The 144,179-nt window shown below is 37.5% G+C and overlaps 5 protein-coding genes, 2 long non-coding RNA genes and 2 other non-coding genes across 24 annotated transcripts in view; 7 read left to right on the top strand and 2 right to left on the bottom strand.

The window, feature by feature from the left end:
* The window catches only part of LOC121985933, an 18,104-nt gene extending 4,453 nt beyond the window's left edge, over positions 1-13,651 (bottom strand). For 2 of the 3 annotated variants that reach the window (XM_042539666.1, XM_042539665.1), the window contains exons 1-8: positions 13,369-13,650; positions 11,663-12,010; positions 11,376-11,591; positions 4,173-4,792; positions 3,600-3,696; positions 3,445-3,498; positions 3,267-3,370; positions 2,519-2,709 (exon numbers count right to left, since the gene is read on the bottom strand). In XM_042539666.1, the coding sequence (XP_042395600.1) occupies positions 2,519-2,709; positions 3,267-3,370; positions 3,445-3,498; positions 3,600-3,696; positions 4,173-4,792; positions 11,376-11,591; positions 11,663-12,010; positions 13,369-13,593 (1,855 nt within the window). In that variant the 5' untranslated portion in view covers positions 13,594-13,650. Of the gene's footprint in view, positions 1-2,518; positions 2,710-3,266; positions 3,371-3,444; positions 3,499-3,599; positions 3,697-4,172; positions 4,793-11,375; positions 11,592-11,662; positions 12,011-13,368 lie in introns of all 3 variants that reach the window. The other variant, XM_042539667.1, reaches the window with a different exon arrangement.
* Positions 13,652-26,118: 12,467 nt separating this feature from the next.
* On the top strand, positions 26,119-29,495 carry LOC121985931. Of its 2 annotated transcripts, XR_006113297.1 has the most exons (3): positions 26,119-26,505; positions 26,599-26,669; positions 28,771-29,495. It is a non-coding gene; the product is annotated as an uncharacterized LOC121985931 (long non-coding RNA). The 2 variants fall into 2 exon arrangements; XR_006113296.1 differs by having other exon boundaries at positions 26,119-26,669.
* LOC121988235 lies at positions 28,833-28,897 on the top strand. The gene has a single exon (XR_006113970.1). It is a non-coding gene; the product is annotated as a small nucleolar RNA snoR101 (small nucleolar RNA).
* Positions 29,247-29,312, top strand: LOC121988234. The gene has a single exon (XR_006113969.1). It is a non-coding gene; the product is annotated as a small nucleolar RNA snoR101 (small nucleolar RNA).
* Positions 29,496-33,414: 3,919 nt separating the features above from the next.
* LOC121985929 lies at positions 33,415-39,015 on the top strand. The gene is made up of 5 exons (XM_042539663.1): positions 33,415-33,656; positions 35,892-35,952; positions 36,038-36,427; positions 37,476-37,813; positions 37,908-39,015. The coding sequence occupies exons 1-5, from the start codon at positions 33,534-33,536 to the stop codon at positions 38,118-38,120; spliced, it is 1,125 nt and encodes a 374-aa protein (XP_042395597.1). The 5' UTR covers positions 33,415-33,533; the 3' UTR covers positions 38,121-39,015.
* On the top strand, positions 38,849-52,666 carry LOC121985930 (gamma-soluble NSF attachment protein-like). Its single transcript, XM_042539664.1, has 9 exons — positions 38,849-39,015; positions 40,580-40,647; positions 40,722-40,806; positions 40,896-41,054; positions 41,123-41,260; positions 43,141-43,219; positions 51,774-51,853; positions 52,030-52,159; positions 52,355-52,666. Exons 1-9 carry the CDS (start codon positions 38,969-38,971, stop codon positions 52,448-52,450), a joined length of 882 nt encoding a protein of 293 aa, XP_042395598.1. The 5' UTR covers positions 38,849-38,968; the 3' UTR covers positions 52,451-52,666.
* A 24,893-nt stretch (positions 52,667-77,559) lies between these two features.
* Positions 77,560-83,366, bottom strand: LOC121985928. Of its 2 annotated transcripts, XM_042539661.1 has the most exons (4): positions 83,137-83,366; positions 82,912-83,005; positions 79,971-80,128; positions 77,560-77,759 (listed from the first exon to the last, which is right to left on the bottom strand). In XM_042539661.1, exons 2-4 carry the CDS (start codon positions 83,000-83,002, stop codon positions 77,715-77,717), a joined length of 294 nt encoding a protein of 97 aa, XP_042395595.1. In that variant the 5' UTR covers positions 83,003-83,005; positions 83,137-83,366; the 3' UTR covers positions 77,560-77,714. The 2 variants fall into 2 exon arrangements, with proteins under 2 accessions (XP_042395595.1, XP_042395594.1); XM_042539660.1 differs by having other exon boundaries at positions 77,567-77,759; positions 82,912-83,366.
* An 830-nt stretch (positions 83,367-84,196) lies between these two features.
* Positions 84,197-118,374, top strand: LOC121987855. The gene is made up of 3 exons (XR_006113739.1): positions 84,197-84,282; positions 117,786-117,865; positions 118,124-118,374. It is a non-coding gene; the product is annotated as an uncharacterized LOC121987855 (long non-coding RNA).
* Positions 118,375-140,844: 22,470 nt separating this feature from the next.
* LOC121985927 (receptor-like cytosolic serine/threonine-protein kinase RBK1) lies at positions 140,845-143,843 on the top strand. 12 transcript variants are annotated; one of them, XM_042539655.1, is made up of 8 exons: positions 140,845-141,152; positions 141,266-141,304; positions 141,400-141,459; positions 142,016-142,492; positions 142,564-143,062; positions 143,135-143,270; positions 143,359-143,508; positions 143,574-143,843. In XM_042539655.1, the coding sequence occupies exons 1-8, from the start codon at positions 141,137-141,139 to the stop codon at positions 143,745-143,747; spliced, it is 1,551 nt and encodes a 516-aa protein (XP_042395589.1). In that variant the 5' UTR covers positions 140,845-141,136; the 3' UTR covers positions 143,748-143,843. The 12 variants fall into 12 exon arrangements, with proteins under 12 accessions (XP_042395589.1, XP_042395591.1, XP_042395588.1 ...); XM_042539657.1 differs by having other exon boundaries at positions 141,397-141,459; positions 142,022-142,492; XM_042539654.1 differs by having other exon boundaries at positions 141,397-141,459.
* Positions 143,844-144,179: the final 336 nt, after the last annotated feature.

Below are 144,179 nucleotides of genomic sequence, written 5' to 3'. Positions count from 1 at the left end.
TGTCAATCATTTACCAGTTGATAGGCATTCCTACCTATAGGCAAATCTTTGAAATATATAGAGTTTGGAAGGAAAGGAAAATATTGTATTGCATATATTGCAAAAGGATAATCACATGCATACATAGAATTCCATATAGAAACGCTAAAGAGAAAAAATAAATGTGGGAATCAACCTATTATACATAACATATAATACTACTAACACTATTAACAGTTCTCATCAAGCCATTATCTATGTCCAACTTGTTATACTTACTAAACAAATCTTATAAACATAAAAAAATAACATTGACCAAGATCATGACTGAAAAATGAAAACATGATTAAGAAAAACTCTAGAAATTGTTAATCTAGCACACAAACAATGGTCCTTTCAGTCATTAGATCAACACACAACCAACAATGTCTTTGACCTCAGACCAACATATTAACAAAGAGGACAAAGAAAGAAAGGATGGAGTAAAATGAGAATGGAGAATGAAGAGGGATCTCAGGAACTAAACAATTTAGATTAAGACAAAGAAAGAAGTAGAAATTGGTTACCAGATACCAACGCAATATCTGAGGTTAAGGATAGAAGATTTACTTTTAGACACAACAAGGAAACAAAGAACTTAACAAATAGAGACCGTGGTGTAGAGAAGATGAAAGGCGACCTCAATAGCTGAAGAAGAGAATGACCAATAAAGCATCAAAGGGTTTGTTCGTCGAAAATAATATTAGATAATTGCTGTCATAGAGAACCAGACAATGGAAAACCATTGTAAAACAAATTGACAACAAACTAGAGGAGCAAATTGGCATTGGAAGCTAACGTCAATAGTCCTCTTCTGAGCAATAATAAACAGGATGTCAAGCTGAACCTAAGAGAAAAGGAGTTTAAGGCACTAGGAAGGATCCACAAGGATTTCAAAATCAGGAAGCACTTAGAGAAGATATGTGCAAGTACTAACCTGTGAATCCATAGACAGAGGACTTGTAGATGAGAGGAGTGCATGGAAGGATCATCTATGTGAAGGGACTCCTCTTCCACACTACGATTGTTTGAACGCTTGGTCCTTCCATGCGTGCGATTTCACTAGATGATCTTTAGGTCACATATGATTCACTAACGTACAGGAAGACAATGATGACAATTCAAATCAATACTTTTGCATGCAATAGGTGCCAACCAAAATTGCATGGCAACACTAAGGAAGTCACAGTTACAAGGGTGGGCATCATGTGGATATTTTGCTACGAGGTACTACCTTGTGCAGATGATTGGGCTGGAGGTGGCTCCACTAGTGTGTGACAACTTGAGCATCCATTAACACAAAACGTGGAAAATGTGGGTGAGGGGAGGCTGGCCGACACTCAAAGGAAAATCTCTTTGGAAAACTCATCCCTGGAAATGAGACTTTGATACAACAACAACAATCACCAAGTCTTATCCCATTAGGTGGGGTCTGCTATATGGATCATTCTACGCCATTGTGCTCTATCCCCTATTATATCATCTATATTTAAATAAATTTTATCTTGTTTTATTGTTGCTAACCAAGTCATTCTTGGTCTTCCTCTCCCTCATTTGATGTGTGCATTTGTCATAGTTTCACATCGCCTAACTCGGATATTCATTGACCGTCCGTCTAAGTACATGTACGTACTTTCTTAAACGTGTCTCTCGAAGTTTTTCCTTAATAGATGCAACTCTGACTCTCTCTAATGCTCTCATTCCTTATTTTGTCCATCCTCGTATATCCACACATCCACCTTAACATCCTCATTTCTACAACTTTCATCTTCTACTCATGTGCCTGAGTCATAGCCCAACATTCAAAGTCATATAACATAACAGGTCTAACTACCATTTTGTAAAACTTCTCTTTCAATTTTAGAGGTACTTTACGATCGCATAAAACACTCGACACTAACCTCTATTTCAATTATCCTGCTTGTATTCTATGTAAGACATCTCTCTCAATTCTTCCATCATTTTTGTAAAATGATCCTAAATACTTAAAGCTCTCGGCTAAGACAACTCATCATCTCCTATCTTAACAATTGTCTCATTACATTTAATATTGCTAAACTTAAATTCTATATATTCTACCTTTACTTTACTAAGCCTAAAACATTTCACTTATAGTGTTTTCCGCCAAGACTCTAGTTTAGTATTTACTTCTTCATGTGTCTTATCTATCAAAACAATATCATCTACAAACAATATGCACCATGGTGCTGTATCTTGAAATGAGACTTTGATGCAATATATAATCAGGAAAAAGGCAAATATTATATTGCATATGTTGTAAAATATAATTAACATACAAGACTTAAGAGGAGTAAATCCACTGTGCCTAATACCTAACTCCTTATCACACATGCAATCATATCAATGAATTCTTAATAATATGGTAATTATACACACACAAAGAAAAGAAGTTAAATTTGTACTTTATCTTTGACAGATGTGATATTGACAAGATATTAGACCTTCAAATACACAAACTAAAATTAAAATTGTCACATACCATTTGTGGAACCCTTTCTGAAAACAGCATCAAGTGCCACCTCAATTCCACCTGCCATGACAACTGCCACATTTTTTTCAAGAATCACCAAGTACTCGAGAATAGAAGCAAGCTTTACTTGCAAACTTGGAGAAGATGTCCTTAACATCTCAATAAGCCGGGATATGAAGACAGAGTCATTTAACACTTCCCTGGAGAAATTTAACAGGAAGAAACTATTTTTCAGTTAATTAAGGGCATAAAGAAATTTGATCTAGATCTGGTAGAAGAAGAGTGAAGAAACAGAGAAAGATGAAAGACATGGCCTACTTCAGTTAAGGGCTAGGAATTACTGCAAAGTAACAAATAAAAATTCATGCTTGTAATAATTAGGAAAAGAAGACATCTTTCAAACACACACAGGATCATCAACACACTTAATACTCAGTGCTAGTATGGCATTGGTATCGTACCAGTCTGATGAAACACATAGATGGGCATGTAACTGGTTACCAGTATTTTAAAGGTTGGTTCGTATGATCAAAATTCTTAAATGAAAGAAGCTCATCTGATATTTCTGTAGGCTGTAGGTTTTTGGAAAAATGTTTCAAGCAATCTGGATTAAAAGTTCAAGATGCATTCTAGACAACCTAACAAACAGCACAACACATGCCACTGCTTAAAAAAAATTGTTAATCAATTAACTTCAACTTAAAATTCTTGCAAATGAGAAAGATTATCTAATGAGATCGATGCAAAGTTGACAAACCTCTTCATTTCTTCATGACTTGATGCATCTGTTACTTTTCTCACATCACTAACAACTTCATTGTTGTTTGTATGATCCGAATCATCAGTGATATTTTCGTACAACTGACGATGCTAAAAATATATTAGATGTGAAAAAACCATAGTTTGCATTTTGCAGGAACAGAAAGAGTAACTACCTCCATGTTGATGCTACTGTCTGCTTCAAAAATTCGAGAAAGGATGCACACAGCCTGCGTTCATGGATTTCTTGTCAAAAAGACAAATCAGAATTCAGAAGCATAACATTTGTATGCACATATACATGAGCAAACTGAAATGTATTTGATGAAACCTTTTCTAACAAAAAATTTGATGTACTTGGTTCCTTCAGTATACTTGTAAGAGGCTTCAAGACTCCTTCCTCCTCAATTTTCTTGCGCACAATATTACTGCAAGAGCAAAAGAAGAAATGAAATTAGAACAAAACAAAACACCATCAATAAAGCCAACTTTATTTAAAATTCAGAGAGTTTGCAACTCAAACTATGGTTCATTATCACAAACATTGAGAAGTAGTTGTCAATTGACATCAATGAAGAAAAGTTTATAGACACCTACCAAGATTTCACTACAAACTTTAATGACAAATATTGAGAGCACAGACCTCCCAACATTATTCCTTAGAATCTAAGATATTTAGAAAAAAAGCTTTTCTCCATCAAATTTTTTGCGTAGTTAAATGCAAAAAAAAAAAAAATTGGACGATAGGATAGTACAATAGAGAAAATTGGCAGAATAATCCCACTAAATATCCCTGGTAGTAAATAAATATGATATGATACCTATTGTTTATAATGGAGCTCTTCTTCGCATAAAGAAAAATTGGAAGGCTAGAACAAAAAATGGAGTGGGTGTAAATGAAAACCTGAGAGACAGTCTATCAAGAGCATGAGCAACAGCTTCTCTGACAGTCTCACTATTGTGTTGCATAAGCTGAACTAAAAGCCCAACAGCTCCAGCTTCCTTAAATGATTTTCTCATATGCTCACTTATAGATGCATCAGCAATTGCATAGGCTGCCTTTGTAATACCAGAGACATCTTCAAGCCTAAGAATTAAAACCAGACGAGCAATGCCATCTACCCATGGCAAAAGAGTATATTTTTGATCCTGACCATCCACCTCAATAGCTCCAATTCTTGCAAGAAACTCCTGACGAGATCGTCCCACTATGGCATCGGCTGTAGCTTCCTCTAAATTTATGCTCTTTTCACAAATAGTTAACCCAACTAATAAATCTGAAGCACCAAACCTTGAAGGAGTTGAGGTCTTCTCTATTTTGGTGCCATCAGGTAAAGATGGCCATGAATGAGTAGGTGACCGGAAACTTTTATATGCAGCAGCACCAATCAGTGGGACACGGACAAGACCCTCCTCAATTATGAAAATTCTATAATACTCATCTACAGAAAGTTCCAACAGTGCAACTTCTGCTTCATTATGTATGACTTTATACTCCTTATCATCATTTCCCAAAAGAACTACCTGCAATTAAGAAAAAAAAATGGTATTTAGGAAACTTCATTGCTTATGCAACTTATAGAAAGAATTAACAAGTGATGTTCTCAATCTTGGTTATCAAAAAAAGAAAGCCGTGTTCCCCAATTTTAGGAGAACACATGAGTCTTATCCCACCGCTATCAAACTCTATCTAAGAGTCATAATGAATAGGATAATTAATTCATCCTTTAATCATGTTAGAGACCACTTAGCTAACTAACTTAAAATACATTAGTCATCTAGGAATTAACAAACTTCATTGCTCATGTGACTTATACGAAAATTAACAAGACATATTCACAAAGCTTGATTTTCAAAGAAAGCAAGTTGTATTTCCCAATTTTGGGAGAATACATTAGGGATGACAATGTGTAGGATTTGGGTAGGATTTCATATCCTCCGTACCCATCTCGATTTATTATATATATACCCATACTCATCCCCATACCCATCGGATATTTAACTTTCATACTCATCCCCATACCCGTCGGAGTTTCGGGTATCCATATCCTACCCATCATCCTATTACTCCCTATCATTCTCATTTAAAAAAAAAAATTATTTCAATGTACGTGTCAGCTCTTCCTCGTCTCGCGCTCCTTCGATCAGGTAAACATTTCCCGTGGAACAGAAGATGAGATACATGTTGATGACCAGATAAAGAGACAAACTAAGTCTTTTTTTTTCTTTCTCAATAAAAAATGAGGCTTATATATACCACATCCACCTTCATACCCATACCCGAATACCCATTTACTATAATTAGGTGTAAAAATTCCCTCCATATCCTCCTCCATTCGGGTCGAATGTCGGATTACCCATCGGATTCGGGTGAAATTGTCATCCCTAGAATACATGAAGCTGATCCCACCACCACCAAGCTCTATCTAAGAGTCATTATGTATATATAATAAATTAATTTATCTTTCAATTATGTAAAGAAAACTTTTTAGTTCTCACTTAGCGAACTAACTATTAATACATTTCAGCCATCTTTAAATGTTTTCAAATCAGTTTAACATATTTTTCTTCATTGTTTATGCTATTCATGAGATAACATTATTTATGCCATTTTTATCTTGAATCCAGCATTTAAAATATAATTTCATAATGCCTATCAATTCCAATATAGATGGGCTATTGAAATAGTAGCAACATAGACAGAATAATCATTGACGAGCTCTAGACCTTTGACATATACTTTGTGCACCAGTTGAAGGCAACAAAGATGAGGCAAACAAACTGGTCAATCTCCTTCCTTCTCTTCTTTGGTTCTTCACCCTCTTATATTGATGAGCTTCAACATTCTATCTTATCCTTTTCTTACCTTCGCGAGTTGAAGGAAACTAGGTTGTGCCAAGAAGGCTGAATAAGTACCTTCCCCTTCTTTGGTTTTTCTTCCTCCTATTTTGCATCCCAATTGCACTTCCTCTTCCTACACCTGGTTGGCAATGATCGACACCACCTCATACCAACATGGTATGCCAGTCATAATCAAAACCATCTCATGATAACACAGTATGCTAGTCAACATTAAAACTATCTCATCCAAGTGAAACTCCAACACAAAATAAGATTGTAAACCTTACTCAAAATCACTTTCATTGCTAGAACTATCAAATATGTGCTAGAGAGTTGTCATTTCTTCTACTGAGATTGATCTTCCCTCAGAAAATCAGTATTCTTAGTGTACATTTTCCTTCTCCCACTAAGAGTATCTATTCAAGATCCAGCAACTTATGTCCTCTTACAGTTTACATCCGGGTTATCATGTGACAAATGTGGCAGTCAGTGAGGGGAGAGCAACATCATAAAATGAAAAACATCCATTTGTCTCACTCCTTGAAGCACATTGCCCTAAGAAGCTTGTATCTCCTGTTTCCAGAAACCAACAACTCTGACCATTTTAGCATTCATTTTTCATTCAGTTCAGCATCATGTCCTTTACTTGAGCTACTTGTAAAGAAGATGCACAGAAGACAAGAGAGTCAACCTTCCTTATGCATACTTTTTGCAAATGTTTCACTAGTATACAATTTTATCATGTGTGAAGAGAAGACAAACTCCGCCCATGATGACCAGTCATGGCCGGTCCCAAGCCCGGATAAAGGAGGAGGGTTGCGTTAGGTTGCCAGCCAGCGTCAAACTATGGCAAAATTTCATGAATGAATCCATTAAACTATTGTGCTAATGCTAGGTTGTTCCCCGGAAGGAACGCGTTGCAGGGTCCGACTGTAACGTCTCGGCAAGGACCGCTACATCTCCAGAACTCGGGTGTAGTGATAAATATGCAAGAGTTCGCGTTACAGGGTCCGACTGTAACGTCTCAGCAAGGACCGCTACATCTCCATGAGAACTTGGGTGTAGTGTTAAATAGGCAAGAGTTCTCACACCATAGGTTAGATAAGAACAAATATGATAGGAAAACTAATAATCTAAGATTTGGAACATGGAATATAGGAACTCTCACTGGTAAATCAATGGAGGTAGTAGATATGATGATTAGGAGAAAAATTAATATTTTATGTGTACAAGAGACAAAATGGACAGGTGAGAAGGCAAAGATGATAGAGAACTCGGGTTTTAAGTTATGGTACACTGGAAAAAGTAAAACAAGAAATGGAGTGGGTATTATTGTAGATAGTTTGTTAAAGGATGAAGTTGTAGGAGTAGTTAGAAAAGGGGATAGAATTATAACTCTTAAGATAATAGTGGCGAAAGAAACTATGAACATAATTAGCGTATATGCACCACAAGTAGGATTAGATGAAGCTACCAAATTAAGGTTTTGGGAGGACTTAGATGAAATATTACAAAATATTCCACCAAATGAAAGGATTTTAATAGGAGGTGATCTAAATGGCCATGTCGGAGTGAAAAATGAGGAATATGAGAGAGTACATGGGAGTTATGGGTTTGGAACGAGAAATGAGGAAGGGAAAACTATATTAGATTTTGCGATAGCATATGACCTTATATTAGCTAATACATTTTTTAAGAAAAGAGAAGAACACTTAGTCACATTCAAAAGTGGGAATAATAAATCGCAAATTGACTTTCTTATGGTTAGGAAGAAGGATAGAAAGATTTGTAAAGATTGCAAAGTCATCCCTGGAGAAAGCTTAACTACCCAACATAGGGTAGTAGTGTTGGATATACGCCTCAAACATAGTATCAATAGAAAGAAAATATATACAATTCCTAGAATTAAGTGGTGGAAGTTAAAGGATGGGAAGCAACATATATTTAAAGAGAAGGTAGAAGTACAAGCATTAGGTGAAATATACGATGACTCTAATACAATGGGATAAGATGGTATCAAAGTTGAAAATAGTAGCTAAGAGTGTCCTCGGTGAGTCAAAGGGGCATGTCTAAGTAAAGAATCTTGGTAGTGGAATGAGAAAGTACAAGAGAAAGTGAAGGAAAAACGAATAGCTTATAAGGAATTATATATTTGTAAGAATGAGGAAAATTTAAAAAAATATACAATAGCCAAGAAAGAAGCTAAGAAAGTAGTGAGTGAAGCAAAAAATGAAACTTTTGAACGGTTATATCAAAAATTGGATACAAAAGAAGGGGAAAAAGATATTTATAGAATAGCTAAAGCGAGAGAAAGAAAAACAAGAGATCTTAGCCAAATAAAATGTATTAAAGATGAATGTAATAGGGTATTAGTAAGCGATGAAGAAATAAAAGAGCGGTGGAAGAGGTATTTTCATCAACTTTTTAATGAAGGTTTAGGAGACCAACTTAACTTAGGTAATTTAATTAGGTCAAATGAGCATCGAAATTTTAATTTTTATCGTAGAATTCAAACTTCAGAAGTAAAACAAGTTTTAAATGAGATGCACAATGGAAAAGCCGTTGGACCAGATGATATTCCGATAGAGGTATGGAAGTGCTTAGGGAAACAAGGTATTGAATGGCTTACAAAATTATTTAACATGATATTGAAAACGAAAAAAATGTCTGATCAATGGAGGATAAGTACTCTAGTTCCCTTATATAAGAATAAGGGAGACGTACAAAATTGTGTAAACTATGAGTCATACTATGAAACTTTGGGAAAAAGTAATAGAAAAAAGATTAAGGAAGAAGACCACAGTGACAGAAAATCAATTTGGGTTCATGCCTGGAAGGTCGACAATATAAGCTATACATCTCCTTAGACAATTAATTGAAAAATATCAGGAGCAAAAACAAGATCTACACATGGTATTCATTGACTTAGAAAAGGCGTATGATAGAGTCCCAAGAGAAATTATATGGAGAATTTTAGAAAAGAGAGGTGTTAGCGTAACGTATATTGAACTAATTAAGGATATGTATGAGGATGTAACGATCAGAGTAAAGACTTCAGAGAGAGTAACTCAAGCATTTCTGATAAAGATAGGGTTACATTAAGGATCAGCTCTAAGTCCCTATCTTTTACACTTAATTATGGATGAACTCACTGAACACATTCAAGACACAGTACCGTGGTACATGTTGTTTGTAGATGATATTATTTTGGTAGATGAGACACGTGAAGGAGTAATGCTAAGCTAGAATCTTAGGAGGAAACACTAGAAGGGAAAGGTTTTAAGCTTAGTAGTTAAAGACGGAATATATGGAATTTAAGTTTAGCAATATTAAAGTATGAAACAATTGTTAAGATAGGAGAGGACGAGTTGCTCGGAACCGAGAAATTTAAATATTTAGGATCATTTTACAAAATGATGGAGGGATTGAGAGAGATGTCTTACATAGAATACAAGCAGGATGGGTGAAATGGAGGGGAGCGAAACTTAAAGTTTACATTCTATAAAAGCAGTTAGACCTGTTATGTTATATGGAGTTGAATGTTGGGCTATGACTCGAGCACATGAGCAGAAGATGAGAGTTGCAGAGATGAGGATGTTAAGGTGGATGTGTGGACATACGAGGATGGACAAAATAAGAAATGAGAGCATTAGAGAGAAAGTAGGAGTTGCATCTATTGAGGAAAAACTCAGAGAGACACGTTTAAGATGGTACGGACATGTACTTAGACGACCAATAAATGCTCCAGTTAGGCGATGTGAAACTATGATAAACATGCATATAAAACGAGGAAGAGGAAGACCAAAAAAGACTTGGTTAGCAACAATAAAACAAGATAAAATTTATTTAAATATAGATGATGATATAATAGGAGATAGAGCTCAATGGCGTAAAAGGATTCATACAGCCGACCCCACTTAGTGGGAAAAGGCTTGGTTGTTGTTGTTGTTGTTGTGAAGAGAAGACAAGGAATCTACTTATCTGGTTGGATAATCAGAATCAAGGGGAACTAGGAATACACTGAAGCAAATTGAGAAAATGGGGCTTCATTGTTGTTCATCAAGGGATAAGAGGTGACAATGTTGCAGGATGTCGCGTAAGGGGTGGTGGACGCATGTGCTAGGTCGGTGAAGTGGCTGAGAGAGCAGAAGGGGGGTTGGCATGTAGTGTGAGAGCAACTGAGCAGTGTCGAGTGAAGACGATGATCAACCAATTGAAGGGGCAATGAACGCACAAAGGCAACAAGACAAGAATTGTTATTGGTCCATAGCTAGGTGGAGAAATCATGTGATCGCACAACACTTCGCGAACTCATCTAGCCAATGTTCTGTATAAATCTGGCAGTGGTGAGGAGGTTAGTTTGAGGTTAGGGCTACAACACAACTGAGGAATATGCAAGCTAAGTTGGTGAAGCTCGGGCTGATTTTATGATGGAGCTGATCAGCTAGTGCAGTGAATACGTGGGTTGGTGCCGAGTAGAATGGGGTGAAGGTGGAGGGTGCAAAGTTGACCTTGTGGAAGGTGTGTAGCCGAAAGGATATGACAAATAGATAAAGGAAGATGAACAGAGTGGTGTTTAGAGGTGATGGGCAATTGCTGCACAAGGAGGAATTAGGGTGGTCAAACAAAATTTCTCTCATACTAAATAGATGTAGCACCAAATCCAGCACACAAACCACACATAATTATTATAATGAAATTGATCAAGCAAAGGATACCTATCTCACACACACACACAAAAAAAAAACACGCACATAAAGATTATCAAAGACGAAATATTATTAATTGAAAGTTGAAGAATACATAAAGACACAACACTTTCATAGCTGCAATGCCAACTAAAATAGAAAAGAAATACCATTCATTAAGAAATGTAATAATCCAAATATTCTCTTACAAATCAAAAGATGTTATTAAATAACTACAAAATTTAAATATATTCCAACCAAATTTAAATATACCAATTTATATGGTACCTAATATAAAACAATTGCCACCCAAATCAAAATTCAAATCATCATTTTTCTTCCATGTTTGCATCATTTATATTGTATTGGTATAAATATTGACCTACTTAGTGCACTTAGTGTGTCCAGTCAAACTATTTAAGGTTCCACACATCTCCTTTTCATATTCTATTGGGAGAAATTCTAAACTTCCTTAGCAAACAGGTATAGACTGACCTTCATAAAGTAGGTATTTATGGAGGTTAGATCATACTGAGGAATCAAAATCGAGAAGTTAATAAAATGAAAGAGAAGTTCACCAGTTTTGGAATAACACCAGCTTCTACTAGTAGACTGTGGAGATGGTGACTCAAAGTCAAATTTGCAATAACTCCACCGGCTGCCTCCTTCACCTTAATTTCTTCATCATCCAGAAACTTAACAATAATAGGTAACAAATAGCCTTTGGAAATCCTCTCCCTAAGTTTTTCATCAATAGATAAGTTCCACAAAGTGCATAGGCTTTGCTTCTTTACCTGAATGGATACAGTTATGAATCTTTTTATCAAACTAGTCAGTAATTGATGATTAGCAGTAGCACAACTACCTCAGATGTTAAAGTATGTTGGCAAAGAAGACGGGAGATTTCTTCAATAGCGCCACTTTCAGCAATTGCATCTCTGTACATACTGACTGCAGAAACAATGTGCAGAAGGCCAGCTGCAGCTGCACATGCAGATGAGGATTCTGACTTCAGGAGGCTGACAACAAGATTAATGCACCCAGGAAACTGCATGATCCCATCTATGCACTTTTTCCCTCCTTGGGAATACTTCCAGAGAGTATTTATTGCTTGCTCTCTGTCAAGTGGATCATTATCTAGACCAAGCATCCGAACAAAGAGACCCACATAACCATCAACAGAACTCTTGTCACCAATAGGCCTCTGGATATCCTATAATTGTGCAATTTCAAAGCCCTCAAACTAGACATTCTAATCATATTAACAAATATATCATTTTAAAAATAACTGAAAATTAGTTGTTTGAAGAAATAAAGTGGCAGCTGCTAGAATGAATAATAAATACTAAGTAGCAAATGGAAATTGCCTCAAGACATTGAATCTTCTTAAGGAGTCAATCAATCTCACGGTTGAAGCTTGTTTCATCCTAGGCACTATACTAGCTCAAAAATACAAAAGAGAAAGTATATGGGCCTTCTCTTGATACTCCATCAACAATCCATCTAAGAAGATGTGAGCATGAATTATATATGTATACCAGCTGAATCCAAACAAGAAAACGAGAATATGGCAAAGCTAAAATGAACAAGCATTTGGCAATTAATCATGCAGATAAATAGACTAAAAGAACATCCACAATGGATTTGGTGCTGATCAGTAAAGAAAATCATTCTAGGCATCTTTGTTAAACTTCTTTTTCTTGTTGAATCTCCATGTCAATAGGTATAGGTACACCGCAAAGTGTAACTGTGCTCTTTACAACTAATCATGCATTAACTTGGTGGTATCCCTTTAGAAAAAAAAAGCGCTTACAATTTTTGGCTTTGAACATGCCAGCCATGTGCACATGGCAAAAAACTTGAATGGAAGTGGGAAATAAGAGAGAAGAAAATAAATAAAATTATTGAATTTCTCTTGTTTACTTGTAAGGAAATAGAGATGAAGAAGACATTTTATTTCCACCAAATCTTTCCTTTTCTCTTCCTTTAACATAGACTATTTCATCTCTATTTTACTTCCACTCCAAGTAAATACTACATTACTCTTAAACTAAATTATGAAACGTGTCTTGCTTACTTGTGAGGCAATGAAGAGGAGGAAGAAATTTTATTTTGATCCAACTCTTTTTTTTGTTTTTGCTCTTTTCCTGTAACTTATATCAGTCCATTTCTCTTCTACTTCCAATCCTCCAAGTAAACACAATAATACCTATTTGGGTTTATTGATGCTTAAATTTCACTTCCCTCTGTTTCAGCCCAAATTGGACGGAAATACAATCGAAAAATGCAACAAAATTGAATTCCATCGTCCTATTTATTTCCTTCCAAGTAAAAAAAATAGTGAACTTTTCTTTATTTTTCTCCCTGCTGCCTTCCAAGTTAAAAGGATAATATTTTTTCCTTTTTCTCTCTTCACTGGACTATTTCATTTTTCTTCTACTTCCTTGCCTTCAAGCATGCACAACGTAGGATATTGCAAATTAAAAAAAAAATGTGTGCATGAAAAACAATAATCAGCCCATCGGTCAGCAAGAAAGATTGTGGTTGGCCGAGGGCTAGAACAGAGGTTACCGGTGACATGGAAGAAAAACTATGGTTCGACTCAGAGTGGGCTTCGTCGCCGATGGCACGGCAAAGGGGGAATAGGCGGGGAGTCGAGCGGCGAAGACGGACGCAGGCGGGAGCCAATGAAGCAGGACGGAGGTGGTCATCGTGGCGCTCAACTACTGTGACAGTAGCGCAGTGCCGACTGAGGCGATGCTGATAGAAGAGGAGATTTGTTAGGGTCAGCGACATGGGCCGAAAAGAGGCGGAGACCAGTACTAAAGAAGAAAGGAGGAGAATGGCTTCCTTTTCGTTCTTGACCGTGGCTTATCTTCTCAGTTTTGCAGGCAAAATTACATTTTGCACCCATTCCTGAGGAAAGTTTCAAAAGGTCCTTAATTTCAATTGATATCCTAAATCTTTTTTGAAATTCCAATATATGTAAGATACACGGATACCTATATCTTTGTCGCCGCATTGTTAGAGCAGTTGGTAGTATTTTGTTCTAATAAATTTTAGTTATAAACTTTTTAATATTTAAGGTTCGGTGTACCATCCTGAGCACCTCTAATCAGAACGTGGAAAGGTCAGTAGAAGCCCTCATGCAACAGCAAGGATTTGAAACTCCCATAGAGTATTTCATATGCACACGGTGTTCAAATTACACGTAATATTAGATCGTCCATCATAACTCATTTATATTTTTCAAATTTATATTAATGATTGATAAAAAATTTTCATAACATCGAATGAGAATTTTTGAAGATATTATAGTAATTATAAGAATTTTCGATGTGAAATAATATCTGACATGCAGCCTAGGAATCCCATGTTTAAAAGCTACTGAGTAAGATGAGAAAAATAATTAAAGTTAGGTGGTCAAATTGTATCTAGGAAGAAATTACTTAGGAGACCAAGGGAGACATAAGAAGCTGTTACCCATGATTATTTGATAAGTATTAATTTCGAGAATGAAATTTTATTTAAGAGTAGAGGAATTATAGTGTTCGAAATTATTTATTTAATTAAGGTGAGTTATTGGATTAAATTGTAATTTAATTAGAATCAAGATTTATTTAATTAAAGGGATTCATTAGATTAATTACAATTTAATTAGGTTTCAAATTTATTTAATTAAAAATATTTATGGAATAATTGTAATTATTCATTTGACTAAAAATTTATTCTATCATACAATTAGGAATTTGGATTAGTAAATTATATTAAGAAAATAATAAGATACCAATATATAAACACTTAATATTTATATAATTTATGTATATAAATTATCCTTCTAAATAATATAGAAGTAAAATATAGATCTATATAGAGCATACAAAATTAAATAAAAGATTAATAATTAATCACTATACTAATATAACATATAGTATAGTGATTTAATGCAATGAAAAAATTATATGTATATTATCCTGTGATATATATATGTGGATATATAGTATATAGAATTAAATAAGTAAATAAAATTTTATAAGAAATATGTTTCTATTTAAACTTGATATTAAGTTTTATAGAAATAAAATAAATGACTTAAAAATTTTCATGTGCATGAATTTTTATACATAATTAGATATGAAAATTTTATAATTATGTCATGTTTCTATTTAAACTTTGATATTAAGTTTAAAAAAAATGGTAAGAACGGGTAAATATTATGTATAATATAAAATATGTAATTTAAAAATATTATGTATAATATAGAATATTAATCTAAATTATATATAAAAAAATTATAAGAACAAGTAACAAAAAAATATTATGTAAAATATAAAATAATATATTACATAATATATAAGGTATAATATAAATTACAAAAAAAATAAATAGAATTAAATAAGGAAAATATAGAATTAATAGATGTTGAACGTGCAATTAGTAACTAATTAAGAAATTATAGTAATATAATTTATATATTATGAATAAAATTTATATGACTAAGTAAAATATATATGGAATCAAATAATCATGTATGTAGATTTCTAGACTTAGTAAAAAGTTTTATGAAAATAATATATATGGCTTAGCATTTATAAAATTTATAAAAAATTAAAACGTATACCAAGTCCTAAGCCTCTCTTCTATTTAATCTCTTACCTAGAACTTCTCCTTACCTTCTTGTTTCCACCGACTCTAGGAAGATCTTCTCACCCTCTTATTCTCCACCGGTGCTAGGATTTCGAAAGAAGACAAGGAGTGTGTGGCTAAGTACATAAGGCATGTTCTCAACCATATTATTGTCTTAGATTAGTGTCTATAGTCTTGTGATGTTTCGAATTTTATAGATTGTAAGTTTGGCATGTTTTCTTGCTATGATATCAAGTTTCGGTTTTTTTTATAACTTGCGAGGTTGGCATGTTTCTCCTTGCTATTATATCTCGCTATGGACCAATAAATTGTGCATGTTTCCATTTATGATTAATGCATTTAATTGCTACTAGAGCCTTGTGAAGTTTCAGTTTCTATAACTCATAAGGTTATAATTTGGTTCTATAATATCATGCTCCGGCCACACCAATTGTGCATATTCTCAACCATGTTATTGTTTTTAATTAGATTCTATAGTCTTGTGTTGTTTCGGATTAAATAGGTTGCTATGACATCATGTTTTAGACCCTAGGAATTTTGCATGTATTCAATTACATCGATGCTTTTAATTAGCTCCTCTAGCCTTGTGATGTTCGGATTGGATAGGTTGCTATGACATCATGTTTTGGACCCTAGGAATTTTGCATGTATTCAATTACGTTGAAACTTTTAATTAGCTCCTCTAGCCATGTGATGTTCAGATTGGATAGGTTGCTATGACATCATGTTTTGGACCCTAAGAATTTTGCATGTATTCAATTACGTTGATGCTTTTAATTAGCTTTAATAGTCTTATGAAATTTCGGATTAGGTAGTTTGTTAGGATATCATGTCTCGATCATATAAAGTAAGCATGTTTTCAATCGTGTTGGTGTTTTAGTTTAATTTCTATGTCTTGTGTAATTTTCAGATTTCCAATTTAGGGAATTTTATGTTTTATTCTTACTATATATCATGGTAATTTTTCATGCTACATGTATTTTTTTTAAAATTCTAATTTAGGAAAGCATATGTTTTCTCCTTGCTTGATATCATGGTAACTTTACATGCTACATGTATTTTTGGAAATTCTAATTTAGAAAAGATTATGTTTTCTTCTTGCTTGATATCATGGTAATTTTACATGGTACACGTATTTTTGAAAATCCTAAATTAGGAAAGCATATGTTTTATCCTTGCTTGATATCATGATAACTTTACGTGCTACATGTATTTTTGGAAATTCTAATTTAGGAAAGCTTATATTTCTTCTTGCTTGTTATCATAGTAACTTTACATGCAACATGTATTTTCGGATTTCTAGTTTAGGTAGGCTTATGCTTTTTTCTTGTTTGTCATCAATTTTATATGTTACATGTGACTCTCAGATTCTAGTTTAGAAAAGGGTTGAATTTAGTATAGTTAGGCTTATGTTTCCTCTTCTCATCATGATAACTTTAATTGCTTTTGAAATGAACCTGCTTATGTTTATGCGCATGTACATGCTTATATTCATGCCTATACAATGATCATGATTATGTTTATGTTTACGCTTATGTCTATACTTATGAGATAAGTGTGGTTAGTTGTACCTGGGGACCTAAGCTCGAGAAAGCGTACCAAATCTTGTTATGGAATGAAGTCATGAACTGGGGACCTAAGCTTGGGGAGCTTACCAAATTATGTTCTGGGATGGTAGTATGATATGGGAACCTAAGCCCGGTGAGCGCGCCATAATCAAAAAAGATATGTTCTGGGATAGTGATATGATTCGGGGACCTAAGCCTACTGAGCGCGCTAGAATCAATCAAGATATGTTCTGGGATGGTGGTATGATCCGGGGACCTAAGTTTGGTGAGCGCGCAAGAATAAAGGGAAACTCCGGTCCTAAGTTCGGGCCCTTACTAACCTAGCGCTAGGGTAGTTGTCTGATCAACAACTTATGTTACGGTACTGCTAAGTGCAGTTAGGTCACCACAACAGTATGTTTATAAGTACGCATGCAAGTATGTTCAAGTCATATTCATGTTTATGTCTATGCTTATGCTTATATATATGCTGTGTTCATGTTTATGCTTATGCTTACGTTTATGTTTATGTTGTGTTCATGTTTATGTTAATGTTAATGTTTATGTTTATGTTTATGTTTATGTTGATGTTTATGTTGTGTTTATGGCTATGTTTGTGTTATGTTCATGTTATGTTTATATTTACGTTTATGTTTAGATCTATGTTATGCTCATGTTATGTTTATGTCTATGCCTATGCCTATGGACATGTCCGTGATCAAGTCTACCATGCCTACCTTTATGTTGTCACGCTTATATCGTTGCCTATATTTATGTTCATAGTATGTAAGTAGGGAGGTCCTAAGTTATCTTGGATATGGTTTCCTTTAGTACAATGAGACGAACGAGACAAGAGGCATTAACCAGTGAGCCAGCTCGAAACAGGGGCAGTACAACCCGAAAACCATCCATTCTAAATTTCGCATTTAGTTATGCCCCTAATTTTTTACATATATATAATACATAACCTACGGACGTCACTTACTCATACTTTCATAATGATTGCTTACTTCAAATAAAATTACATAGGCGATTCGAAAGAAAACATAACTAGGGGCACTTACTCTAAATTCTACATTTAGTTATTGTTTTCTTTTGAATCGTCTATATAATTTTATTTGAAGTAAGGAACCATTATGGAAGTATGAGTAAGTGACGTCCATAGGTTATGTATTATATATATGTAAACAAAACTAAGGGTATAACTAAATGCAGAATTTAGAATGGATGGTCTTCAAGTTGTACTGCCCCTGTTTCGAGCTGGCTCACTAGTTAATGCCTCCTGTCTCGTTCGTCTCATCGTCTGAAAAAAAAACTTATAAACTATGAGTCGAGAGACTCAGCATATTCAAAATAGTGTTATGCATTAGTTAGCGTCTATAACCTAGTGTACTAAGGGAAACCACATCGAAAGTAACTTAGGACCTCCCTACTTACATACTATGAGCATAAACATAGGCAGTGACATAAGCGTGACAACATAAAGGTAGGCATGGTAGATGAACTAAGCATAATGATAGACTTGATCACGGGCATGCCCATAGGCATAAACATAACATGAATATAATGTAGATCTAAACATAAACGTAAATATAAACATAACATGAACATAACACAAACATAACCATAAACACAATATAAACATAAACATAAACATAAACATCAACATAAACATAAAAATAAACATAAACATAAACATGAACACAACATAAACATAAACATAAACATAAACGTAAGCATAGACACAACATATACGTAAACATAAGCATAAGCATAGGCATAAACATGAACATGACTTGAACATACTTGCATGCATACTTATAAACATACTGTTGTGGTGGCCTAGTTGCACTTAGCAGTACCGTAACATAAGTTGTTGATCAGACAACTACCCTAGCACTAGGTTAGTAGGGGCCCGAACTTAGGACCGGAGTTCCCCTTTATTCTTGCGCGTTCACCAAACTTAGGTCCCCGGATCATACCACCATCCCAGAACATATCTTGATTGATTCTAGCGCGCTCACCAGACTTAGGTCCCCGAATCATATCACCATCCCAGAACATATCTTTTTTTATTATGACGCGCTCACCGGGCTTAGGTTCCCATATCATACTACCATCCCAGAACATAATTTGGTAAGCTCCCCAGGCTTAGGTCTCCGGTTCATGACTTAATTCCATAACAAGATTTGGTACACTTTCTCGAGCTTAGGTCCCCAAGTACAACTAACCACACTTATATCATAAGTATAGACATAAGCGTAAACATAATCATGATCATTGTATAGGCATGAATATAAGCATGTACATGCGCATAAACATAAGCAAGTTCATTTCAAAAGCAATTAAAGTTATCATGATGAGAAGAGGAAACATAAACCTAACTATACTAAATTCAACCCTTTTCTAAACTAGAATTTGAGAGTCACATGTAACATATAAAATTGATGACAAACAAGAAAAAAGCATAAGCCTACCTAAACTAGAAATCCGGAAATACATGTTGCATGTAAAGTTACTATGATGACAAGCAAGAAGAAATATAAGCTTTCCTAAATTAGAATTTCCAAAAATACATGTAGCATGTAAAGTTATCATGATATCAAGCAAGGATAAAACATATGCTTTCCTAATTTAGAATTTTCAAAAATACGTGTACCATGTAAAATTACCATGATATCAAGCAAGAAGAAAACATAATCTTTTCTAAATTAGAATTTCCAAAAATACATGTAGCATGTAAAGTTACCATGATATCAAGCAAGAAGAAAACATATGCTTTCCTAAATTAGAATTTAAAAAAAAAATACATGTAGCATGAAAAATTACCATGATATATAGTAAGAATAAAACATAAAATTTTCTAAATTGGAAATCTGAAAATTACACAAGACATAGAAATTAAACTAAAACACCAACACAATTAAAACATGCTTACTTTATATGGCCGAGACATGATATCCTAACAAACTACCTAATCTGAAATTTCATAAGACTATTAAAGCTAATTAAAAGCATCAACGTAATTGAATACATGCAAAATTCCTAGGGTCCAAAATATGATGTCATAGCAACCTATCCAATCTGAACATCACATGGCTAGAGGAGCTAATTAAAAGTTTCAACGTAATTGAATACATGCAAAATTCCTAGGGTCCAAAACATGATGTCATAGCAACCTATCCAATCTGAACATCACAAGGCTAGAGGAGCTAATTAAAAGCATCGATGTAATTGAATACATGCAAAATTCCTAGGGTCCAAAGCATGATGTCATAGTAACCTATTTAATCTGAAACATCACAAGACTATAGAAGCTAATTAAAAACAATAACATAGTTGAGAATATGCACAATTGGTGTGGCCGAAGCATGATATTATAGAAACAAATCATAACCTTATGAGTTATAGAAACTGAAACTTCACAAGGCTCTAGTAGCAATTAAATGCATTAATCATAAATGGAAACATGCACAATTTATAGGTTCATAACGTGATACCATAGCTAGGAGAAACATGCCAATCTCACAAGTTATAAAAACCGAAACTTGGAAAGGCTCTAATAGAAAATTAAATGCATTAACATAAATAGAAATATGCACAATTTATAGGTCCATAAGAAGATATCATAGCAAGGAGAAACATGACAACCTCACAAGTTATAAAAAAACCGAAACTTGATATCATAGCAAGAAAACATGTCAAACTTACAATCTTTAAAATCCGAAACATCACAAGACTAAATAAACTAATCTAACACAATAATATGGTTGAGAACATGCCTTATGTACTTAGCCACACACTCCTTGTCTTCCTTGGAAATCCTAGCACCGGTGGAGAATAAGAGGGTGAGAAGATCTTCCTAGAGTCGGTGGAAACAAGAAGGTAAGAAGATGTTCTAGGTGAGGGTTTAAATAGAATAGAGGCTTAGGACTTGGTCTAAGTTTTATTTTTTTTATAAATTTTATAAATGCTAAGCCATATATATTATTTTCATAAAACTTTTTAATAAGTCTAGATAGAAATCTACATACATATTATTTAATTTCATATATATTTTACTTAGTCATATAAATTTTATTCACAATATATAAATTATATTACTATAATTTCTTAATTGGTTACTAATTGCATGTTTAACATCTATTAATTCTATATTTTCCTTATTTAATTATATTTATTTTTTTGTAATTTATATTATACCTTATATATTATGTAATATATTATTTTATATTTTACATAATATTTATTTGTTACACGTTCTTACAATTTTTTTATATAATTTAGATTATATATTCTATATTATACATAATATTTTTTAAATTACATATTTTATATTATACATAATATTTACACATTCTTACCATTTTTTTAAAAAACTTAATATCAAGTTTAAATAGAAACGTATTTACATGATTATAAAATTTCTATATCTATCTACCTATAAAATTTCGTGATACATAAAATTTTCATATCATCTACCGAATTAATCGATCAGAAGAGTTGGATAATGGATTATGAAAATAAAAAAGTTAAAAGAAGTGAATAATAATTTATTAATAAATAAAACTTTTTTTCTTTTGAAAGTTAAATTTTTTCCTTCTTTGTAAATAATTTTTAAAGTTTGAGAAACTCACACTACAAATGAATAAAGTTCAATAAATTCAAAAGAGAGGCTTAGGACTTGGTCTAAGTTTTAATTTTTTATAAATTTTATAAATGCTAAGCCATACATATTATTTTCATAAAACTTTTTAATAAGTCTAGATAGAAATCTACATACATGATTATTTAATTTCATATATATTTTACTTAGTTATATAAATTTTATTCACAATATATAAATTATATTACTATAATTTCTTAATTGGTTACTAATTGCATGTTCAACATCTATTAATCCTATATTTTCCTTATTTAATTCTATTTATTTTTTTGTAATTTATATTATACCTTATATATTATGTAATATATTATTTTATATTTTACATAATATTTATTTGTTACACGTTCTTACAATTTTTTTTTATATAATTTAGATTATATATTCTATATTATACATAATATTTTTTAAATTACACATTTTATATTATACATAATATTTACACATTCTTACCATTTTTTTAAAAAACTTAATATCAAGTTTAAATAGAAACATATTTACATGATTATAAAATTTTTATATCTATCTACCTATAAAATTTCATGACACATAAAATTTTCATATCATCTACCGAATTAATCGGTCAGGAGTTGGATAATGGATTGTGAAAATAAAAAAGTTAAAAGAAGTGAATAATAATTTATTAATAAATAAAACTTTTTTTCTTTTGAAAGTTAAATTTTTTCCTTCTTTGTAAATAATTTCTAAAGTTTGAGAAACTCACACTACAAATGAATAAAGTTCAATAAATTCAAATAATCTTCTTAAATATTTTTTATAACCTTCCGGCTCCTTCAACTTCAATGACTATTTTGTTTTTTCTATCAATTGATTAAATTAATTATCAATCAATTCTATTATTAATCGCTTTTGTGAATATTTTGCTAACAACTATCTTAATTTATTGATCCACAACAATTATAACATAATTTCATCATATCAATGACTACTACTACCTTTTTACTTTTAACATCAGTCAATTGAAATTAATCATTAATGGAATAATATGGTATTAGTACTTGTGCAGTCAACTTAGTCACACATATGTTTCCACGTATTAGCATAATTAATATATATTTATATATAGTGTTACGCTAATAGGTCATAGAATATAAGAACCCTAGAATGAAAATTATCACCCTTTGCTACATCCCAGCGACGCATACAAATATTTTATTTGTTGGTCGATGATCTTAAGTTGACTCTTGAGTCTAACCAACTAAACTCTTGGTTAGCATTTTCCCTAAGTTGAGATTTACACTATCCAATAATATATGTTTCTTTACTCTCATAATGTTTCTTTACCTCGTAATATACAAGTCTCTTCGGAGCAGTACACTGATTAAAATGAGATATTGTTACATTAAGTAATGGGATCATAACTTGACACAATCATCTTTTACCATATTTACTCTCACAATACACAAGGCCTTACTTTATGCAATCTGGCTTTTCACATAATACTCAAGTCTCTCAAATGTATTGATGTGGCTGAAGATAATTGGCACCACGTGGTATAGTCAAGTATACAATCAAATATGAGTTGGAAGTCACATCAAATCGAGCTCGAGTTAGGTCAGATCGAGCTTAGGGCAAGTCAACCTCAATTAGAAGACCTCAAGTCAAGTCCATCTCAATCACATTTGAGCCAATTTACAACTACGGTTCACCAAAAAGTGTCTCTCAATACCATTATTCACTTTTTATTTAAAGATAATCAATTGTAGCATTAAGACAAACAGTCCCCATTATTTTCTACTTTCCTTAACATTTGTTTTTGTCTGTCCGTTTCTCCATCTTTTCTTCAAAGTTCGACTTAAGTGCCGGAGGGGTTTTGCTAAGGTTTGTCCTGAGCTTCCCTTCTAACATCTTCCTTGAGCCTATTTAGACCTTTGTTCAAAGATCTATATTTGGCATTTGAAAGGCCGCCGATCTATTAAGAAATCAACTCATATATGTGTGATACTCAGACATTTGGAAGGCCGACCTACATAGAAATCTCTATGGTACTTGGCATTCGAAAGGCTGACCGACTGAAAGGTTGACCGACTGTACTCAACAAGAGCAGATTTGATTGAAGTCTAACTTGAAGAAAGCTGAATTGATTAAAATACGACCGAAGGAAGCCAACTTGATTAAAATTTGATATAAAGAAAGTCGATTCGATCAATTAAAGTCTGTATTGAAGGAAGCCAACATGACTTGTATCTAGCTGGTTAAAAGTACTCAGGCGTGATTACTTTAATGAGTCACTCGATCTCTGATCGAATCATGTATCGAGCTTATTGTTTGTTTCACTAGATCCTTTACAACGTCAAATTCTTTCCCAACTTAACACATATATCAACTACCTTAACTTAAATCATTTATATAAACATATATACTAAAGAAAAATGCAACCACTTAAACACAATTACATCAGTAAATAGAATAAAATTTAACTAAGATAGGTTAAATTAAGTTTTTAATACTATTTATTTTTATTTTTGATTTATATATACTTTTATTGAATTATTTGTATGTTTTAAAAATAATCTATCTTTTATTTTTTTAAAAATTTAATAATATTTCTTCAAAAAAGACTGCATTTTAAGAGGGTGTTTGACTAAACTTATTAAAAACAGCTTATAAGCTCGTACAACTTATAAGTTGTTTTAGGAGCTTATAAGTTGTTAAGTCTTATTTTAAAAATAAGTTGTTAAAGTGTTTGGGTGAACTTATTACAATCAACTTAAAGATATTGATGTGTTTGGTATTATAAGATATTTTTATTAATAAAATTACCAAAAAGGATATAATATTATTAATAGAGGGTTTTGAGATTTTTATTAATAGAGAATTTTGGACGAATTTTTGTATCGGGGGAGAGCAAATTAGAAAGAGGCGTTGGCGGAGAAGATGACACAACGTTGGAAGAAAAGTCGACGGAGATAAAAAGATATTAAGCTTATAAAAATTTATCGAGGATAAGATGGAGATTTATGAAATTATATAAGGATATTTTAGATAAACAAATTATTAAAATAAGATCTTTTTTAAAAAAGTAGGGTCTTCCATACTTTTTTAAAAACAGCTTATAAGCTCCAAAACAGCTTATTTTGACAGCTTATAAGTTGTTTGAAAAAAAATTTACCAAACAAATTTGAAGAGCTTATAAGCTCCAAAACAGCTTATAAGTTATTTTAGAGAGCTTATAAGCTTAGCCAAACACCCTCTAAAACTGATATTATATTTTCTAGTTAACTACCGTCTTTTGTGTAAGATATGGGATAAAAATTAAAAGAGTTTTTTTAAACCATCAAATGAGTCCATTTTGATTTTTTTTTTTTGTTAAAAAGCTATTCCATTCCAATATAAAATGACACAATTGTCTCTACTATATTATTCTTATTGTTATCTCTCTTTTACATTTTCCGCTTAAATCCTAAATTTGAGATACATTGTAGTAGCTACGATCTCCTAGTGTTTACAATTGAGCTGCCACATAATTGTAACAATTATGATTTTATAACTAGTATAACATAAAAAAAAAATTTAAGACAAATTGTTCGGAGCTTCCAAAAAAGTTTTAAATAATATTTTTTTAATCTAAAAATCAGGCTATTATGGATTTCAACTTATAACAAGTTAGTATATCTCTGAACGAGTTTCAATTTGATATATTGTACGTCCCGTAGTTCAATCCAAATCAAAAGTTATGACCACTCAAAGTTTAATATTTAATATTTACATTGTAGCAACAATGAAATCGTAGTTGCTATAATTGTACAACAGATACATTTTCGTAATTGCTAACCGAGCTGCCACTTAGTTATAGCAGCTACAATTTTATAGTTACTAAATGTTAAATCATAAATTTTGAGAGATCATAATTTTTTATTCAAATTAAATCACATGAGGTACAATATACTAAATTGAAATTTATTTAGAGAATTACAATTGATTATAGTGTGAAACTCATAATAGTCAAGCTTCGGACAAAAAATAATCATTTAAAACTTTTTCAAAAACTCTAAACAATTTTAATCTTAATTTTTTCATATTGTAGTAGTTATAAAATCGTAGTTGTTATAACTATATGACAGTTTAATTATTGTAGTTATAAAATCGTAGTTGCTACATAGTACTAACAATTACAGGACCGTAACTACAACAACGCGTCCCATGTTTAAGATTTAGGGAAAAAATCTAGGTGATAGATAATGAGAATAATCTAATAGAAAATAGTTGGGTCATTTTATAAGGTTATGGGATATCCTTTGATAAAAAATCAAAATGGACATAGCTTGATGGTTCCAAACAAAACTAAAAGATGTCCTTTTGATTTTTACCCTAAGATCTTTAGTCTGGCGGATACTTTTGATATTACTAAAATTTGTAAAATTATTTTGAAATATTTTCACAATCAATGAATGTAACCTAATGAAATTTGAGGATCTTCATGCAAGAAGGTAGAACTTCGATGGTAAATTATTCTTAAGGTTCCCGAAAACAAATTTAATTGTTATGGCAGCTCCGCTCAACCCTTGGTCAGGCGTGGCGGCGATGAATCTGGGGATGGCGGCGAGGCATGGGCTTCTGGTCGATTTCAACAATGCGGCCGCCGCCGTTAATTCTGTGAACGCCCTTGTCCCATGTTGCGTTACGTCCTCTCTTTTCATCGATCGCTACCACGTCCAACAGCTTTTAAAACTGTACCTCAGTCTCCTCTCGTTTCGTCGAGAAAGTGGCTTCCGGTGATGTGATCGCCTCTCAGCTCGACCATGAAATCTAGCTCCACCCGCCCCCTCTTATGGACGATGTTGGTACCACGGTGCCGGTGGTGTGGCGATGCAAGGGAATTTTTATCAGGTTTATTTTTCCATTTTCCCCATTAAATCATATATTTTTATCTTTGGTTCGTAGTTTCGTTCTTTAATTGGCTTGCCGTTGCTTGTTGTATAGAGCATTTTTTGAATGTTTGGAGAATAATGGAGGGGAAGTACCAAGGTGAAAGGGCGTGCGAACTGTAGCAGGTACTAATTGTAAAATCAGATCATGGTAGCGTCAAATTTGATTGTTCGAGTAACGCCTGATAACTTTGGGGTTTGACTATATCAAACTCACGTATTAAGTCAATGTATATGTCTAGAATCATTTTGGCATGCCTTGACCCTTGTACTTATCTAAGCCTAAAATCATCGGTTCAGTTCTGTGCTTTTTCTATCACTATTCTCATTTGTGTGCAACGACAAATACATGTGCCATGTTATTTGGTACCCTTTTCCATATCAAAGAAAATAAGAAATTCAATAACCAATATATTAATAATATCGATGCATCTGGATGACTTATGTGTTGTTGATGATAGTGCAAATGGAATTAATTCTAAGCTTGAATCGTGGAGGAAAAAGATTGAAAATTAAGGATTTTTTTAATATAATGTAGAACTTTAGTGGAATATGCCAAATGTAGTTTCAATAATAACAAAAGAAGCATAAGATGGATGGACAGGAAATTCTAGTGAGAGTTTTAAAGATCTTAAATCTATTCATTGAGAAGGAGATAAAAAATATTATTAATAAACTAAAGAGTGAATAGTTGAAACAAAGAGTATTTTTAATGGTTTACGTGTGCTTCATAGCTAAAATGAAAATTGAATAGGATTATAGTGTGAACAATGACCATACTTTATAGGTTATCGTTGCCTAGGTAGGAAACAACTGTAGAAAATGTTACTATAATGGAGGTGAAAATGCTAAAATGGATGTGCAAGGTTATAAAGATTTAAAAAACTACATTAAGAAATTACTTTTATCTCTAATAGTTGATTTACTAAAAAGAAATTAGGTTGAGATGGTATGCACATGTTCAAAGTTGAGATTCTATTAGTTGACAAGTTGGAACGATCATAGCTGATGGTCTATGGGGTAGAGGGAGATGATGGTTAACATAATTGAAGGTGATTGAGGAGAGCTAAATGTCAATAGTGGTGTAGTCTTGATGGCACAACAAAATCCATATAACCAATCTCCAATGATTGGGATATCTTGACTTCTTGTTGGAATCGGTCTAGAGGTTTTTGCTGGTTGAATTGACACAGATTTCTGCCCTTCTAATGTTGACCAGGTCTTGTTATTAGAACTGTGCCTCAACTGGATCTTGTTCTAGAGTCCTTGCAATGTACTGTTGACTTGCAGATAATGTTTGACATGCTCAATCAGAATATATGAAAGGAATATTTACTTAATTAGTCTATTATTATGTGTATAGTTTCTAAATAATGTTGGATCTACTGAATATTGCTGCCGATACAAAATCTTGCACGTAATTAATTAGATATTATATTGCTTTTGCATTCTATGCTTGCACAATAAATGCATAATTATTTCTTCATCATTATCTATCTAACTTGATGTTTTTAGTATAACAAGTCTTAAAATGCTTAAACCTAAATTCATTGGGAGAAATACTGCTCAGTCTTTCTATATATACTATAGAACAGATCCTGTTCAAGTAAGGTCGTGTCTTTCTATATATACTAGAATTCACCTTTCGTGTGAGACTAATTCGCCTGCTCCACCAATAATATAAATAATGGTATCGACAATTATTGGTCCTCAAAATTGAAGAGGAGTGGATTTTAGATGACTCCTTGCAAGATACAATAGTTGCCATAAGCAAATATTCAAAGAAATGGGCAGACATCTCGAAATGCTACTACAAATTCAGTTCAATTCACCTGAATTAACTAGTGCTGACTCACTGAGGACTTGTCTGCCTCTAGAACTGAGCATGCACTAATAAATGTTAGGTCTTGACATAATTGCCACTGAAGATGTTAGATTTCCACACTTCATAAAGCAAATTTGATGTATTTCGAGCTCATTCCTCTAAAATTAATTTTAGAGGAGGGCGCAGCCACTCTCCAGATGAGTGCATTTAAACTTTAAATTACAGATCCTTTTTTTATTTAGTGTTGACAGCTTTTAGTTTCAGTCGATATGTGCATTTCAGATGGTAATTTGGTGATGATGTATGATAAGAATACTGTTAACACCTAAGTTGTCCAAGATTTGTCTTGCTGTTAAGCTTGAGCAGGCTAGCATAACTTGATTAGCCTAATCATTGAACCAGTGTTGCGTCATCCACTACCCCAGTACCCCACAAGATTCTTTCCACTTATGGTGCATATGATGACTTTACACTTGATCTCTGAGCTTTCAGGTAAGTAAATATGCTAATGAAACTATCTTCTGATGCACCATGTTCTTTTACTGGTATGTTTTCCTTTATGCTGATTGTGATTTTTGAATGTAGTACTGTCATTGAGAATGCCGTTGTCTTTTGGGGCCAAGGTTCACCTTTTTTTATTTATCGGTTTTCATGAAAAGGAAATGTATATATTTTTTGTGTCAAAGTTTCATTTTTTAATTTTTTTGGTTGCTTCTTGATTTGCATGAAGAGTATCTAATTTTAAATATGATTGTTGTTGTTGTTAAATAGCAATCTTCATAATTAAAGATTATGAAGATTGCTATTTGCTACTTTTGAAGGTAGTACTGCCTTCAAAAATGCTTTTTTTTTGGGGCAAACTTATTGTGCATATGATGGCTTTACACTTGATCTCTGAGCTTTCAGGTAAGTAGATATGCTGACTGAAATTCTCTTCTGATGCACCACCATCTTTAACTGGTATTTTTTCCTTTATAATGATTAGTATTTTTGAAGGTAGTACTGTCATCGAAAATGCCTTTGTCTTTTGGGCAAAGTTTCAGCTTTTTTTTTGGATTGATTTTCATGAAAGGACAATGTATATAGCTTTTGTGTCAAAGTTTCTTCTTTAGTTGTTATTTGTTGCTTCTTGAATTTCTTGAATGGAATGTAATTTTTAAATGTGGTTGTTGTTGTTGTAAATAACAATCTTCATAATTTTTAAATATGAAAATTGCTATTTTTGAAGCTACTACTGTTATCGAAAATGCCTCCTGTTTTTGGAGCGAAGATTCATCTTTTTTATTTATTGATTTGCATGAAAAGAAAATGTATTTATGTCAAAGTTTCATTTTCAATTTTTATTTGTGATTTCTTGAATTTCACGAATGGAATATAATTTTTCTTTGTACCATCCTCTTTTATTCAAATCTACTCTAGCTTTTCTCCCAATTTTTATGTTTTGTTGAATGTTTCTTCATGGAGGATTTTTATGAGATATAGACATTTATCTCTGTTCACCGTAGTCGTTTAATTACCACTAGATTTCTTTTATGTGTTTACTGCTTTAGATAAAGTTAAATTTATTTTTGAAAAATATTTGAGTTTGAAGCCTTTGCTAAGGTGTCTCTTTGGCTCTATGCACATTCTTCAAAGATTTCTGTTTGGAATCAACATCTGTTTGATTGGAGCAAAGAATCGTTGGATTAAATAAGTCGTGTTCTTCAACTCAAAAGTTTCACCCTGGTTCTTGGAATACAAAGGAGAAACTTGTACAAGAACTTATGCAAACCATTCTTTTTTAACTTCGTGGTTTCCGGTTTGCAGTTTCTTCCCGTTACTTTTTGATGCACAGTTATAATGTAAAAGTAGCAAAAAATAACTTGATTATGTCTGCTATTATTTTGTAAATTCTTGTGTTCAAACATGGATGCACTATATTGTGGAAATCTATGTGAAACCTAATTATGTCAAGGTGAAGCTATCTTTTAACCATTGTTAAATCTCCAAAGGTAATCACAATCACCGGAGATACAACTGTAATTGCTAAAGCATTCTTATTTAAATGTGTTGTATTTGCATCTTTATTCAACATAATGTGGTAATATCTGCACATCCAAGCTACACTTCAAGACAAAAAGAAAAGGCCTATGTGTCCAAGTATTTCTATCCTTTCTCACCGTCCATCGGATAAATCTGGGATGCACAGATTGCTCTATTATTATTATGAGCAAACTATTGGTGCAATCGATCTCCAAGGTTTTAATGTCAGACAAATATGTTTAAGTATGCTTAAGTATGTATGGAGTTTGATCTAGGGAAGTCCTAGTTGTAGGCTAGGCAAGGGAAGTCCTAGTTGGAGGCTAGGCAAGGAGGGAAATCTTGGTATATCGTGGAAGCCAGGTGGATAGGTCTGGAAGACTTGATCCATAGGTAGCCGAATACTGAGTCCTAGTTGTAGGCTAGGTAAGGGAAATCTCGGTATGTCGTGGAAGTCAGGTGGATAGGTCTGGAGGACTTGATCCCTGGGTAGTCGAATATTGAGTCTTGGTGAGTGAAGCCAAGTGGAGAAAATCCTAGGGGGTGATAACCTTAGGTAACGAGAAGTCTTGGAGGAGTGAACTCCAAGCAAGGTTGATCGGATGATTTCCGGTCGACCGCGCGCGGTCGACCGGACCAGCGGTAAATCTAGGTCTAGGTTTATCATTGTTTTCTGTACTACTATTATTGCTGTTGGCTAATATGGTATTGCAGGAAAAGTCTTAGTGGATCAGGCGATCAGACACTGAGCAGACAAAAGACTAAACATGTCTGGAGGATCATGTTTGGCAGGTAAGTTGAGGTATGCAACTGGAAGAGCGACAGTGAGGTCAGGTTCCTAAAGGGAACAACCTAAGGTCGCTGATCCAACTAAAGAAACCGGGAAGGTTTCCAAGTTGAGATCAAGACAATCTTAACTGTCATACTCATGCATTATATATTACTGTGCTAACCTTTGTGTTGTAGGGATACTTTGCTTAATACTGTGTTGCAAGTTTGGCTGGATCGGTCGACCGAACCAGAGGATCGGTCGACCGAACCAAGATGACTCAGCACAGATTAGTTTAATCAGCAACGATCAGATGCAGAAGGAAAATACACTGATCGGTCGACCGAACCCGAGGATCGGTCGACCGAACCATCAATATTAAAGGCGCAGTAAATGCAGATCACGGCAAATCTCGACGAATAGGGAAGGAGCCTGTTCGGTCGACCGAACAGAGGGATCGGTCGACCGAACCATTGAAGTCCAATTAATGTAGAATATCGAGCCGGCGTCAGACTCCAGCTGGAAGGGATCGGAGCTGGTTCGGTCGACCGAACAGAGGGATCGATCAACCGAACATCCATCATACCTATAAATTGAGGCTCGAAGTTAAAGGCCAGCAAGAACTTTTCTGATCAAAATTCCTGCTCTACAATCGTCTCGTCTTCATCTGTGCAGCAAACTACATCTTACGGAAGTGCCGACCTAAGCTACATCTCCATTTTATTTGTCGGTAAAATTTATTTTAAAGCTTGCATTTGTAATTCATTTAAGCAAGATAGTAGGGTGTTACTATCTTGCTCCATTGTACGTTCTACTTCTTTCCGAAGAATTTCGGAAAGAAGAATTATAGTGATTTGCTCATCGGTGCGGTCAAGGACCGCGAGCCTTCGAGAAGGAGTCGAGCTAGGCTCCGAACGAAGTAAACAATCTGTCTCTTTTTACTTTCCGCTGTGTACGACTTTGATATAAAAGAAAAGATTAGTTTTAAAAAAGTACGATATTCACCCCCCCTCTATCACTTCAAAAATCTATCACAAACCATAGTAATTAATCATGCCATATACTTGAGTTGGCTCAGTTCTCAATGGAGGGAAGTTGGTGTAGACCAAGGTGAGAGGAGTGAGTTGTTTGTTGAGGAAAGTTGAGTTTGATCGAGTTGAACCTAACTTAGGTAAGGATTAGGAATAAAAGTGGTCATGCTGGTTGGAACACAACTCTAAGTCTTTAGGGCTAAAAAAGATTGAACATGCTGGTTGGAGAAGAGTGGGATGGGGTTAGATGTGAATCATTGAGGAGATAAGCGACAAGTGCTCATCAAATTTGCCTAGGGATTTCAGGGTTAATCATCCTTCAATAGCCCTCTCTAACATTGCTCTGGGTACACTTTATTGTTGCCCTTCAAATTCAATGGTAGAGCTCCATATCTAAGCTGGGATCGATTTAATGCTCCACTGTAGTCTCATATGGTGAGTTGTAACTAATCCATAGAAAAAAAATCGAATCTAAATCTAAATGGTACACTCATTCAAGAAGTTAAAAAAGGGAAATAGTTTGTATTTTTATTAGTTTACTCGAAAAAGGGATTAAAGTTTCTTTTGTACATGACAAGTAGGTTAAGTGAACTAACTATCTCTCTAAGTTGTTTAATATCTTTAATTCTTGGCCCTTTCCAAGTTATCCTAGCGGACAACAAATTTTGTAACATGTCAAATTAAACTTGAAGTCTGTTGTACCTTAGATAATAATTTTTTAACTTTAAAATTTACCATTAAGATAGTTAAATTTGAATAACTTTTCATCAATGTGCGCAAATATATATAGAGCAATGTTTCTTAGGGACCTTATGTCGTGCATCTCTATTGGTATAATCGAAAGTTAAAATAAATAAATAAAACATCAAATGGATAACATTTTTTTTTTATATATATATATATATATAATACGAATCACGTGTCATGTATTATATGAGAATAATCTACAGGCCATAAGATTGTCATTAAAATATAACGCGGGTGTGAGGGAGATGATTGACCAGTGTAGTATGCGACAATTTATAAATGATTATTCATTGTAATTAAATAACAATTATGTGTAATAAGGATGAATAAGATCATTCACTTGATACTTATCATTTGGTACTTGCATAAAGATATGATTATGTTACACAGAAGAAATGGATTAGGTTAATTAAATACGTGTTTCTTAAAATGATTTTTAATAAAATATTATGAGTCCAGATAAAATGATCCAAAAATTCACCGGCGATAAAAAATTTCTCCTTCACAACGCCAAAATTGATGCTACTTCCACCCTCAGCGGCGTGAGGGTTTTAAGACTAAAGTGTTCGTTTCGACGAACAAGGAAAGCAAAGCGTCTGATGACGATGGCGCTCTCGTTTGGGTCGGCTCCGTCGTCGTCCTCATCCTTCCGCTGGTCTTCTCTCTCTACGCCCTCCGCTTTCCCCCTTCCTGCTTCGACCTTCTTCCCGAGGAAGCTCAAGGCAAGTAGTGATTGTATGTACCGCTGTAATTGATAATTGATCTCCGGCAGAACTATAGTAGAAGGAAAGTTGAGTCCAGGGTTGAATTTTTCGTAATTGTCTATGTGCTATACTTCACATTCAAGTTGGGCTCTATCGCAGGTAGGTTTTGTCAGCAACAGGAAGTTAGTTCTTTCTAATATCGTCCAAGTTGGCATCGTCGTATGCAGGAAGTTGTGGTTTTGCTTTAGTAATGGTTTTTTTGTTCTAGATATCACAACACCAAAAAACAGTAGTTTTACAATGTGATGCTGCATCTTCCAGAATCATGATGCCATAAAATTAAACACTGAACAATCCCATGTCTATGTTATGCCCATTATCAATATCAGATAGTTAAGCATTATGACAACAAGCGTTAGTCTCAACTATTTGGAGTCATCTAACATTCATTAAAAAAGTTGAGATGGAGAATTTCATTATTAATGATGCGAAGCAAGGACTATGGTTTATGTTATGTAAAGGCAGTATCAAGTGAATAGTGTCATTCAAGAGCATCTCAATAATGATATTAAATATACCAAGCACAGGAACTAGAGATTGTATCAGTTATTCCAATATATTTATCTATTCTGTTACTTTTCATGGGTGCACCAAAAGTTCACTTGTAAGCATAGGTCTGTTATGATAAACTAATTTGAAATTAATAGTACCATAATCGGAAGAAGCAATAGGGCAAGAATTCTCAGAGAGACAATAAAGGCACTAGTCGACTCGATGAGAGTACTAGAGCAACAAGTTCTTAGGCAACAAGCACTAGAAAATGCTCTTTTTTTTTTGGAGACTGCAAATATAAAAAAATTATGAATCAACATGTGTTTGAAATAATCATGTAAAATTGCTCATTTAACGTTGATGCTATCTGATATAGGCAGCATGTCATGTGTTTTTTAAAAGGATTGTTATGTGACATAATTAGGCACCTTTGGTAGTTGAGGTGAATTTATTTCGATGCAATGAAGGCACTGAGCTTCACAGGAGTATTTTTTCCAATGGACCTTGACTTTGAAGGGCGGAGCCATCCTTCATCAAGGGAGGTGCCTCATACATACTTAGCAATTATGAATAGGAAATTTCTTTCCTACCCATCCAATAAGATCCCAACACAGTTGTTCCATTACTCAGCAAGAACTTGACCATATGTCCACATGCACACATGCTAAGCTGCAAAGAAATCTACATCAACTAAGGTATTGGCACATTTCCAGTCCAAATGAGTCACCCTCTCTACTTTTTGCTAGGAGGATTCTTCTTTTGGGAGCCCTTGGGCAAATGTTGATGTGAAACTCAGTTTCATAGCTATGACATGCTACAATTTAAATCTTCATTCTCTTGCTAATCATCACACTCCTACAATAGGTCAATCGATAACCTACGTTTACAAACTCCACAAATTGAGGATCCACCACTAGTGACCCCTAATTCTGATTTTGCATTTTCAAATTGTGTTTATTCCAATTCCAGTAAGGGAAGAAGAATATCTGAGGTTAATCAGCGCCTAGGATTTCTCCAATTGTTGTAGAAACTGTCATTAGTTGGAGTTTCATTGTCTACCTCCCCCTCTAATTTTTTCAATCATCAGAGCCTTGGAACTTTTCATCAACTTGTGTCAAGGTGCTGACAGTGTTTTAAACAATTTATCTTGCCTCATATTGGGTGACACGAACAAAATTTGGAACCATAGATCTGAAGCTTATTTTTGCAATTCATAAGATATTATTTTTTCTTCTGATTATTATTCAGCATTTTCATAATATCTCTATCACCTTGTTTGTCTTTAAAATACAAGTTCACACTGTCATCACCCATCTGCTGTAACTTATTTTTTTTTTTGGAAAACTATTGAAGTCAAATGCTAATGGTGTCAACTAAGTTTAGCCATACCTGGGATTGATCCATAAGGGTGGTTACCCAATCCTAATGTATCACTGGGTAGTGGGTGGTATAAGTCAATCTTTTCCCAACTGCTACATAACTATCTTTGTGCTACTATTGGGTTTGAACAAAATGGGTTGTAAAACATGATCTTATCCTATAACTTTATTAAAATTAACTAGTTTCTGAATCCTTCTACTTTTTCCCATAATATTGTTGCTTCTGTACAGTAATATAGTAGCTTTTCATCAACTGGATCATTTAGCACATTTTGTATTCTTTAACTATAATTATATTTTGATAATTGTTATCCTTTTTCAGTCAGCTTCATTTAGATGTACTGGTCAAAAGACCCATGAGAATAGCATGCATAGAGTGAAAGGTACCTTTTCTTCTGATATTAGTATATTTTTTTTGCTTTTTTTCTTTTAGATTGCTGATGTGTAAATGTGTATGTAACTGATCAGGACTACCAGTACAGACTTCCTATAGGTATTTCAAACTGAAGAATCAACCTCTGAGCAGGCGGCTAACTTGTCTGGCTACTTTTGAAGCCCCATCATCCCCTTCTGAGCTTGAAGCTAATATAGAGCTAGAGAAGTTTGACTTGGATTATCAAGAAAACTCCCCCAAAAGCAGTCTGTCTGCTTTTTCTGGGAGATCTGATGGAAAACCTGGGTTTATATCATTCCATGGTTACCATTACCTAAGAAATGAGGTTGAAACTATTTCAGGGGAGGGAAGGTCTAGAATTCTTTGGTTTGCTGCACCAACTGTATTGGTAGCCTTCTTGGTTTTCCCCTTATTTTACTTGCGAAAGATACTTTCTACCTTTTTTGAGGACTCTTTATTTACAGGTATGCTTTCTTGTATAATTGTGATGTTAAATCTAGACTTTATTTGCAATCATTTTGGTATACTTGGATAAAGGCCAGGGATTAGGGCTTAATGCAGCCCTCTTATTTTTAATCTGGCATTAGAGGTGTCAGATACATTGCTCTTTTATGACCTCATATACATGTAAATTTTGTGAACATATCAAGGATACTACCTAGCCTATAATATGAACATTTTCTTCTGGTACAGAATCAAGTTATTTGGCCTCTTGATAATGGAACTTCGTATTGTATTTATTTATATATACTAAATACTCTGCAGCAGCACGTGGTCAAAACAACTGCAAAAAAATGTTTTTTTTTGTTTTTCTTTGCTGAGTCATTATTTGCTCAGTTCCTCCTGAACATAAATCATATGAGAGCAAAGACTGGAAGCATTTTTTATTCTAGTCTTTGCTATTGTAGGAACACTGCATTCCTCTATATTTCATTGTCACTAATCAGTATGGATTGGAAAGTATGCTATGATTTTTTTAACTGACTGCACTAAACCAAATATCATTTTTTTCATATTGGCAACACTGATCAGTTTGTAATGAATCGTCGAGCTTGGAGCTGTTGTATACCAGTTTCTGCACATATTCTTTCTTATTTAAATGTATTTATGCATTTGCTATTTTTTGTAAAGAAACAAGATTGCTCACTCTGCATTTTCACTAAAGAAAACATCTATCAAGAAGAAAGATCAACTATTCTATGCTATACAACTTATTAGTGAATAGTAGATAACACCAAGAATCACATGAGCAAGAATAGTCTAGGACATTATTGCTTGTTTTATATAATGTAACATCCATCGGTCCGTGTATTCATCTGATTCACTGGATTCTGGGTTGATGCAAGGGAAATTTTATATAATTGTTGCCATGTTTTGCTTTCATTTGAAGTACAATTGATTCAACAAGTTTACTCTTTCTATGAGGATAAAAATCTACTTTGTAATTTCCATTCATTCTTGCTCATATTATGAAGTTTCATCGTGGTATTAATTATTTTTTTCTACGTACAGATTTCCTCATATTATTCTTCACAGAAGCTCTTTTCTACACTGGAGTTGCAATCTTTGTTATGTTAATTGATGTTCTGTGGAGGCCTATTCAAACTAAATTACAGAAGAAGTTATACGTGTTGAAAATTCAAGGTCTTCGGTTAACTTCAGTAGTTACATCTGCTATGCCACTAATAATACCTCTCCTGACAATGGGCTTGGTTTGGCCTTGGACTGGACCAGCAGCCTCTGCTACTCTAGCACCATACTTGGTTGGCGTGGTGGTACAATTTTCTTTCGAGCAGTATGCTTCTCGTAAAACATCACCTGCATTGCCCGTTATTCCCATTATTTTTCATGTGAGTATATAACCGCAGATCGTTTTTGCTGTTCGAATTTTCTTATCTGCGAATGGTTTTTTATGATATTAAATAACTATTTTCATGATTTCAGGTATACAGGCTGCACCAGTTGAACAGAGCAGCTCAGCTAGTGTCTGCTCTATCTTTTTCAGTTAGAGGCACCGAGATAACATCGCATACGACAGCCATAAGCAACTCGCTAGGGGTGCTGTTTACCGTTCTTCAAATCCTCGGCGTAATTAGCATTTGGTCACTCTCAAGTTTCCTGATGAGATTCCTTCCTCCTTCAGAAGCAGTTTTCTAGTCATTACTTCATTTGAAAGTTGTTGCTGAAGAACTGGTCAGCTTCCGATAATATTACTGGTTTACAACTCTGGTCGATCTGGTAAAATGGTTGATATTGAAATCTGCAAGTGTACCAGATCTGGCAGTCATGCTACTTTACTATAACCTCGATAAGTCTTTCACGAGACTGATACCTAGTAGCTGTCCCAGGGATGCAGAATCGTTGAACAGCAAACACAGTTGATATTAAGAGCTAAGCTTTAGCCAAAATTCTGTTATTTTGGTTTTTTTTTTCTTTATCTTTTATTAACTTTACAAACTGTAGTCGTGTGTGATTAATTATCGTCGTTGAATATGAATATATGATGCAAATCTACCCCTCTAGTACCAACTCATGGGCTGTTTGAAAATGTATTGGATTACAGATAAGGAAGATTTTTTTATATATATTTTACCACTGTTGGATCAAGTGTTTCTTTTGTTGGTGTGACAATGTGGTATTAAATGGAATGACCAGATTCATTTATTAAATAACACGATGAGGTGGAATTTGTTATTTCAGATTTTCTGTCCCGAAATCATGTGTTTCCATGTCTTTTGTCAATTCCACGGTGATAATATCTTTAAGATATGTCTAACATCTTTAAAATGATTTTAGGACAGATCCGAACTCCGAATTTGTACGGTGTCAAAATCCATTTATCGGTCCAAAATCGTTTTAGCGTCCGTCCGAATATCGAAACGGTATATGATTTCGTAGCGTAATTATTGATCATCGCCAACTCATCGTCTTCTCTTTCTGCTTCGAGACGCGACGCGGGCGATAAGCCCGATCGAGAAGGGGGCGCAGCGAAAAAGGGAGCAGCCATGACGACTCAAGATCCCGGCAAGCTTATGGCCAAGGCCGACAAATTGTAATCGCTTTTACTCCCTCTGCGGTTCACCGTGTTATGCTCTCTCGTTTTCTTCACTTGGCCCTTTCCCATTGTCGTAGCGATTTCATTTTGTTTGGTTCTTTGACATTGATTCTTCTGTGCTTGTAAACCGTTATTGTGTGGCAGACGAAATTGCCTTCTTGGATCCATATCCGAGTAGTTGTTTCTTTGTCAATTTCCGGGCATTTTTTGTTTTACTTGACTTTTCGTGGTTTTTGTTGATGGGTATTATTAGTAGTCATTGATATGGATGCATTTCGGATGAATAATGAACTGTGTTTTAGCAAATTCAAAATTTGGATGTGCTAGTATAATACTATCATCTTCCAGTTGTTCCTCAATCTTGTAAAGGCAATATTTCGTTTTAAACTGATTATTAAAAAATAGTTCTGTTGTCTTATGTACAAACCCAATCAAGCGAGATCTTATTTTTTTAGAGCAGAAGATAGTGATAATGTAGGCATTTTCATTCTTCGGTTAAACTTAGATGCTATTCTTTGGCGTTTCATCCTAAAATTCTGTTGGAATATTAGTTCAATAATATAATATGAAAGATATAGCTGAAAAAGTCAAGGATTTTTTTTTTTTGTTCTAGTTCAAGCCTTCGGTGTAGATCAGATAGATGGAGCCATTATTAAAATTTGAATCAGAATTTATAGGGTCAGAGTTGTAAATTTCTGACCTTATAAATAGAATGCATCATGAATGTCCTCAGCAGGTATACACTCCTACTCTCAAGTTAGTCTTAGATATAGGAGGTTGAAATTAAGGAGCGGGAATGCTATTTCCTCAGGCGTTCTACTTGGAGTAAGTGTTTTACTTGCAGTTGTTCTTACTTCGGAGTCTTACCTCGCAGAATTTCTAATCTTGAATGAGTCTTACCATAGAGATAATCTTACCTCAAAAGGTCTTATCCTAGAGAGAGAATCTTACCTCACAATATCTCACCTTTGAGAGGGTTTTAACTCAATCTGAGAGAGCGTTATCCAAAACTCTTGCCTGAACACATTCAGAGTTCTTACCTTAAAAAGTCTTACCTCAAAGCGAGATTCTTACCTAAAGTTTTACCTTTAGGGGAGAGTTGTTCTTGGATGAATTGTCTAGCTCCCATTAGTATCCTATGTGCATTGTGGTACAAGCATGACAGCCAATACAACACTCCTTTATATCTTCAAGATCAAAATTATATAAGGATGAATTTAGCTGTCCCTACTGATGTAGTTCTTGCTCGGCTTCCAGCTTGACTTGAAGTTGATTTACATACAAATTATTGTTTCAGATTTTATTAGGATAATGGACAAGGTTCATTTCATTGCTAGACTAACATTTTGTCTTAGCCTATCTAGTGTTCATTTTAATTATGAAATTCATATGCTCGTCCTATAATAGAAACAATCTTTTTTAAGTCCATGGGAGTCTTCATCGACCTTTCAACCAAAATGCTGAGCTGTTCTCGTGTCTTTGTACAGGCTTTTTTTGAATGAGATCAAAGACTAGTTTTGACTTTGTGTTAACTTTTCTCAATGGGTTTCTTTTACTGCAGAACAAAACTCAGTTTTACAAGATGGAATGCAGATTGGAAGAATGCTACTGCATTGTATGAGCAAGCTGGTTGGTTGATATTACTTTTGCCTCTTTAGTTGCAATAACTCTTTGGCTTGCTTATTAGTTTCATTCTTTTGAAGCTGTTGGCTATAGATTCAAGAAAGAAAATGAGAAAGCAAAAGAAGCTTTTGAAAAGGCTTCCAAGGGACAAGAAATGATTTCCTCGTATCCTTGCTTGCTTTGTCATTTGCTAAAATCCATAATTTGTATTTTCTGATAAAGACGGATAGCTGTAATCCTTACAAGCTTTGCAGACCTTGGGATGCTGCCAAGCATATGGAGTCTGCTGCTTCTTTAGCAAAAGAGCTTGGCCACTGGAATGAGGTTTCTGACTTTTATAGAAAAGCATCTGAATTATACAGAGAATGTGGAAGATCACAGCCTGCATCAGATGCTCTAGGAAAGGGTGCTAGGTGAGTCAACTTGGTGTGAACAATGTTGTTCGTTAAATAGCGCTTATCACATATTGGTTTTACCACAGTGCTTTGGAAGATACAAACCCTGATGAAGCTGTTCGGTTGTATATTGATGCTTGTGAAATTCTAGAGGAAGATGGGAAAGAGCAAATGGCTTTTGATTTATATCGTGCTGCGACAAGCACTTATGTTAAACTTGAAAGGTGAGGAGCTTTACATTATACATCCTAGTTAGCTATATGAAGTTCTTGACTACAATATGTATCTACATATGTTCACAATTAGATCCTTCCTATTTCATGTGTCAAGCTTCTTGTGCATTAGAGCATCTCCAAATTAGCAGAAGTTAGTGGTTTGTAATAGTTTGTGCACAATCTGGTTCATATCTATTATGCCATTCAACATTGAGATTATCATTTGAAGTATTGATTATTGATTACTCACGTTTTTGTTAAACTTCCTGAAAGTCTAATAGGACTCCTAAGCAGTTTGCAGACTAAGTTTTGATATTTCAGCAAATATTTTGTAGGTTTTACGGAAGGTTCTGTAAGACTTAACTGATGAGTGAGACAGCCATCAAACTTTCATATTCTGATTATGTCCCCAGTTACTTCTGAGTTCCTCTCTCCATGGAGGCTCAGAGCCAAACACCATGATTACCAAATTATGGATATTAAAACCTTGTAATTGCATTGCTAATATGGTGTTAACAGTCAACACCTACTCAAGTTCATTGTTTCAAGTAACAGCCATGTTATGGATGATGGTTCTGTAGAAATTTTAATCTCGAGTTTCATGTATTGTACAATGTATTGTCTATTAAAAATTGATTGATGAAAGGCAGTGCTCATGACACACTACAATGGCTAGTTCCATGTGCCATCTGAAACAGTTCATTCCCAAGCACATGCTTTTCTTAACTCTATTGTATGTTTCTCACGTTGAGATTGGCTTGCTCATGTTGGGTCAGAATCATATTACGTCAATTTTTTCTGGTACTTAACCTACCCAACCCAACCCACTTTAACTGGGTTTGAGCTCCTATCTACTCATTGAAGCCTGTTCAGGCAGGGAAGTAAGTATTTAAGTCTAGTTGAGGAGTAAGTGAAATTTGCAGTTCCTGATTATTATCTTTCTCACTCTAGCTACTCATGGTTTGAGATCAAGTTTTTGGCAAAATGATAGCAAATGAACCAAATCTTAGTGGACTTCCATGTTTGGGTTCATAGTAGGGTCCAAGGGAAAACCTGGGTGGCCAACTTGTTAACATTTTTTGTGAGTGGGTCAGTAGTCTACAAGATGAACCACCTTTCTGATTCTTTGCTTTTGTATATGATGGAGCAGTAATTTTTTAAATTAGTTGTTACTTGTTTTGGTTCCTGAGCATGACACAAGTTGATGACTGGTATAAATCAAAGTTCAGCAGTAGAGAAGCACAACACTCAGCACAAAAAATATCTCAAAGACTGAGAGCAGTAGTAAAACCACAACTTTAATAAAGAAATTCTGATACCACAAGATAAATTGATGGAAGCTTTGTTTTTGTAATTTATTGCTCAACGTCCTCTAATGTCAAATCAGATAAGCTTGAACCAGTGACTAAATTTCACGGGAATGCAGACAAAGAGCCAAGGTATATGTGCTTCTATAATCGGCAGTTAGACCACACATTATAGAGCAATAATATGGGTACAAGACTAGATTTGAAATCATTAGCTGTGGGCTGATAAAATTGATAAGTCCATAAAAGCAAGAATTTGCCTAAGTGCCCAATTTACATCTTTATGGTTTAACAATCTGCTATCTTGTTTCAATTGATTTTTTGTTGAGGATTCTATAATATAAATTATTTGATGATGTTTATCTTGTCTGTGATGAAAATTTAAAGTGTATTATTGTAAACTCACGTTGACAAATCTTCACAATGCACTACAAATACCATCTGATGCACGAGCTGATAGTTTTGTTGAGATTTTCTTGCTACTTCTGCTTGAGTAAAATTTTCATACATTTTGTGTAGGAAGTGTACACAAAGTGTCTAAGTTAGATATCAACTTCTCTGATTCATGATTTTCTTTGGCAGATATACAGATGCTGCAACTCTTCTTTTACGATGGGGTGTAGCAGCTGATAAATGCAATGCTGTTAACAGTCAATGCAAGGTGTCATTCTCAACTTCATTCCATTACAGTATACAAATCCATTATTTATACAGTTTATGTATATTAAATGTAGTGATATGGTGAATAACTTGTCACTAATTTGTAACTTCCTATTTCATTGCACAACAATGGACAAGATCTAGTTGTATTGTATGGATTACAAAGGGGCTCTATGAAGGGGCTCAATGCAGTCTAATCTTCTAATAAGCTCAAACAAATGTTAGTGATACAATTTTATATGGTAAAAACAAGTTCTAGTGGTTTGGATCTTTAATGTCTAGCTCAAAAACTATTTATGATATTTGTTTTCTGATTTTAATTAACAATTAATTTTACATAAGTGTGCACCCCTTTTGGCTTTATTTTCTGATTGCTTGGAAATTGGAATCCGCTCAAATGTCAATTGGATCTGAATTTTAGGAACATGATACTTGTATGACTTCTTATTTGTAGAACAAGTTTCCATCATTGGAGATTGGCTATATGAATCATATTCCTGTGTTGAACTCTATTTGGGTTTGGGATTGATATTGGTGGGTTTTTTTGGATCAACAATAACATCTTATTTATCATATAAAAGTAATTAACTAGAATAGTCACACCAAATAAAAAGTTACTCTAGAAAATTAATTTTGAATGGTACTAGGAAATAAAGTCAAAGAAACTAAGAAATGAACAACCATTTTTTTTTAATTGGAAGGAACTACAAAACATGAAATCCAATCATAAACAAACTTCCAAAAGGTAGCAACTTTTTTCAATTAACCACCAAAGCTATTCAATAATGCAATATGAGAAAGACGGAGAGAAAGTACTCCTAATTAAGGTTTATGATACCTTTCTTCTACCAATCTTCGTGGCTAGCTGATGCCCCCAGGGTAGGGTTGAGTTGGCTAGTGCGAGGTCGAGTTGCTACGGACAAGGGTTTGAATTGACAAAGCCGAGGAAAAAAAGCTCTTCCCGCACTGACCAACTATAGCTTTCTGATTTACCTCCTCACAGATAGTTGTGGGGCCGCTGGGGTGGCGGATTCCACCTTTTGCTATCATTAATGGTTACCTAATGCAGGATCAACCCAATATAACCCCTTGATCTTCAAAAGGTTATAACTTTTGATTTGGGACTCAGAATCAAGCTATGTCAACGCTCACACATGCATAATTTAAAGATCTACGTTTGCTACTAGAATTCGTAACCACCAAGTTTTGGGCCCCCAAAACACCATTTAAGCCCTTTTCTAAGCCTTCGAACATATTCTTTACCATTTTTAGTAATTTCCGTTTTTATGGTATTTATGGTATTTTTGATATTTCTGGTATTTATAAGTTAGGGATTGTCTATATAAGCGTTTTGTTTTGATAATTTCTTTCTGTTATGAATTTTCTTTTCGGGTGCGATTTCTTTCCTTTCTTTACAAGATAGGAATTGAGGTCTAGGATTTCTTTCCTTTTTGAGTCTTAAGGTCCAGAGTCTATATAAACACTTGTTTAGCTATTTGAGGATTATTCTCTATTATTAACAAAGTTTTCTTTTTTGGCAAATGATAGATTTCTCTTTGTTTTCTTAGGATTCTCTTCTTGCCTTCTCCTCAATTCCTCTTTCTCGTTAGCTTGCAGGATAATCACTATCCTTCCTAGTGTCAGTTGGTATTAGAGCAGATCAGATCCATGGAAGGTCATCGTGGTTGCGGTCACAAGCAGTTCCGATGGAGGAAGGCGAGCACCTTGATTGTAGCGTTTATGACATAATGTTGATTGAGGATTTACAGAGGCAAGTTGCAGATTTGACCCAGTGTGTAGCTGAGGCGACACAAAACCTAGAGGATCGTGAGATCTCAGATCGTGGATATGAATTTCCGTCGAGAACCTTTATCACCAACGAGCTACATACCACAAATGCCGTGGTCGGGAGGAGCCCTATGGAGACCTCGGTTTTCAGTTTGAACTGCCCGAATTCTATGGTATGTTACTGGCAGAGGGCTTCGTTGATTAGATCAATGAAGTGGAACGGATTTTCAACTGTAAATAAGTTCCAGATCAAATGAAGGTGTAGCTGATTGCCATCAGGCTCAAGGATCGAGCATTAGCGTGGTGGGAGCAGATGCAATGATCGTGAGATAGATAGGGCAAACCCCAAATAACTAACTGACTCGGAGAAGATGAAGAAGAAGATGAGGGAACACTTCCTTCCTTTCGCTTATGCCCAAATTCTGTTCAGCGACTTTACTTGTTGAGACAGGGTGCGAGATTGGTCGATGAGTATACGGGTGAGTCTTCCAGTTGATTGCTCGAAATGATTTATTTGAGACGAAGGAGTAGATGGTGGCATGATAGTTAGAGGGGTTACGCAGTCCTTGCTATATATCCTCAGCCTTCATTCCTTGTGGACAATTTTAAAGGCCTTTTGGCATATATTGGCCATTGAAAAGCACATAATCAGAAATCAGTGGGTAGAGGCGAGCAAAACAGCCGGCTAATTCGCTCTTAGGATTCTCGTCCTTCATAGCAGTAGCCCCCATGGGTAAATTCAAAGGCCTGTTTCAGGTGTTATCATTGTGGTGAATAGGGGCATAGGGCGAACTAATGCAAGAAACCTTCTCCTGTTGATCCAAAAGGTAAAAATTTACTGGTCGAGGAAGACGTGAAAGAGGAGACAACAGTAATTGACGACATGATGTACGGTAATGTCCATAAGACTTTGGTTATGCGCAAGAGTTGGTTGACTCCCAAAGGCGATTTAGGGGATGAGTGGCTGAGAACCAATATTTTTCACACCATCTGCACCGTTACGGATAAAGTTTGTAAGATGAGCATTGACAGCGGCAGTTGTGAGAACATAGTATCCGAGGAGGTTGTTCGAAAATTACATCCAAAGATGGATCATCATTCTAAGCCATATAAATTGTCGTAGCTGAATAAAGACAACGAGGTAATAGTAAACAGGTGATGCCTCGTACCTTTTTTCAATTGGTAGCAAATATGTTGATAGTACTTGGTGTGACGTGGTGACCATGAATGCATGTCTTGTACTACTGTTGGGACACCCTTGCAGTATGATTGCAGCATTATCTACAATGGACGGAAGAATACTTACACCCTTCACATTAAGGGAAAGAAGATTGTATTGGCGTTGCGACGAGAAGAAATCACTCCAATTCCCTTAGCCAAAACTACTAATCTGCTTTCACTATGCAGGTTCTTGCATGAGATGGAGAAGGGAGGCGAAGTCTATGATTTGTTGTCATGCCATAGCGATGTCCTAGCCACGAATGTTGTTGCTAGCGGACTTTGATGAGCTGATGCTAGAGGATCTTCCTTTTGAACTACCACCTATGTGAGATATCCAGCATCAGATTGATCTTGTTCTGGGGTCGAGTTTACTTAATCGACTAACATATCGCCTTAGTCTCAAGGAGACTGAAGAATTGCAGCGATAAGTGATGGAATGACTGGTGAAGGGCTATATCCATGAGAGCATGAACTCATGTGTAGTTCTTGCCCTACTAGTGTCGAACAGGATAGTTCGTGACATATGTGTTGATAGTCGAGCCATCAATAAGATTACAGTGAAGTACAGGTTTTCAATTCCCCGGATCAGCTATCCAGTTCTAGGGTCTTCTAAAAAATTGACCTAAAAGTGGATACTACCATTCAGAATAATGCACGGAGATGAATGGAAGATTGCATTCAAGACGCAACATGGGTTATATGAGTGGATGGTCATGCCTTTTGGATTGTCTAATGCACCCGGCACATTCATGAGATTTATGCATTAGATCTTGCGGCCTTTCATGGGAAAGTTTGTGGTGGTTTACTTTGATGACATTCTGATCTACAGTCCGACATGGATATTATACTTCGATCACCTTCGTGCTGTTTTTGAAATGTTGAAGACGGAGCACTTATTTGTCAATAAGAAGAGTTCTTTCTTTATTGCATCATAAGTTTTTTAGCTTTATTGTGTCTACTGATGGTGTGCACGCAGATCAAGCAAAGATAGACACAGTCTTGGAGTGGCCTCAATCGAGGACCTTGCATGATGTCAGAAGTTTCCATGACTTGACTTCTTTTTATTGCAGGTTCATCAGAGCACTTTGATTGCTCCTATCACCAAGTGTCTCAAGGGACGAGATTTAAAGTAGTCTGAAGAAGCATAGGTTAGTTTTCAACTAGTCTAGTAGAAGATGACCAAGGCGGTTGTGACACTTCCTTATTTTGACAAAGTGTTTGAGGTCAATTGTGATGCATCCGACATTGGCATAGGGGGTGTTCTGAGTCAGTCTGGGGTCTAGTTGCTTTCTTTAGTGGAAAGCTATCCGGATAAGAATTATTCTGCCTACGACTTAGAGTTTTATGTCATTGTTCAATTCTTGAAGTATTGACGTCACTATCTAGTATAGGAGTTCATCCTATTTACTTTTCATGAAGTCTTAAAGTACATCAATGGTCAACATAAGCTGAGTAGGCGGCATGCCAAATGGGTGACTGATTTTCAGGAGTTCACTCTGGAGTTTGAACCGTGTCGTAGATGCTCTGAGTCGTCGCTCTTCATTACTTACCACTATGACTACCAAAGTTGTAGGCTATAAGGTCTTCGCAGATATGTACGCAACTGATCCTTCATTCGGAAGGATATTCTAGGAGGTGCATAATAACTATCTATTTCATGGGTTGCAGTTGTGTATTCTAGATTGCTCTCTAAGGCAGTAGATCATAAGTGAGCTTCATAATGAGAGATACTTCGGACGTGATAAGACATTGGTCCTTATCTCTGTCGATTTTGATTAGCCTAAGTTGGACTAGTGATATGGCTCACTTTGTAGACCGATGTTCTGCATGCCAGCGGTCAAAGGAGTTCTCACCAATACAGGCTTATACACTCTCTTGTTCTAAAGCTCCTTAGTTCGATGTCAACATGGATTTTGTATTAGGATTACCCGCACACAACGAACCTCAGATTCGATTCTTGTTGTGGTTGACAAATTTTCAAAGACGAGACACTTTGTAGCTTGCAAGAAGACTATGGATTGTCCATCTTTACTTGACGGAGATCGTGTGTTTACATGACCTCCTTGGTCCATGACTTCATATCGAGATACAAAGTTCAGCAGTCATTTCTCGAAGAGCTTATGAGGAAAATTGGGCACGCAATTGAACTTTAGCAGCGCCTACCACCCTTAGGCAAATGGTTAAACCGAGATGGTGAATTAGAGTTTGGGCAATCCTCTAAGATATTTCATAGGAACTAAGCCGAAGCAGTGAGACTTGACGTTACCTCAAATAGAGTTTGTCTACAACAAATCGAGAAACATGACTATAGGTTTGAGTCATTTTGAGATTGTCTACGTGTTGAACCCATCTGGGGTTCTGGACTCAGCCCCTGTTCTACATGTAGAACAATTTGGTCTTAAAGCAAATGAGATGGCAGAGCATCTCTAGGGCATTCATAAGCAGGTGAAATTGGCAATTCTTGAGAACAATATCAAGTTAAGATTCGGGTTGATAGTCATTGTCTACTTTTTGAGGTTGGAGAATCTATGTATTAACTCGTGATCGTTTCCCTATTGACAAGTATAATAAATTGAAGGATCGGAAGATTGGACCGTGTGAGATACTGTAGAAGATCAATGATAATGTCTACATGTTGCGCCTTCCTAGTCATTTGAATACTTCTAATGTTTTCAATGTGAAGTATTTGACTCCTTATTCGGTGGATGCTGATGAGGCAACTATGAACTCGAGGGTAAGTTCTTTTCAACTCAGGCATACTGATGCAGGATAATATGCCCCCTTGAATTTCAAAGGGTCATAATTTTTAACTCGGGATTTGAAATTAGGCTATGTCAGCGTTCACACATGTAGAATTTAAAGATCTACGTTTGTTACTAGGGAACTTGTAATCGCCAAGTTTCGGACCCCAAAATCACCATTTAGGCCCTTTCAGAGCCTCCGAACATATTCTTTACTATTTTTAGTAACTTCTGCTTTTATAGTATTTAGGGTATTTTTGATATTATGGGTTAAGGATTGTCTATATAAGTGTCATGTTTTGAAAGTTTCTTTTTGTTATGAATTTTCCTTTTTTGGTAGGACTTCTTTTCTTTCTTTACCCGATAAGAATTGAGGTCTATATATTAGGATTTTTTTCCTTTTTGAGTCTTAGGGTCTAGAGTCAATCTAGTATATATAAACACTTGTTTAGCTATGTGAGGAATTAATCTTTTATTATTAATAAAGTTTCCTTTTTTGACAAACGACAGATTTCTCTTTGTTTTCTTTGAGTTCTCTTCTTATCTTTTCCTTAATTTTTCCTTCGTATTAGTCCGTAGGATAATCGTTATCCTATCCGGCATCATTAGCTGAAATAGTTTTTTTTTTTTTTTTTTTTTTGGAGATGACCAGTGTATTGTGTCTGTACAAATTGGTGTCAGTCATCATGATTGAAGGGAGAACGAAGAGGACGAAGATAGAGCAACAACACATGATTCCCAAATATTGCAGTTTATAGATGACTTGCTGTTCTTTTAGACGGTTGACCAAGATAGAATTCGTAGTTTGAAGGTGACAGTAGAACTTTTTCTCTTTACAGTGGATCCAAAATTAATTCCAACGAGTCTTCAATCTCATTACTTGGGAGAATCCCAAGAAGAGGGGACATTGTTACTGCACCTTCAGTCACTTTGTATCCAGCTATGGTCTATACAATTCCAGCTTTGTTAATCTAGAGAATGGAGCTTAGAAGAAGTTCCATTTGACAACTGATTAGTGTGGAGATGAAGGTGGTCAGATGCCTGGCTTCCTGGACATAGTCTGCAAGCCACCAGGTTTAGAGGATTGTGTGTAATCAATCTTGAAGTCTTTAATTGTGCACTGCAATGCAGATGGTGATGGGCTTGGGTAAATAAGGTGGATGTGATTTGGGTGAGAATCCTCCAAAGAACATACTTGAGAACTTCAAACTGGATGGATATGACCACAGACAAATGATCCTTCTTATGGAAGGAGTTTTTTAAGGTGCGTGATGTTTGTTACAATAAGTAGTATCACAGCTCAAGTTTGTAGAGTAGTAAAGATATACTATGGCACCTTAGATGGCAGGATGAAATTGTATTACCTGAACTGTTCTGTCTGCCTAGATAAGCAGGTGGAAGAGAGGGATGTGCATCTTTCTTGGGGTTGAATTTCAGCAGACCAGTTAGGATCAGAGATTTAACTCAAATTGCATGAGAGGTTGGGGATGATACTACCACAAAAATGAATATAGTTTCATTTGGAGGTGGAACCTGGATAGCAAGTTCTCAACCGCGTTTGTGATTTTCTGATTAACCTAGGAATTCAGGATGGGGCTGTGTTAAGTTGTTTGAATCGTATGACCTCTAAAAATGCAAAGTTCTAAACTTGGATGATACTGAGAGATTGTGTGAATACTACAGTTATGTTGACAAGGGTTGTGCCACTACTTTATGTGCTTTGCATCTTCTATGCGGTGGAGCAGAAGCAGAAATTGAAATGTGTGAGAACTTTTTTTGATTATAAAGTGGCATGTGCTGATTGGGATATCATTAACACAGATTTAAGTTCACTGGTATGGTTGAGCATCAAGTTCTCTTCAAGTAATTGGGGAGGATGCCTCTAAGATGTGGTTAAATGCTGGTGCCTGGTATACAAGCCTGGCACTATGCTCTGGATCGCAAGACATGGAGTTATGTTAAGAGAGAAGGAAATGGACAAACTGGACTTGCTTCAAAGGTGGAGAGATCGGGTAAATCTCTGGAGTCTGAGGGGCTCTCTGGCTTCAAGAAGAGATCTGTCATTACTTTAAAGAAGTATCTCTTTTGTGAGCCCCTTTAATGTGGTTGCTAACATGGTATTTGCTATGCTTGTAATAGGCAGCTCCTGTGCCTGTAGCTGTTAATCTTTTAGGATACCTCAAATAAAATTTGAGGGTGCTACAGCCGCTCCAATCCTTTTTTTTGGAAAAAAAAGGCTTCCCTACTTAGGGTTCCTGTTTTTTTTTTTTTTTACTGGAGAACTGCCTGCTTGCCTTTCTCAGCCATTGAGCTAAACATGACATATCTTCCTCAACGTTCCTTATCTGTGATCCCTGATTTTCATGGCTCTCTGTCAACAATGTATTGAGTTGAAGCTAACATTTTAGCACTCCCATCTCTCCCACATGTAACAAAATGATGGTTAATCCATGGTTCCAAGATAGCTATGAAGAAATATCAAAAGTGGTCAAATTGAATGTCTAAGGCATTGAGTTTTGCTGTTAGACTGCATACAACCTGGACATGACAAGTGTGTTTAGCTAGTATCTGCTAGATCAATAACATGATTTATTTGTTCAACAACTAGAAGTGGTTAACCCACTCATTGCTGTCAGTTATATGGTATCTATTTATCCATTGAGCTCTACAGGAGCTATCATCTTGGCAGTACTGCAGTTCATTTACATCTCTTTTTGTGTTTCCTCGGTCCAAATATCTACAGCATCATTTTTTTTTGTGCTGTTTTCTTCATTCTTATGTAACCAAGCGATTGCTTTGTTTCAGGCTTACTTGAGTGCAATCATCATTTACCTCTATATGCATGATTTCCAGCAAGCTCAGAAGTGCTACAATGATTGTTCTCAGTGAGTTCAGTGATTATGTTATATAGTCCATGAAATAAAATTCAAATGTAACATTCAAACATAATTTATGTTTTTCTTGTGATTCTTATGTTCTCATTCAAGACCTTTCACATTTTTCACCTGCGGTTACTCTCATATCGTTGATCAACTAATTCTGCTGTAACATCTCTTTCCAGAGTTGGTGCATTTTTAAGTAGTGACCAAGGTCGTTGTGCTAGAAAATTGTTATCCGCATACGAAGAAGGTGACATAGAAGAAATTAAGCGACTTGCTCAACCAAGTCCAATTACACATCTCGATCATGTGGTAATATATTTTTCCCCTCTACTTGTCTACACTAGGATACTTACGTGGTTTTAGATTTCCACTATACTTTCTATAATAATCAGCATGTCAGATTATCCAGTGAATGCTTTTGAAGTCGTCTTGTAACATGCGAAGAAGGTCTAATTTCAAAGTTTTCTATGTAGTGCTAATTGATTCTATTGAACTCGTGTGCAGATTATCAAACTCGCAAGGAAATTGCCTACTGGGGATCTGAAAGAGCTCGAGAAAGAAGAGGATAAGGAAACTTTGGATGAAAATGATCTCACATGAAATTTCAAATGAGCAAATGTTTGATGTTGTATTTACCAGTGATAAGGCTCATACATACATAAACTGCCAACGACATTTGATGTGTGAACAACCTACATTTCCTCGACTCGTCTTTGTCGGGTGTATATTTTCATAGACTGCATGTTTGAGATTGTCTCATGTTAACTTCAAATTATGGTAATCAGAGAGAGCACATGATCCTCTAGCGTTGATGAAGCACATGGTCCTTTTTCGTCACCAGCCGCTTGATCCAAGGCAATTGCCTTGTCGCCATCTTTCGAAAGGATGCAGTTCCTCTCGCAAAGGAGAGAAGAAACAGCATGTTTGATACATCTTGAGCTTATTTTTTTTTTTTTTTTATAATAATTCATGTGTTTAACTTTAGTCCGAAAGATAGATCTATTAAATAAATTTAAAATACAATTTATGTATATTTTAAAATTAACTTTTAAAATATTACTCTGAAATTGAAATTTTGATCATCTTATTTATTTCCTTAAATACTTTACTACTGCATCACACCCCGTATGATCATTTAATTTATTTCCTTAGTCCCCAGGGTGTAGTACAGATGGGGAGTGCATGGTTTTGTGGTTGAAAGGTCCAGGGGTTGATACCCGGGGTGTCACTGCCTGGGGTTAACGTCTCCGCCATGTACTTTCCACCTGTGTATCTGTATTTACATTCCTCCATATCCATGGGACCGACTCTAGGGAGGCCACTGATGTGACGATTTCACATTTTTTATTTAATTTATTTCCTTAAATATTTTTTCAATGTGCCACGCTAAATGGGGCATCATTGAGGGCATCTTCCAAGATCAGAATTTTAAATGATTTTTTTGTGGTCTTTAATATATATACTACATAAATGTAAATATCACGTTAAAAATATAAAAATTTATTACTTTATACTCTATTAAACAAAAACTCTTTACAACTTTCTTTAAGTCATATGATCTGTCCAAAAATCGATGAGATGAAAAATTAAGATGTGACATTTTTGTTGACTGTCCTTCAACACAGATGATGTCAGTGCCGAGTTAGAGAAGAGATCCTCAGCGTTGGTCCTCCGACGCTTAAATCAATTACCGACAATGATATAGAAGGCGGAGCAACAACAAGAATAAACAGTATAGTACAAATAATATCTATTATATTGCGTACCTCCGTCGATACTTGGACCCTCTTTTATATAGAACTCCTGTAGCGCGCGTGCATGCTCCCCAAGGCGAGCACGTTTCTCAAAATTTTCTCTGAAAAGACTTGTTAGTAAAGTGTCTCTTACACAATACCTTAATAGACCGAGCATATCTATGATGTGACAGTGGAAGTTTCCGTTGTACGATCTTCTGGTTGACCATGCCTGATGTCAGTGGCACTAACTCCCAAAAGGATATCGAGGGATAACACAGCGAGGTAGTTGTTAGGTCGAGAGGGATAGCCGCCCGGCCGGGATTTCGCTGTTCCTGTGTACCACCTGCTCGGCCGTGACTTCGTTGCATGTGTCGCGTTTGCTCGGCCGGAACTCCCCTGTGCTTGTGTCACGTTTGCTTGGCCAAAGTTTCGCTCTGTCAATGTCGACTTCTGCTGTCTGGCCGAGCAAGGTAGCTGCTCTGTCTAGCTTCTGCATATCGTCTCCTCCTCCATCCGACGTCCAATATTCCATTGAGCGTCGGTCATTTGACACCTCCTTGTGTTCAAGGCGGAATCGGACCGGAACCTTCTCCTTCGGGTCGAGGCATGATCTCCTGATCGGCCGATTATAGATGAGTGGTGATCTGATCATCCGACCGGCCGATGATATTTGAGCATTGACCGCTTTAACTTTAACTTTCACCGTGATAACTATCCCCTACAAGATGGAAGCATCACCGCATCATCATACATTAGCAAATTATACATCTTTATTTCGAACGGTCTCACTAAAACAGGTTTGAAATTTAATTACAACTCTTAAATTAAAAAAATCCTCACACGCACGATGATTAAATTTTTTTTATTCAATTTAGTTATCTAACAAACACCTTGAAAAATCTTGCATTGGAGCTGCCTGAGCTTCTGTTCATGATCTCCCTAGTCGCTCGTCGCCAAATGCATGGCTTTGTATGTTAGCCAATTGCCAAACCACGCGCAGTGAATTGAGGTAGAAGACTTTGACCTTCTCATTCCACAACTTGTTGGTGCATGTCTCTGTCTCCGCTGTAATTCATGAAATAATTGCCACCATTGCTTTGACTCTGATTCCTCAATTGCAAAAAAAGAAAGTTTCAGGAAATCGTTCTCAAGTAAGCTGACTTTGATCTACCCGACGTCCATCGATCCAAAAGCTTGGAAGGTTAGATAAAAGGAAGAAAACAAAAAAAAACACAATCAGTCAGTCCATCCACATTTCTGTTATAATAAGAACAATGGAGAAGTTAAATAGGTCAAACACCTTGACAGCAGCTTGACATGGATCCGTGGACCAATGCTTCACAATCCAACAAAACAAAACCCACTATTACTTCTAATTTATTGCCGCAGCAGACTGGAAGTTAGGAATACTGAACCTTCTATTTCTTCTAATTTATTGCCAGGCTTATCCATCAATTCCATCCACTTCAGTCTCCTCCTACCAAATCAAATCAAAGCAGGCTTCATCTCCCCCATTAGTGGAGTGAGTTAATCATTTAATCTAATTGCAGGCAGGGGCCGAGTTAAAGGGAGCCTACAGTCGCATACTTTTCATTTTAGATTAATTTATAAATTTATTTATGTCCAATCTGATGCAGGACATATAACTGTCATCATAAATATATTTTAAATAAATAAATTAGGTGGAGCAAAATAATTTTTTCTCAAAGTTTATCACCGTGATCAATCATGAAGAATCACAAGTTCACCACACTAAACTAAAGCAGCATAAATTTATAAAAAATATCAAAACTAGTAAGAAGTAAAACTGAAAAGTTGGGGCAAAAGAAAGAACAGAGTGGTAGAAACTTGAGCTGTTGGAGTTGGAGCGGTGCAGCATTCATTGCGACTACTGACATGCGTCTGCTACATTTCGAACTAAAATGAACTTAATATAGTAACTCTACCGTTCAGAATTGTCGATTTACAGTTGGGATATGGTTCATTGTAATTTAAAATTATTATATTAAAAAAATTAAAATTATCAATTCATTTAAAAAAAAAAAAGGCGTGCACATATATAAGTTGAAAATATATCTCTTTAAAATATAAGGGAATCAAAGCTATATAATTCTTTTGCCTCTCTAAAAACTTTATGAAGTGAGGTTATTGTTTACTTTTATTTTTTTTTTATTTTTTTATTTTTTAGTATTTGTGTTTTCAGTATCAAAATTTTCAAATCTTTCATCTGAAAGTTAGCTTTCTTAGATTTTTTTTTTCAGCTATGGTGTAATCATTGAATAATGCTTATGTTTCTAATAAATTAGGAAATAAAATCGATCGTCATTTATCTAATATGTTATCGTCGATATTGAACGTCTATTCCACAACAACCATTGACATTAGGTAAGTTAAAATTTCTTTGACAATCATAGAGGGAACCAGAAAGCTTAAAACATTCTGCGACTATCAGGTTAGGATATCCGTTTCACTATCTGTTTCATTAAAATCAAAATAAATTGTAAAATATTTATTCTCAAGTTTAAACTTGAGGATCGTAAATGTTTTTCTTTCAATAAAATTTGCACTTTTGTAAGTTTTATATTACTTCTAATTTTTTGGTGTTACATCAATATTAGTTTATATTCCATATTTTATAGTATATTCTTTATAAATATCATATAAATAATTTCTAATATTATATGCAATATTACGAGGTTTAGGAGAATTTTTTTAAATAAAATTAAAACGTTATGATATAAACCTAATATTTATTGTAAAACTTTTAATTTATATCTAGATCTAACGTAAATACAAATAAACAAATTTCAGGATATGAAAAAAAATCCCTTTTCATTGCTAATACACACAATAAGATAAAAATACATTTTACCATTTCCACTTAAAACTAATACTATAATATAAAAATTTACTAAAAGAAATGAGAAGTAGGTTGTTCTATTGCATAACTAAATACTTTTATAATTTAACAAATACTACTAAAAATATTTTATTATTGTGAAAATAAATATATATTAGTATTATTAATATTTTATGTGAAAAATAAATATAATAATTATCTATATTGAAATAAATATTGTAACAATTGATATATTGAATTTTAACGTAGGTACATCACGTGAAAATTTATTAGGTCTTATTCCATTATTTTTACAAAATTTACTCAATTGTTTTATTATAGATGCGACCATAAATAGGAGATAATAGTTCTAATTGGGTTAATATGATTTTATAAAAATTTTAATCACACATAAATTAAAAACATAACAAACACAATGAATATGAAAAAATAAACTACCAATAATAGGCTGACATATAAATTTTAGTTTATCAATACTAGTGATATTAGAACTAGCATTATCAAAAGATATTGAAAATATTTTATGAGTTAATCCATATTCTTTTAAAATTAAATATAATAATTGTGAGATGTTGAGTACTATGTCATTCATTAAAAACTCTATAAGCTAATAATCTTTTTTTTGGATATTTCAGGAGTTATTGATCCAATGGCAAGTTACACCCATATATGAATGTGTTTGCCCATAAGCACTTCAAATATCAGTGATGCGGCGATCGAGGGAGGCCTACCTGGCACGGGGTCAATTTCCAGGATGGAGGTCAAAGTCAAGGTGGTCAATGCCCGGGTGCCAGAGGACTGAAAGGAGGATAATAGCAATGGCCGATCGGGCAGTCAAGCCTCGTCCAATGGGAGATAGGTTCGAGCAGATCGCCAGTTCGGGATGATATGTAAGATAGTCGACGCTTGATACGGAGCAGCAAGACGTCGAGGGAGACTAGGTAGCTCGTTTGAACGGAGGAAGGTGGGTGCTACAAAGCCATTGCATAGAAGAGTCACTGAGGTCGACAGAGCGAAGGGGTCCCGACCGAGCGGCAACCCCGCTCAACCAAGCAGCGAGACCTGGCCATGGATGGAACGAAATCCCAGCCGAGCGGCTACCCCGCTCGGCCTAGTAATGAGACCACTGTAGTATCTCTCGACGTCCTTTTGGGAGATAGTGCTGCTAACATGAGGCATAGTCGATAGACGGATCGTACGACGGAAGCTTCTACTGTCTTATTAGGGATATGCATATCCTGTTAAGGTATGGTGTCAGAGGTACTTTCTTGACAGACTCTTTCGTGGAATACATTGGAGAGTGTGCCCATGCCTCGAAAAGCGCACATGTCACCCACTAGGGTTCCATATAAAGGGGGTCCATCACCGGTGGAGGTACGCGTTGTCTACTGTTTACGCATAGTTCTACTGTTGCTCCACTTCTCTTCATAGTCTAGTGACTGACTTGAGCGTCGGAGAGCCAAAGTCGGGGACCCCCTTCCCAGGCTTGGTACTGACGTTAATTATTTTGCAAAGCGGAGTGAGGTCCACAGCCGGTCAGTGGAGCCGCCATCTCCCCAACTTTCCAGCTTCATGCTTTCGGACAAGATCATTTTGGCGTCGTCTGTTGGAACGTAACCTGCATCCGAACGAGAAGATGGAAGACGCTGGACGATTCACAATGGTGATGCTGACGCAAGAAGAGCTAAGCATGCTAATACAAGCTCGAGCGACGAAGATAGTGGAATAGCAACAACAACAGGCGCTGGCCGAACACCAACTGCAGGAGCCCGCAGCATCAGCCGTCGGTCAACCAGCTGAATATGGTGATCGAGTGGATTGAGTATCCGCTCAAGGTAATAGCAAGAAGCCAGTTGACACATTTGGGGAAGCGCCCTATGCGCCTATCTCCTTCCACCGAGTGTTGTTCAGGACCCCATCGGAGGAACGGGGCCAAGCGGACAAGGAACGGGGGTCTTCCTCTGACGATGCGCCCGTTCAAGATGCAAGGAAAGGGAAGGCACCGAGGGAGGATGATTTTCTCAAGCGGATCAATCAACAATTTTCGAAGGAGATTCTGAATGACTCTCTACCGAAGCACTACACTCCACTGACGATCGGGGAATACAACGGAACCACCGATCCGGACGACCACTTGGTCAAGTTAAACCATACGACCACACTCCACCAGTACATCGACGGAGTGAAGTGTCAGGTCTTCCTCACCACTTTCTCTGGGTCGGCACAATGGTGTTTCAGGAGATTGCCGATTGGCTCAATCTACCACTTCAAGGACTTTTGAGTGACATTTCTACACCATTTCACCAGCAGCCGTCACCACCAGAAGACCAGTGTAAATTTGTTTTCATTGAAGCAAGGAGAGGCACTGAGGGCCTACATCCAACACTTAAATTAGGTAGTCATGGACATCCCAGCAGACTCCTTAGATGTATTGATGAACACCTTCACCCAGGGGCTCACCGAAGGGGAGTTCTTCCGATGCTCATTTGGAAGCCGTCGAGGGACTTCGGCCACTTGTAAAGGAAGGCAACTGAATACATAAACCCGGAGGAAGACCAAGTGGCCAGAAGAAGGGAGGTGTCGATCGAAGCTGCAGCAGTGCCTGAGAGGTGACCATTGAGCAACCATTAGCCACACAAGGGCCCTTGATCGGGGGGATCATAGCCAGACCACGAGCCCAAAATGCATGTCATGCAGCATCTGGCAGTCGATCGTCCAAAGGCTGCAAAAGGCAAGGTGTAGACGCCAATATTTTGCTTCATCCATTAGTCACCAACACACAACACTCGGGATTGCTACGACTTGACGTCGGTAGATAATCGGCCGCCCCAGGGAGAACATCGCCGTCGACCACCATCTCTTGATCTACGACACAAGCGTCGATCAGCCGGGCGAAGGGAGGAAGAAAGGACGACGACCAAGCCACGTCATCATCAATCTCAGAGAAGGGATGATCAGGGTCCTGCCCGAGCGTCTGCTGAATGGAGCAAACCTTCAGTTCGAGAGGAGGAGAACAGGAACAAATCCGTTCGAGGAGAAATAGCATGATCACCAGTGGGCCGACCGATGGTGATTCCAAACGAGCAAGGCACATACCCGGTGACTCGAGATCCACGTCGTTGGCTGCAGCAAGGAGGTGTGTGAGTAAATATAGATGTACCTGTATCAGTGCATGTATATCTTTTGGATGTAGGAAAAATATGAATAAAATCTCAAGTGTTCCAAACTCTTGAGCCGATCGACCAAGTTAAAAGTTGGGTGACGACTATAAACCCTTGTCTATGCATTGCAATCGTTGAGTGACGATGTTAAACCCTTATCTTCACCGACGGTCGAGCGACGACCTTAAACTCTAGTCTTCAATGGCCATTGAGCGACGACGTTAAACTCTAGTGCTCACCGACGGTCAAGTGGTGACCTTAAACTCCTGTAGTCATTAGTGGTCGAGCGGCGACCATAAACCCTTGTTGTCATCAGCGGTCGAGCGACGACCTTAAACCCCTGTCTTCATCGGCAGTCAAGTGGCGACCTTAAGCCCTAGTCCTCAACGACCATTGATCGGTGACGTTAAACCCTAGTCTTCATCGACGGTCAAGAGGTGACCTTAAACCCCTGTCGTCATCAGAGGTCGAGCGACGACCTTAAACCCTTATCATCATCAGCGGTTGAGCGGCAACCTTAAACCCTTGCCATCATCAGCAGTCGAGCGGTGACCTTAAACTCCTATCGTCATCAGTGGTTAAGCGACGATCTTAAACTTTTGTCAACATCAGAGGTCTCGCGACGACCTTAAACCCTTGTTTACATCAGCAGTCGAGCGGTGACCTTAAATCCTTATCATCATCAATGGTCGAGTGGCGACCTTAAACCCCCGTCTACATATGTCAACGGTCGAGCAACGACCTTAAGTTCAAGTCCGCATCTTCCATAATCGAGTGATGGCTATAAACCCGAGACCAACGAAAAATGACTTATCGAAGCGAGTAGTACGGCGTCGGCTGGTGGACCACAGAGCCACACTTGGACGTTTTTAACAAAATAGTAAGCGGTTTGTAGCCCTACTCGATCCTGAGCGGCAACGCAGGGACAAACAACGAAAAATAAAATAAGGAAGCGCCGAGCTAAGCAGCACGAAGGAGTGACATCAAATAAAAAGGTTCGCCGAACGGGCAACCATTCATTAACACTTACATAGTTTTTACAAGGGCAGAGGAGTAGTACAAAAAGGGGATAAGATACGTAGGAGCAGGCTCACTTGAGGTAGTCGAGTACATTGTCGGGCAGCGACTCAGTCATCTTGTCTCGGCTGATGACCTGGCTCATTAGGCTGGTCGGGATATAGTCGTTGACCTTGAGTTGGTTGAGTGTCTCGTCGATGACCAGGTTGAAAAGACGGAGCGCTCGATCGGTGACCTGGTCATTAAAGGCGTCTGAGCGGAGGTAAGTCTTTTTTTGCACCTCGAATCGACTGGATTCCGCGCTTTGATAAATTTCTAGTGCTGATCAAGACACCTCTAAATCCACCTTCAGAGTGGCCAACTCTGCATCTTTGGCGTCGAGCTGGGCCTTCGCTTCAGACCGATCGGACGACCTGCCCTCCTGCCCAGCATTTAGCGCGACCTTCGCCTCCTTCAGGTTCTGAGCCAACATCCGAAACTCTTTATTTTTTATTTCCAAGTCTTCGATAGCTCGGAGCTTTCTAGTGTTAGCTGAGTGGATCTTCGCTTCGAAGGAGGTGACCTGTTTATTAAGCTGAGCCAATTGAGTAGCCTGCTTGGCGCTTTTGCCCCTCTCTGCCTCCAGCAGCTCGGAGCTCTTCTTCAGATCGATCTTTAGTTGGGCCATTTTGGCGCTCATCTGCTCTATGCGCGCCTGAGAAGTCGCCTCCTGGCCGCTCGGGGAGCGTAGCTACTAGACTTCATGTTCCAGATATGCGAGCTTGTGGTACATAGCCAGACTCTCTACCCAGTATTGCAATGATAGTAAAATTGTATAAGCCAAACGAGTGTAAAAAAGAAAAGAAAGGTATAGTGTACATACCCGGTGGACATCTGAGTGTGACTGTTGGTGAGTTCCCCTGGAGCAATAACCACCGCACGGGCTCGAGCATCAGCCCATATATGTGAGAGCGGCCATTGGATTCTTATTTGGTGCTCGGAGGTGAGGGACGTTGGGTCGTCTGCACTGTAGTACTCATCTGTCGGCAAATGAATGATTGTCGTTATTTGCCTATGGCTGCTCGGGCCAGAGGGGTCTGAAGTTGCCCGATCCGAAGACCGGGACGTTGGAACTAGTCGGATGCGAGACACCTGGGCCGTAGGCAAAGGTGGTGGCATTAAGGTGACCGGTTGCATGCAAATCATCCCTTGAGGCAGTGTCGACAGCGAAGGCGTTCGGTCGGATAATATTGACACAGGGAGTTCTACGACTCCCTGCTCGAGAGGCGGAAGTGAGGTCTCACCCCACTCGGAGGAGGGTCGGGAGATGACCGTGTCAGGGTCTGTAGGGTAGAAGTCGCAGATCGGGATGAACCTTCCGCGCGACGCCTCTTGCATTGCTGCAGGGGTTTGTCGGAAGTGGCTGACTCTGAAGCAACCACGATAGGAGCCATCGATGGTCGTTCGGGTGGAAGGTCCGTTGATGCAGCCGCTGCGTCGCTCATGGCTATCTGACTTCTCCCAACTCCACTCCCCAACACTTGTGTTCCCTCCTCTTCGCTGAGCGAATCCTCATGGGAGTCGACTGGCTCCAAGCCGCGACTCTCTAGCTTGGCCATGACCGCAACGTTGATCTCTGCATTCGCGAGCTTGCACTTGCCGGCCAGACGTGCTCGCAACATGATTCGAGCTGCACAAAAGGAGGAAAAATCAGTTAGATTCAAAGGTTGGGAGAAGAAAGAGCATACCTAGGATGGACGGGAGTTTCGTGTAGATCAGACTCAAGCCGAACACATAGAGGACGCCCTCCAGCAGCAACTTATGGATATGGTACTTCTGATCGGCCAAGCTGAAGGCTGCATGGAGATAGTCCAATCGACTTTTGTACTTCTTAAGCTCCGGAGGGTTAGACACTTTTAGCTGCCAGCTGGTTAAGAAATCTGGCCACTCCGAAAAACATACGAAGAAAAAGTAATCTCTCCAATGCTTGTTGAAGGATGATATCTTATCAAAGAAGACTAAGCCACTCGGGCTTGGAAGAGAAAAGTCCCCAGTTCAGACAATTTTGGATAATAAAAATAATGAAAGAGCCGATGAGTCTAAGGAATGTCATGTAGGTGGAACAGGATGACAACCTGCACAGCAGCCGAAAGAAGTTTGACACTAATTGATGGAGAGAAATGTGGAAATATTTACAAACTATGGAAAAAAAAGGATGGACCGGGAACTGTAGACCATCCGTGAATTGGTCCCTAAAGAAGCATAAAAAATCCGACGATGGTTCATGCGGTCGGTCGAAAGTAGAAGGAAGAGCAATTTGATATCCAAATGGAAATTCGTAAGCAGATTTCAAACTTTCAGCATCGCCCTTGTCGAACCTGGACTCGGTGGAAGTGTACCAAAGTCTAGAGACAGAGGCGGGGGCTAGGAGGAGCTTGCCATCGAAAATAAGGAGGACGACGAAGAAAAATGAAGAGATTTGAATGAAAAGATGAAGAGGCTTACAGGAAGGATCACCGAAGAGGTAGAAGATGCGAAACGTCGCCGAGAAGCTCAAAGACGAAGGCACGCAAAGTGAGGAAGACGACAATGCATGCGAGGTTTATAAACCTCACGGTTGATCAACCTGAGTCGTCCGATCCAAGGTTGCAAAAAACTAGGAGAAGATCCAACCGTTGAATTTGAAAAGGTGTCTGACGCATCGCCAACGAATATCTGTCTATCACGTCAAATGTGCGGCGACAGAAAGGACACGTGGCGCTCAATCATCGGATGACATTAATAAAGTTTAATTAAAAGGTATGGTCACGTGCTCAGCCATAATGATTAGAAATTTGTACGGTCTTCGAGAAATTTGAATGACGTCAGGGCGCTCGGCCGAGGAGCGTAAGAAAAAGAAAAGAAATTTTTTCACCAAGTGTTGTTGCTCATTGCCCGAGCGGCATTCATAAGTAATTATCACATAGTCGAACGACCGAGATACAGTTTGCTTTGAAAGGCTTGGGCCGAGCGGTAGTTATATACCCCGACTGACAATGTGAAGTCGACGACAAAGGCGTGGGAGTCATCGAAGACTCTACTGGTCCAGTCAGTCGGACTTGCAGTCTCCTTCGACTAGATTGAGGGGGAGGCTTATGATGCGGCGATGGAGGGAGGCTTACCTAGCACGGGGTCAATTGCCAGGGTGGAGGTCAAAGTCAAGGTGGTCAACGTCCGGGTGCCAAAGGACCGAACGGAGGATAATGGCAATGGCCGGTCGGACAGTCAAGCCCCGACCGGTGAGAGACAGGTTCGAGCAGACCACTAGTCTAGATCGGGATGATACGTAAGATAGTCGATGCTCGATACGGAGCAGCAGGATGTCGAGGGAGATCGGGTAGCTCGCCCGAACGGAGGAAGGCGGGTGCTATAAAGCTATCGCATAGAAGAGCCACCGAGGTCGATATAGCGGAGGGGTCCCAACCGAGTGGCTACTCCTCTCGACCAAGCAGCGGGACCTGGCATGGATGGAACGGAATCCCAGCCGAGCTACTAACCCACTCGACCCAACAATGGAACCACTGTAGTATCTCTCGACATCCTTTTGGGAGGTTAGAGCCGTCAATTTAGGTTGGGCCCGTTGGGTTGGCCCGTCTCGCCAAACAATTTAAGCAGGTTGGGTTGGAACTTTATCAACCCAAGCCCACCGTGGGTCGACCCGCCTAGGCCCGCGACCCGCACGGGTCAGCCCGCGACGGGCTTAGATTGACCCACGGGTTGAGAAACACATGTAAACTAAGTTTTATGTCATTTTATTATCTTTCTTTGTTATAATTTTGAAATAAAAATAGTACTTTTCTGTTGGAGTGTATACTAAAAGCCTAGCTTTTGTAAACATTTATTTTTGAAATAAAAAAATCACATTGGTCAATATCTGTATTTATTTGTTAAATGTAATTGTTCAATTAATTTATATAGTAGATAACATGGAGTGTGGTGTCACACTCAGAAGATCATGTTGTCGATTCTTTATAAATTATAAATAGTTGCTCACAACTAAGATGGAAAGGAATAAACCATCGGAATAGTCGTAGTGTAATTAAGTATTAGTTTATCTTGATTAATAAATTACACTGATACACTCTAAGTGTATTGAGTATGACCATTTAGGTAAGTTCTTTTTGTACTGACTTAATAAAAGAACTAGACCTTAGTTATTATGGAAGTGCGTGCTCTTAATCCTAATATAATAACAAGCACATATATTTAATATTTATTTCTTTGACTTATCAAAGGGTGAGATTTAGCTCGATAAATCAATATGCCCGATAAGTTTGGAAATGATATTACTTATAGTGTGTGTGTGGTTGATTATAGAAGGAATTTGTGTCCTAGTTATCTAGGTTGAGAATGTCCCCAAGAGGAGCTCATAAGGATTGACATGTTAAACCCTGCAGGTGGACTTAGTCCGACATGACAATGAAGTTGAGTGGTATTACTCTCGGAGCTAGATATTAATTAAGTGAGTTGTCAGTAACTTACTTAATTAGTGGACATTTGTTATCTTAAACACAGGGAGATTAACACACTCATGATAAGAAGGAGCCCATAATGTAATTTGGGATTGGTGCGGTAGTACGATAATAACTCTCTAGTGGAATGAGTTATTATCGATGAACTTGAGTTGTGTGTTCGGGGCGAACACGGGATACTCAAGCTCATCGGAAGGCCAAAACCAATTTCTCCTCTAGGTCCCTGTCGTAGCCTCGTTATAGCCTCAAGTGCATCCAAATATAAGCTCATCTTGGTGTCCAAGAAGGGGGTCGGTCCAATGCTGGGTGACCAAGCAAGGGCTGGCCACATCCTCTTCTATAGGGGCCGACCCTTTGCTTGGTGACCAAGTATGAAGGGGCTGACCACAATAATTCAAAAAGGGAGGGTTGTTTTGAATTTTTAAAATCTTCTCTTTGTAGAAAACTATAAGTTTTAAAAGAGAGATTTTAATTTTTTAAAACTTTTCTTATTTGAATTAGGCCACATGTTTTAATAGAGAGTTTGAAAAGTTTTAAAACTTTCATTTTTTAACCAGCCTCATGGTTTAAGAAAAAAAAAGGAAAATAAGTTTTAAAATTTAAATTTTCTATCATCATATTAAAAAAGGAAATTTTATAAGAGAAGTTTTAAATTTTAAAACATGGTTTTAATTTTTAGAACTTTCCTTTTTTAACCCCTACTTTAGGAAAGAGAGCTTGTAAAATTTTATAAGAGTTTTTCTTCTTGTAAAATTTTATAAAAAATAAATATTCCTTTCCTCTTATGGGGGCCGACCACCCTTGCTTGGTGCCCAAGCAAGGTGGCCGGCCATGTTTAAAAAAATAAAATCATCAAATTTATTTTTGGTGATTGATTTAATCAAGAGGAAAGAAAAGGAAAATTAAAAGAGAAAAGGAAAAACTAGAGGAAGATTTTAATTTTTGTAAAAATTCTTCCCTTATTTGCCTTGAGCAAATATTATAATAGAAGGGGTGAGGAGGCTTCATGAGACACAACAATTCTTATTCTCTTGGTGGAGTCTCTCTAGGCGGGCGACCCTCCCTCTCCCTTCTTTTTTCCCTTTTGCTCTCTTCTCCTTGGTAGTGGTGGTGGCCGGATTTTAGAGGAAGAGGAAGGAGGCTTTTGGGTGGTGTTCATCTTGGAAGATTGTCACCCACACAACGTCCAAGGCGAGGCGAGGAATACGACAGAAGATCTCGAGGTCATTAGCATACAAAGAGAAGGTATAATTAGCAATTGTTTTCCGCATCATGCTAGTTATTTCTTTTTGTAAGAATTCCAAATACAAGATGCATTAGATCTAGTTTTTCGAATTAAATTTTCGAGTTTATATTTTCTTCTTTTTCGAATTTGTGATTCGATTGTTCTTTTTGGTTAACCTAGGGTTATTTAAGGAAATTAAATATTAGCTTTCCTTAAAAGGCTTTGTCTAGGCGGTGGTGGTTGCTCCCATATCCAAGAAGGTCATGTGCCTCGCCATGCAGTCCTGGAAGCCAATTTTGGAAATTAATATTTAATGGAATTAATAACATAGGTGGATTTGAATCAATAGTGTTAAGTTCCGCTTGCGATTCAAATCTAAACTATTAAGAACCGATAAGTTAAAATTGGAATCAATGATGTTAAGTTCCGTCTGTGATTTCTAATTTAACTTCTAAAGAACACAATAGGTTATTTAAGGAAAGGTTTGACACTTGTACAAAAATTTTTATACAGTGGAATCGGTACGTTTTCCTAGGACTAACCAATCCAACATAAGTATTTATTTGTGTCTATTTATATTTAAAATACATATTTATGGATATATTTAATTAATGAACCCTTTCTGAAGTAAAATACCGAAGATATGAAATATTTTTTATTTTTTTTAAAAGATTTTGATGGGTTCGTGGGTTGGCCCGCCAAACCCGCAGCCCGCCTTGGATTGGATTGGATTGGAAATTTTCCAACCCGCCATGTTGACGGATCGGCCCGCCCCGCCCCGCCCCACTAAATGGTTGGCCCGCTACGGGCCGACCCGCCCCGCCACGGGTTGCCTCGTCTGACCGCTCTATGGGAGGTAGTGCCGTTGATACGAGGCATCGTCGACAGACGGATCATACGACGGAAGCTTTTACTGTTTTGTCAGGGATATGCATGCCCTGTTAAGGTATGATGTTAGAGGTACTTTTTTGACAGACCCTTTTGTGGAACACATTAGAGAGTGTGCCCATACCTTGAGAAGTGCGCACGTCGCCAACCAAGACTCTATATAAAGGAGGGTCCATCATCGGTGAAGGTACGTGTTGCCTACTATTTGTGCATAGTTCTACTGTACATTGCTCCGCTCCTCTTCATATTCCGGTGACTGATTTGAGCGTCGGAGGGCCAACACCGAGCACCTCTTCCCTGCCTCGGTACTGACGTTAATTATTTTGCACAACGGAGCAAGGTCCACAGCGTGTCAGTGGAGCCGCCACCTCCCCAGCTTTTCAGCTTCACGCTTTCGGACAGGATCAATCAGAATATAAAGAAACTTTATTATTTAATTTACTAAATTCTTCAATTAATTTTCCCCCTTATTTGACTAATTTTTTAATTATTTTTGTAAGTGTAGTTTAGGAACACGATTAGCAAATGAATTAAAAGATTCTATATAAAAATCTTCAAAATAACATTTAGATCCAAAACTAAATGAAAGATGTTATATAGAACAAATCTAACTAATGATTCTCTTAATTTACTATCAGAATATAAAAAATAACCAAAATAAGTTCTGCTAGTAGAAAATCTAGATAATTGGACTTGAGAATAGTTGATTTCATATTTCGTTGGGTGCTTTATTTCTACATATCCTTTCAACGACCTATAGCTGCTGGTGGCTTGAAATTTGTAGGAAGCATTACTGATGTGCATAGATTATATATATATATATATATATATATATATTGTTTGACACACACCTACTTGTATTTCATTAGTATAATCTATGTTAATTGCACCTCATTATATTATTATGTCATACTTCCACTCCTTTTATTCGGAGATTTGTTCTTTTCCTGTTTCAATTGACAGGACGTAATTTGGAGTGAAAATCGAGTGGAAAGACATATTAAAGCAACTTTGGAAGATCAACAACCAGGGTCGTGCCCCCTGGCATAGCCATGTGCCTCCCCCCCCAGAGTTACACATGAGCAGACTGTGCCCTCCTTGTAGACAGCCACGACAGGGTCGTGCCTACTAGGCATGAATGTGCCCTTGTTCCAAAGAGTGGCATGGCAAGGTCGTGCCTCCCACTCACAGAAAGAGACACGACCCAACCCTGTCGTCCCCTTTCACTGTTTGCCAGTTCGACCATGCCATAAGGTACGACCATGCCACCTTGGGCCATGACGCGCACACCATGACCGTACCAAGGGGCACAACCGTGTATATGAAGGTAGGGGGTCACGCCCCTGCTATAAAAGGGGAACTTCTCCCTTTATTGAGGGATCCTTGGTTTGGGGCTCCGTCCCCTTCCTTTAGGAGGAATTTCCTTTCTAGGGGAACTTTAGAGCCTCCATCTTCACCAATCCGCACCATCCGTCCACTTCCAGAGCAAGGGAACGCCTCTAAAGACATTAGACTTCAAGGATAAGCACTCTCTTCTCTCTATTTTCATATATTGAATTGTAATTTGTTATTTTCTTTTTCCTTTGGTTGTATTCTCTTATAATGGAGTAGATTATCCTATTCTTAGGATGTATGGAGTAATTATGATGTGATGTTGATCTATGAACTACACATTTGCATATTTTCTTATTCAATGATATGTTTTATGATTTATTCTTGTATGTTATGCCTTATATGTTTTTGATGAAATGTGTGTAAGGTCAATACATTTAGATGTAGAGTTTTGTTCACCGTGTAGAGGATGTGTTTTGGATTGTGTAACTAGGAACTCTGTGACAGATGGTATCTTTACTTTCTAAGGCATTTTCTTAAAAGGGAGAGCAATTCCCTACAAGGGAAACTAATTAGAGTAGGAAGGATTTTCCCAAATTAATGTTAGGAAGTGACTTATGTAATCTAAAGATTATATGACCCACGGGGGAGGGGGGTAACACTTTAACTGGACTTTCTAGGTTAATTGCATTAGTCTACCGTTAGAAAATATATTAGATAACTCTAGCGATTGTATGACTGGGGGCCCTAGGGTATTCCTTTAATAGAGTTGCTTCTTTACTTAATGATGTTAGAACTTGAAAAAATTTCCTGGGACAATCTTTGCAGGGTTATGCCGAACTTTAGTTAGAAGACCCTACAAAAAAAATGATAAACCTAGTTAGCCTCATTGACTAGCCCTGGGAGTGACCGGACCGATCCGATCCTACGAAATATTTTCACTGGCCTCCAGGGTAAATCGAGAAGCGCTCATGGCGAGCGCCCAAGAAGCCCAACATCCTTTGGTTGCGCACCCCATTTAAAGAGAAAATTTCTACAAATTCGTCATAGCTGGGGATCGAACCGTAGGTACCTTGGTAACAATCTAGATGTCCTACCGCTACACCATATCCCTAAGGTCAGTTAAATGACGTTACAAGAATGAAAGCAAGGAGATAAGAAGATGAACAATACATAGGGATATTAACTATCATCATAGTGAAATCGAAATCTTATAATCATTCCCCCAATCACTCTCTCTTCCTAACCTTTTCCTCTCTGTCTCTGTCTCTCTCTCTTCAATCCCTCTCTCTTGCTCTCTTAACTCTCTCTCTCTCTCTCAACATCAGTTCTCAAGACTTCACCTAACTTTTGATCATCTAGATAATTAACTATCTGAAATCAGCTAGTGCTTAATCATCAGTATCTGTGGATCGATATTTTTATTACTTGGCGACAATCGTAGACTAGTGGTATGACATTAATTACAGTGTTTATATTTTTGCATGCAATTATCCCAACGGAAGAGTGATTTTCGCAAAATATTTAGTAAAAATAGAAGATTTTAAAGGAGGAGCTTACTGATCCTTAGAATTTGTATAAGTACTTTCTTATGTTGTGGGTGTCAGAAGTTGCTTGACCTCATTATCGGTGGATTGAATGTTGAGTTCCACATTCAGATTCACTAATTCCTTACCCTTCCAAGATCGAGATGATTAATTTCCTTGACCTTCTTCCATTGTAGTTGGAACTCGGACGTAGAAGCGTATAGAATTGGAATCGAAAGCATGTTGAGATTGCGGAATTGAGAATGAGAGTAGAGAAGACGAGTGTAAAAATATTAAATGAGTTCTCTATTTATATAGTTTAGAGAATAACTAACATTAAATCATAGTCATTGATAAAAAAATGATCAAATGATCTCAACCGTCGAAAAACAAACAAAAAAACAACCCCCTCCCCTAATGGCTACCAACGATCATAATCTGCCAGTTAACCGATAATTCCAACGTTTAAGAAAAGAAAAAAAAACTTAAACTGGTGGACTAAACTAGTGGTTAACCGGCCGGCCTAACCGGTGGTTGACCACCAATTTAGTAGTTTTTATGGACCGGAACTGGCTAGGCCCCCTGCTTTATTAGAGGTTACCTACCCTTGAGAATGTAAGGAAATATGTTGCTAAACACGCAAACGCACACCGGAAAAAATATATTTCCTCCAGAACATCCATGCGAAGGGAAAGAGAAATTCCTACATATACTAAGTTTTCTAACATGAGAGATTATTATACCTTTGTAGCGTGCTCACGGACTCCCGACAGCTCGGATCACAGCACGATCTCATGTTCGCGCCTCTACGGTATCCACACGAACAAACATTCGTTTGTCTCACAAACTCACAAGATAGAGAAAGGTTGTGCTAGCAACCTATGGAGTGGATTTCGGCCAAGAGGAGAGGAGCAATGAGAATGAAGAGAATTAAGCCAAAATGAAGAGAAAAACACTTAAGTATTTTCATCCAATGAAAACACTTAATTAGCATTAATAGCCTTAATGAGCATTTACACTCCATTAATGACCATACACTTGTAACTCCTCATTTCAAATAACTCCTCATTTCAATTTCAAAAATTGAATCAAATGTATCATTGAATTTCGAAATTCAATGAATATCTCATTAATCCTCACTTGAGTCTAACTCAAGTCTCCTCACTTGAGTCTAACTCAAGTCTAATTCACTCGAGTCTAACTCAAGTCTAATTCAATCAAGTCTTACTCAATTAATCTCATACAATTCAAATTCAATGAATCACATTTCATTAATTTGAATTGACTCCTTGAGTCTAGTTTGAATTGGACTTAATCCAACAATTATATCCAATTGAGTCCAACTCAATAAGCCCAATTTCGGATTAGACTTAATCCAATGATTCATCATATGAATCCATCTCTAAATCTACTTGTTCTTTGTGTGTGACCCAATAGGTTCTCGTGACGTTGGCAATATACCCAAATTAATATTTAAATACATAAGCAATGAGAGACATCTAGCAAGGCATCATTGCTATACAAGTGACGAGAAGGTCAAGATCCGACCTAACCTGTCAGTGACTATTATCTTGTATGACTTGGTCCCTCTATCCTTGATATCTAGATTGATCAATGAGGCATAGACTGTGTCATCATCTTATCAACCTTTGTGTTTCTTGATATTTAAGTAGACACACTCAATTAAATAAGCTGAATATCTCATCTTGACTCATTTGAACATGGTCATGTTTTCTTTGTGTCCTACTAATAAAGGGGTCAACAAATATCGCTTCCGTCATATAGAAGGTGTAAGGGATCGGTGGCCGACTTGAAGGGGGGTTGGATAGACGGCACCCCCAAATCCTTGCTTCTTTCTACAATGTTAGTGCGCAAGCGGAAATACAAACAAACAAGTAGAAAGACTAAAACTAAGAAAGGAAATGCAAACCACTAACACGTTCGTTTACGTGGTTCGGAGATAACTTGCTCCTACTCCACGGCGTGTCCGTAAGGTGGACGATCCCTTAATCCGTCGGTGGATTAGTCCCCGACAAACTCCGGCTAGCTCAACCTCCTTGTGGGTGGAGAAACCTCACCACAACCCTCACCAAGGACTCCTTTGATGCTAGGGCACAGGTAGACTACTAATAGAGATTAACCACCTATATTTCGTCAGAGATAACTAAACTTCCAAGCCTTGGTTATATAGACCGAGGGTTGAAAACCCTGCCTACCAGTCGACTGCCAAAACATGCAGTCGACTGCCCTCTGTGGAAATTCGACTGTTACATCCCAACGGCTCGATACCAATCGACTGCTAAAACTAGCAGTCGACTGCTCCACACTAACCGAACGAACAGAACCATTCTGTTCGCACCCAGTCGACTGCGTAGTCGACTGGGTGCGAACAGAATGGTTCTGTTAACATGCAGTCGACTGTTACAGTAACGCTACAGTACTGCTACAGTAAAACCCTAGAACTAGGATTTTACTCCGAGTACAATCTCTCAGCACTCGGACCCTCACCCTTACGATTCATTTGACGCTTCCTTTGCAATTTTGACCTCTTGCCTTCAAGCCTACTTCCTTTGGCTCTCGTCCCTCGGATGCATTCAAGCCCGCGGCTCGTCCCCAATGCCATTCTTCGCGTATGCCTTGAAGTCGCTTCCCTCGGCCCTTGTCCTTGCTACCTTATCCACAGTCTCTTAGATGCTCCATCCTTCACCGGTCCCAAAACCATCAACCTGAGTCACATGTGTATCCTGCAAACCTGCACAGCTCAAATACACATATCAGATACAAGGGTGAACCTAACTTAAACCCTTTGCCCAAACACCAAAACACATGGTCGCACGGACCATTGGGATTGCTCCAACAGAAGGGATATATCCCATCTACATCACTCACATCCCTCTGCATAATTCATTGCATACCCAGTGATCGACTTTATTGCCCACCTTGTTACAGGTGACGTTTGTCGATACCAAAGTACACAACTCCTTATGTAGGAAACTGTAACGACTTCAGGTCTAAGGACTATTCATACCAATAGTCACATGAGAATGTTTATAACACTTATATAACGATCCATGAAACATTTTCATGGCGGGTCATTCAGTATATATTATCTAATATATACCCATGTGTCAACCTGATATCTCATATCCATGACTTGTGAGATCAAGTCATCCGTTGACCTACATGCTAGTATCAACGCATTAATATTATCCTTGTATATTAATGCTTGACTAGGAACAGTTAAGAGTAATGTTCTCTACAATATCTCACTATCAATTCAACCAATTGATATACTGTAGGTAAGAATCTACTACTTAAGGACATTATTATACTTATTCAATTGACACTGAACTGAAATAAATATAATAACTAACTTTGTCTTTTATTAATAATGATATATGATATAAAATGAGCCCTTTACAATCATCTCATAATTGATACTAGGGTTAATATTAACAGAGAACACTAACTTACCCTTTAGCGCATTCGATCGAAGCTACTTACCCTCAATCTTATCCTCTTCAATTTGGGCTACTTGTAAGTTCAATCACTAAATCCAATCTGCACGACTAAACCTTTACACTTAATACACCAATGGCCAGTACACATTGAGAATTTTTTTCTTTATCAAATATCAAAATCTACGAGTAACCTTAATCGCGAGGGAGAGCTCAACGTAATGTGATCCTCGACAAAGCAAATTGAATGTTGGGGAGTGACGGCGAATATATACAACACTTTTGTTGACCCTCAAAATGATTCTCTTCCCGGTTAATATTAGACATGATAATTTCCTTTAAAAAGATTCCATATTTAACTTGAATGGGAGAAAGGTATGGAGAATTTTTTTATTAAATAATTAAATAATCAGTATGAAAATTTAAATAGGGAAGTGAGTCTATTAAAATCCTACTCAAATCCGATCCAAATATATATATATTTTGGAGGTGAAAGTTGAGAACTCGACAAGAATAAGAATGAAGATCAGGATGGATATAATAAATGAGGATGAGAATGGAGGATATAAAATCCAATCTAACTCAGTGTCATTTCTTGTCAACATTGCCACCCGAGGCAAATTGAAGGACATCAAAAATCTAAACTCAATGGTTGAGTGCCAACAATGATCGGTAAAAAATACTCAACGGTTGAGAGGACCTTCGTATGACTGCCTCCACGGCAAGGATACAACATCACCGAGGAGTGAATTAGGGTTTCAATAGTTCAACATCATGTGCTAATCATCTTCAGGGTTTTTAGATTGTCTTGATACTCATAGACTTGGAAATTAGCTTCTTCTAACCGATGAAGGCAATTTTAATTTAAATTTGACTGTAATTTATCAAAAAAAATTTATATAAAATCGAATATATATTATAACTATATATATATATCAATAAACGAGTTGAGTTGAATCAAATTCAACTGTCTTCAAACTTATTTAATAAATATACGATCGAACTTGAGTCAAAGTTGAATTTTTAACTCAACTAACGATGTTATTATCCCTAAATATTTATCTAATATATAAAAACTTATATTATTTTTTTATTATTTTCAATATATGATAAATACTTTAAGATTATAAAAATTTATAAATTACATGTATCCATATATTTAAATAAAAATAAAAAATTATAAATAAAATTTAAAAACATATCCATAAATTCTTCATGAATACTTATCAATTCAAATTTACTAATGTTTATATATATATATATCGAGAGTATTGAATGAATATGAATATAAATGAGTTTTATTTAATCAAACAGGTTAGTAACCATTCATTTATGACCCTAATTCTAACTTCTTCAGATTTTTTTTATCTAACGATCCGACTAATCTTGAGAATTATCGGCTTAGCTCGATAGAAGTTTTTTATCTACTATCAAAGTAAATCAAGAAGTATAGATAGATCCTAATAGATAGCTTAACACCATAAGTAATTCGAACTCTTTAGGTGTAATATGCCCAGGGTGGGATTTAAATTTTCATTGCCTAGGAAGCTCATCCCATTGTTTACCATCGCACGGTAGCCCGGATGCTAAATCTATATTTTTTTAGTTGACATTAGATATCAAACTTTTCAAACTAATTAATCCTAGGGATGATTGATCCGGTCCTATGAAAATTTTCCATCGACTATTAGAATAAATTAGGGAGTACTTGTGGTTGTCAAGAAGATCCACATTCTCAGACTTGGTATTCATTAGAGGAAAAATTTCTTATAATACATTATAATTGAGTTTAGATCATGAAATTATCTACATTTAACTATGAATAATGGAAAGTAAAAAAATACATCTATAATTTTATAATTGAGTATTGATAGAGAAAAAAAAATTCAAAGAAAAACTCAAGATAAATATATAAATTTATGGTCCACTGTTTTAATTTTATTGGGTTCATCATAAATCTATCTTTAAGTTTTTTCTTGAGATTCCTTTTTTTTAAATTGTTTTTCTTTAGAATTTTATTAGGATAATGCTTAATGTATAAATAATGTTACACGTGAAATTATAAATAATTTCCTTAAATCTCGTCAACTTTAATATAATACATTTCATGTGAAATATTCTTTTTCCTCACCTTCCAAATCATTTGTTCTTTCCTCTTTTTTTCTCTCTCTTTCAAGCCACCTACAGGCTACATACCATCACTTTTACCCGCCAAAAATTTCATTGTTGGTACTAAAAATTTAAACCTGAGAGTAAATTTAGAAACTTTTTCACAAGAGTTATTTTTTTTTATAAGGCTTTCTTTTGATCCTATTTGAACTTGTCAGCCTTGCTCGTTCATTTTTTCCGTCGTGATTTAAATTTAGAATTTAAGGTTTAGAATTTATAAGTCGAAAAGAAAGATTGGAAGAAAAAAATATTAATTAAAATAAAAATTAATATTTGAAGATTAAACAGTAAATTTTTTCTAGTTGAAAATAATCCTAAATTAAAATAAATAAAAATAAGAATTTTTTTCTCTAAAATAATAAAATGAAAAGAAATAAATAATAATATTTTTTAAACAAATCAAACAATTATAGATAAAGAAATCATTTTAAAATAAAAATAAAATAATTTTACATCTATACACATAGCCATCCATTTTATTATTAATTAAATTTGAACCAGGGTAAAAAGTTCATGGATGAAAAATTACCAAAAACAAAACTGAAATTGAGGCATAATCATGAAATACAAATTAAAATTATCCATACTCTATTTTATTTAGATGGAAATCTGACTCAACAAGATTTTATTTTTAAAAATAAAATTCATCTGCCATAATATTCTTTGGATTTTTTTTCTTTCTATTTTTGCGTAATAATTATTTTTATTTTTAAAAATCAGGACCTCAATCCAAGGCACTGTTAATGACCAAATCCAAGTAAATCTTGACGTTCCTTTTCATGGGTCCTCTCTCCCAAAAAGATATCAGCTCCATCTCAAATATAATGGTCAAATTTTTTTAAAATTAACAGATTTATTATATTATGTACCTAATTATGTGTTTATATTTATTTTTTATTTATATTTATTTCTCTATATTTATAGGGTCGATACTAAGAGACGGTTAATATAATAGATCTATATTTAAAAAAAAATTATAAAAATTTCTTTTTGTTTCTTCCATTAAAAAAAATATAGTCATTAGTTTAACGGTACCCTAAGGGCATCCACATTGGTGAATGTTATAACATCCACCATCTCATCAAAAAATGTAGGGTCCACATGCCACATATACATTATATTAACATATTTATTCTCTCATACTCATTTTAATATTAACCTTCATTATTTGTGGGATCCATCCATTCATCTTTATTTTTATTACAATTTCAAATGTATTTACACAATTTAAATAATAATTAAAATTTTGGTAATTTATAAAATTTCTAAAAAATTCTCGATTATTTTCATCCATTTCGGAGGAAAATAAGTAAAAAAATTTAGAGGGATTTAGGTGTTGAAAGATTGAAATAAGGTGATGAGTATTTATAGATGAAATTTTATATTTTTTTTAAAAAAAACTATCCGTTGAAATTTGAAATAGTCGTTGAAAAATTAAAATGATCCGTTATATTAATTAATATCCGTTGCGTTGAAAAACTATCCATTGATTAATATATGTTGCGTTGAAAAATTATCGTTGATTACTATCCGTTGTTTCTCACCATTTAAATGATTTTTAAAATTTTTTTAATAGAATATATATATTGTAGAATAAATTTGTGGAGAGCAGATCCTCTGATCTGCAAATTGCGGATCAAGGGATGGTTCATTACATGAGAACATTTGATTTGGATGGATCCCATCTTTAATTAAACGCGTTTAATATTTTGTGTGAGCCCATATCTATTATAAGTTTCTCTACATTGCTCTAATATACCCTAACGCCGTGATATAGATAGAGAGAGAAATATATATATGTGAAAAAAAATATCCAAAACATCACGTTTTTAAAAATTGATCCCTCACCATTAGTGGACTTTTCTCATCCTTTTAAGAAACCTTGCTTTCTTTGATTTCGCCGTTGCACTTCTTTTCAAGAAATGCCTTCCCAACCTCTGCGAACCCAACTCTTCTCCTCTTTTTCTGTTTCTTCTCACCAAGTTTGAATTTTGCCACCAAATCAGGGAAACTTGATGGCTTCTAAGGAAGCTAAGGCCTTTTGCAACTGTGATTACAACAATATTAATCAAGTTTTATCCCATAAGATGAAATTGATTAATGTATAGGTAAAAGGCAGAGTCATTTTTTACGATGAATATCCTTTGGATCACAATTTATGGTCCAAAGATGAACATATAAGTTGATTGATTAATGAGGATGAATCTTACCTATTAAATAAATAGGTGAGATTCATCCCCATCAACCAATAAATATAGTGGTCTATCCTCTACATCCTAAATTAGGATCGGTGCTCTATTTTTAGGATAGGATGGACTCTAATACCATCTATTTTAAAAAAATTATAATTAAAATTTTATTTCAATTTCACCGTAATTTTATTTTATTTTATCCGATTTTATCCCATTGTAATTTTATTCCCGTCTTTATTTTTCCCTATTATTACATGGTTGTTGTCAAAATTTTTATTTAAACCTAAACTTCTCCTTATTTCACGTTACTTTACCTCTCGACGCACACTGCTCTATCTGCTGCACGAGCAGCTAATATCGTTACCTTCCTTGTCCCTCCTCATAAGCATCCGACCATGATTCGACGAGCATAATCATGACATCCCTTCTCTTCGTTCGTGTAATATATCTGTGGGGCCATTGCCCCAAGCCTCACCATCGATATCTTCCTCCTTGACCACACTACATGATGTTCACTGCTATCTCCGTTGATAGTTTTATCGTCGCTACTTCCCTACTGCAAGCAACGTTGACTCCGCCTTGTCGTCATGACTCGACCACGATTACCGTCACCAGAACACAAACGTCGACAATCAACTCCAAGTAATTTTAAATCTTGACTATGCCTCTAAGTTATATAAATTATTTTATGTCATTAAATTATATCTCTTACTATATCATCATTTATACCTAAATAAATTTTATCTTATTTTATTATTATTAATCAAATCTTTTTTAATTTCCTCCTCCTCATTTAATATACTTATTTATCATAATTCCATTTCTCCTAATTGGAGCATGCTAATATATAGTCATACTATCTTAAAATATTTTCTTTTTCTTTCTAACACTCTCGTTTCTGATTGTATTTTGAAAGAATCTCTTATTTTTCAATTGGTTATGGCATGCACAGTTAAGTGATGAAACTCATAGAGATTCTACTATCATGGTTAATGGATTATATATATGATTTTCCATTGGAAAATAGATAAGCGTTGTATTTTTTTTTAAATTCCCGAGTATGCCCAGAAACTACTGTCTTTAGTATTTAAAAGTTGGGTGAATTACAATTTACCCCCTGAGGTTTGACTTAAGTACGAAACAACCCTCATGATTTCAAAAATAACAAAAAAAAACCCTGACTGGTAACATTGTAACATTATAACCCTTTAACGCTGGGAATGCACACTAAAATACTGATGTCATCATAAATTCCTTTTTTTTGGGACAATAATACCATTATTATGCTGTGAATTTAAATCCGGGACAATACTACCCTTTAATAAAAGAAAGGTAATTGCAAAACAACCTCATATATAAAATCATTGGTCAATAATACCTTGGTCACTCGGATGTTTCTTAGTCTTGTCGATCGGACGCTACCCGGTTGACTACTTGATCAGGCGTTGCCCGACCGGAGACACCACTCCCAATCGAGCGTTGCTAGGTCGGATGCTTCTCGCTTTTACAAGGCGAATATCCATTGGTCTTCTCGACCGGGCATTGACCGATCGGAGGCAACCTTCCTATTGGCTACACGAGCCTAGATTGGCTACGCAGGATTAGTTCATCAGGTTGTTTTGCAATTACCTTTCTTTTGTTAAAGGGTAGTATTGTCCCGGATTTAAATTCACAGCATAATAAGGGTATTATTGTCCAAAAAAAAGAAATTTATGATGACATCAACATTTTAGTGTGCATTCCCAGCGTCAAAGGGTTATAATGTTACAATGTTATCGGTCCGGGGACTTTTTTGTTACTTTTGAAACCATGAAAGTTGTTTTGTACTTTAGTCAAATCTCTGGGATTAAAATGTAATTCACCCTTAAAAGTTAAATTATAGTATTAAACATAAAAAATTAAAATGAAAAAAAAAACTATTAATCATAATTTTCTATTAAAAAATAATAATTTTTAAAGACACGTTTACAAATTTTTTTATTCTAAGTATCCAACTCTTAAAATCTAATTAATTTTAGAAGACCAATTTAGTTCTATAAAAAAATTTTATTTCGTCAAAGGTTCACCTTCCCCAAGTTTGGGTTTCTTTCAAAGGTACGGCATGAGGATTTTCTTGCTGCATCGTCCCGCTCTCTCCAAGGATTGAGAGCATCTCGAATTGCTTGAGCCTCTGGAGTGCTCTCCCAGGCTCGCTTTTCGGACTCTAGAACGGTGACCTTGCCATCTGGCCAATAAGGAAGAGCATATAGAATGATTATATATCTAATAATTAACAGAGGTGCATATGGAAAAAAGAAACATCTGTTCGTAAGAATCATATTTGCTCATAACTATACAATTTGTAAAAGTACTAGTTTTAGCCAGGTACAACTAAGAGTTACGAGTTTAAACACTGGTGTATGCTCATGATAGTCGCTTAGACTCGAAAATTGCTCTGCATTTAGTTGCTGCACTATCAATAAAAAAACAAACTCAAGCTGGGCTTCCAGGTGAATCCCAAAAATACGAATTGGGAAAGCTAAGATGATGAACGAGCAAGCACAATGGATGGTCCACTAAATTTTCAAACCATTTTCGAAAAACATCGAGTAAACAGAGTAGTTTACTTGAGCATTAATGGGCTACAACACAGTGGTTACAGCAAACAAAACTTCAAACTCCCACAATACAAAAATGACATAAAGTACTCATGATCATGATAGAATTAATAAATTGTCTCAATGTTTGTGTGGTATCTATCTTAAGTGAGTATCCAAAGCTAGAATTTATACAGGATGAATTGTCAATGCACTACTTGGTGGATACTCAAGTCCAAGAGACATTCCATTCACTTGATCTTCCTTGAAAGATTGCCCAAGAACCGTATTTGAGTTTGCAAAAACAACAGATTGATAACTAAAGCTACTAGTAGAAATCTCACGCTAATTATTTGGTTAATGGATATAAGAAGACTGAAAAGATTTATTTAGCACAGACTCTTCTTCAGGTAAGAGAATGTCCATGGACCATGGATTAAAGATTGATTGCTCCCGTCTTGCAGTCCATGACATAAATTTTCATGTGAAATTCACACCTTTCTGAAGTTGTGCACACATAAAGAAATGCAACAAGAAAGAGGGACTCCGTGATATGTACTCGAAATCAATTAAAAGCAGCATCAATCAATGTTTACCTATTGATTGCTCCCCCAATGATTCATGTGACTCTAAAGGCTCATACATATATCGCTCTTTCATGTAAAGTCCATTTGAGACAATTTAAGCTAGCTTTACTCAATAAAGGTACTGAAATCCTAGCAGCAACGTCACTTCTTGCTTGACTAGGAATATTCTCCTTGCATTTAGAATAATGATTTGTCAAACTATAAAGTTACACACCATCAGTTTGTCTGATCATAAGTTGCACACATCAACCCTATCAGTGGCCTAACCTGGGTTTCAACAGGTGACAAGAAAAATCCTCATGAGTCATTTCATCCAATACAAGAAAGGTAACAATAGTTCCTCTTTGACAGGGTGACTGTGTGTCACTGCCTTTGAGGCAACCTTTCATTACGCCCACTTCCTCACTTGAAAGCACAAAAAAATCAGTTAATTACTAATTTCAGCAAGAGGTTTTGGCTTTCAGTCAAACTAGGCATCTAGCATGAAATTCAAAAAATAATTATGATAGCTGAGTTTTCAATTTTTTACCAAATCAAAACAATTCTTAATCCACATTAGTCCAAGTCCCATTCACTAGCAACACTGCATATATAACTCAATTAGTTTGTATACTTAATTATCACCCATCTTAATTAAATTTATTGAATTGACCCTCAAGCTTTCAAAAAAGTATGCAAGATCAGTACATGGTGCATATGCAATTTGCAAAGGCATATGCAGTGAAATATTAAATTAATATACATATATATTAATATATAAAGTATTTATTACTTGCAAAACAAAGTATTTATACATATGCAGACTTAGACGGCTGCATATGGGGACCAAGGGATTTCTAAAACCATGTTTACCCTACTAAACCTAAACTTAAACCAGTTTAAAGCCTACACATAAAATCATCAAACTCAGGATAAAGGGGGAAATTTAATATTTTAAGCATACCATAGATTTAGATGCTGAATAAGTAAATTTGGAGATATGGCATGAATAATGGAGCAAACAAATGATAGATTCAAAGGAAGTATGATTGACTGTATTTGGTAACGATTCAGAGTTTTAACATAAATTAGTTGGTTTGGACATTGGGATAGAATTAATTAAGAAAAATTTGAACATCAGAATAAAATTATGTAATCGATGCAACTAATTATAGCACTTGTGCTAACAATCACAACTTCGATTGGTAGGCCAGTTTTGGATTTACAAAACCAACAGATGAAAACGACTATTCTTGTACTGGAAATTTTGATACAAATCCAAACCAGAGCTCAAGCTATAGATGAAAGCTAGAGTAAAAGATAGCCACAATAAGATTTGATAACCTCTATGGAACCCAATATTCATTTTAGATATAAGACAAGCTAAGCCACCAAGGGACTTCCTAATTCAATAAAACATCAGGAATTAATCATAACGATCCTTTTGCTATATAAAATGTCTGGAAGAGTAAGCTCCTGAATGCATTGCCAAAACCTGAACAATGGTCAATTCATTCGATGGAGGTGTACCCAGTTACCCTCACTATGTACCTCTTTTCAGAAGTTTAACGCCCCTACTCCCAATCCATCCCAAACCAATTCCATGATTGCCTTCATCATAGGAATTCAATTTGTAACTAACATAAAAAAGGACAACTTTAACTAATCAAACAAAAACTTTCTCCGGATTCACAGACCTATAGTGCAGGAACTTCCCCTTGTGGAGGGTGAAAAACAAGGAGCTTAGGAAAAGAGAGGCTACACGATTTCCGCCACTAGGGTAAAGCAAAGCGCAGGAAGACCACAAAATACATCAAATAAATGAATAAGAACAGTCCAGGGCGAAAAGAAGGATGACGACTTACAGAAACCAGTGTGGATCATGAATACCTCCATGGATGCTCCGATCAGCGCCGATACCGCGCCAATCTTCAAGTACCAATCAAGAAACTTCATTGGCTAATAAATTCGAAGACAAAAACAGAAACGACAAAATCAAAGCCTCAGCGTGGATCCGCAAACCAACCAGCCGCAACGGCGACGCGAAACAAAGCAAGAAACGAGGGACCAAGAATCAAAGAGAACACTACAGGCCGCCGCTGAGAACAGGAAGGCCGTGGAGAGCCGTTGCGGCTCCGGCGGCGGATGCGCCGTCAACGCGTCAGCGTGCAGAGGGAAAAGGGGGCGGCACTGGCGGCGGATGCGGTGGCTGCGCCCAGAGCTAGCGGTTAGATCTGCCGTCGGAGATGGCGTCTAGGAGAGGGCGCGATGTGTCCGGCGGCGGGCTCACGGCAGAGGAGGAGACCGAGGGTAGCGGCTTAGAGGCACTCTAACGTTATAACATCTACCACTTTATCGAAAAAAAAAAAAAAAAAAATAAGCATGGAGCCCACTGTTACATATTCGTTATAACAATATCTTTCTTTCATCTACAATTTTTTTATCATTAATACTCATTATTCATGGACCCCACCATCCACTAAATCATTTTAACATTATAACATATTAAATAAATATATTTTATATATATTTTAAAATATTTAAATTATTATTATTATTATAAATAATAATCTTACGTTTGTTCAAAAAATTAATAATTTTATTTTATTATTAATTATAATAAAATATTTTAAATTATTATTATTATTTTTCAAAAATAATATTAATTTTTAAAATATATTTATTAAATAAAATAGATGTTTGTGAGAAAAATTATTATTTAAAAACTTATATTTAAAAAAACTTATTGCATGTGCTGTTGATAAAAAAAAATAAAAAAAAAGTTTTGTACATGGGGTGGGCCTGCCCTGGCCTACCCCACGAATACTTGAACGCGTTCAAGTTTTTGAGCGCCATGTTGGCATCCTGCAACGCGACGTTAATGCACAGTAACATTATAACACGACGTTTAACGTCGCATTGTAGATGCTCTTAAAAAAAAAGGAAGGGCACCTCTACTTCTACCAATCCCCATCTTAATATGGGTACAAGACTAGATTTGAAATCATTAGCTGTGGGCTGATAAAATTGATAAGTCCATAAAAGCAAGAATTTTCCTAAGTGCCCAATTTACATCTTTATGATTTTTTCATACATTTTGTGTAGGAAATGTCCAAGTTAGATATCAACTTCTCTGATTCATGATTTTCTTTGGCAGATACACAGATGCTGCAACTCTTCTTTTACGATGGGGTGTAGCAGCTGATAAATGCAATGCTGTTAACAGTCAATGCAAGGTGTCATTCTCAACTTCATTCCATTACAGTATACAAATCCATTATTTTATACAGTTTATGTATATTAAATGCAGTGATTTGGTTGAATAACTTGTCACTTGTATTGTATGGATTACAATTTACAAAGGGGCTCTATGAAGGGGCTCAATGTAGTCTAACCTTCTAATCAGCTCAAACAAATGTTAGTGATAGAATTTTATATGGTAAAAACTCTGCAAATAATAGCAAGTTCTAGTCGTTTAAATCTTTAATGTCTAGCTTAAACTATTTATGATATTTGTTTTCTAATTTTAATTTAACAATTAATTTTACATCTTTTGGCTTTATTTTGTGATTGTTTGGAAATTGGAATCCGCTTCAATGTCAATTGGATCTGAATTTTTAGGAACATCATACCTGTATGACTTCTTATTTGTGGAATAAGCTTCAATCATTGGAGATTGGCTATATGAATCATATTCCTATGTTGAACTCTATTTGGGTTTGGGATTGATATTGGTGGTTTTTTTTGGGATCAACAATAGCATCTTATTTATCATAAATTAATTGACTAGAATAGTCACACCAAATTAAAAATTACCCTAGAAAATTAATTTTGAATGGTACTAAGAAATGATTTTTTTTTTTTTAGTTGGAAACATATACAAACTTCCAAACGGTAGCAACTTTTTTCAATTCACCACCAAAGCTATTCAATAATGCAATCTCAGATAGACGGAGAGAAAGTACTCCTAATTAAGATTTATGATACAATTCTGCTACCAGTCTTGGTGGCTAGCTGAAATAGTTGTTTTTTTTTTTTTTTTTGAGCTGACCAGTGTACTGTGTCTGTACAAATTGGTGTCAGTCATCATTGATTGAAGGGGAGAACGAAGAGAAAGAAGATAGAGTAACTGTTGGGTGTTACAGGAGATGAAGAGGGTCGTCTCTTTCGTTGCTGCAAACGCCAAGGAGACGAAGGGGCGTCCTTTCCCCTTCGTCTTTCTCGACCTTCCTTTAAAAAGAGCGTCCAAGCAATCGGAAATGAGAGCAGCAGAAGGTTTGCGGAGGTGATCAGAGAGCGCAAAGAAGTTGTGAGGTGATTTCGTCGAGCATTAGAGAACGTCCAGAGGTTGAGATTTGGTTCGTGGAAAAGTTCGAGGAGGTTCTATGTTGTGATCTTCTTGGTGTCAGCAGCAGCGACGTCTTCGACGATATCTTCAGCGAGTTCATCGGGAGATCCATGTAAGTCATTTACAGTTTATTTTTCGATTATATTTCATGCTATCCGAACCAAAAATGGTATCAAAGCAAAATTATGGTTCTGAAAACATGAAATAAAACTGTGAAATGCTCGCGTTTTTTTTCTTCGTCGAGAAGATGAACAGCACGTTCATCCGTCAAATAAATCGATTAATGAATCGATTCGATTCAATTGAATCGATTGAAATGAATTTCAATTGATTCAAAATCGTAGCGTACATCGCTTTCGTTTTTTTTTCCCGAAGTATAGTACTGAATCGATTGAGAAAAAAAAACAACGAATCGATTCATGAATTGATTGAGAAAAAAAACAAGAGATGCACAGTGTGTTTTTGACAAATCACGGTGAAAGAAAAAAAACATGTAAAAGAAAAAAAAACAAAGTACATGCATGCTTTTAATTTTTTTCTTCTTCACGTATATGAGTAGTGACATAAAATTTAATTAAATATATTTATTTATTAATTAATTAAATACATAAGGAAATATATTTATTAATTAATAAATAAATATTTAATTAATTTATGGTTCAATTTATTGAAAATGAAATCATACCAACTTGTCTGATCAAACATAGGTCTGGTTTAAATTATTAGTTAATTTAAGCAGACCAGTTTGATTCAATGATACCTAGATCTGGTTCAAATTATTTGTTGGCTTAATTAGTTCGGTTTATTATTGAATCAATTGGGGTGATCTTGATTACAGAAGTTGGGCTGATCAAATATGACCAGATTAGTTCTGTTGTATTAGATTTGATTAAAAAGATTAGATTTGTTCTAATGGGTCAGATTTAATCCAATGAGCAATTAGACGAATCAAACGGACCTAAGTTTGATTAATAAGTATGAAATTGACTCAAATGAGCTTAAAAAAAACAGAACATAGGTCAGAAATCCCTGTCCAACTAGATTAGTTCTAATGAGGACAATAAATTAAGCTTAAGATCCGGATTCCTGATCGACCGATCTAATGTGTTAGTCACATGAGACTAATTCCCAAAATAAGGAAATTTGTTTTTCTTAATCGCTTGTGCATTCTGTATATTTTGTTCTATCTGTGGGAATTGAATTTGACCAGTTTTTGTTACTGGTCTGTCGATTTTGTACTGACATCATGATTTTCAATTCCAGATGATCCTGTCTGGAAGCTGAGAAAACGAACCTGCCGGTGTGACGTGTCTGGAAGGTTGACCGCATCCCCATGATCCGGTCGATGAGCTGTCCTCTACGTTGACCAGATCGTCAGAAGTCCTTCTCCGGTCAACTGTACCTGTATCCAGCGACCGGGTCGCCCCGGCCTCTGGTACCTCGATGCTCGAGGCGAATCCCACAGATATATGAGTATCCAGATAATAATAGAAGAGTGCAACAAATGCAAGAAGAACGAGCAGGATGACGTACCCTGGCCCAGGGGGGCGCCCTCGGATGGATGAGTGAGCTGGTCGTGTCGATAATCAAGTCGCAACGGTCCGGAACAATACAGCGGCTCACAGGCCGGCACACGGCACGTAGGCCGGATAATACGAATGACTAACGAGCATAATAATGGTACGAACAATGAAATACACCGGCACGATGGCCGGATCCACATTGGCGGGCTGCCAAGGGCGGCTATGGCGGTGGTTTGGAGGTGGTATTCGCCGTGATCGCCGGCACCCACCACGGGAAGTGCAGGCGGTAGTGTCGGAGGTGTAGGAGGTTTCTGGAGACGCCGGCGACGGCTGTGGCAGTCGCCGGAGGCGGCCGTGGCGGCTGGATACGCCGGCTGCTGCTGGAGGAGGTGACACCGGAGGGGGAGGCGGCGCTGGACGCCATACGCGACGGCGGTGCTCGGTTCTCCCCCTGGCAGTGGTGAAAACGCCCTCTCCTAGGCGGCGTCGATGGTGTGAGACCGGAGGAAGGGGGTGGAGGAGAGGTGGAGGATAACTCCGGCGGCTTCGTCGGTCGCCGACGAAGGGCGTGAGAGAGGCAAACCCCTGCTTCCCCTTGGCTGGCTGCAGGCTCCCTTTCCTCTCACCAACAGAACCCCCCTTTAGCCGCCGCCCCTTTTTTCCCCCCTTTTCCTAAGAGCACGAACCGTGCTCTTTTAAGCCCACAAAACCTAAAGGCAAAATGACAAAAAAGCCCTCCCCCTTCTCCTTAATTACTCCCATGCCATTCCCTATATCCGGATCACAAGCCTCCCCTTCAAGTCTAGTCGAAGGAGGCGTGAGTCCGACTGATTGGACAGTCTAATGCAGAGGCAAAATCACCCTCCATATCGAAGTCAAATTGTTGAACCCCTCATATAATGTCTCCCGAGCGGTCGCTATAATAATGGTGTCGCAGGAGATGATCACGATACCGAGCAGACTAAGTTGGAAACTGGACCAATGCCAAGTGCGCAGCCGCGAAGATACCGACCGGACGATCGAAGTGCTGTCGATCGGATGGATAGACGCTAGACGAACGCTGTCGTGCGAGCGATCGAAATGATGCCGATCGGATGGATAGATGCTAGACGGACGCTGTCATGCGAGCGATCGAACAGACGCCGATCGGATGGATAGATGCTAGACGGACGCTGTCATGCGAGCGATCGAACTGACGTCGATCGGATGGATAGATGCTAGACGGGCGATGCCGCGCGTGCGACCGGAATGATGTCGATCGGTCGGATAAATGCCGGGCGGACGATAACGCGCGTGCGACCGGAATGATGTCGATCGGTCGGATAAATGCCGGGCGGATGATGCCGCGCGATACCGGTCGGATGGCTATGAAAGTGCTGACTGCGCAGCCCATAGGATATCGAACGAACGATCGTGAAATGTCGACCTGGCAATCGCGTGGTACTGAATAGGACGATGCCGAGTGGATAGAATATCTGAAGCTGGTCCTCGACCCCGAACGGGGGAGATAGAATATCTGATAAACTCGTCCATGTAGCTGTCTTCAAGCCGGGGTTTTATAGTCGCTGGTTCGACTCTCGATATTTAACGTCGGAGCTCGACGGTCTTCAAGCCGGGGTTTTTATAGTCGCCGGTTCGACACTACGGTTTAACGTCTGGGCTAGACGGTCTTCAAGCCGGGGTTTTTATAGTCGCCGGTTCAACTCTACGGTTTAATGTCTGGGCTAGACGGTCTTCAAGCCGGGGTTTTTATAGTCGCCGGTTCGACTCTACGATTTAACGTCTGGGCTAGACGGCCCTGAGGGCTAATTCAAACCCGGCCGATCGGCTCGGGGGTCTTCACCATCGAACTCGTGGCAGCCACGGGCTCGTATATAATCCTCCTGGCCGATCGGCTCGGGGGCCTGCGGCTTCGAGCCACTGGCTCGGATATAAACCTCCCGGCAGATCGGCTCGGGGGCCTTCGGCCTCGAGCCCCTGGTTCGGATATAAACCTCCCGGCCGATCGGCTCGGGGGCCTTCGGCCTCGAGCCCCTGGCTCGGATATAAACCTCCCGGCCGATCGGCTCGGGGGCCTTGAGCCCCGGCTCAGATATAAACCTCCGATCGGCTCGGGGCCTACGACCGAGCCCCGGCTCGTATATAAATCTCCTACCGATCGGCTCGGGGCCTTGAGTTCGAGCCTCGGCTCAGATATAAACCTCCCACCGATCGGCTCGGGGCCTTGAGTTCGAGCCCTGCTCAGATATAATCCTCCCGCCAATCGGCTGGGGCCTTTAGTTCGAGCCCGGCTCAGATATAAACCTCTGGTGATCGGCTCGGGGCCTTGGCCGAGCCCCGGCTCAGATATAATCCTCCCGCCGATCGGCTGGGGGCCTTCGCCTGGCTCGTATATAAACCTCCCGGCCGACGGCTCGGGCCTTGACCTCGAGCCCTGCCTTGATATAAACCTCCCGACGGCCGGGGCCTTGACCTCGAGCCCCGGCTCGGATATAAACCTCCCGACCGCTCGGCGTTTTCGAGCCCCGGCTCAGATATAAACCTCTCGGCCGAGCTCGGGGGCCTTCGGGTTCGAGCCCTAGCTCGTATATAAACCTCCCCGATCGGCTCGGGGTTTTGACCGAGCCCTGGCTCAGATATAATCCTCCCACGATCGGCAGGGGCCTTGAGTTCGAGCCCGGCTCAGATAAACCTCCTACCGATCGGCTCGGGGCCTTGAGCCCTGGCTCAGATATAATCCTCCGATCAGCTCGGGGTTTGCCGAGCCCCGCTCAGATATAATCCTCCCCCGATCGGCTCGGGGTTTTCCTTGAGCCCTGGCTCAGATATAAACCTCCTACCGATCGGCTCGGGGCCTTGACCGAGCCTGGCTCGGATATAAACCTCCGGCCGATCGGCTCGGGGGTTTTGAGCCCCGGCTCAGATATAAACCTCCCGGTCGGCCTTCGGCTTCGAGCCCTGGCTCGGATATAAACCTCCCGATCGGGTCGGGTTCGTTATCGAGCCCCCGGCTCAGATATAAACCTCCCCGATCGGCTCGGGGCCTTGAGTTTGAGCCCCGGCTCAGTATATAAACCTCCCACGATCGGCCTCGGGGCCTCGTTTGAGCCCGGCTCGATATAAACCTCCTACCGATCGGCTCGGGGCCTTTCGACGAGCCCCGGCTCATATAATCCTCCCCGATCGGCTCGGGGCCTTTGTTCGAGCCCCGGCTCAGATATAAACCTCCCGATGGGCCTCGGGTTCGAGCCCCGGCTCGGATATAAACCTCCCCGCCGCTCTTCGGCTCGAGCCCCCGGCTCGGATATAAACCTCCCGCCGATCGGCTCGAGGGTCTTCCGAGCCCCGGCTCAGATATAAACCTCCCCGATCGGCTCGGGGCCTTGCTCGAGCCCTTGCTCAGATATACCTCCTCGTCTCGCGCTCCCTTCTCGGGTCCGGCTCGGATATAAACCTCCCGACCGATCGGCTCGGGGGCCTTCGGCTTCGAGCCTGTGGCTCGGATATAAACCTCCCGGCCGATCGGCACGGGGGCCTTCGTCTTCGAGCCTGTGGCTCAGATATAAACCTCCCGGTCGATCGGCACGGGGGCCTTCGTCATCGAGCCTGTGGCTCGGATATAAACCTCCCGGCCGATCGGCTCGGGGGCCTTCGGGACTAGTACAGATCATATAACTGACTGAACAAATAACAGAAAAACTGACCGTGGTCATGAAGATGACAGAACTTTCCGGCATCGTCCATCTTCACGTTCCAGATCAGGCGCGTTCCCATAGACGACGCCATTTTGATCCTGTCTGGAAGATGAGAAAACGAACCTACCGGTGTGACATGTCTGTAAGGTTGACCGCATCCCCATGACCCGGTTGATGAGCTGTCCTCTACATTGACCAGATCGTCAGAAGTCCTCCTCCGGTCAACTGTACCTGTATCCAGCGACCGGGTCGCCCCGGCCTCTGGTACCTCGATGCTCGAGGCGAATCCCACAGATATATGAGTATCCAGATAATAATAGAAGAGTGCAACAAATGCAAGAAGAACGAGCAGGATGATGTACCCTGGCCCAGGGGGGCGCCCTCGGATGGATGAGTGAGCTGGTCGTGTCGATAATCAAGTCGCAACGGTCCGGAACAATACAGCGGCTCACAGGCCGGCACACGGCACGCAGGCCGGATAATACGAATGACTAACGAGCATAATAATGGTACGAACAATGAAATACACCGGCACGATGGCCGGATCCACATCGGCGGGCTGCCAAGGGCGGCTATGGCGGTGGTTTGGAGGTGGTATTCGCCGTGATCGCCGGCACCCACCACGGGAAGTGCAGGCGGTAGTGTCGGAGGTGTAGGAGGTTTCTGGAGACGCCGGCGACGGCTGTGGCAGTCGCCGGAGGCGGCCGTGGCGGCTGGATACGCCGGCTGCTGCTGGAGGAGGCGACACCGGAGAGGGAGGCGGCGCTGGACGCCATACGCGACGGCGGTGCTCGGTTCTCCCCCTGGCAGCGGTGAAAACGCCCTCTCCTAGGCGGCGTCGATGGTGTGAGACCGGAGGAAGGGGGTGGAGGAGAGGAGGAGGATAACTCCGGCGGCTTCGTCGGTCGCCGACGAAGGGCGTGAGAGAGGCAAACCCCTGCTTCCCCTTGGTTGGCTGCAGGCTCCCTTTCCTCTCACCAACAGAACCCCCCTTTAGCCGCCGCCCCTTTTTTCCCCCCTTTTCCTAAGAGCACGAACCGTGCTCTTTTAAGCCCACAAAACCTAAAGGCAAAATGACAAAAAAGCCCTCCCCCTTCTCCTTAATTACTCCCATGTCATTCCCTATATCCAGATCACCAGATATAAAGAACGATATACACGATGACTGGTCGCTATGAACGACAATATGATCTATGGGAGGAGATCAAGAAGCTGGAATATGACTCGGATCACGGAGTCGGTAGACTTATTGGTCGACTTGATTGGTTGTTCTGGAATCTCGAGTAAGAAGGGTATCCAGTCTAGGAAAAATAAAGAAGATGGTCTCTGGTTTATTCATTATCAGAACATCTAAGGCAGATAACATTCCAACTTTGGGATGATTTTTATGGGCACATCTCATATTTAGAGATGTGTAGGGAGTTACTTCATTTGGAATGAGGTCCTGAAGAATCTAAAGAGGATCCAGATCCCGAAGAAATGGACCTCGAAAAATCTGAGGAGGATCCAGAAATGGATTCTGAAGATTTAGAGGAGGATCCAAATCTCGCAGAATTTGAGGATGATCCAGAGATGAACCTCGAAGAATTTAAAGAGGATGCAGAAATGGATCTTGAAGATTTTGAGAAGGATCCAGAGATGGATCCCGAGGAGGATCTAGAGATGGATCCCGAAGAATCAGAGGAGGATCCTCAAGAGTGTGTAGAAGATCCAGAAATGGATTTGATGGATACATCTGAGGCTGAACCACCCATCATAGAATTCGGGATAAACAGGATGCAATTACCCACTGATCTAGTATTTATCCTAGTGGGAGTAGTACTAGCTTATCTATGTTACTAGTATTTTGTTTATTATCGTTATGTACGAACAGTGTTAGCTCATCTAGTTTTTGAGTCATGTAATAATTTCTGTCGTTATGTACGAATAGAATTATATAATGAAAATTTATGTTATATGTTAACAAACATGGAAATGATTAGTTCATTTCATGATATGATTAGTTCATATGAAAAATGATTAATTCATTTTAATAATGATTCGTTCATTAGATGGGATATGTGTAATATGATTGATCAATGTTGATTAGATTAGAACATACGTACAAATGATGAGTAGAAACAATGTTATCACTTGATTTTGTAAACTAACTCTAATTTACACTGAGTCAATAAATAATTACACATATATGAATTACACTGAAATAATAAATAATGTGTTTATTTATGTAGATCATGACAACTAAAAACATCATAGCTGAACTCAATAAGGGTGAAAAATTATATGAGGATAACTACAAAATCTGGCACCTCAAGATACAATACGTTCTTGAGGAACAAGAAGTTCTAGAGACTGTAAGTCAAATCATGGAAGAACCAGCTGATGGTTCTACAACACAGCACAGACGTGACCTTGATGCCTATAAGTCATGGAAAAGGAATGATAAAGAACCTTGTAAATGGATCGCCTTGAAATTCAGCTTGGGGAAGGGTATTGACGCCACACTCGAGCAAGATGAGAAGGTGAGTGATAAGTCATGGGGTTTAATCGCCACAAGTTGCCTTGATAAGATCAGAATTAGTTCTTTGCCTAAGAACTAGAAGGAAGCTCTCACCAAAGAGAAACTAAATTTTCATTCAAACTTAATTCATTTGCCATACAAGAGTTCTCCTATTTAATATCCCTTAAGATCCACTGTGCACTAATTATGTAATAAATATCATGCTTGCATGCATGGTATTTATTATCTACTAATGCAACCACTAATCCTTAATACTAGCTTAATGCAACCATGCATGCATGGTATTTATTATACTACCTTAGGAACTCTCAAAAATGCATTAAAACCCCACAAAGGACATCAAAAGTCACTTTAATGCATACGAAAATGATCCTCATGTGGGTCCAATTTCACTTTCAAATTGAAGGAATTTGATCCATTTAGTTGTTGCCTCCATTGTGCATTGATCCTCCTTTTCCTTGAGCCCCATTATTAAGCCTTCCAAAGCTTGCTTCATTCTCTTAGTCTTGGACCTTGTCATGGTCCCCCAATTCCCTTCAATGTCTCTTCTTGGCTCACATCATTCCCTCTTTCTTTAGGTGAATTCGTCCTCGAATTTAGGTCTTCATCTCCTACATCAAAAGGACTCAAATAGCCACATTAAATGTTGCACTAACACCATACTCACCGGGCAAATCAATTTTGTAAGCATTGTCATTAATTCTTTCCAACACTTGGAATGGTCCATCTCCTCTTGGTTGAAGCTTTGATTTCCTTTGGGTAGGAAATCGTTCCTTCCTCATATGAACCCACACCCAATCACCGGGTTCAAGGACAACTCTTTTTCTCCCTTTATTGGCTCGATTTGCATATTGCTCAATTTTCTTCTCAATTTGAGCTTTAACTTGCTCATGAAGCTTTTTCACATATTCTGTCTTTGTTTTACCATCCTTGTGAACTAAAGAAGTGTTAGGTAAAGGAAGCAAATCAAGATGTGTTAGCGGATTGAACCCATAAACAATCTTAAAAGGAGAAAATTGAGTAGTAGAATAGACCACCCTATTATAAGCAAATTCAACATGAGGTAAACATTCTTCCCAAGACTTAATGTTCTTCTTAATAATTGCTCTAAGAAGACTAGAAAGTGTCCTATTTACCACCTCAGTCTGGCCGTCAGTTTGTGGGTGGCATGTGGTGGAGAAAAGAAGCTTTGTTCCCAGCTTGTTCCATAAGGTCCTCCAAAAATGACTTAAAAATTTGGTGTCACGATATGAAACAATGCTCCAAGGCATGCCATGAAGTCTTACCACCTCTTTGAAAAACAAATCTGCCACATGAGTTGCATCATCCATGTTGTGGCAAGGTATGAAGTGTGCCATCTTGGAGAATCTATCAACTACCACAAAAATGGAGTCCTTACCTTTTTGAGTATGTGGTAGCCCTAAAACAAAATCCATAGATAAGTCAGTCCAAGGAAAATTAGGAATAAGCAAAGGCGTGTAAAGTCCATGAGGTAATGTCTTAGATTTTGCTTTTCTACACACAATGCACCATGCACAAAATTTCTGCACATCGTGTTTCATGTGTGGCCAATGAAAATATTCAAGCAGCATTTCTAAGGTCTTTTGAACCCCAAAGTGTCCCATTAAACCCCCCTCATGTACTTCCCTAACTAGCAATTTATGCATGGATTCTCTAGGCACACAAAGTCTGTTATTCTTAAACAAGTAGTTGTCATGCCTAAACCCATTTTGTGATTTCTTTTCACACGCAGCATATAATTGGGAAAACTCATTATTATGTACACACAATTCCTTAATATGTTCAAAGCCAAGTAATTTAGTTTCAAGTGTAGCTAACAAGTTATACCTTCTTGAAAGTGCATCTGCTACAACATTGACCTTTCCTTGCTTATGCTTAATCACATAAGGAAATTGTTCAAGAAATTCGACCCATTTGGCATGCCTTTTGTTGAGCTTCCCTTGTCCTTTCAAATATTTCAAAGATTCATGATCACTATGAATGACAAATTTTTTAGGCAAAAGATAATGCTGCCATGTTTGCAATGCTCTAACAAGTGCATACAATTCTATATCATAAGTGGAATAGTTGAGAGCGGCACCACTTAGTTTCTCACTAAAATATGCAATGGGATGACCATCTTGAAGTAAAGCAGCCCTAATATCCACATGAGATGCATCACATTCAATTTCAAATGATTTGGAAAAATCAGGTAAAACAAGAATGAGTGCATGTGTGAGTTTATCCTTAAGTGTTAGAAATGCATTTTCTTGATTCTCTTCCCATCTAAAACCCATGTTTTTCTTAACAATTTCATTTAGGGGTGTTGCCACTGTGCTGAAGTCCTTCACAAACCTCCTATAGAAACTTGCCAACCCATGGAAGCTCCTAACCTCACTCACAGTTTTAGGAGTTGGCCAATCTCTAATGGCCTTAACTTTCCCTTCATCAACCTGCACTCCTTTAGAACTTATAACAAAACCAAGAAAAACTACATGATAGTGCAAAAAGAACACTTTTCCAAGTTAGCATATAGTTTTTCCTTTCTAAGGACATGCAAGACAGATTGAAGATGTGCAATATGCTCAATAAAACTCTTGGAATATACCAAAATATCATCAAAGTATACTACCATAAATTTTCCAAGAAATTCTCGTAAGACATGGTTCATAAGCCTCATAAAAGTGCTTGGTGTATTAGTTAACCCAAAAGGCATTACCAACCATTCATACAATCCATATTTGGTTTTGAAAGTTGTTTTCCATTCATCCCCTTCCCTTATCCTAATTTGATGGTACCCACTTGTCAAATCAATTTTAGAAAAAAAGCAAGCACCATGCAATTCATCAAGCAAATCATCAAGTCTAGGGATAGGATGTCTATACCGAATTGTGATGTTGTTGATGACTCTATAGTCAGTGCACATCCTCCATGATCCATTCTTTTTGGGCACCAAAATTACAGGTATAGCACAAGGACTTAAACTTTCTCTAACCCATCCTTTTTGCAATAACTCCTCCACTTGATTTTGTATCTCCTTTATTTCTTGAGGGTTGCTCCTATAAGCTGGCCTATTGGGTAGAGAAGTGCCAGGAATAAGATCTATTTGGTGTTCAATGCCCCTCATTGGAGGCAAACCGTGAGGTACTTCCTTGGGAAACACATCCTCAAAATCTTGCAAAATAACAACAACATCACTAGGCAAGGAGTTAGTATTAGATTCCAAGCAAGTTTCCTTACACAAAAGAAGAAATATAGGCTACCTTGTCAAATGAGCTTTCTTCGCCTCACTTCCTCTTGTAAACAAATTTTCTATTTTTCTCTCTTTCTTTTCCTCATTCTCTCTTTTCTTTTGAATTTTGTCCTCAAAATCAAGTATTTTATTTTTCACACACTCTTTCTTTTTCTTAAGCTCTCGCTCTTCTTTTTATCTTTTCTCTCTCATTTTTATTTGATCCTCACAAACCTCCCTAGGTGATAACGGTACAAGTGCGACTTTGCGAGAATTGTGAACAAAAGAGAACTTGTTGGAGAATCCATCATGGTGAGCTTGCCTATCAAACTGCCAAGGTCTTCCAAGAAGAATGTGGCTTGCCTCCATAGGCACAATATCACATAGAACTTGATCTTCATATTTGCCAATGGAGAAATTAATCAACACTTGCTGATTCACTACCGATTCACCACTATTACTTAGCCATTGGAGTTTATATGGTCTTGCATGTATGTGGTGTAGTCTTGAGGTTGAGTTTGGTGACCAACCTAGTGCTTGCCACATTGGTACAACTTCCACCATCAATGATCATAGAGCATGTCTTACCTTGAATAAGGCAGCGGGTATGAAAAATATTTTCTCTTTGGTCCTCCTCATGCTCCTTGGCTTGGCTTCCCAATAATCTCCTAACCACCAAGAGATCTCCATCTTGTGCATAAGCTGCTCCATCATTTTCCTCATCGCTTGAGGAAGAGGAATGAGAAGTAATTTCTTCACTAGAGATACTCCCATTATCCCTCACCACCATAGTCTTCTTATTCAGGCATTCGAATGCAATATGACCTTTTCCCAAACACCTAAAACACTTGATATCCCTACTCTTAGAAGTGGAAGAAGAGGTAGTAGGAATAGGCTTCTTAGTGCTTGTTGCCTCCTTAGAATTTGAAGAAGAACCCTCCTTCTTTGGCTTGTCTTTCCAACTTGAAGAGTAGTTTGGAGAAGATGATTTCTTCATAACCCCCTTTCTCTTTAATTGTTGCTCTATTTTCATTGTTTAATGCACTAAGTCGTCAAGCTCCACATAATGTTGTAACTCCATAATGTCTCCAATATCTCGGTTTAGGCCATGGAGAAACCGAGCCATGGTAGCTTCCCTATCCTCCATAATATTGGCTCTAATCAAAGCCACCTCCATCTCCTTGTAGTAATCATCCACATTCCTACTCCCTTGGGTGAGTCTTTGCAATTTGTTATGTAATTCCCTGTGGTAGTGGGTGTTAGAGTGTATACTAAAAGTCTAGCTTTTGGTATAAATATTTATCTAGAAATAAGAATCACATTGGTCAAATGTCTACATTTTTGTTCAATTAATTTATATTGTAGATAACATGGTGTGTGGTGTCACACACAGAAGATCATGTTATCAGTACCTTATAAATTATAAACAGTAGCTCACGACCATGATGGAAAGGAACAAACCATTGGAAGGTCGTAGTGTAATTAGGTGTTAGTTTATCTTAACTATATAATTACACTAGTACACTAAGAGTGTATTGAGTAGGACCATTAGAGGTCGTTTCTTTTATACTGACTTTATAAAGGGACAAAGACCTCAGTTATTATGGAAGTGTGTGCTCTTAATCCTAATATAATAACAAGCACATATATTTGATATTTATTTCTTTAATTTATCAATGGGTGAGATTTAGTTCGATGAATCAATAAGTCCGATAAGTTGGGAAATGATATCACTTATAGTGTATGTTGTTGATTATAGAAGGAAACTGTGTCCTAGTAATCTAGGTTGAGAATCTCCCCAAGAGGAGCTCATAAGGATTGTCATGTTAAACCCTGCAGGTGGACTTAGTCCGACATGACGATGAAGTTGAGTGGTACTACTCTTGGAGCTAGATATTAATTAAGTGAGTTGTCGAACTTACTTAATTAGTGGACATTGTTATCTTAAACAGGAGACTAACACACTCATAATAAGAAGGAGCCCAAAATGTAATTTGGGATTGGTGCGGTAGTTCAATAATAGTTCTTTAGTGGAATGAATTATTATTGATGAAATTAAGTTGTGTGTTCGGGGCGAACACGGGATGCTTAATTTCATCGGGAGACCAAAACTAATTCCTCCTCTCGGTCCCTATCGTAGCCTCTAATATATAGAGATTTATACCCACCGCATATCCACCTTCTTACCCATCCAATGGGGCCGGCCAAGCTAGCTTGGAACCAAAGCTAGGGCCGGCCAAGACCAAGTGGATGAGTCATGTAGGTGGCCGGCCAAAGCTTGGGTCCCAAGCTTAGGTGGTCGGCCACTAGAATATTAAAAGGATTTTTATTAAAATTATTTCTTATGTGGATATCATGATTTTAAAAGAGAGTTTAAAAATTAAAAATTTCCTTTTATAACTTTCTACAAAAGATTAAGAGAAGAGATTAATCTCTTTCCTTATTTGTAGTTTAAAAGGATGGTTTTAATTTTTGGTAAAAACTTTCCTTATTTGTAAATCATCTACATGTTTAAAAGATAGTTTAAAATTTGAAATCTTTCCTTATTTGTTGATTAAAGGAGGATTTTAAATTTTAAGAAAACTTTCCTTTTTAACCATGTTCATGATTTAAAAGAAAGTTTAAAAATTAATAATTCTCTTTTATTAGTTTCTACAAAAGATTGAGAAAAGATTTGATATCTTTCCTTATTTGTAGATTAAAAGATATTTTAATTTTAGAGATAACTTTCTTTTATCCACATATTTAAAAGAAAGATTTTAATTTATTAAATTTCCTTTTTATAAACCAATCATGAAGGGATTAAATTATTGGAGAAATTTTATAAATTTCTGGAGACAAATTAGGAAGTTTTAATTAATTAAAACTCTCCTTGTTTGTAGCTTTGGTGTGGCCGGCCAAATAAAATTGAGAAAGAAAATTGTTTTTAATTAAATATTTTTTCCTTTTCAATGGAAAAAGAATTAAGGAAATTTTTATTAAATTTTCCTTATTCGCCAGGATCAAGGATTATAAAAGAGGGGGTAGAGGAGGCTTCAAAGCTAACGACTCTATTCTATTTTCTCCCTCTTTTTTCCTTGGTGGTGTGGCCGGTCCTATTTCTCTCCTCTCCTCTTGTTGGCCGAAACTTACCTCTTGGTGGAGCTTTTGTTAGTGGCCGGATCAAGGAAGGAGAAGAAGGAGAGAAAGCAAGCCTCGTTTCTAGCATCCCTTGGAGCATGGTGGTGGTGGCCGAACCTCTTCATCCTAGAAGATGTTTTGATAGCCGAAACTTGCAAGGAAGAAGAAGGTGATTGGTGGTTTCTCATCTCGGAAGATCGTTGCCCACACAACGTCCGAGGTTAGAAGAGGAATACGGTAGAAGATCAAGAGGTCTTTCTAGAAGGTATAACTAGTAATTTTCCCTTTCCACATCATGCTAGTTATTTATGGAAATAATACCAAATACAAGAGGCTTACGATTCTAGTATTTCGAATATGTTTTTCGAAGTTGTGTTCTTTTGTTTTATTTTTCCTTGTGATTTGATTGTTCTTTTCGGTTAACCTAAAGTTATTTAGGAAATTAAATATTAGATTTCTATAAAAGGTTTTGTCTAGTCGGTGGTGGTTGCTCCCATATCCAAGAAGGCCATGTGCCTCGCCACGTCAGTACTGGGAACCAATTATGGAAATTAATATTTAATGGAGTTAATAACTTAAGGTGATTTGGGTCGAACGTGTTAAGTTCCGCAGGAGATCCAAGTCAAACCTAAAAGAACAAATAGATTAAGTTTTGGATCAAACGTGTTAAGTTCCGCAGGCGATCCAAAATTTAATTTAAAAGAACACATGGTAGCTAGGAAAAGGTTCAGACCTTTGTACAAAATTTTGTACAGTGGAACCTCTAGGTTTTCCGAGTAGCAACCAACAATTGGTATCAGAGCTAGGGTTTTACCTCTGTGTATTTGGTATTAGTTTAATTATGCACATGTCATACATAATTTAGGCAGGATAATAGTAGGATGTGCTAACTTTATGGATGCAGGATCCAACTATTATGGCTTATAGTTATTATGTGTGTGATTGGACCCTTGGACATGTCAAGGGCATTTTATTGTGTGTGCATGATTGTATTATAAAATACAGCAGGAGCTGTATTTAGTTTTATTAGGATTTTATTTTTGATCTAGATACATGTGCATTCCTTTTATGGAATATAGGATCAAAAATGTAAAATTCTATTTATGTCACGGATCGAATCTTGCAAAGCGTGGAACCTTCTAAGGACCAGAGGCGCAGCGGAACTAGGAGCAAGATGGATGCGACAGCTAGACCCGGTGGCGGTGGCCAAATATGGCAGCAGCTTGGGATGACAACACACGGAGGACAACTAGAGATAAAAGCCATAATAGTTGAAAATTAGATTTTCTATTTATTGCTTTTATATTGTGCTGTGTGTGCATGTTGGTTTACATATTTAGTAGGCTAGCATAGTTAAAATTCCTCATTTATAAATAACTAAGTGGGAGAGGGATTTTTAAGTAAATCCCATGATCTTCATTACTGGTTTGTAAGTGATGCAAACAAGCTTGCGCGTTGGCTCTGAGTGCCTTCCTCCATAACGGATGAGCTTGTTTGTGGATCACTAGAACAGACTTCCATTTTTGGATGACTATAGGAAGTTAATTAAGAGCGTGTGATCTTCCCCAATGGAAGGGGCATAATCTTATTAATGGACTTAGTGTCAAGTAATGGTATACACTTAGACACATTTAATAGTATCCTCCCCAACGGAGTCACTACTATCACTTGTGTGACCAAAGGGAAACCAACTATTGATTTGTCATAAAACTAGATTGGCAATATAATAAAATTAATAAACCCCTCTTACAAATGTTTGAATTTGTATACGTCCACACTAACGTGGCATACAAGATTCATGGTGTTTGAGGTAATTTTATTTGTCAAAAAGTTATATTGACAAGATAGTCAATGGGTAAAACCCTCCTCTTACAAATGATGAATTTGTATACGTCCACACTAACGTGGCATGCAAAATTCACGGTGTTTGAGGTGTTGGTGAATTTAAACAATATTGTTTGAGGAATCAATGCTATTTTTAAATTCAAAGAGTTTTGACCAAATATTTGATCAAAGACAGATCAACTATTAATTTTATTCGTCATAAAGTAAAGTTGACGAGATAATAAAATTAATGAATAAAATCTCCTCTTTAATTTTGTATACACAAAGTTCATGGAGATTTTAAGGAGTTGATCTTGACCAAATATTTTTGTGATTCTTAGGATGTTTGTCAATCCCTAGTAGTCATACTATAGAAAAGACTTAGTAGTCCCAATTGTAATGATTGGAAATAGGACTTGGACATTAAGGTAGACTGTCTTCTTAGAACTAAGAACAACATAGGTGTATTTAATTCATTAGTTGAAACATGTTTAGTGGTGTTATCTACCAGAACCTGGAATGTAGATGCAGATGTCATTAATCATGTTCGCAATTCATTGCAGGGTTCCAGGAAATCCGATAACTAAATGAAAGGTAAATCACCGTCCACATGGGCACTACTGTAAAAGTGGTAGCTGTTGCAGTGGGAGATGTTTATCCTTTTATAAGAATAAAATATGGATTATAAGTAATTGTCTTTACGTACCAAGTTTAGAAAGAACCTGATTTCAGTTTCTAAACTATTATAGAATAGATATTGTGTCTATTTTGATAACAAAGTTGTTATCAAGAAAAATAGGGAAGTTATCTATTCTGATGGTTGACAATTTATAATCCAATAACTCCCACGATGCAACAAATAGAAATTAGTAACACATCTTCTAATTTTAAGAGAAAGCAACCTTCGGAAATGAACCAATTATATCTTTGGCATCTAAAGCTAGGCTATATTAACTTAAGTAGGATTCATTGGTAGCTGATGAACTTTTGTGTTCATTAGTAGTGGAAATCTTTCCAACCTACGAGTCTTACTTGAAAGGAAAAATAACCAAGAAGCTTTTAAGTCTGAGGGGTATGGAGTCAAAGATATATTGGAATTGGTTCATTCTAATTTGTGTGATCCTATGACAATCCAGACAAGAGGTAGTATCCAATATTTCGTCTATTTTATAGACAACTATTCAAGATACAAATACATTTACTTGATGTGCCGCAAGACTAAGTGCTTTGATTAGTTCAAAGAGTACAAGGCTGATGCGGAGAAATGTTAAAGTAAAAAGTCACTATGGAAGATCGTAGTGGCAAGTACCTCTTGAGAGATTTTAGGAGTCACTTATCAGAAGTTGGATTTCAATCCCAACTAACTGCATCTGGTACACCCCAACAGAATGGTGTAGTAGAAAGAAGGTATAGGACTCTTATGGAATAATTAGATAGATGATGAGTTATTCAGAAAATTACCAAATTTGTTTTAAGGATATGCTCTGGAAACGGAAGTGAACGTAGTACCTTCCAAAGTCATAACTCTCTACTCATATAGAATTGCTGAATAGGCATAAGCCTATTTTGAAGCATATTCGGATTCGGGTAATCCAGCACATATGTTAAAGAGAGATAATGATAAGTTGGATAGGAGTTCACTTGTTTGTAAGTTATCCTAGATAAACAAAAGTAGGTTTATAGTCTTAAAAATCAGAAGGTCATTGTTAGCATCAATGACTGATTTTTAGAAAAGAACTATATAATGAACCACGTGCTCATAAGTAAATTTGTTCTTAAGGAAATAATAAAAGACATGTCTAATCTAGTACCAACTGTACAAGATGAGATACCACAAGAAAACTGCAACACGTATCACAAATAATACACAATTGCAGAAAATGCCTTGTCGTAGTGGGAGGGTTGTTAAGCAACCTTAAAAGATTCATGTTTTGGGAGAGTTTTTGGACTCGATCCCTGAAGGACATAAACCTGATCTCCGGACATATGACGAAGCACTCCAAGATAAATATGCAGCATCTTGGCAAAGAGTAATGAATAATAGAATTAGAATATATGTATTCTAATAAAATCTGGAAGCTTGCAGAACCACCAAGTGGTGTAAAAGCCTTTGGGTGTAAAAGGAAAAGAGGGATAGACAGGAAGGTAGAAACCTTCAAAGCAAGGCTTGATGAAAAAGGAAACTTTTTTCACTGGTAGCCATGCTTAAGTCTATCCGGATTCTTTTATCTATTTGGCAAGTGGATGTCAAGACAGCATTCCTTAATGGAAGTCTTGAAGAAAGCATCCATATAAAGCAACCAGAAGGGTTCATTGCAAAGGGCTAAGAGCATCTTGTGTAAAGCTCAATCAGTCTATGGACTGAGGCAAAACTTCAAGGTCTTGGAACATCCTGTTTATCAAAGTAATTCAGATCTTTGGATTTATTTAGTAATCGGATAAGTCTTGTGTATACAAAAGGTGTGATGGAAGCGTGGTGGTATTTCTTGTACTCTACGTAGATAACATTTTTGGTAGTTGGAAACAATATCAAAATGTTGTCAGAAGTAAGGGTATGGTTGTCCAAACAATTCGATATAAAGGACTTGGGACAATGTATATATTCTTGAGATCAAAGTAATAAGGGATCGCAAGAAAAGAATATTTTACTTATCCCAAGCTTCATACATCGGAAAAATCCTTGCTCGTTTTAAAGCATGCAAAACTCCAAAAAAGGTTTTTTACCTTTTCAGGATGGAGTAACTTTATATGTCTCTGTAGACATTAAAGGAGATAAAGGAAATAAAGGCAGTTCTTTATGCTTCGGCTGTCGGAAGCCTAATGAATGCTATGCACGAGATAAGAAATCTGTTTTGCCAAGGGCATAGTTAGCAGATATCAAAGTAACCCTAGACAAGGACATTGGACTGCAGTAAAGCATATATTAAAGTACTTTAGAGGCGCTAGAGATTATATACTAGCTTACAAGGCAGTTAATTTGGTCCCTGTGGGTTACGCGGATTTTGACTTCCAATCGAATAGGGACAATAATAAGTCGACCTCGGGGTTTTGTGTTTACTTTAGGAGGAAAAGTCATAACTATGGAAGAGTGATAAGCATAGGTGTTTTTCTGGACTCCACCATAGAAGCTGAGTATATGGCAAGCCTCTGAGGTAGCCATAAAAGCTGAATGACTTAATTACCTCAAGATAGACTTAGATATGATTTCTAGTTTGTCCAAAGATTATTACAATTTATTGTAATAATAATGGTGCAGTAACAAACTCGAAGAAACCATGAGTCTATAAGTCAAGTAAACACAATAGAGCGCAAGTACTACCCAATACGAGAAATTGTATAACGAGGAGAAGTTGTTGCCGCCTAGATTGCATCAGATGATAACCTAAGGTCCTTAAGGCAAGAGCTTTTTAAAAGGCATGGGAATCAGATGTATGGCAGCAGATATGGCAGCTTAGTCTTTTAGTATAAGTGGGAGATTGTTAGAGTGTATACTAAAAGTCTAGCTTTTGGTATAAACATTTATCTAGAAATAAGAATCACATTGGTCAAATGTCTACATTTTTGTTCAATTAATTTATATTGTAGATAACATGGTGTGTGGTGTCACACACAGAAGATCATGTTATCAGTACCTTATAAATTATAAACAGTAGCTCACGACCATGATGGAAAGGAACAAACCATTGGAAGGTCGTAGTGTAATTAGGTGTTAGTTTATCTTAACTATATAATTACACTAGTACACTAAGAGTGTATTGAGTAGGACCATTAGAGGTCGTTTCTTTTATACTGACTTTATAAAGGGACAAAGACCTCAGTTATTATGGAAGTGTGTGCTCTTAATCCTAATATAATAACAAGCACATATATTTGATATTTATTTCTTTAATTTATCAATGGGTGAGATTTAGTTCGATGAATCAATAAGTCCGATAAGTTGGGAAATGATATCACTTATAGTGTATGTTGTTGATTATAGAAGGAAACTGTGTCCTAGTAATCTAGGTTGAGAATCTCCCCAAGAGGAGCTCATAAGGATTGTCATGTTAAACCCTGCAGGTGGACTTAGTCCGACATGACGATGAAGTTGAGTGGTACTACTCTTGGAGCTAGATATTAATTAAGTGAGTTGTCAGTAACTTACTTAATTAGTGGACATTTGTTATCTTAAACACAGGGAGACTAACACACTCATAATAAGAAGGAGCCCAAAATGTAATTTGGGATTGGTGCGGTAGTTCAATAATAGTTCTTTAGTGGAATGAATTATTATTGATGAAATTAAGTTGTGTGTTCGGGGCGAACACGGGATGCTTAATTTCATCGGGAGACCAAAACTAATTCCTCCTCTCGGTCCCTATCGTAGCCTCTAGTATATAGAGATTTATACCCACCGCATACCCACCTTCTTACCCATCCAATGGGGTCGGCCAAGCTAGCTTGGAACCCAAGCTAGGGTCGGCCAAGACCAAGTGGATGAGTCATGTAGGTGGCCGGCCAAAGCTTGGGTCCCAAGCTTAGGTGGTCGGCCACTAGAATATTAAAAGGATTTTTATTAAAATTATTTCTTATGTGGATATCATGATTTTAAAAGAGAGTTTAAAAATTAAAAATTTCCTTTTATAACTTTCTACAAAAGATTAAGAGAAGAGATTAATCTCTTTCCTTATTTGTAGTTTAAAAGGATGGTTTTAATTTTTGGTAAAAACTTTCCTTATTTGTAAATCATCTACATGTTTAAAAGATAGTTTAAAATTTGAAATCTTTCCTTATTTGTTGATTAAAGGAGGATTTTAAATTTTAAGAAAACTTTTCTTTTAACCATGTTCATGATTTAACAGAAAGTTTAAAAAATTAATAATTCTCTTTTATTAGTTTCTACAAAAGATTGAGAAAAGATTTGATATCTTTCCTTATTTGTAGATTAAAAGAGATTTTAATTTTTAGAGATAACTTTCTTTTTATCCACATATTTAAAAGAAAGATTTTAATTTATTAAATTTCCTTTTTATAAACCAATCATGAAGGGATTAAATTATTGGAGAAATTTTATAAATTCCTGGAGACAAATTAGGAAGTTTTAATTAATTAAAACTCTCCTTGTTTGTAGCTATGGTGTGGCCGGCCAAATAAAATTGAGAAAGAAAATTGTTTTTAATTAAATAATTTTTCCTTTTCAATGGAAAAAGAATTAAGGAAATTTTTTATTAAATTTTCCTTATTCGCCAGGATCAAGGATTATAAAAGAGGGGGTAGAGGAGGCTTCAAAGCTAACGACTCTATTCTATTTTTCTCCCTCTTTTTTCCTTGGTGGTGTGGCCGGCCCTATTTCTCTCCTCTCCTCTTGTTGGCCGAAACTTACCTCTTGGTGGAGCTTTTGTTAGTGGCCGGATCAAGGAAGGAGAAGAAGGAGAGAAAGCAAGCCTCGTTTCTAGCATCCCTTGGAGCATGGTGGTGGTGGCCGAACCTCTTCATCCTAGAAGATGTTTTGATAGCCGAAACTTGCAAGGAAGAAGAAGGTGATTGGTGGTTTCTCATCTCGGAAGATCGTTGCCCACACAACGTCCGAGGTTAGAAGAGGAATACGGTAGAAGATCAAGAGGTCTTTCTAGAAGGTATAACTAGTAATTTTTTCTTTCCGCATCATGCTAGTTATTTATGGAAATAATACCAAATACAAGAGGCTTACGATTCTAGTATTTCGAATATGTTTTTCGAAGTTGTGTTCTTTTGTTTTATTTTTCCTTGTGATTTGATTGTTCTTTTCGGTTAACCTAAAGTTATTTTAGGAAATTAAATATTAGATTTCTATAAAAGGTTTTGTCTAGTCGGTGGTGGTTGCTCCCATATCCAAGAAGGTCATGTGCCTCGCCACGTCAGTACTGGGAACCAATTATGGAAATTAATATTTAATGGAATTAATAACTTAAGGTGATTTGGGTCGAACATGTTAAGTTCCGCAGGAGATCCAAGTCAAAACCTAAAAGAACAAATAGATTAAGTTTTGGATCAAACATGTTAAGTTCCGCAGGCGATCCAAAATTTAATTTAAAAGAACACATGGTAGCTAGGAAAAGGTTCAGACCTTTGTACAAAATTTTGTACAATGGAACCTCTAGGTTTTCCGAGTAGCAACCAACAGTGGGAAGGCACAAATCTCCTTCTCATCAAAGTCTTCATTTCGTCCCAAGTGTTGCTAGGATGCTCTCCATACCTTCTTCTCTCCTTTTGCAATTAATCCCACCAAATTAAGGTATAATCGGTGAACTCAAGGGCAGCCACCTTTACTTTCTTTGCATCATTGTAATTGTGGCATGAGAAGATTTGCTCTATTTTCATCTCCCACTCAAGATATGTTTCGGGGGCATTCCTCCCTTGGAAGGAAGGTATCTGGACTTTCACACCTCCTAGATCATCCTCTCGTCTATGGTCTCTACCTCCTCTTTCACGTCTTCTTCCCCCTTCATGCCTCCTTCTTTCTCTTGGTGGATCATAGAATGGGTCACTTTGACGAGAGTCTTCATGATTAGAATTGCCCCGACGGTTGGAAACATTTTCTTCTTCAAGTCGGTCCATCCTTTCGTGTATTTCTTCAAGTTGTCTTTGAAGCATTCCCTCAAATTGTTGAGTAAGTGCCTCCATTTGAAGCTTATTAAGATCTCGCCTAGGGGAATGAGGTGATTTTTCCCCACTCATGCTTGCAAAAAAAAAAAAAAAGACAAGGAAAATTACAAAAGAAATGTTAGACGAACCTCACCACTCTACTCACGTGGTTGCACTCAAATTTATCCACTCAGCTTCCTTTATAAGCTCTTAAGGAAAAAACCTTATCAATGTCTTTCTCAAGACAGCAAGTAGACAATCAAGTGAATAAGAAACCAACAAGAGAAATATGAGTAGAACAAGAGAAATAAACGGATAAAACGAAAAATTTAGCAACGATCAAGAGCAATGAAAGAGGAATATCTTTGAATTCAGATTTCACAAAGAAAGAATAGTGAGTCCTTTCAATTCACAAATCCTCCTTTTTTTTTTTTTTTTTAATCAGAAACCAATGACTCTAATGATTCCTCCTTCTTCTTCTTTTTTCTGAATTTTCCTTTTTTTTTTAGTTGATGACCCAAATAGTGAACAGAAATTTATGATAGATAGGGACGGAGAGATCAACAAAGATGGACAAGAACAAAGATGAAAACAATACACAAACCTGAAAATCAAGGAGCCAAGGCTCTGATACCAAATGATAAAGAACCTTATAAATGGATCGCCTTGAAATTCAGCTTGGGGAAGGGTATTGGCGCCACAATCAAACAAGATGAGAAGGTGAGTGATAAGTCATGGGGTTTGATCGCCACAAGTTGCCTTGATAAGATTGGAATTAGTTCTTTGCCTAAGAACTAGAAGGAAGCTCTCACCAAAGAGAAACTAAAATTTTCATTCAAACTTAATTCATTTGCCATACAAGAGTTCTCCTATTTAACATCCCTTAAGATTCACTATGCACTAATTATGCAATAAATATCATGCTTGCATGCATGATATTTATTATCCACTAATGCAACCACTAATCCCTAATACTAGCTTAATGCAACCATGCATGCATGGTATTTATTATACTAGCTTAGGAACTCTAAAAAATGCATTAAAAACCCACAAATGATATCAAAAGTCACTTTAGAACCCCAACAACAAAAAAAATGCATACGAAAATGGTTTTTATGTTGGTCCAATTTCACTTTCAAATTGAAGGAATGTGATCCATTTAGTTGTTGTCTCCATTATGCATTGATCCTCCTTTTCCTTGAGCCCCATTATTAAGCCTTCCAAAGCTTGCTTCATTCTCTAAGTCTTGGACCTTGTTATGAGTCCCCCAATTCCCTTCAACGCCTCTTCTTGGCTCACATCAAGGAAGGACTCCATTACTAAGGGTATGTCGATTAGTTCAATGGTGGATGACCTAGTATTTGAGTATGAGCCATTACCATCTGCTCATGCTGTCTGGGCATCCCTTAGAGAGAACTACAGTGGAGTAAGTCTGAGTAAACTCTGTCAGTTAACTATCAAGTTTGATAGCTATAAAAAATGCTCGAATGTTACCATGACCTAATATCTCAGGGAGATGGGTAACATGATTCAAGAGCTTAAGACTGCTAGTCATGCGTTGATCGATGAACAACATGTTCAAGTAGTTATCCGTTTCCTTCTTGATTCTTGAGAAACGATGAAACAGAATCTAAGCCACAGTGAGAGTATCAAGATTTTCACCGATGTCTCATGCCATGTTGAACTTGAGGCGGAGAGGATTGAATCCGCAAGGATTTATGGTCAAGCTTTTGTAGCTGAAGATTCTTATTCCAAGAATAAGAAAAGGTGATTTAAGAAAGGAAAGGGAAAAGAAAAGGAGGCTAGTGTTGTTGCTATTAAAAACCAAATTAAGAAGAAAGGAAAGAGATATGGACAGAAACCTATGAGCAAGTTGACTTGCTTCAACTGTGGCAAGAATGGTCATTTTGCTCGAGAGTGTGCTGAGCCTAAAAAGGTAGATCCATCTTTGTCTTCTTTCCACGAACAATATGTTGCAAGTACAGTATTGTTAGCTGATTCGTATCCTTTGTGGATTGTAGAATCAAGAGCAACGAACCACGTAGCACGTGATCGAGCTACATATGTGGAGTACCGTCGGGTACCAGTTGGCAACAAATGGATATATGCAGGAAACAATGCAAGAATTGAAGTCAAAGGAATTGACACTTGCAATCTCAACCTACGTGGCGAGTGTACCTTGTTTCTGCATGGTGTCCTGTATGCTCCTAAGATTCGACGGAATCTGGTTTCCGTCATTTGTCTTCTTGATTTAGGTTATAATGTAAATTTTTATAGCCATTGTGTAAAACTTCGAATTAACTCTGTGTTAATTGGGTATGGTTTTGTAACAAATGGTTTGTGGTTCTTGATGTAGAACCAAATAATAATGATGGTTGTTTTTCAAACATTGCTCTTATTAGTAATGCTGATGTTAATGATGAAATTTAGCATGCTAGATTAGGACATATAGGACAAGAACGAATGAATAGATTAGCTAAGGAGGGCCTTTTAGGCACTCATGCTAAGATTAACTTGTTTATATGTGAGCATTGTCTTGCTGGAAAGATGACTAGAAAACCATTTGGAAAGGCTATTAGGGCTGAATCACCATTGCAATTAATTCATTCGGATATTTGTGGTCCGATGAATATGAAGGCTAGAAATGAGAGTTCTTATTTCATTACATTTATTGATGACTTCACACGTTTTGATCATATGTATTTGATTTCTCACAAATCTGAAGTATTGGATTGCTTTATTCGTTACTTGAACGAAGTTGAGAATCAATTGGAACGTAAGATTAAAACCTTGCGTATTGACTGTGGAGGTGAATATTTGTCTGATCAGTTCAAGACAATATGTAATGAGAAAGGAATTATTAGACAGCTTACTATCCCTGGAACTCCATAGCAAAATGGGGTTGCTGAAAGAAGAAATAGGACTCTTCTTGAAATGGTTGGGTCTATGATAGCACAAGCTAATTTGCCAATCTTCTATTGGGGAGATGCATTATTAGTTGCGGCCTATATACTTAACAAAGTGTCTTCAAAGTTAGTTCCATCTACCCCACATGAACGTTGGACAGGCAGAAAGCCGGATTTAAGTAATCTGAGACCTTGGAGGTTAGTTTCCTACGTTCATGATAAGACTCGCGAACATAGAAAATTAGGACCCAGGGTAAGAAGTGTATCTTTATAAGGTACTCTGAGACTTCTAAGAGTTATGTTTTTATTGGTGAGTGACAAGATGGAACCATCTCTGAAATAGAATTAAGACATGCTACTTTTCTTGAAACTGAGTTCCCAACACGAGGTGAAGTTGATAAGACAATTCCTCTATATGATAGAGGAGGATAATGTTCCTTTATCAACAGATCAAGAGATGCCTGAATCTAGTCAACCGAGTGGGAGTAATTTACCACTAAATGAGTCAGTTTCTCAACAGTCTAACCTTCGAAGAAGTAGTCGTCAGATTATTCCTCGGAGAAGGTTTGATATTGAGAATGAGACATTGATAGTTCTCCCAATTGATGATGAGGAACCTCGAACAGTTGAGGAAGCTTTGAGAAGCTCAGTTAGAAAAGAATGAAAAATTGCAATGGATGAAGAAATGGAGTCAATGAGAAAGAATCAAGTTTGGGATTTAGTCGATCTTCCTCCAGGCCGAAGGACTATTGGGAATAAGTGGATTTTCAAAGTAAAGAGGAAAGCAGATGGATTGATTAATCGATACAAAGCTCGATTAGTTGTAAAAGGATATACCAAAATGGAGGATATTGACTTTGAAGAGACATTCTCCCCAGTTGTGAAGTTTGTGTCAATACGTGTCATCCTAGCTATAGTAGCACAATATGACATGGAATTACATCAGATGAATGTAAAAACAGCTTTCCTTAATGGTAATCTTGACGAAGAAATCTATATAATACAACCAAAAGGTTATGTTGCTGAAGGTCAAGAAAAAAGAGTATGTAGACTTAGAAAGTCTATATATGGGCTAAAGCAAACGTCAAGACAATGGAACATAAGATTTAATGAAGTAATATTGTCTTATGATTTAGAAATGGTCAATGGGGATCATTGTGTTTACCTAACAAAGGAAAAAGGAAAGTTTGTCATTTTATTATTATATGTTGATGATATGCTAATAGCTGGAAGCGACATAAAGTGTGTCATAGTAGTCAAAAGTTGGTTTTCATCATAATTTAATATAATAGATATGGGAGAAGCAGAGTACATCTTAGGAGTGAAGATCGTTAGAGACCGATCAAAAATGCTTTTGGGTTTGTTTCAAGAAGCGTATATCACTAAGATATTACAACACTTCAATATGTCAGATTGTAACATTGAGCAGACGCCTATAGCGAAAGGTACTATTTTGAGCAAAAGTATGTATCCCAAGACTCCTGAGGAAATAGCCGAAATGAAGAAGAAACCATATGCCAATGCTATTGGTAGTTTGATGTATATTATGTTATGTACTCGTCCTGATATAAGCTATGCTGTTGACTTAGTTAGTCGTTTCCAGTAAAACCCAAGATCGAGACACTGGAAAGCGGTGAAGAGGATATTCAGATATCTCAAAGGAATAGTGGATTATTGCCTCTGCTTCCAAGGATCATAAATGAGCCTAAGTGGCTACACAGATGCAGATTGGGCACGGGACCTTGATGACAGAAAATCCACATCTGGCTGTGTCTTCTTGCTGAATGGTGGCGCCATCTCATGGAACAGCAAGAAGCAGGCTTGTGTAGTCTTGTCGACAATGGAAGCTGAGTATGTGGCTTGTGCAGAGGCTATGCAAGAGGTTGTCTGGCTAAGAAGGTTCCTGAAGCATCTGAATATTGCTGAGGACAGTGGGAGTCTTGTTACAGTGTACTGTGACAGTCAAGTTGCGATAGCTTTTTCCAAGGATCCCAAATATCACAGCAAATGCAAGCATATAGAAATTAAGTATAATTTTGTAAGGGATATTGTTGACAAGAAAAAGATTATTCTTGAGTACATCCCTACATGGAATATGCTTGCTGATCCTTTTACTAAGTCATTGACTAAAGAGTCATTTCATGGATATGTGAAGTCTTTGGGACTTCGAAAAATGTAACTAATTGTAAAGACATTTTGATAAATGAAAAATATCATGATCTATTCAGTGTATATGTCTTTGTTACATTCGAATAAAAGTCTCGATAAGCATGTTGGCAGATTGAGATTGATCCACTCATATGGACAATCATCTCTATTTGTTAAGTACAAATAGAGGTAAGACCGTTGCTTATGGGACAACTTATGTAGCTGTGAATAGAGACATACCCATAAGTTAAGATCGCCTTGATAATTGTGTCAAGATGAGATCATTTGTGTAATGATTGGAGTAAATGCACCCACCATTTACTGAATCTGCTTAAAGGCCAGATTAGAATTCATATGTTGAATTCAAGATTAGACATTAGGTATGTCTAGATCGAAATCTGTACGATGTTAAATTTGGGAAAAACATGCTTTCTTTTTAGTAAAGAGAATAACATCGTAGCATGTGATTCATACCACATGTGCTATGGCGACAAGAAGGGTAGTAGGAGAATGGATCCCTACTTCTCTACTATGTGAGACCCTTGAGATTATAAGTTAATCTCAATCTTACCCTAAGTGACTATTTACTTATCTACTTGAAGTTTTGATCAGTGTATGCTATTTTAGCATGTTTCTTATTGGCTATGGATGATTCGGTCTATGGAGCATAACTAGGAAAGCGACTGATTAGAATGAATAAATTCTAGCTAAAAAGAAAGATTAAGATTGATTTACATCTGTGATATTTATTCACTGGTACCAGTTACATTTTTAGTTCAGTACATAAAATGTAATTGTGAATAATTTGTTTGATTGGAGATGTTGAACATGCTCTTGACATATAGTCAATATGAGGGATTAGAGATGTTCATAATGATGTAAATAATTTAATCTGGGGTAAAGACAAGTCATTTATGTCTCTGATTCGTTCTATGAACATTTATGTCTCTGATTCGTTCTATGGAGCAGCTAAGTAAGGTGTAACAAGCTTCTTAGCAGTTGAATGCTCAATGTGCTTGCTGTCGCACGAACCATTTGCCCTAATGTATGGAATGGATGTTCTTATTTGGTCTTTGTGACTAATTAATTTTGCTTTGGTCTTCGTGACTTGATCCTCATAAAATCTACCTGACTTATTTGATCTTTGTGACTAATTTTACTCTGGTCTTCGTGACATGATCACCTTGTAGTCTATGTGACTGACATGGTCTATGTGACCATATAACCTTATGGAATGACTTAGACGAGTGGAAGATATTGGATGTTACAGGAGACGAAGAGGGTCGTCTCTTTCGTTGTTGCAAACGTCTCGTTGCTGCAAACGCCTCATTGCTGCAAATGCCAAGGAGATGAAGGGACGTCCTTTATCCTTCGTCTTCCTCGACCTTCCTATAAAAGGAGCGTCCAAGCAATCAAAAATGAGAGTAGCAGAAGGTTTGTGGAGGCGATCAGAGAGTTCAGAGAAGTTGTGAGGTGATTTTGTCGAGCATTAGAGAACGTCCAGATGCTGGGATTTGGTTCGTGGAAAAGTTCAAGGGGGTTCCGTGTGGTGATATTCTCGGCGACAACAGCAGCGACGTTTTCGACGATATCTTCAACGAGTTCATCGAGAGATCTATCTAAGTCATTTACAGTTTATTTTTCGATTGTATTTCATGCTATCCGAACCAACAGCAACAGCACATGATTCACATGATTCCCAAATATTGCAGTTCATAGATGACTTGCTGCTCTTTTAGACGGTTGACCAAGATGGAATTCGTAGTTTGAAGGTGACAGTAGCAACTTTTTCTCTTTACAATGGATCCAAGATTAATTCCAACGAGTCTTCAATCTCATTACTTGGGAGAATCCCAAGAAGAGGGGACATTGCTACTGCACCTTCAGTCACTTTGCATCCAGCTATGGTTTACACAATTCCAGCTTTGTTAATCTAGAGAATGGAGCTTAGTCTTCCTTTTGGCAACTGATTAGTGTGGAGATGATGGTGGTCAGATGCCTGGCTTCCTGGACATGGTCTGCAAGCCACCAGGTTTAGAAGATTGTGTGTAATCAATCTTTGAAGTCTTTAATTGTGCACTGCAATGCAGATGGTGAGGGCTTGAGTAAATAAGGTTGATGTGATTTGGGTGAGAATCTTCTAAAGAACAAACTTGAGAACTTCAAACTGGCTGAAAATGACCACAGACAAATGATCCTTCTTATGGATGGAGTTTTTTAAGGTGCGAGATGTTTATTACAGTTAGTATCACAGCTCAAGTTTGTGTAGTAAAGAAATACTATGGCACCTTAGATGGCAGGATGAAGTTGTATTACCTGAACTGTTCTGTCTGCCTAGATAAGCAGGTGGAAGAGAGGGATGTGCATCTTTCTTGGGGTTGAATTTCAACAGACCAGTTAGGATCAGAGATTTAACTCAACTGCATGAGAGGTTGGGTATGATACTGCCACAAAAATGAATATAGTTTCATTTGGAGGTGGAACCTGGATAGCAAGTTCTCAACTGCGTCAGCTAGTGATTTTCTGATTAACCTAGGAATTCAGGATGGGGCTGACCTCTAAAAATGCAAAGTTCTTAACTTAGATGATATTGAGAGATTATGTGAACACTACAGTCATGTTGAGCTTTGCATCTTCTATGCGGCGGAGCAGAAGCAGAAATTGAAATGTGAGAACTTTTTTTTATTATAAAGTGGCATGCGTTGATTGGGATATCATTAAACACAAATTCAAGTTCACTGGTATGGTTGAGCATCAAGTTCTCTTCAAGTAATGGAGAGGAGGCCTCTAAGATGCGGTTAAATTCTGGTATACAAGCCTGGCACTATGCTCTCTGGATCACAAGACATGGAGTTATGTTAAGATAGAAGGGAATGGGCAAACTGGACTTGCTTCAAAGGTGGAGAGATCTGGTAAGTCTCTGGAGTCTGAGGGGCTCTCTGGCTTCAAGAAGAGATCTGTCATTACTTTAAGGAAGTATTTCTTTTGTTGTAAGCCCCTTTAATGTGGTTGCTAATCAGATAACATTTGAGGGTGCTACGGCCACTCCAATCCTTTTTTTTAAGGAAAGAAAAAAAGGATTCCCTACTTAGGGTTCCTGCTTTTTTTTTTTTTTTTTTTTTTTACAGGGGAACACTGCCTGCTTGCCTTTCTCAGCCATTGAGCTAAACATGTCATAGCTACCTCAACATTCCTTATCTGTGATCCCTGATTTTCATGGTTCTCTGTCAACAATGTATTGAGCTGAAGCTAACATTTTAGCACTCCCATCTCTCCCACATGAAACAGAATGATGGTTAATCCATGCTACCAAGATAGCTTTGAAGAAATATCAAAAGTGGTCAAATTGAATGTCTAAGGCAATGAGTTTTGCTGTTAGACTACATACAACCTGGACATGACAAGTGTGCTTAGCTAGTATCTGCTAGATCAATAACATGATTTATTTGTTCAACAACAAGAAGTGGTTAACCCAACTCATTGCTGCCAGTTAAATGGTATCTATTTATCCATTGAGCTCTACAGGAGCTATCATCTTGGCAGTACTGCAGTTCATTTACATCTCTTTTTGTGTTTCCTCGGTCCAAATTGTTGGATATTGGGGCCTTAAATGGACCAAAACGATTTAGAGGAAGGAAGTCATCAATTGTTGAAAGTCGTAATTGACTTCAAAATTGAAATCTACGATTCGCGTAGATAGATTTAGACTATTAATTTGCTCAAAACCGATTAAGGGTGAATGAGAAATTAATGTTTAAAGTCAACCCAAAATAACATTTGTTATTCATTAATAAAGTGCATAGGAGAATAGTCCCACATCGGAAATTCTCGATGTGTATTCTCTACTTATTAATGAAGATGTGTTAATGGAGTTAACACAAAAAATAAAAGGACAGGTGACCCCTTAGCCCAGGGCGAGCAGGTGCTCGCACCTGTGAGCCCGCCACGTGCGCAATGGGCGCTTTGTAGGCGCACTTTGCACTTCGCGAGGAGCTTAAATTTATGCTCCAGGTGACATTGCAGTGCCTGCGTGGCACTCGGGTGACGTGTCAGGCTCTTACCTGACGTGGCAGTGCCTATGCGGCATCCTCGTGGGCAAAGGGAGATGACTGGACAGTTGACTTAGGGAATGGATGGCTACTGTTGATCAACGTTGATCAAATAGATATGATGGATCGCTTGTGATGCGATCTAGAGCGTTGGATCGCAAAGAGTAACGATCTGACGGCCTGGGATGAGACTTGATCTGAAGCATCGAATCAATGGATCCAGATCCGATGGCTGATGACAATAGGCGGGATCTGAGGGTCACAACTCCTCAGATCTGATGGATGAGATTGAAGTGGGCTTGGTGAAGGGTTACAACCCTTCAGAATAGATGATCTAGATTGATCCAGCCCAAGGAACACATCCACTCACCCAAAGGACACTCAACCTCTTCGTTCAGTATAAATAGAACCCTCCAGATGATGGAAAACTCACTCAATCTTCTCTTCTCTTCCTCAAGCATTCATCTCATCTTGTGCATTCAAGAGTCCAAGAAGTCTACTAAAAAGTTCGCTGGTCTCGGAAGTCGGAGTGCTACGATTCCGAGACGTTCGTCGTCGTTGTATCTTGGGAACGAATTGCAACAATCCGTTAAGCACCGTAGCGGAGCAATATCGTTTACGGAGATAGTGTCGAACACTAGCCTCGACGATCAGTTTGCATACTCCAGAAGCTACCCGTAGACAACACAAATATCTACCACGTCATTTTTTTTTTTTTTTTTTTGCTGTTTTCTTCGTTATTATGTAACCAAGCGATTGCTTTGTTTCAGGCTTACTTGAGTGCAATAATCATTTACCTCTATATGCATGATTTCCAGCAAGCTCAGAAGTGCTACAATGATTGTTCTCAGTGAGTTCAGTGATTATGTTATATAGTCCATGAAATAAAATTCAAATGTAACATTAAAACATAATTTATGTGCTTCTTGTGATTCTTATGTTCTCATTCAAGACCTTTCACTTATGTTAGATTTCCACTATACTTTCTACAATCATCAGCATGTCAGATTATCAAGCGAATGCTTTTGAAGTCGTCTCGTAACATGTGAAGGTCATGTTTCAAAGTTTTCTATGTAGTGCTATTTGATTCTATTGAACTGGTGTGCAGATTATCAGGCTCGCGAGGAAATTGCCTGCTGGGGATCTGAAAGACTTCAAGAAGGAAGAGAATAAGGAAACTTTGGATGATCCAATTGGTGATTTCTGTTTTACAAAGCCTATATTTACATGTGTTTTGTTTTTATGCTTTCAAAATCGGTTGTTCGGTCTATTGACAGACTTTGTCAGGATTCTCTCTGGCATGACAATTCCAATTCCAAATCCAGATCCGTTGCTTGGCATAATGTTTGTCTACCTAAAAGGGAAGGAGGCTTGGGACTTAAGTCATTGTCAGTCTGGAACTGTACCGCAATAGATAAACATATATGATTTCTTTTAACCTCTTATGAAAGTTTATGGGATGCTTGGATTAGGCCAAATAAGCTTTGGACCTTGAGTTATTGGGGGATAATCAAGCCCCCTGATGCAGTTGGTGTTGGAGGAAGCTTGTTGATCTTCGCTCTATGTTTAAGGGTTTGTTTTCTTACTCCCTTGGTTTTAGTATGCATATTAAATTTTGGATTGATCCATGGCTTCGGGGTGTTTAATTGATTGAGAAATTCCTGTCTATCTATATTGCTGATGCTAATATTTCTAAATCGGCTTATGTTGCTGATGTTTGGCATGATAATCATTGGCGATTACCTGATCCTATTGATTCTATTATTGCTCAAGTTTGGGACTTTATTACTGTCCATTTTACTTTTTCTATTGATTCAGACATTGTTTCTTAGAAGCTTGACACTTCTGGTATATACTCAATTGCTTCAGCTTATGAATATTTTAGGCCTAAAAAGCTTATTGCGACTTGGTGTAACTTGATGGGGCTCTTCTCATGTCCCTAAATGTAGTTTTATTGCTTGACTTGCAATTAAGGAGAGACTTGCTACTCGTTCTAGACTGTTCAGATGGGGATGGGGATGGGGGGGGGGGGGGTGTTCACCTTCTCTGATCTTTGCAGTTTGTGTGGTATTTACAGGGAGACTATTTCTCATCGTTTCTTCGATTGTCTACTTTCAACTATGGTTTGGACTAAAATACTACATTTTTGTTCTATCCAAAGGGCCCTTTTAGGCTGGAATAGAGAAGTCATTTGGTTTTTCAGACATGCTTCTTCTAAGTCCAGACGTTCTCAGATTCGTCGAGTTACTTTCTGCTCTACTATATATTAGATTTGGAGAGAGTACAATGATGTTATTTTTAAGAGGCGTTCCTAATTCTGAGCACATTTTTCTTTATGTGCAAAATTTAATTCGTTTTAGATTTTTTGATTTATTACATATCTGGATTGAACATTTTCCTTGGATTGTATAATTTTTGTGAATTTGGAAGATTAGTTCTGTATGATTTGAAAATTCTCCTTGGAGAATTGTTGTATTTCTGTATGAATTGACAGTTAACAAAATGAATTTCATAAAAAAAATAAAATAATCTCACATGAAATTTCAAATGAGCAAATGCTTGATGTCGTATTTACCAGTGATAAGGTTCATACATACATAAACTGCCAACGATACTTGATGTGTGAACAACCTACATTTCCTAGCTCGACTCGTCTTTTTCGGTCGTATATTTTCATTAGACTGTATGTTTGAGATTGCCTCATGTTGACTTCAAATGATGGTAATCAGAGAGAGATTATGGAGAGAGCACATGATCATCTAGCGTTGATGAAGCACATGGTCCTTTTTTTTGTCACCATCTGCTTGATCCAAGGCAATTGCCTTGTCGCCATCTTTCCAAAGGACGAAGTTCCTCTCGCAAAGGAGAGAAGAAAAATTAAGGACATGTTTGACACGCCTTGAGCTTTCATGTTTTTTTTAATAATGCATATATTCAGATTTCGTCCGATTTATTGTGAAGATAGATGGTCTTCTTTGATCGTCTATTAGATAAATTTTAAATACAATATATGTATATTTAAGAATTGACTTTTAGAATATTAGTCAGAAATTTAAACTTTGATGATCGTATTTATTTTCTTAACTACTTTACTAATGAGTCACACCCGTATAATCTTTTGTTTTTTTTACTAGGGACCACTAAGATAATGCATCTATTTTTTTTTCAAATAAATTTTTTTATTTTCAATATACCGTATAAATGTCATGTATAAAACATAAAAATTTATTATTTTCTTTACTATTAAAAAAATCTCTCAACAAATTTTGTTATGATCCTATGTTATTAAATCATACATTTTTATTTCAAATGGCCCCACCTAAATTATTAATTTCAAGAGAAAAAAATCAGGTTTGAAATTTTATTACTACTTTTAGGGCATCTCTAAGTAAGGGTATAAATGAGCCAAATATTTGTGAACAAGTTTAATATTCAGCTTAATAAGAGCTTGAATATGTTCGTTCAATATACACAAGATCAATTAAATAAATAAATTTGAACAGCTTGTTAACCTAAATAAACAAGCTTAAACGAACTATATTAATTAATAAAACTCTTATCAATATACTAAATAAATAATAAATAACTAAGCTTAAATTATCAAATATAATAACAAATCAAACAAGTAAAAATTTCAAACAATTAAATAAGCTTGAATTCACGGGTTGATAACATCTAAGCAAACCAAACTAGAATTAATATCAAGTCAAGCTTAAATTAGAAACTCGATAACATATAAACTGATACGGTTATGAAGAGGGGTCCCACCAAAGACAGGTTAAAATAAGGAAGATTGGCTGGCGAGAAGGTCAAAGTCAAGCAAGGTGTTAGAATCAGACAATCGGAACAAGTATGGCTGCACGAACGGCATGGCTGAACCGACGAGTGGGGGCAAGCGGATAACACAAGATCAAGAGATGAACAGCCCAGTCATCGTCCTTGCCAAGCTGCGTTCATGTCCGTCTGAGTAAAAGGCAGCCCTCCGCTGAACGAAGAAGCCGAGAGGAGGGAGATTGCTCTATGCAACATGATCGAACACTGATAGGCCTACAGCGAAACCCACCTATGTATCTCCTCATACCCTTTTGGAGGTTTGTGTCACTGACAACAGATCATGTTCAGTAATCAAATCGTACAAGGGAAGCTTCCAGCCTATCACATAAGAGATGCATGCTCACTTAAAGAAAGGTATCAGGGATACTTTATGGCTTGTCTTTTCATAGGATGTTTGGGAAAACGTGCATATGCTTTGAGATGTGCGCACATACACTACAGTGACACTATAAAAGAGGGTTCCATCTACAAGCAGAGGTATGCGCAACTTCGTTATTCTATACACTTTAGCTATAATCCCCAGCTTATCATTTTCCTCGCTTTCGGACAAGAACATAAACAAATCAAGCTTAAACCAAGTTTCAAACAAGCTTAAACTCATAAAAAAAAATCAAGTCAAACTTAAATAATCATTTTATGTTTGGCTTAACTTGGCTCGATTATTTTATCAAACAAGATTGAATACCTTACAATTTAGCACGACTCTTCCCTGTCTCCAATAATGATTATAGCCTTTTAAACTCTAATATGTCACCTTACAAGCATAAAAATTTATCAATCTCTTCCCAATTCAAAATGTTGTCCTATAATTTTTTTTATGGACCTTAAATTAATTAATGATCTCACCCATGTTTTTAATTTTGAGATAAAAAAAAACTATGTTTGAAATTTTACTACTGCCCCTAAACAATAAATCTCAACCCTCCATTAATATAATAATTAGAATATTTTTCTTCAACTTTTTCTTTTTATAAATCTCTTTAAAAATCTCACATTGAAAATGCTCAAATGCCTTTAAATTAAAATTCTCAAACCTCACATTCACAATAACTTTTTTATTCAACGTTTTTTGATTTAACAACCCTCCGAGAAAAAATCTTGCAGGATATGCCTAAGCTTTCGTTCATACTACGCGCAGTGAATTGAGTACCATACTACGCGCAGTGAATTGAGGTATAAGACTTTGACCTTCTCCTTCCACAACTTGTTGGTGCATGTCTCTGTCTCCGCTGTAATTCATGAAATAATTGCCACCATTGCAAAAGGGAAAGTTTCAGGAAATCTTTCTCAAGTAAGTTGACTTTGATCCACCCGACGTCTATGGATCCAAAAGCTTGGAAGGTTAGATAAAAGGAAGAAAACAAAAAAAAAACACAATCAGTCAGTCCATCCACATTTCTGTTATAATAAGAACAATGGAGAAGTTAAATAGGTCAAACACCTTGACAGCAGCTTGACATGGCTCCGTGAACCAATGCTTCACAATCCAACAAAACGAAACAAGAGACAAGAAAATAGAGAGAGATTGCCGCAGCAGACTGGAAGTTAGGAATACTGAACCTACTATTTCTTCTAATTTATTGCCACGCTTATCCATCAATTCCATCCACTTCAGTGTCCTTCTACCAAATCAAATCAAAGCAGGCTTCATCTCCCCCATTAGTGGAGTGAGTTAATCAATTAATCTAATTGCAGGCAGGGGCCGAGTTAAAGGGAGCCTACAGTCGCATACTTTTCATTTTAGATTAATTTATAAATTTATTTATGTCCAATCTGATGCAGGACATATAACTGTCATCATAAATATATTTTAAATAAATAAATTAGGTGGAGCAAAATAAAATTTTCTCAAAGTTTATCACCGTGTTCAATCATGAAGAATCACAACACTGAACTAAAGCAGCAAAAATTTATAATTAAAAAAAATAGTTAGAAGTAAAACTGAAAAGTTGGAGAAAAGAAAGAACAGAGTCGTGAGATCCTTTTCTCCCTTAACAGTACACTTGACATGTTCTGTTGTGTCTCCATCTTTTAAGAGAGACAAACTTGAGCTGTTGGAGTTAAGTTGGAGTTGGCGTTGGAGTTGGATATAAAATAAAATTTTGATGATTATAATTTTTTTGGGATGGTAGGATGGTTAAAATATGGAGTATTGTTATATAAGATTTGGGATCGAAACTCGGTATTTTTGAATATGCCTCCCTTTCATATTTTGCTATCTATACTAATGATTAGTATTTATCCGTAATTTATTTTTTTCGTGTTGACCTAGAGACGGATTGATGGAGCCGTTGGGGCCAATAAATTATCTTTTGCCACAAGAATTGGATGATTAAGTTTGTTTAAATTTTTTTATAAATCTAGAGAATGAAAAGTAGGATAATTTAGATGCTTCTAAAACAACTTTTATATATATATATATATAAAATATGTCATTATCACGGCAAAAATAAAAAACATCACTCTTGTACTATAACTTATTTATGGATCCGCACTTAATAATTTACATATCTTTAAATAAAATTTTAATTATTTGTTAATTGATCACTATTATATCACCAAATTTATTAAAAATAACATTAAAAATTTATAAATTTTAAAAAGAAGAAATACAATATTAAATAACCGTTCAAAAAAAAATTAGAAGAAAACACAGCTGAAAAAAAAATAGCTAAAAAAAAGGTTAAATTATATTAAAAATTATTATTTTTACTTATGACTCACCATCTCTAAAAAAATTTGGGTTTGATATTTCGAACCCAGCCAGAGATTTTTAAAACAAAAAACTTGGCCACAATGGTAGTGTTGGCCTTACTGATCTTCCCTTAAGTCCCTTCGATTCGGGCTAAGCACCTCTTCGATGGAGGTGGAGGTCACCTATCCTTTAGCACTCTTGATAATGTCTAAGGATGTAAACTAGTCAAACCGAGTCGAACAGTATTAGGCTCGAGCTCGGCTCGTTTAAGTTATATTCGAGCTCGAGCTCGAATCGAACTTTTATCACAAGACTCGAGCTCGGTTCGTTTTAGAATTATCAAACTCGCGAACAGTTCGAGCTCGGCTCGTTATTAGCTCGATTATCAAAGTTAACGAGCTTAACTCGTTAAGCGAGTTCATACTCGTTTTCGGGCTCGTTTTAGAGCTAAATTTTTGGCTTATTTTAAAGCTCATTTTAAGGCTCGTTTTAGAACTCATTTTTTTGGCTCGTTTTAGAGCTCGTTTTTTTGGCTCGGTTTAAGGCTCATTTTTTGACTCGCGAGCCTATAAACGAACATGTTCGCAAGTTCACGAGTCGAATATCCTTAAGCTCGAGTTCGACTCGATAAAACTGTCGAGCTCGAAATCGAGCTCGAGCTCGACTCGATAAGATAAATGAACGAACTCGAACGAGCTTTTTATCGAATCGAGCTCCGAATAACTCGCGAATCGTTTGATTCATTTACATCCCTAATAATGGATACCTACCCTTAAATATACTATTGTTAGAGTTCTAAATAATTTTTTTATGGTCCCTAATATGTTATATCAAAAATATAAAAATATATTAATAAGAACATAGCTATGTACGTGGGTAACGAAGGGTGCGACCGTCCCTGAAATTTGGGGGGAAAAATTTTTTGATACACTGTATTTTTTTTTTAAAAAAAGATCTAGCTATAAATTCTAAAATCTTTTAAACTTTTTTAAAAAGAAAGTCTAATTAAAAGCCAACAATCAAATAATTTTCTCTTTCTTCAGCGTAACCTTTTTTTTTTTCTCATGTTTTCTTCTTCCTCCTATAATCCTCTTCTTATTCTTTCCCTAACTCTAAATTAGCCTTCAAAATCCTCCTCACACATCACTATCGTTGTCGCCCACATCATTGTCATCACACGCCGTTGTTACCACACGCTATTGCTACCAACATCACCGCCATTTGTTGCTAATGTCGTCGTCGTCACTTCACAATCGTCATCGCTTCACAGCAAACACCTTTTGATTGAGTGAAGTTTTTTTACTTAATCTCTTTCTATTATGAATTTAAATATTGGAAAAACATATAGTGTTAAATTTTTAGGTATTCATATTTTTATTTGCTAGTCAAGTATGTTAGTGTTTACAATTTTTTATCAAACCACGTAAGTTTTTGGAATTATCAAATCGTGTAGGATAGTTTTAAAATTATCAAATCACGTACCATTTCTCGTTTTACCCCTAATCAGTCAACTAATAAAATAATTAGTCGAATCGATTCTTATTTAAAATCAGTCGACTGATTTTGTTACCAATCGAATCTATTTCTCTCTGTGCTGAAATCGACTGATAAAAAATCAATAGAATTATAGAATCAATTTCTGTTTGAAAATCAATCGACTGATTTTTTTTACCAGCCGAATCGATTTATCTCTGAGCAGAAATTTTAAAATTTCAAGCAAATCAGTCAACTGATTTACTTTTGTATCAAAGTCAATTTTAAACAAAATCAGTTGATGGACCAAATGACCTCAAATTAATATGAAACTAATTTCTATATGTTCGGCTAGTTCTCCCATATTCATACACTCAAACATCAATTTGATCCAATATATTAAAAACAGTGATTTTTTGAACATAAATATATTTAAAATATTTAATTCATATTTAAAAAATCACTACTTTTAATATTTAGTTAAATTGACATTTGAGAGTATGAATATAATCAAGAAAAGTAAACAAACATATAAGAGCTAATTTCATGTGAATTCAAAGTCGTTTGGTCCATCAGCTAATTTTGCCCAAAGCTAGTTGATGGACTAAACAATCTCAGATTGATATGAAACTAATTTTTATGTGTTCAACTAGTTCTTCTGATTATATACATACCCTTAAACATCAATTTAACCTAATATATTAAGAATAGTGATTTTTTCAACATGAATGTGTTTGAAAAGTCTAATTCATGTTCAAAAAATTAATATTCTTAATATATTAAGTCAAATTGATATTTGAGGGTATGCATATAATCAGAAGAAGTAGACAAATACAAAGAAGTAGTTTTATGTCAATCTGAGGTCGTTTGGTCCATCAGCCAATTTTGGGCAAAACCGGCTGATGGATCAAACGACCTTAGATTGACATGAAACTAGCTCCTTTGTATTTGTCTACTTTTTCTAATTATATTTATGCCCTCGAACGTCAATTTGACTCAATATATTAAGAGTGGTGATTTTTTAAACATGAATATATTTGAAAATTTTAATCTATGTTCAAAAAATTAATATATTGAGTCAAATTGATATTTGAGAACATGGATATAATAAGGAGAATTAGACTAACACATAGGAGTTAGTTTCATGTCAATTAGAGGTCGTTTGATTCATCAGCTAATTGGGGTCACTACAAAAATAACACTGAATACCGACTACATTTTCCGTCGTTATTCCGTCGATAATTGGGATTACCGACGGAATAACGACAAAATTTATGACATCAGAAGTAATTACATCCAAAATACAATTTACTGACGGAAATGTATTCAATCGGTATTCTCCGCCGAAATATAACTTTCCGTCGGTACATTTTAATGATAGAACAAAGTTCCGTCGGTACCTAGGAGACGGAGGATAATGGAATTTACCGACGAAATTTACGATTCCGTCGAAAATTTTTCCAATGGAATCGTAAATTCTGTCGACAATTACCGGCTGAAATCATGATTCCATTGGCAATTACCGACGGAATCTTAAATTCAGTTTGTAATGACTGACGGAATCGTGATTTCCATCGACAATAATCGATGGAATCTTAAATTCTGTCGATAAACCACGATTGAATTTAGGATTCCGTCATTAATTGTCGATGGAATCATGCTTTTAATCGGTATTACATCGAAAATTTCTGTACAATTTCGATATTTTTCCAACGGAATGGTTATTTCCGTCAGAAATCATCGACGGAATCATAATTCTGTCGGTAATTTTTAATAAAAATTTTGAAAGACCCCCTTTTATTTAGAACATATCATGTATACAATTTTCATATCAATAAAACCATCACAAACGATGGCAACACAAACACAATCCACATATAAATCACAATCCATACAACATACTCACAAATACAACATGCTCATAACATACAAACAATTAAACTATCCAAAATTCAATACAAAACACAATCATAACTGTCCAAATATTCAAAATGCAGTACAAAACATAAACATAACTATCCAAATACAAAATACTCACAAGCATAACTATCCAAATATAAAATACTCATAATCATAACTATCCAAAGTGAATAACAAGTAAAAGGCAAATACAAAATATCCAAAATACTTACCATGATATATCTCCTCTATATATATCCAAATATAATTCTGTGAAAGTCAAATACAAGAGATTATGATCAGAATGAATCGATGCAAATGTAATATATAACTAAAAAATTATAATATATAACTAATTCTACATATAAAAAAAGTACTTGGATTATATTTTGGATATGCAATGATGGTGATGATGATGAATGTATCAATATAGACTCCTGAAAAAATATAATACAATTTAAGATAAATATCTAATAATATCCAAATAGAACAAATATATTTTACTTAATTAATGTATGAAAAATTTAAAAAAATCAAGTTATAGTTGAACCTACCTCAAAAAAATCTAATCATTAGCAGGGTCTGATAGGTCTCAAGTCTCCTATGACTCAATACCATGCTGTGACTAGGGCTGCTATGACTGGTCCCATCTAGCAATGACTGCTTGCATTTGGGCCAATGCCTGCTCCTGAGCAGCCCACCTCTCCTCTCACCTTTGATCCATCATAGTCATTTGAGTCTTCAATTCTTGATTTTCTTTTCTTAAGGACTTCACCTTAGAAGAAGAAGAAGAAGAAGAAGAAGAAGAAGAGGCACTAGCATGGCCCTAGGAGTTCTCAAGCGATCAAATACCACCTTAGCTTGGGAGCCAAGGCCGTAGAGGGAGGAGTTCTTTGTCCTTCCATCCACAACATCATAATAAGTATCATTTATTTATTGGGTGGATAGATCCTGTGACTCCCCTCCCTCTACTAGTGGCTGAGATGTCTGACTCACTCTACTTATCATTTTCTCCTGGGTAGAAGAAAAATATACGATTTATATCTTGTACATAATTACTAAATCTAATTAATCATTATTAATGATTAAATATAATAAAGTTAATAATTCAAACCCTAATGTTGGATCGAACATCAACATATGTGTCATCTTTTCTCTGGTAAGTCTTGAGAAAGATCTCCAGGCAAGTGGATTGTCTTTCTAAAGAACGCTCCTGCATACACAAATAAGTTGGGCCAAAATTATACAAGTTGGTTAATAAATAAAAATTTGATTTATATAACTTTAAATTAAATTTACCAGATTCATAGCGTGCTCAACAATGGATCGGGATCCTGATGTATGTTGAGCTGATCCGGTACTCAGGCCACCTGACTCTGTATTCTTATTTTCTCGAGCTTTTAGAGCCTTTGCCTGCCATCTCTCTGCAAACCAAGTGGTCGTCCATGCACCCCAGATCTTGCCGGATACATAAGTTAGTCTTGTGTCATCTTTCTCATATAATATAAGAGGCCTTTGTACAATTTGGTACAATAAATATTCCAAGTCGTTGCAAATTCTGCCTCGTGCCCATCCTCCCATGTATATTTTTTCTACAATTAAAAATTAAAAATTTTATTATATTAAAGGATAACTATATTATACAAATTCAATTTACTTACCATAAATCCATTATAATAAAAATTCTTCATCTCTTGGTCTATATGTATAGTACCAGAAATGCAGACTCTTTCTTTAAATTTCCTGCTAATATATGTCACTACTCGATGACCATCAGGAGGTAAACCTGCATACAAAAAATATTAAGACATAAGATATCTTTTATAAATAAATAACTTGAATTACTAATAATAAAAAAATACTTACGACTCTCCAACAACCCTAAGTACTGTATATCCACGGAGTGGTGCTGGATGGTCTGTCATGATATATAATATCTATAAAATAATATTACTGCACATCATAATAAAATTTACTAACATGATAATTAAGCAATACAACATGATTGAAATATAACTTACTTGATGAATAATAATGCTAAAATTTAATTAATGCTAGATTTTGGAAGCATTTCTACTCAACATTAACAGTTTCTAAGTCATCATCGATAGACTCTGTTAGTTCAACAAGATCTTCACTGTTGGATATCTCTTCATCATCTATCTCCTCGTAAGTGATATTAACATCTACAAGTAATTGTGATGTAGATTCGAATTGTGAATCAACTGAATGTCTCTCTACTTCGTCATTATGAAATGCATTATGGTTTTGAGCAGTAATGGTGTTCGACATTTCCATGGAACCTTCTATTTGCATTAACTTCAACTAAATTATAATTTGGATGTATTCTGATACTTGTTCTTAGGGTCGGATCATACCATGAACATTTAAACAACACACACATTTTTATAGGTAATGCAAAATATTCAACCTTTATGATTTCCTCAAGTCTATCATAGTAATCAAACTCAGTGTTATTGTTGTCGATAGATCCTTTAACGCAAATATCATAATTATAAGTTAATCTTCGTGAATCTCGTTGTGTCACGTGAAATTTGAGACCATTAACATAGTAATCAAAGTAGACCATTATTTGACGGAGCTGTCCTGATGCAAGATTCAATATTCTATCATCTTGCACATTTGATATTCTGTGATTTTTCACCTATCAAAATAGTTATGATATAAATTAAGATCGAACTTAATTTAATGAAGAATTATGAAAATTTCTCTAACTTATATATATTTGAAACCATAATGCAAATTTGGTCTCTAACTTTTCAGCTACCTTACTTGCACTCATTGATAGATTTTGTAGATATAATTGTTGTTCTACAAGCTGTGAAAGAAGGTAATTTTAAAACAATTAGGATATCAAGCAAACAAATACAACGAGATAAATATTTGATCAGAGAAGTCAACTTACTTTATGTATGATTTGACCTCATCACAGTTGAAGAATATGTATGTTCTTGTAGCATGATATTCTTGTTGAGTTAACCATCTAGAACCAGCTGCACCCATTGGTTTATCAGAAAATTTAAAAATAGAAAACATCGATGGGTTTATATTTTGAGAATCATCAAAATTTCTATGACACTTGTGATGTCTGGTTTTAACATTATCAGTAAAACAATAGGAGCAGAAGGAAGATGCTTCTTCAACCAGATAAGCATTACATATTGACCCCTCAACTCTTGCTCTGTTACGAACATTATTCTTTAATTTTCTCAAAAATTGTTCAAATGGATACATCTATTTATACTGCGCAGGACCAGCTATTCGTGCCTCATATGGTAAATGTACTGGTAGATGTTCTATTAAAACAAAAAAACCAGGTGGAAATATGCGCTCTAGATTACAAAGTATGAGAGGAATGTCTATTTCTAGCTGAAGCATATCGACCGTCATAATACACCTTGCTATCAAATCTTTGAAAAATAGACTCAACTCTGTAAGTGCTTGCCAAATATTATTGGGTAGTAAATCATGAAAAGCTATTGGAATAAGTCTTTGCATGAAAACGTGACAGTCATGACTCTTCATTCCAAACATCTTTAACTTGTTCATAGCAACGCATCGAGCCATATTTGAAGCATATCTATCTGAAAATTTGATTTCTTTCAACCAACTACATAAAGCTTATTTACCATCTTTGTCCAATGTATAACAAGCTTTTGGAAATTTATTGGTTGTTTCATTCTGATACAACTCTGATCTATTGACTAGTTCTTTTAATTCCTCACATGATTTTGCAGTGTCCTTAGTTCTTCCAGGCACATTCATAATAATGTTGAAAATATTATCAAAGAAATTTTTCTCAACATGCATCATATCTATATTATGTCGAATGAGTAGATACTTCAAATAAGGCAGCTCCCAGAAAATGCTCCTTTTCTTCCAACTACACTTGCACATTTTAACAAGATATTTATTTATCTCATCAAAATTAGGTTGAGATACTGGGAGAAATCCATAACTATCTATTTGTTCAATAATTTCTTCGCCTGAAGCATATGGACTGTTAGGGGAGGTTTTCTGACTACAACATTCTTTAAAAAATGTTTCTTTTTTTTGCCTAAAAGGGTGATCAACTGGTAAAAATTTATAGTAATTATCAAACTAGGATATCTTCCCACTGCAAGGTAATGAAAATGCATCGGACTCTATCATGCAATATAGGCATACTAATTTACCAGTCGTGCTCCATCCTGATAACATTGAGTATGCTAAAAAATCACTGATCGTCCATAATAAGGCAGCATGCAATGTAAAATTAGTTTTACTTGCAACATCATAAGTCACCGACCCTACATTCCATAACTCATTCAGCTCGGCAATCAGAGGTTGCAAGAAAATATCTATCTTATCTTTAGGATTGGTTGGACCAGGAATAAGAACAACAAGGAACATAAATTCATTTTTCATGGACATCCATGGCAGTAAATTGTACAGTGTTAATATGACTGACTAAGATGAATATTGCTGTCTCGACTGACTAAATGATTGAAATCCATCTACAGAAAGTCTCAATCTCATATTACGTGGTTCCATTGAAAAGAAAGAAAATATAGTATCAAGATGTTTCCATGCAAGGGAATCACAAGGATGACACATTATACCTCCTTCTTGCTCTTGCTCATGCTCATGCTCATGATGCCATATCATATGGCAAGCTATAGCGGCAGATGCATACAAGCGTTGAGTCTAGTAGTTAATAGAAAATAATATATCACTTTCCAAGTAATATTTTTCTTCTTTTTCCCTGATATGCAAGTACGATACTTAAAATGAGGGTGAGTACATATTTTGCATTCATTCAGATCATTGTCTTCATTCTAAAATATCATGCAGTTATTTATATAACAATCAATCTTCTCTACAGGCAAACTTAAACCTCTAATCAATTTCTTTATTTCATAGAAGCTATCAGTCATTATGTTATCAGCAGGGAGTAACTTTGATATCAATTGACAAATATTATCGTAACATCTTTTAGAAAAATGATGTTCTGCTTTCATATTTAATAACCTTACGGTAGCTGATAATTGAGAATGACCAGAAGGCATGTCTTCCCACACTTCTCTTTCACTTGCCTTTAGCATTTCATATAATTGTTGATATTCAGGTATTCGTATTTCATCTATATTGGAATAATCAACTGCATTCATCGCATCGTGAACCATTGATTGTATTGTAATATCAATATTAGTTAATGCTTCAGGAGCGGTAACAGTTGTCCTAGATGACAAACCACTAGAAGACACAATTGGTTCATATAAATAAGCCTCTTCGTGACAATACCAATTGTAGTAATCTCCAATCATTTCTACATATATGCATTTTTACAGTATTCTCATCACGAAAAGCTCTATTTTGATATTTTTTTTATGATTATACGAACACCATAGCTTGACACCATTCATACATTCTTGATGACTTTTAGTAAAGTTCATAAACTGTTCAACTTCAGCAATAAAATCATATCTGATAAATCCATTTTCTAATCGATTGTACATCCAAATTTTATTCATATACATTGTTACCTATTGAGGATATAATTTGAAATAGTATTAAACTTGTATCATATGAAATAAGTTTAAATAAGGCATTATGAACTCAATTTCATCTCATGATCTTTGTATCTAATCCTGTCCGAACCAGGAGCCAACGGACACTGGGCACGTGGCACTCCCTGCTGAATCCTCGAGCGCTCCGGTGAACCTGCAGCAAAACCGAGCCGGGAGGGGTGTCCCGGCGACGGCCCTCCAACGCTCAAGTCAGGCGAGGAATAGCAAAAAAGTGGCTTTTAAGTAGGAGACCCTCGTACCTCCGATGAAGAAATGGAGGCCTTATATAGACCTCTCGAAGAAGCCTAGGCGCACCAGTCAAAGCAACCACCTGCCTTCGACCATGCCCAGGTATGGGTCTGTCAGAAGGGCCATGCCCAGATATGGATCTGTCAGGAAGACGTCCATGAGGCCATACTACTACTGTAGCAACCTTCCCCTGATGTGACGGCAAGATCCTCCATCGTGTGATCTTGTGTATGGCCTAATCATCAGACATGCTTCTGCTGACATCCCATAACCCGTGCCGAGCGCATAGGCCGCTCGGCCACCTTTGTACCCTCGCCTCTATCCTGGCCGAACGGACCACCCGATCGGCCCTTCGGTCCCAGCCGAGCGGACTTCCGCTCGGCCCTTCGATCTTCCTGCCTTGGCGTCGGAAACCCAAGCCCATGGATGGGTTATCTATAGCTCCGCTCGGACCATTATTCGCTGGGCCAGCCCTCCATCCTTCCTTAGGCTGGGACCCTTCAGAGGGTGGGCCCTCCCTTCTTACCGCCGGATCACTTGCCTTCCCTTCAAGTCTAGTCGAAGGAGGCAGTGAGTCCGACTGACTGGACTATGTGTCCGAGCGGGCGTTCGTCGCCTTTCCGTTGCTTATAATATTCATGGGGCCGTTCGGCCTAATTTTTCCTTTAATGCAACGATGCCCATCTGCTTTTGTCTTCTTACTCATTATCCATAATATTCTTTTGTTTGCTTAACGTGTATGCTTAGAGTCAGTCATGCTCTTAAGCGTTCACCGTCACGCGTCCGATCGGCTTGGCCCATTGCATAAAGTCCGAGCGGGGAGGCCTATTCGCTCTGCACGTATTTTGCCTGCGCGAAGTTAACAAACGCCGAGTATCGAAGGACCAACCCCCAATCGGGCCTGAATGTTTTAATATTTGTAGTTTCCGCGGTTTCTTACTCTGATGTTCGTTCGTCTGTTCGGGGTATTTATAGTCGCCGGTCCGACTTGATTTTTAACGACGGTGCTCGTCGGCGCGGATGTTTATAGCCGATCGGCGCGGCTCTCGATCTTTGACGACGGTGCTCGTCGGCGCGGATGTTTATAGCCGATCGGCGCGGCTCTCGATCTTTAACGACGGTGCTCGTCGGCGCGGATGTTTATAGCCGATCGGCGCGGCTCTCGATCTTTAACGACGGTGCTCGTCGGCGCGGATGTTTATAGCCGATCGGCGCGGCTCTCGATCTTTAACGACGGTGCTCGTCGGTTTTCCGCTCGGTTTTTATAGCCGATCGGCGCGGCTCTCGATCTTTAACGACGGTGCTCGTCGGCGCGGATGTTTATAGCCGATCGGCGCGGCTCTCGATCTTTAACGACGGTGCTCGTCGGTTTTCCGCTCGGTTTTTATAGCCGGTCGGCGCGGCTCTCGATCTTTAACGACGGTGCTCGTCGGCGCGGATGTTTATAGCCGATCGGCGCGGCTCTACGGTTTAACGTCTGTGCTAGTCGGTTTTCCGCTCGGTTTTTATAGCCGGTCGGCGCGGCTCTCGATCTTTAACGACGGTGCTCGTCGGTTTTCCGCTCGATTTTTATAGCCGGTCGGCGCGGCTCTCGATCTTTAACGACGGTGCTCGTCGGCGCGGATGTTTATAGCCGATCGGCGCGGCTCTCGATCTTTAACGACGGTGCTCGTCGGTTTTCCGCTCGGTTTTTATAGCCGGTCGGCGCGGCTCTCGATCTTTAACGACGGCGCTCGTCGGCGCGGATGTTTATAGCCGATCGGCGCGGCTCTCGATCTTTAACGACGGTGCTCGTCGGTTTTCCGCTCGGTTTTTATAGCCGGTCGGCGCGGCTCTCGATCTTTAACGACGGTGCTCGTCGGTTTTCCGCTCGGTTTTTATAGCCGGTCGGCGCGGCTCTCGATCTTTAACGACGGTGCTCGTCGGCGCGGATGTTTATAGCCGATTGGCGCGGCTCTCGATCTTTAACGACGGTGCTCGTCGGCGCGGATGTTTATAGCCGATCGGCGCGGCTCTCGATCTTTAACGACGGTGCTCGTCGGTTTTCCGCTCGGTTTTTATAGCCGGTCGGCGCGGCTCTCGATCTTTAACGACGGTGCTCGTCGGGGTGTTTATAGCCGATCGGCGCGGCTCTCGATCTTTAACGACGGTGCTCGTCGGTTTTCCGCTCGGTTTTTATAGCCGGTCGGCGCGGCTCTCGATCTTTAACGACGGTGCTCGTCGGTTTTCCGCTCGGTTTTTATAGCCGGTCGGCGCGGCTCTACGGTTTAACGTCTGGGCTAGACGGCCTTGAAGGCTAACTCCTTACCAGGTCGAGCGACCTTGGCCTTCATATCTTATCTCGCGTTTGGACAGTCTTTGTGCCCGGCCGAACAGCACGGGTCATTTGCTTGCGAATATAATCGGCTGGGGGGCCTTCGCTATTCGGGCGCCTGGCTCGGATAATCCATATGCCCCTTCCACCCAGCTCGGAGAACGTACTCCTGGCCGAACAGCTCAGGGTCTGCTGCGTCGAGCATTTTGGCTCGGATAATTTATCTCCGTCCGAATTGTTCTCTTGATTTTTCATTTCTTTCACCCTGCCCGGTAAGGCTGGAGGTGGTTCGCGCTCCACGACCTATCTAGCTGGCAACCTTCCTCATCTTCCAAATAATACGCACCCGAGCGGAGCTTCTCGATGATTTTGAAGGGACCTGCCCACGGAGCTTCAAGTTTGCCGACGTCGCCGACCGGCTTGACTTTCTTCCAGACAAGGTCGCCGACCTGGAATGATCGGGGAATGACGCGCCGGTTATAGTTTTGCTTCATTCGTTGACGGTACGGCATCAGCCGAACGGATGCTTTTGCCCTCTCCTCTAGGTGGTTGCTGAGCGGCGTTCTATTTTCGTTCGGCCTGAATAGGTGCCCGCTCTGTTGGAGTTTCCTTTTTCCGGGCGGCTTGCGCTTCTTCCACGTTAATGTATTCGTTGGCCCGATGTAGCATATGATCATAATCTCGGGGCGGCTTTCGGATGAGCGACCGGAAGAAGTCCCCATCCACAAGGCCCTGCGTGAAGGCATTCATCATCGTCTCTGATGTGGCCGTTGGGATATCCATCGCCACTTGGTTGAATCGCTGGATGTAAGCTCGCACCGATTCTCTCGACTCTTGCTTGATGGCAAACAAGTTGACACTTGTCTTCTGATAACGCCGACTGCTAGCGAAGTGGTGGAGGAAGGCCGTTCGGAAGTCCTTGAAGCTAGTGATGGATCCGTCCGGCAACCTCCGAAACCACCGTTGAGCCGATCTCGAGAGAGTTGTAAGGAAGACGCGGCACTTTACTCCATCTGTATATTGATGGAGTGTAGCTGTGTTATCAAACTTACCCAGGTGATCATCCGGGTCCGTTGTTCCGTTGTACTCGCCGATCGTCGGAGGCACGTAGTGCTTGGGTAGAGGGTCTCGTAGAATAGCTTCCGAGAATTGGCGATTGATCCGCTCGGGAGATGAGTCCGCCCGGGGAGCTTTCCCTTTTCTGTCATTCCGCCTTGGCATCTCGTCTGAAGATGATCCCCTATCTCTTCGAGCTGGTACGGCTTCAGGGGTGCGAAACAAGGCTCGATGGAATGCGACGGTGGCTGGAGGTGCTTCAGCTCGGCCACCTGACGCAGATGTTGCTTGTTGCTCAGGCCGCTCGGTTTTTGTTCCACAAGTTTGGCGGCCCTTATCTCGACCAGAGCTTCGAGTTCTTCCGTCGAAAGCACCACCGTATGTTGTCGTCCAGCTTCGTCCATTGTTTCCAGTCGGATGCAGGAGCGTTCCCACAGACGGCGCCAATTTGATCCTGTCCGAACCAGGAGCCAACGGACACTGGGCACGTGGCACTCCCTGCTGAATCCTCGAGCGCTCCGGCGAACCTGCAGCAAAACCGAGCCGGGAGGGGTGTCCCGGCGACGGCCCTCCAACGCTCAAGTCAGGTGAGGAATAGCAAAAAAGTGGCTTTTAAGTAGGAGACCCTCGTACCTCCGATGAAGAAATAGAGGCCTTATATAGACCTCTCGAAGAAGCCTAGGCGCACCAGTCAAAGCAACCACCTGCCTTCGACCATGCCCAGGTATGGGTCTGTCAGAAGGGCCATGCCCAGATATGGATCTGTCAGGAAGACGTCCATGAGGCCATACTACTACTGTAGCAACCTTCCCCTGATGTGATGGCAAGATCCTCCATCGTGTGATCTTGTGTATGGCCTAATCATCAGACATGCTTCTGCTGACATCCCATAACCCGTGCCGAGCGCATAGGCCGCTCGGCCACCTTTGTACCCTCGCCTCTATCCTGGCCGAACGGACCACCCGATCGGCCCTTCGGTCCCAGCCGAGCGGACTTCCGCTCGGCCCTTCGATCTTCCTGCCTTGGCGTCGGAAACTCAAGCCCATGGATGGGTTATCTATAGCTCCGCTCGGACCATTATTCGCTGGGCCAGCCCTCCATCCTTCCTTAGGCTGGGACCCTTCAGAGGGTGGGCCCTCCCTTCTTACCGCCGGATCAGTATCATATTATTAAAAATCCCCTCTGCACTAAAGCAAATAAATGATAAATTTAGAATATAAGGTATTGCTTAGGGTATCATTACAAACTTAGAATTTCACGTTATTTCTTAGGGAATTATTATAAACTTAGAATTTCTAATAACCCCATGAATTTCATGTTAGGGTATCGCCTCTCACAAGGAATGTAATGATAGAGTGATAAACCTATGATCAAATGTTATTGCTTCTGAATTTTTGATATGAAAATAGGGGATTTAGGTTTGAGTGCTAAGACTATAAAATGAAATAGCAATGCATGTAATGGAATCAAATCCTAATAAATGAAAGACATTGCAAGTAAAGGAAACCTAATCTAACCTAAATTATGATTGTAAGGAAATTAAAAGCAATATAAAGTAAGACATTCAACAAAATTAAGCATGGAGCGAAACCTAGAACATTAAAGAAACCTAATCTAATCTAACCTAATTACATTTGAATAAAGATAAAACATAAGAGAAACATGAAACATTAAATTAACAAAGCATTGGAAGAATATAAGCTAAGAAATTGCAAAACTAAAAGAGACAAATGATTGAGGCATTTCAACGACCACTTGGTAAGTATGAATTGAATTAAGTAAAGTGGGAACAAATCAAATTGATTACAAGCATTCAACATTGCAGTTAAACCCATCGAAATTTTGATCACAAGTGTCATAGAAATTTTGATGATTCTCAAAATATAAACCCATCGATGAGTTAAACCCAAACTCACTGATGCGGTGGATGGAACAAGAGTAGGCCCCTGCGGCTAGCCTTGAGCAGGACCAGGACACAGTAGTCGGTGGTCGGCCTTGAGCAGGACACTGTAGTCAGGCGACCGCGAGCAGGCCATTGCAGCAGCAAATCGACCGCGAGCATGCCATTGCAGTAGTAATTACTCGACTTATAAGTTGGCTGTGAGCAAGCCTGCAACGGTCAACCGTGAGCAGGCATGAGACCGGCTCGTGCGCGTGAGAACAAGAAGAGAGGAGGGAGGAGGAGAGGAACATACTCTGAGTCGTCGGTTGCTGGGAAGAGGAGATCATCGAAAACGGGAGAGGAGAGGGGTTCTCCGAGAGAGGTTGTTGATCGATTGAATTTGCACTTGCAAACCCGCAAACCTGAAACTTGCAAACCCGAAACCACTCCCGCATTGAGAATTGTCGACTGAATGTTAATTTCAGTCAACAATTACCGACTGAATTTAATTCAGTCGGTGTTTACCGAATGAATTAATTTCAGTCGGAGATTCCGTCATTATATGCATGATTTTTTATAGTGGGTAAAATTGGTTGATGGACTAAACATCCTCGTATTGACATGAAACTAGTTCATATATATTTATCTAGTTCTCTTGATTATATCGATACCCTCAAATGTCAATTTGACCCAATATATAGAGAACAATAATTTTTTAAACACGAATGTGTTTGAAAAATCTATTTTATATTCAAAAAATCACTGCTCTCAATATATTGAGTTGAATTAACGTTTGAGGATAGAGATATAATCAGGAGAACTATATGAACATGTAGAAACTAGGTTCATGTCAATCTGAAAATGTTTGGTCTATTAGTTGATTTTGTCCAAAATTAGTTGATGGATCAAACGACCTCGGATTGACATGAAACTAGTTCCTATATGTTCGTATAATTCTTTTGATTATATTCATGCCCTCAAATATTAATTGACTTTCTAATTAGGATTTTTATTCCCGATGTTTTTTCTTCTCAGTGCCCTAAAATCTTCCTCTATGGCCAGATCCTCTTCGACCTCCTCTCCGATCTCAGGCACACTCCTCTCCTCTCTCCGACATCGACAAGCATCCTGCCAAAGTGCCAGTATGCTCGATTCTCTCCCCTTTTCTCTCCTCTCTTAGTGAAGGCTTGGCGGTGACCTTGCAATGATGCCTCGCCTGGGTTGCGACCTCGTAATGAGACCTCGCCTTGGCCATGGCCTAGTAATGAGGCCTCGCCTTGACTGCAACCTCGCAATGAGGTCGTGAGGTCAAGCACGATCTCAATAGTGTGCCCTGACCGACTTAAATTCGCCTCCTAATTAGAAATTCTGACTACACCATTGTTTATTGCTTTTCACTATAAAAAGAATCTCCATATAATTTTTATGTGAGCCCTATGTTATCATATTTTTTATTTAATATTGTTAGGTATAATTTTTATTGAATATTTTTTAGGCCCCACCCACATTCTTAATTTTTTTAGAAAAAAAATAGATTTAAATTTTTACTAATGCTCTTAAAATAAAATCTCCAACTTCACACACACACACACACACACACACACACACACACACACACACACACACACACACACACACACACACACACACACACACACACACACACACACACACACACACACACTCAATCCCTAACTTGTATTGGAAATCCCTACCTTGCCCTTTAGTGCATTCAATTGAGGCAACCTACCCTCAATCTTGCCCTTTAGTGCATTCAATTGAGGCAACCTACCCTCAATCTAATCCTCTTCATTTTGGGCTACTTACATGTAAGCTCAATCACTAAATCCAATTTGCATAACTAGACACCTTTACACTTAATGCACCAATGCCAAGTACAAATAGATAATTTCTACGAGTAACCTTGATTGACTTTTGGGGTTTAGGGTTTTTAGGCTGACTTTTATTGGCCCTCAAAATGGCTCTCTCCTCGACCAACATTGCCACCCGAGGCAAATTGAATGACATCAAGCAGTTGAAAGGGTCTACACTCAAAGACATAAACAGGGTTGTGTGCCAACAAGAAAGGTCAAAAAATACTCAATAAGGAGGTTTGTCAGGTTGTCATGGAACTCATAGAACCTGAAAATCATCTCGACTCAAACTTAAACTAACGATTTTATTATATCCTTAAATATTTATCTAATACATACAAATTTATAGTAGTTTTTATTTTTAATATATTATAAATAATTTAAGATTATAAAAAATTATAAATTACATGTATCCATATATATATAAAATATGTTTAAATGTTAATATAAATGGGTTTTATTAAATTAAGCACCAAATTTGTTCAGAAACCATTCATTTATGATCTTAATTTAGTGCAACTATCTACATTGAACAATGAATAGTGGAATGCAACAAACACAGTTATAATTTTATTACTTTATTATTAATTAAATTTGAACCAGGGTAAAAGGTCCATATTTGAAAAATTATCAAAAATAGAACTGAAATTGGATGCATAAAAATCATGAAATACAAATTAAAACTGTCCCTATTCTATTTTATTTAAATGGAAATCTGACTCAACGAGATTTCCTTTTTCAAAAATGAACTTCTCCATCAATCTTCCATAAATATTCTTTGGATCCTTTAAATTTATTTTAATTGTTTTTTTTCCTTTCTTTCTTTTGTTGGGGTTTAATAAATTTTTTATTTTTAAAATCAGGACCTCAATCCAAGGCACTGTTAATGACCAAATCCAAGTAAATCTTGACCTTCCCTTTTCACGGGTCCCCTCCCCCTAAAAGATACCAGGATACCAGCTCCATTTCAGGAACTTGATCCACTTCCCTCTCAATTCTTTAATTTTTTTTCTTCATAAAGAATTCCTTTTGTTTTCTCATCCTTTTAAGAATCCCTGCGTTCTTTGATTCCGCCGTTGCACTTCTTTTCAAGAAATCCTCAGCTGTTTTTGAAATCATCTCTTGCTTGCTTCCCTCTCTCTCTCTTTCTCTATTTTCTTCTTGACCCAGCAAAACTTGCAAGGCTTTCCCAACCCCTGGGACGCCAACTCTTCTCCTCTTCTTCTGTTTCCTCTCACCCAAGTTTGAATTTTGCCACCAAATCAGGGAAACTTGATGACTTCTAAGGAAGGTAAGGCCTTTTGCTGCAGTGATTCTTCTGTTAAAATCTCTTATTTTCCAACTTGATTATGGCATGCATGGTTTGAGTGATGAAACTCATAGAGCTTCTGCTATTGTCTACAGAGCTTGATCCAGAGGAAGCTTCTTTGGATTCTGAACGAGGTTTGTTTATTTATCACTACTATTTTTCCGTTTCCCCTCTGTTTTTGTTTTGTTTTGTTTTGTTTTTGGATTTAATAAAGTATTTTTAGAAGTAGAGGAGCAGCTTTCTTCACAAGGGGAGGCACAGAAGGCCTCTTCGATTACAGATGAAGAAGGTTAGCTTCAGATCAATTTATCTTTCCTTTGTTTTTTGTAGTTTTTCCCCCTCTGTGCAGTCAAATTTTGAGAGCCTTTTGTTTTCTTATTTATGTTTTGTATGATTGCTGTTCATCTTCCTCTGTTTTCTTCTCCCTTTTGAGAAATTTCAAACAATATGTGAGAAACATGCCTCACGTGCAAGCAATTTGAGAATATTAATGCCAAGAATTACATCAACAAACTTACAAAAGTGTGATTAATGAACAAAAATGCAAGTTCTGAGATCAGTCTGATGGATTAATTAAGGCTCTGTTTCTTAGAGGATGGGGGAAGAACAAAGAGTAAGCATACAAAAATTAGAGGACAATCTATGCCTATTATTAGATAATCAGAATCACTGAGAAGAACTCCTGGGTTGATCTGAAGATAGCCCTTGGAAGAGATCATTTTAGTGTAAAGTATGGCTAAGAGGCTATAATTTAGTATTGCACCCAATAATTCTATAATCAACTAATTTTTAGAACTCTGATAGTAATTTGACTTGGCTAACAGTTTTGTTTCTCTTGATCTTAGGAAAAGATAAGAATGAACACAACTCCGGATCTGAAACAAACAGCGCCTGCATTGATGAAGACTCTAACCAAAGCTCACCAAGAGGAGTTCTTGAGATCACTGCATCAATTGCAGACTCCGATGGCGGCGGCAGCAGCAGCAGCAGTGATTCTTCATCAATTGAGCCAGGGCCGGAGTCCCACAGCCTGCACTGGAGAACCTTTATTGCAGGACTAATAATGAGGAAGAAGAGATCGATGACGAGGCTGTCCACGTTTCCACCAACAATTACAAGGCGATCGAGCTTGGGCGGGGCATTGGAGAGGATCAAGAGCAGCAGCAAGGATAGTTTTGAGAGAAAAGAAGTTGCATTGGAGATCAAAATGGAGGGGATCAAGATCAGCAGCAAGGGTACATTGGAGGTCAAAATGGCAAGGCCTTCATGGAGGAGCTTTGCTTATGAAGAGCTTGCCGCTGCCACAGATGGATTTTGTCCAGGCACGTAAAAGTTTTGTCGAAGACAAGCGATCGATTCTAATGCAGCTCTCGTTTCTGTTTAATTTTGACAGAGAAATTGATCGGCAAGGGTGGGCATGCCGAGGTCTACAAGGGTTGCCTAGCCGACGGCCAACTCGTGGCCGTGAAGAGGCTGATAAAGAAGGACGGCGAGGAGGAACGAATAGGAGATTTCTTGTCTGAGCTCGGAATCATCGCTCATGTTGCTCATCCGAATGCAGCACAGCTTCTCGGATTCAGTGTGGAAGGTGGTTTGCACTTGGTTTTGCAGTTCTCTCCTCACGGAAGCTTGGCCTCTGTGCTTCATGGTTCTTCAGGTTCAAGGCAAAAGCTTGACTGGAAGCTGAGGTTCGAGATTGCACTTGGCATAGCACAAGGGCTTCGCTACCTCCATGAAGGCTGCCAAAGACGCATAATCCACAGAGACATCAAGGCCTCCAACATACTACTGACTGAAGACTTCCAGCCACAGATCTCCGACTTCGGACTCGCCAAGTGGCTGCCCGGCAAGTGGAATCACCATGTCGTGTTCCCCATCGAAGGCACATTTGGGTAAGACGACATCTCCTTGTAAACCCAGCCATGGCAGAGCTTTGTTCTTGAGGAGATTAACACGTTGGACAGTTACTTGGCGCCAGAGTACTTCATGCATGGAGTGGTGAACGAGAAGACAGATGTGTTTGCATTTGGGGTGCTGCTGCTTGAGATCGTAACGGGAAGGAGAGCCATCGATTCATCGAGGCAGAGCCTGGTGATTTGGGTAAACATGGTTTTCTCACTTTGTTTAACTGCCAATTCTTCGCCGACCTCAACCATGGCCGGAATCTATCTGTCCGTGCTTGCAACAGGCGAAACCATTGCTGGACGCAAACAACGTCGAGGAACTCGTCGACGCTTCTCTCCGAGATGCGTACGACGGCGATGAATTGGCCCGAGCGCTGCGAGTCGCTTCGGTTTGCATCCATCACCTCTCCACCTCGAGGCCCGCCATGAACCAGGTGAGCTTAACCCCACAAGCTTCTTCTTCATCAAGAAATCATCAAGTGTGATGATCTTCGCGCAGGTGGTGCGGTTTCTGCAAGGGGAAGAGGGATCGATCGAGCTCGGAGGAGGAGAATCGAAGGAAAGAGTTGCGAAAACGCCATTGTTTGACGGTGGCGAAATGGATGATGACTACACCTGCTCCAAGTACCTCAGGGACCTGCACAGGCACAAACAGCTTGCTCTGGAGCAGTGAATTACGGAATCTCAACGCTTGACTCTGTAAAAAATATCTGAACTGTAATTGTATCTTTAATTGCTGATTTATAAGCTTCGAATGTTGGAGATGAAATTCCGGTGTGTCCAAGAAGTTTCTATAATCTCTTCTCTATGTAATTCCGGTGTCTCCCAGAATTGGTAGAATGCAATCGTGCTAAAAACTGGAAAAGTTTGATAAACAAATGTTTTTTTATAAAATAGACAAAGATAGCTAAATTGATGCCTACATCCAGAAATCACTTCTACTGTATAAGAAGGATCACAATGCTTCTTCATCTCACAAGGTGGCTTTCAAAACATACACACTCACACAGTTTCTTTTACTTCGATATAAAACCAGGTCCTAAGTTTAAGTCTTTAAAGAGAACTTAAACTTCTTCCCTCTATTTGTTGCTCTGCTAATGTGTTT

Source organism: Zingiber officinale, chromosome 5B (assembly GCF_018446385.1).
Source record: "Zingiber officinale cultivar Zhangliang chromosome 5B, Zo_v1.1, whole genome shotgun sequence".
NCBI classification, from domain to species: domain Eukaryota; kingdom Viridiplantae; phylum Streptophyta; class Magnoliopsida; order Zingiberales; family Zingiberaceae; genus Zingiber; species Zingiber officinale.
The sequence above is the reverse complement of the archived record's forward strand: the minus strand, read 5'-3'. Positions and strand labels throughout refer to the sequence as shown.

Coding starts and splice junctions, on each gene's coding strand:
- LOC121985930 (XM_042539664.1), top strand. CDS start 38,969: ATGACGACTCAAGATCCCGGCAAGCTTATGGCCAAGGCCGACAAATT. Junction 40,807..40,895: donor GGACAAGAAATGATTTCCTC/GTATCCTTGCTT, acceptor CAAGCTTTGCAG/ACCTTGGGATGCTGCCAAGC. Junction 52,160..52,354: donor TTACACATCTCGATCATGTG/GTAATATATTTT, acceptor ACTCGTGTGCAG/ATTATCAAACTCGCAAGGAA.
- LOC121985928 (XM_042539661.1), bottom strand. CDS start 83,002: ATGAAGTTTCTTGATTGGTACTTGAAGATTGGCGCGGTATCGGCGCTG. Junction 80,129..82,911: donor CATGATCCACACTGGTTTCT/GTAAGTCGTCAT, acceptor CTTATTGGCCAG/ATGGCAAGGTCACCGTTCTA. Junction 77,760..79,970: donor GAAACCCAAACTTGGGGAAG/GTGAACCTTTGA, acceptor TTGTAATCACAG/TTGCAAAAGGCCTTAGCTTC.
- LOC121985927 (XM_042539647.1), top strand. CDS start 141,232: ATGAAACTCATAGAGCTTCTGCTATTGTCTACAGAGCTTGATCCAGAG. Junction 141,460..142,015: donor TTCGATTACAGATGAAGAAG/GTTAGCTTCAGA, acceptor TCTTGATCTTAG/GAAAAGATAAGAATGAACAC. Junction 142,493..142,563: donor CACAGATGGATTTTGTCCAG/GCACGTAAAAGT, acceptor TAATTTTGACAG/AGAAATTGATCGGCAAGGGT.
- LOC121985929 (XM_042539663.1), top strand. CDS start 33,534: ATGACGATGGCGCTCTCGTTTGGGTCGGCTCCGTCGTCGTCCTCATCC. Junction 36,428..37,475: donor TGAGGACTCTTTATTTACAG/GTATGCTTTCTT, acceptor TTCTACGTACAG/ATTTCCTCATATTATTCTTC. Junction 37,814..37,907: donor TTATTCCCATTATTTTTCAT/GTGAGTATATAA, acceptor TCATGATTTCAG/GTATACAGGCTGCACCAGTT.